Here is a 140,422-nt window from a genome sequence, read left to right as displayed (position 1 = left end):
CCTGTATGGTTTTTCTTCTTTAACACATATATGCACTATATGATATATAATATAGATCACATATGCCATAAGATATATGTAAATACCTACTATATGAGATATATCATATATCATATATGTGTGTTAGACATAATATTCCGGACATATTACAAACATATTATAAATACTCTTTTCCAACTTGAGACACAATGAACTTCCTTAAGCTGATAAAAGATATTTACCAAAACCTGCAGCAAACATCATACTTAATATTAACATTAAAAATAAAATATAATTGGGGTACTGGGTGGCTCAATCAGTTAAGTGTCTGACTCAGTTTCATTTCAGGTCATGATCTCACAGTTCCGGAGTTCAAACCCCACATCGGGCTCCATGCTGATGGTGTGAGAATCCCCCTGCTTGGGATTCTCTCTCTCTCTCTCTGTCTCTCTCTCTCTCTCTCTCTCAAAATAAATAAATAAACTTTATTTAAAAAATACAAAATACAATATCCTAGGGGTGCCTGGCTGACTCAGTCGATAGAGTGTTCAATTCTTGATTTCGGGGTTATGAGTTTGAGCCCCATGTTAGGTATAGAGAATACTTTTTAAAAAGCTCTTTAAAAATGAAATATAATAGGGCTCAGTCAGTTGAGTGACCAACTCTTGATTTGGGCTCAGGTCATGATCTCACAGTTCGTGACTTTGAGCCTGGCATTGGGCTCTCTCAAAATAAATAAATAAACTTTTAAAAAATGCAATATTAAAAAAATGCAATATAATATAAACATTAAAAATATTCATTATACTGGGACACTTCGGTGGTTTGGTCGGTTAAGCATCTGACTCTAGATCTCTGCTCAGGTCTTGATCTCAGGGTCATGAGTTCAAGCCCCATGTTGGGCTCCATGCTAGGTGTGTAGTCTACTTTTAAAAAAGATAATTAGGGGTACCTAGGTAGCTGTATCTCAGTCCATTGAGCAACCAACTTCAGATCAGGTCATGATCTCACAGTTTGTGGGTTCCAGCCCCACACTGGGCTCTCTGCTGTCGGTGCAGAGCTCGCTTGAGATCCTCTGACCCCTCTCTCTCTGTCCCTCCCTTGCTCTCTCTTTCTCTCTCTCAAAAATAAGTAAACATTAAAAAAATCTTTTTAAGCTAATTAAATATTTTTTATTTATTTTTTTATTTTTTATTTTTATTTTTTTATATGAAATTTATTGACAAATTGGTTTCCATACAACACCCAGTGCTCATCCCAAAATAAGCTAATTAAATATTTTTTAAATGTTTGTTTATTTATTTTGAGAGAGAGTATGCACACATGCACACACAAGCCAAGGAGGGGCAGAAAGACAGAATCCCAAGCAGGCTTCATGAGCTCCACACAAGGCTCCTTCTCATGAACCATGAGATCATGACCTGAGCCAAAATCAAGAGCCAGACACTTAACTGACTGAGCCACCCAGGCACCCCACTAATTAAATATTTCTTAAAATTCTCATTTTACATTTAGGTTAAAGACAAAGATGTCTATTACTGCTTCCATACAACAGAGTACTAGAGGTTGTAACGAGTGCAGAAGGAGGTCCTAACCAGTGCAAGCAAAGTTATCAAAGGTTTAAGGATTTTAAGAGAAGATACAAAACTACATCAGGATATGATTGAAGAAAAGCATCCAAAAGAATCTTCAAGTAAACTACTGGAATTATTAAAAAGACTTAACAAATCTCTGACTACAGGATCCACAAACTAAAATCAATTGTTAATGTAATAAATCAGCAATTATAAAATATAATTTTTAAAAGACAGCATGTGCAATAGCAATAAAAATTACAAGACATCTAGGATAGAACTAAAAGATACCGCGATCAAACAAAGAAGTGCAAGAGAAAAAGCGTATGGAGAACATAATACAACATTATTGAGGGTCTCTTGGGTGGCTCAGTTGATTAAGCACCCAATTCTTGATTTTGGCTCAGGTCACGATCTCATGGTTTGTGAGTTCAAGCGTGTCGGGCCCTGTGCTGACAGTGCAGGGCCTGCTTAAGATTCTCTTTTTCTCCCGCTGCCCCTCCCCTCCTTCTCTCTCTCTCAAAAATAAATAAATAAGCATTAAAAAAAAATTACTGAAAAGTATTTCTTAAAATGCCTAAGTAGCTGGAGAGTTAAACTCTGCTTTTAGATTGGAAAAGTCATTACCATAAAGATATCAATTCTCCCAGATTGATTGTAGACTTAATGCAATCCTAGTAAAAATCCCAAATGTACATGGTATTGCAAGGGAATAATACCAGCAGGAAATGTAGAAAAATTTGCTTTACCAGATATCAAGTTAGATGTTAAGGGGCCACCTGGCTGTCTCAGTCAGAAGAAAGTACAAGTCTTTACCTGGGGGTGATGAGTTTGAGTCCCACGTTGGGTGTAGAGATTACTAAAAAAATAAATAAATGTAAGAAAGAAAGAAAGAAAGAAAGAAAGAAAGAAAGAAAGAAAGAAAGAAAGAAAAAAGATAAGCATTAAAACTATAGTGATTAGGGGGCACCTGGGTGCCCCAGTCAGTTAAGTGTCCGACTTTGGCTCAGGTCATGATCTTATGGTTCGTGGGTTCGAGCCCCGTGTCAGGCTCTGTGCTGACAGCTGAGGGCCTGGACCCTGGTTCAGATTCTGTGTTTCCCTCTCTCTCTCTGTCCTTCCCCTGCTCATGCTCTGTCTCTGTCTTTAAAAAATAAATAAACATTAAAAAAATTTAATGAAAATAAAATAAAACTATAATGGTAGTATGTAGTACTGCCACAGGGAAATTTAGGTAGATTTTTGGTACATTTCAGAGACTTAGCCATACATTTGATTTTTTGACCCAGGTAGAACTTCAGATCATTGGAGAAAGGATAGACTTTTTAATAAATGGAACGGAGGTCATTAGATAATCATACAGGAAAAAAAATGAAACTGGATTCCTTCTCACACCATGTACAAAAATCAATTCAAGGCCTAATAATGAAAAGTAAAACCATGAAGCTTTCAGAAGAGAACAGTAAAGACTATCTTTTTCATTTTGGAATAGGGAAGGATATCTTAAAACAAACAAACAAAAATCATTCACCATAAAAGAAAACAATGATAAATATGAATACATCAAAATAAACTTCACAAAACATACATAAAAAAGATATTTACAACATACATAACCAACAAACTATCCTGAATTTGCAAAGAATAACTGAGATAAGGCAAACAATCCAAAAGAAAAATGGGCGTAAAATTTTAAGGTGCACTTCAAAACAAACAAACAAACAAATAGCCAAAAAGCACGTGAAATACTGTCTGAGCTCTTTATGTGTCAGGGAAGCAGAATATTAAAACCACAATGAAATAGCATTACACTTATCAGACTGATGGAAATTATAAAACCCGACAATCCCGAGTGTTGGTAAGAAAATGGAGCAATGACAGGAGCCTGGGTGGCTCAGTTGGATGAGCAACCGACTTTGGTTCAGGTCATGATCTTGTGGTTTGCAAGTTTGAGCCCCACATCTAGCTCACTGCTGTCAGCAGAGCCCACTTGGGATCCTCTGTACCCCTCTTACTTCCTTCCCCCCCTTGCACTCGCTTGCTCGCTCTCTCTCTCACTCTCTCAACAATAAATAAATAAACATTTAAATTTTTTCAAAAAAAAAAGCAGAAAAGAAAATAGAGCAATGAGGTGTCTCATCAAAGGCTAATGGGAATGGGAATTAGCACCATCACTTCAGAAAACAGCATGGGATTATCTAATAAAGCTGAAATGTACATGTATCATAAGGCAGCAATTCCACTTTTAGGTATACACTTTAGAGATAGGCATGCTTATGTACCTGGGCACATGCACCAAAATGTAGATGGCAGCCTTATTATAATTGCTCAACACTGGAAACAACCCAAACATAATATTGAGCCAATGATCCAAATTACTTTTTTAATATAAAGCTTACAAAGGAAATGTTATTGAGAGATGCATACACGGACAGTAAACTATAAAGAAAAGGTAATTATTCCTAGAAAAGCTAAGGGTGGTGACTTCTAATGCAGGAGGAGAATGATTGTGATTGGTAAGCAACATACAGGGAACTTCTGGAGTTCCAGCAATATTCTGTTTCTTGACCTGGAAGGTGGTTACATCGGTTTTGCTTGACAACCAAAATGTAGATTTCTATTTTTTACACTTTTACATATGTTATAGTGTGTCATAGAAAGGTTAAGACTGACAAATCTGCCAAAATGAATCCATAATAAGTGCAGCACAATTCCAAAAAAGAATTTTATGAAACTTGACAAGTTGATTCTAAAATTATAAAGAGCAAAGGTCCAAGAAGAACCAAGACTATCTTTATAAAAAAAAACAGCTAAGGAGCTGATTCTTCCAAACAATAAGACTTATAAAATACTACTCTAGTGATTAAGAAAGTGGGGAAGAGGTATAGGGATAAACAACAAGAACAGAATACAGAGTCCAGAAATCAAGTCACGCCCACAGGGAGATTGATATAAGACACAGGTCACAATACAAACAACAAATATGCTGGAATGTAAAAAAATAAAAGAGATCCCTAGCTCACATTATAACAAACATAAAACCCTAATGGAATAAAGACCTTGGGTAGAAAAGGTAGACAGAAACTACTCTTTGCTCACCAAATCTACTCTCCTATTCTTCCATAATGATCACATTGCAGATAGGTCTCATAATGAAATCAATTTCTTACAATGGGATATAAGCAGAAATGCTGACTGCCAATTACAGCTCTGGAACTTGACATTAGGTATGCCTCCACCACGCCCTCCTTCCCTTTCCTGCTGGTTGGAATTTGAATATGGCAGCAATTCAACTTTGATTATAACCATGGTGATATGCCCAAGGGGATGGCAGACTCACCAGATGGCATGAACCCGGGTCCCTGAATGTCTATGTTCAGCAAAGCCACCTCAGCAATCTTCGGGACTGTTTTGTGAAAGAATAAATGTATCTGTTCTTTAATGCACAGCATTTTGGGGTCTCTTTGTTATGGCATCTCAGCCTTCACTGACACAGAAATCTTTTGTAACCATGACTCAAAGAGCACCAACTAGATGGAAAAATGTCGATAAATCTGACTATATTAAAATGAAAAACATCCAAACCACAAAACACCATAAATCATGTGAAAATAGTAGCTATGAATGAAAGAAGAAATTTATAATGCCTACCCAGAGTATGTAAAAAAATTCCTCAGGGCTCCTGAGTGGCTCAGTCAGTTAAGCATCCAGCTCTTGATTTCGGCTCAGGTCGTGATCTCACAGTTTATGAGATCTGAGATCGAGCCCCGTATTAGGCTCTGTACTGACAAAAGCATGGAGTCTGCTTGGGCTTCTCTCCCTCCCTCTCTCTCTTCCTCTCCCTGCTTGTGCTCTATCTTAAAAATAAATAAACATTTTAAAAAATATCCTCACTTCACTAGAGAAAAGATAAACAACCCAATAGAAAAACAAAGGAAAGAAATAAACATGAAATCACAGAATTAACCAAATGGCCAAATAAACATTATAAAAAATATTCAACTTTAATATTAATCAGATGAATGCAAATTAAAACTACCCCCTCCAAATACCATTCACATCTAAAAATTGACAAATGTAACATAAATATTAAAGTCTAACAATATCAAATGTTGGCCATGAGCAACAGAACTCTTATACCTTATTATTGCAGCAGCATAAATTAATATAACCACTTCAAAGAATAATTTGGATCTAGCAAAGTTGAAGATTCACGCTACTATAATCCAGTAATTCCATTCATAGGTATATACCCTAGAGAAACTCTTTTTTAATTTATTTATTATTTAGTTTACATCCAAGTTAGTTAGCATATAGTACAACAATGATTTCAGGAGTAGATTCCTTAATGTCCCTTACCTATTTAGCCTATCCCCCCTCCCACAACCCCTCCAGCAACGCTCTGTTTGTTCTCTATATTTAAGAGTCTCTTATGTTTTGTCTCTCTCCTTGTTTTTATATTTTTTTGCTTCCCTTCCCTTATGCTCATATGTTTAGTATCTTAAATTCCTCATATGAGTAAAGTCATATGATATTTGTCTTTCTCTAATTTCACTTAGCATAATACCCTCCAGTTCCAACCATGTAGTTGGAAATGGCAAGATTTCATTCTTTTTGATTGTTGAGTAACACTCCATTGTATATATACACCACATCTTTATCCATTCATCTGTCGACGGACATTTGGGCTCTTTCCGTACTTTGGCTATTGTCGATAGTGCTGCTATAAACACGGGGGTGCATGTGTCCCTTTGAAACAGCACACCTGTATCCCTTGGATAAATGCCTAGTAGTGCAATTGCTGGGTCATAGGGTAGTTCTATTTTGAGTTTGTTGAGGACCTGCATACTGTTTTCCAGAGTGACTGCACCAGTTTGCATTCCCACGAACAGTGTAAAAAAGATCCTCTTTCTCCACATCCTCGCCAACATAGGTTGTTGCCTGAGTTGTTAATGTTAGCCATTCCGACTGGTGTGAGGTGGTATCTCCATGTGGTTTTGATTTGTATTTCCCTGATGATGAGTGACGTTGGGCATTTTTTCATGTGTTCACCACCTGGCTGTCTTCTTTGGAGAAGTGTTTATTCATGTCTTTTGCCCATTTCCTCACTGGATTATTTGGTTTTTTGGGTATTGAGTTTGATAAGTTCTGTATAGATTTTGGATACTAACCCTTTATCTGATATGTCATTTGTAAATATCTTCTCCCATTCTGTTGGTTGCCTTTTAGTTTTGCTGATTGTTTTCTTCGCTGTGCAGAAGCTTTTTATTTTGCTGAGGTCCCAGTAGTTCATTTTTGCTTTTGTTTCCCTTTCCTCCGGAGATGTGTTGAGTAAGAAGTTGCTGTGGTCAAAGTGGTCAAAGTGGTTTTGTTTGCTTTCTCCTGGAGGATTTTGATGGCTTCCTGTCTTACGTTTAGGTCTTCCATCCATTTTGAGTTTATTTTTGTGTATGATGTAAGAAAGTGGTCCAGGTTCATTCTTCTGCATGTCGCTCTCCAGTTTTCCCAGCACCACTTGCTGAAGAGACTGTCTTTATTCCATTGGACATTCTTTCCTACTTTGTCAAAGATTAGTTGGCCATACGTTTGTGGGACCATTTCTGGGTTCTCTATTCTGTTCCATTGATCTGAGTGTCTGTTTTTGTGCCAGTACCATACAGTCTTGATGATTACAGCTTTGTATTACGTCTTGAAGTCCGGGAGTGTGATGCCTCTGGCTTCAGTTTTCTTTTTCAAGATTTCTTTGGCTATTCAGGGTCTTTTCTGGTTCCATACAAATTTTAGGATTGTTTGTCCTAGCTCTGTGAAGAATGCTGGTGTTATTTTGATAGGAATTGCTATCCTAGAGAAACTCTTATACATCAACATACTTGAGTGTTAATTGCAGGATTATTTATAATAGTTGAAAGTTGAATGTTAACTAACTGTAATTTAGTTTTTAATGTCTATTTTTGAGAGAGAGAGAGAGAGTGGGGAGGGGGAAAGAGAGAGGGGGACAGAGGATCTGAAGCAGGCTCCACACCAATAGCAGCGAGCCCAATGCGGGGCTCAGTTCTCACAAACCGTGAAATCATGACCTGAGCTGAAGGCGGATGCTCAGTTGACTGAGCCACCCAGGCACCCCTTAACTAACTAGAATTCAAATAAAAATTTGGGGAAAAAAAGGAAATTGGATCAATCTAAAAGTCCACCAACAAAAAAATAGATGTAGTAGCACCTAAAATAAATCTCAAAACTTAATGACAAATGAAAAAAGCAAACTGCCAGCAGATATGTCTGGTATGTCCAAAATACACAAAGTTTAAAATATGCAAAAAATTATATGTAGTAAATATGTAATAAAAGCATGCATGTAAATGATAAACACCAAATTCAAGAATGTTGTGGCCTCTGTAGAGAAAAGGTGGGGAATGGGTTCTCGTGTGTGTGTGTGTGCATGCCCGTGTGTGCATGTGTGTGTGTGTGGTATGTGTGTGAGCACATGCTTAGGATTGTTTTTATATGGGAAGAAATCAACCTCTTCACGTGGGCCTCCAGAGAGGGAAGCAAAACTCCATGAAAGCCCCTTTTTATATTCCTATGGGCTTGTAAACAGTCCTATTTACAATTCTGCTTGAATTTAGTCTCCTTCCCTATACTGTGATTTTTTTCAAGGTATCTTCAAACATACAGTAATGGTCCTTAAATTTCAGCAGGTATCAGAATCGCTTGAAGGGCTTGTTAATAAACAAATTGTTGGGCTGGCTCCCAGAATTTCTAATTCTGTAGGCCTGGGGTAATGCTGAAGAATCTGTATTTCTAACAAGTTCCCAGGTGATGATGATGCAGCTGGCCCATGGACTATATTTTGAGAACCACACTCGGAGACCTACCGTGAAGTCTATTATACAAAGCACGTGTGTTTTTGTGGTTGTGGGGAATTAGACAAAGAAGTGAAAGAAAACGTATCACTCTCCACATTCAGCTTGGGCTAAGGCCAGCATGGAAGCTCATAATTCTGGGTGGCAAATAGAAGTGCTGATAGGGCAGCAGGTGAGAGCCAGGTGTCAGCACAATGACTTTGATAGGAACCCCGTTTCCCCTAAATGTATGCCTGAACAGGTATGAATGATATAACTGGCTGGGGAAATAACTTCCCATCAAACCATGCCCCCTACCCTCCCCTGTCCTCAGCATAAACTCCAGTTTCACATCATAGGATGTCAGGGAGGAGGCTGTGAATGCTGACTCCATTGTGTACCTAGCAAACCAACCTGTCCCCAGGCTGCTGGAGCTTCTGAGCTAACCCAATAGTCCCATCTTCTTGTTTTCAGCTAGCTGGGCCACTCCCCAGGCCTGGTCCTTTATCTTTCCAAGGCTGGGGAGGTGGGGGACTGCTCCCACTAGGGATGAGACACTTGTGATGGTTTAATGGGCTCTTGGGAACCTCAGGGCTTGGTTATTCTCAGCAATCAGCAGGAGCAGTCGTGCGTTTCTGGGCCCTCCAGCATCAGCTTCACTCGGCTCACCAGCCTTCCAGGACTGGAATGTACCCACAAACTCTTTAGCTTACTAAAAGCCCAAGGAAATTGTGTGCGTGCCTGCATTGTGTGTGTGTGTGTGTGTGTGTGTGTGTGTGTGTGTGTGTGTGTGTACATGTTCAAGGGGAAGCTGAAGGCCAGTGCGTGGAAAGCCAGAGGCCTCAGGCCAGAACCTTCCAGCCCATAAATGGGACCCTGGTGATGTGCCAAACAGCCAGACTCTCATTCTGGATAATGAAGTTCTCACTGATTATCCTGTTGATGTTCTACGAGACTGGGACCCAGGGAGGTCCATCTCCTGCCAACCCCAGGTCCTTGTTCCACTCTCCTGTGGAAATGAGGGTGCCCCACAATTCACTTCCCCAGCATAATGGCGCATCCACAAGGGATGCGGGTCCTGGGGCTGAACTGAAGTGACAGCAACAGTTTATTAATTGGACTAATGAGAGGCCTAGGCAGGGAGACAAGGAGAAGCTGGAAGAGCGAGAAAGGAGATGAAGACGGAACACCTTACAGGACAGGATTTCAGGCGTAGATATGGGATTAGAACCTGTTCATTCTCTGAGCCTTTGGGGACTGGGCAGCCAGGGGTTTAGAACTGGTTTTGCAAAACTCCTATGTTTTACAGGAAACATGCCAATTTTTCATCAGCAAACTGTAAACGCCCGCATTTCCTGAATGCCTGTGTCCGGGCACCTTACTGTTTTGTGTGCATGATGCCAGCTCATCTTTACAAGATTCCATATGAGATGGGAATCCTTATATCCATTTTGCCTGGGAGAAAACGGAAGCCCAGTGAGGTTTGCTCAAAGTCACACGTGTAATAAATAACAGAGCCCAAATTCTGAACCACTGCCATTGGGGGATGTGAGTGCTAATGAGACCCATACAGGTCACACTGACCCTTCCTCTTTCCAAACGGACAGTACGAAGCCCTTTATAAGTCGCAGCACCTCCAACCCTATAAGGCACCAAGTTTATTTTCCCTGTCTTACAGATGAGGAAGTTTAGGCTCAGAGAGGTGAAATAATTTCCCTATGGCCACACAGCCAGGAAGTGTCAGAGCAGGGATTTGCTATCATCTACCAGGAACTCTCACCTTATTTCCTTGCCTTCCTTAATCTCTCTTTTCCCTGAGCTCTTTCCAGCATCCTGCATAAAAGAAGGCAAGCTGCCCGAATGGTGGGGAGGTTTATTTTGCTGTAGAGGAGGCTCCAGTTTCACGGAGGGGGTCAGGATCGCCATGAGATTACGTAGCCAAAGCCGTAAGCAAGTGTGGAGGACAAGTCATCAGGACCTGGGACTGGAGGCTTGTAAAGGCTTGTTAACGCAGGCAAGTGCAAAGGTTCCTCCAGGGCAACCTAAAGCTGGCTCGTTCCCCTCTCCAGGAAGAGGCTTGAGGAGTTATTAATAGCATGAAGTTCTCCTCAATGTTGTAAGATTTAAATTTTTTTTTTTTTCTGTCAATGAGGCCAATGAGGGAAGCTGCTTCACAGGCTGCTGTGTCCTTCCTGTTTGTCGTCAGGAAGCAGTTCCAGCTGACCAGCCACCAGGAACCTGCTGCTTAAGCAGCTGGTAATGGACTGCGAAGCAGCACAGCACGAGGAGGACCAGCACGAGGAGGGCCTGCCAGGCAAGGGTCAGCACCCTCCGGGGACCGCTGGGCCTGCCTGCAGAGAGGAGCCAAGGATTAAGAACACAGGAGCAAGGCTGATGTGTGCACATCTAGCTATCCTCTGCATTTCTCTCTCTCTCTCTCTCTCTCTCTCTCTCTCTCTCTCTCTTTTTGCAAAAAATGCCTGTAGGCAAAAGTTCAAATCACCCAGAAGAATATAAAGTAAAAAGCGAAACTTCGCCTCCCAGACACTGCCACCCGCCAGGGATAACCACTGCTATTCGTTATCTATCTTTTCTATCTTTTTCTGCTAAATCTTGGTATAAATATGAGCTTACATTTTTAAATTTTGTATTTATCACAAAATGGGATCGCTATGGGGAGCCTGGGTGGCTCAGTTGGCTAAGCGTCTGACTTCAGCTCAGGTCATGATCTGGCAGTCTGTGAGTCTGAGCCCTGAGTCACACCCTGTGCTGACAGCTCAGAGCCTGGAGCCTGCTTCGGATTCTGTGTCTCCCTCTCTCTGCCCCTCCCCCACTCGCTCGCCCTCTCTCTCCAAAATAAATAAACATTTTTAAAAAATGGGATTGCTAGACTGATCTCCAATGTAAGGAGTAGGTCTCCAAAATGTTAGTGCAATTTACATCTTAACTGTGTATAAAAAGACCCATTTCCTTCCATCTGAGCCAACGGTGACTTCCTTTATAGTAAAACAACATGGCACTATGTAAATTGTAAAACTCATAAAAATGCCTCTCCCACTGTTTCCCTTTCCTCTGTCCTTTCCTCTGCTTTCTATTAAATTCACGACCTCTGATCCATGCATATTATACAGAATCCAAAGGTTTGTCAGTAGATGAGAAAGCAAGGGGAGGGGGATCTCACGGCTCATCACTGGGAGTCACAGAAACTCAGTATTACTCTGTAAAAGACGATGCCAACCCATCATATGTATTTACAGCTCATTAGCCAGCAAAATATGTACGCCCAAGAGTCCTTGCTGCATTTGGGGTCCCATTTGATCCTCAGATAATCATGCAGTTAGAAAAAGCAAGCATTGGGGCACCTGGGTGGCTCCGTCAGTTTAAGTGTCCGACTTCGGCTCAGGTCATGGTCTCACGGTTTGTGAGTTCGATGACGGGCTCTGTGCTGACAGCTCAGAGCCTGGAGCCTGCTTCAGATTCTGTGTCTCCCTCTCTCTCTGACCCTTCCCCCCTCACGTTGTGTCTTTCTCTCTCTCTCTCTCTCTCTCTCTCTCTCTCTCTCTCTCTCTCTCAAAAATAAACATTAAAAAAATTAACAAAAGAAAAGCAAGCATCATTTTCCCATTTTAGAGATGAGAAAAAGGAATTAAAAAATTTAGGTTGATTTGCCTAAAGTCACAGTGCTAGTCCTGTTCTCTCCCTTACACAATATCGACTTTTATATGTGTATGAAATATAGGTGTGTGTACAGATATAAACACCAAATGCACAGTGTGTAATTTGTGAACACATATTTAGGTCACACCCCATTTTATACCTACAGATATACACTGGGTGTAATCTGTGTGTGTGTGTAATACAAGGTATATAAAATGTGGTAGGTGGCATAAGAGACACTAAGAGGTGGCTTAAAAATAAAACCCACCCAAATGTCACCTGGCAGGGCCTGACAAAAAAATGTATCAGGGCCTAAAAACGGTTGGGAAATGAACCATAAATGAGATCTCTCATACTCATGGCTCCAAACAATGTATAACAGGTTAAGTGCATGGAACTGTGGAGTCCGATCTACCTGGGTTCAAGCCCTATTTTAACCACATCCTAGATGCAGGACCTTGGACAACTAAGCTAAGTTCTCTGGGTCTCAGTTTTCTCACCTGTGAAAAAGAGATATTATTCTCTATCTCAATAAGATGGTTGAGTGGATACAATGAGATAATGCACGTAAAACACCTTGCAATGTGCAAGGAACATGTAAATCTGAATTAGTGTTTGTTATTACTAATTTTTATTATGTTTGCCTATATTCTTCTTATTTGTTTAGATTCAGCCCACTTTGGCTGTACATAAAACCGAACCTGAGACTGGAGAAGTGGCCTTAATAAAAGATAACAGCAGTGGTTCTCAGCTCTGGCTGTCCACTAGAATCATCTGGTGAGCTGAAAACACAATACTGATGTCTCGGCCAATGAACTCAGAATCTCTGAGGGTGTTAGGAATCACTGGATTAAATAGACGTTGCCGGGAGTATGAAGTTTGGGGGGGGGGGCACTAACAATGATGAAGGAGGTTATGTGAAAACCAAGGCTTTAACTGAGCGAGTCCTCTGAACCTCTAATACCTGACTGCCGAAGATGGCTGTTCATTGACCCCTTTTCACTTTTCCAGTAGTCCTGTTTTATTTACGTTTGGAAATCTGTGTGGCCCTAGGGAAGACAACTCTTTTCCTGACTTCAGAGGTCAAGCAGTAGACCCCTGAAAGCTAAGGTAATCACTGCATTTTATCCACTGCCACGATGATTGATTTAAAGGGTGCATGTGACCAAAGCTGTTGTAATCAGGGTGACTCTCAGACAAAGACAAAGATGCTCTCTTTCCTGCTGAGTGTGAATGAGAAAGCAGGTAGCCCTGGGAGCTGTGTTAAGTCATCCTGGGACCCCAAAGGGAGTCAGCTTTCTTAAGAAGAGAACAAGGAAGAAGAGAAAGGCATTGTTTTTGCTGCTAGATCGAGCCTCACCTGAAACTAGCCGCCTCTGGACTTTCTAACATCATGAGCTAATAAATTCCTTATGCAACTCGATTTTTCTCTCAGTTGCAGCTAAAGGCATCCCAACAGAGTACCTCTCATGTGGGTAGCAATAACAATGGACAAGCGAGCCTACGTGGTGTTCTTTCTATTTCACAGGAAAATAGCTAGTATTTTGCTAGGGCCGCTTCCTGCCCCTTCTAGAACCAACAGCCCAAGCAAAAACAAATCAACGATAAACAGAGCTAGGCAGAACCAGTTTGAGCTCAGGGGTTTTTGAAACTGTGGCAAAAGTCTCAGGCTCTCCTCATTAACTTGTCGAGGTGAGTTAAACCAGAATGGTTGCCATAGCCCTGACCCTGTTACTCGCTCACCCACCTCCTGTGGCACCTCAGCTCCTGGCAAAGCCTCTCAAAGCTGCTTCCACTCTCACCTCCTGCTGCACCACCCTTTTCTCATTTCAAACTATTGCTTTTCTCCAAACCCGATATGCCTTCAGGTTTCATTTTCCATTGCCTTTTGTGCCTGCAGTTCCCTTTACCTGCCATACTCTTTCCCCCTTCTCTCCGTGGAGGATCCCACCTATCCCTCAAGGTCCAGCTTAAATGCCACTTTGCCTATTTTCCCCAAGGCAAGGCAGGGAGCCTTCCTCAGTCCTTTCATGGTACCTCATACGCACCTTCGTTATAGTGCTTTTCACATGCTGGAGTCAATGGTCTCTGTGCCAATCTCCTCCACCAGATCATGGGTGCTTCAAGAGCAGGGACTCTACCTCTTTCATTTCAGTATCCTTAGAGAGGCAGTATAAAGTCATGGTTAAGTACACTGGTTCTGGAGGAAGGCTGCCTAGATTAAAATCCTAGCTCTACTACTTATTAACTCTATTACCTTGGGTAACAGATTCAGTTTGACTCAATGTCCTTACCCATAAAATGACAGTTAAAAATAATATCCGTATCCTAGATGGCTGTGAGGACTAAAGGAGATACTGTATCTAAAGTCTTCAGGCAGAATGCTTTGCACAGGTTAGCGGAGACAGTGGGGCTTATAACCGACAACAAAGACGATTAGTACCCATCCTGGTGGTTTTCGTGTTTTAAGTACTAAGTACGTGTTGTTAACAGTGAACAATAACCAGATTTCTTAACCTAAAGACCTCTCATTTAATCCCAGGGCGGCAGAATGTTATTCTCTGATTACTGCTGAGTCCCAAAGACTTTGACCCCAAGGAAAGAGGAACGTGAGCAAAGCTCTTGAGAGGACTTACAGCTCAGCCTTTAAGGTTCTCAGTAACGAGGTCACCCCTGCACAGCTTCTTAAAGCAGCCTGTTTTGTTCCGTACGCAAGAATTTTGAGCAGTTTTTCCAAACCCATTAATTTCTAGGCTCAAAATGGCCTGGATTTTTTGTTCGTGTGAACAGTTTTATCTTTAACACGTTTTGTTTCAGGGGCGCCTGGCTGGCTCAGTAGGTGAAGCATGTGACTCTTGATCTCGGGGTCATGGCTTTGAGCCCCATGTTGGGTATAGAGATTACTTGAAAATAAAAAATCTTAAAAAAAAATAAAAATAAACATTTTGTTTTGCTTTTTTTTTTTCATAAAATTTGAACAGCACGCAAAGGAAAAACAAACTCATCCCTTCCCCAAGCCTAACCTTAGAGCTAATTGCCGCTTCCAGTTTCCTGTATGTCCTTCCACGCAGTTTCTTCTTTTCATGTCAGCTTTATTGAGGTATAACAGACATATCACAAAATGCCTATGTTTAAAGTGTATATAGCCTGGTGAGTTGTGACACGTGTGCAACCACCACCACGACCAAGAGAATGTACGTCATTACTCCCGAAAGCCTCCACACACTCCTTTGTAATCCGCCCCTCCCTCCACCACGCTCCAGCCCTATCCACAGGCAGCCACTGATCTGTCTTGTCACTAGAGATTAGTTTACGTATTCTAGAATTTTATATAAATTAAATAGCATATAGCACAACAGGGACTCTTTCTTTGTCTACCTTCTTCCAACTTTCAAGAACCATCATGCTTTTGTGTGTATGCACATTTCATTCTTTTTTATTACTGTGTAATACTCCATGTTATTATGTTTATCCATTCATTACTGCTGGACATTTGAGCCATTTCCAGTTTTTATCTTTTACAAATAAAACTGCTCTGAATGTTTGCAGACAGGTCTGTGAAGACATATCATGCAGTCTGATTTGAATAATTATTGAAACAATAGCAACAGCTATGAGTGACTGAGGGGGGACAAAATGGAATGAGCTGCTCAAAAAAAGAAAAAAAGCAAGTGTGCACACGTGTGTGCCTGTGTGCATGTGTGTGTGTGCTCTGGGTGCTGTATGTGTATGTGTCTGTGCTCTGGGTGCTGGAATATAGGGGTGACCAAAGTTTCTGTCCTCAGAAATGATAGTGGTAACGTGAGCTGTTTCTTTCAAGTATGTGTAGCTAACAGTTGTATAAAATCTTAAATATCAAATCACCCAAATATTTACAAATAGGAATCATTGAGTTTATTGCAAACTTAGATTTACCAGTCCAAATTCCCACCTAGTACAGACCCGACTCAAATGTCATCACCTCTGGACAGGAATCCAGAGAGTCACCAGCTATCTCGAACACATTTTGCAAAAATCTGAAACACTGAGAAGAAGTTCTTGAGGACAGAAACTTTGGTCAGTGCCATATTCCAGCACCCAGAGCACGGACACACACACACATACGCACACACACACGCACACGTGTGCGCACACACTTTTTCTTTCTTTCTTTCTTTCTTTTGAGCAGCTCATTCCATTTTGGACAATTCTAATGATTACAAAGTCTTTCTTTATGTGAAGCAGATACTGATCAAACATTTTGTCCTAATTATGCCCTCTAGAATCACATTTTCCATACAAAATAAAAAAATATTTGAAAATGCAGACCCGGAATCTTTAACCACTTGTGTTAAGGCACAGTTTAAGTTAGGATCATACTGACTTGGTCATTCTTCTGGAAGGTAGCATCCATAGTGGCTAAGCATAAGGGCGGAGAAGTCTGCCAGACTGTGTTCAAAACTTAATTATAGCTGTATGATTTGGGGCAAATCTTATTATGTCCCAGTTCCCCATTTGTGAAATGAGAGTAGTAATAGCTATCATACAAGACTAGTTCAAGAATAATTGAGAAAATGTATACTGAAGCCCCTTGAACAGTGTTATTATCATTGAATATACCCCTGGTTTTTTAAGGATCCTTCCATAGAATGGCATAGCTCACCGAATTATATACAGATGTAACCACCCAGGGAAGAGTTCTTTAAGTTTTTGTTTTTGTTTGTTTGTTCATTTGTTTTTAGCAGTTATAGTAAAAATAATGACGACCACCTTGCCAGCCCATAGTTTTTCATAGGATATTCTTTTGAGCCATTGTCCAAAAGCTCATACCTGTTCAATCTAGCCCTAGACTTAATTGTAGGATTAAATAATATTCTTGTTGGTTTGAGGTAATGATTCCAAAATAAGAAGATCATTATTAATCTTGACTCTGTTATTTAACTCATTAAATATTGCTCCCAAATTTGTCATCTAGAAATTTAATAAAAATGCTTTCTTAAGTCCTCGACACCATGCAGGACAGTTTTAAAGGCCCTGAATCAGTTCACATTGACATGAGTGATTTAACCCATGTAACCCAGCAAACCATATTAGAATCTTGTCACATTTTTCATCATTTCTATAGTGACATCAACTGACTCTGTAAACATCTTGCTAAAACCAGGATAAGGTTAACTATTACTTATCCTTAATTTACATATCTGGTAATTTTATCATAAAATAAAATATAATTTGACATGAAACATTCCGAGAAAACTCAAACTCATTCCAGGTGTCAACAACTTTCTTTATGAAGTATCCACAGAACATTTAATACACTGTTTAATACACTACTAATGTATTTAATATACTATTTTGGGATTTTTTTTTTCCTGTGAACAACATCCTACTTCCTGGTATGAGTTTCTGGAATCTGCCCTTCTCCCATTTATGAAATGTATGATGTTTTCCATCCTCCTGACACCCTTTTATTTTCACCACAATGTCTCAAGAATATTTAAAGTTAAAATGTGTATATCTTTATGCTTAAAGATAGAAAATTGCTGGTAGATTCATGATCCCATCCACAAATCATTTTACTACTATGGAGTATAACTCTCTGGGCCCAGAGATTTCAAGGGAAGTATGTATGTATGTATGTATGTATGTGTTTTTTTTTTATTTTAAGTAGGCTCTATACCCAACATGGGGATTGAACTTACTATCCTAAGATCAAGAGTCACATGCCCTATGGACTGAGCCAGACTGGTGCCCCTTGGGAGGCATTTTTAAAAAGTTCATTTACCATCTCCTTACTCTCCCCGACTCCAATTTCTTCTTAGCATTGACCTTCAAGTCTTTTACTTGCTATGTTAATGCTCTTTTACTCTGCAGTGACCAGAGTTTTGTCCTCAGGGCTTCTCTAGTTTGCAAAAGAAAAATAGAAAACAAACAAATAAATAAAAATCAGTCCTGGCACACATTCCTTTTTGTTGTATCTCTCTATATAACAAATTTGATCATTTAAAATTTATTCACCAGGTATTTCATGTATAACTTTTTGTAAGTTTGAATAACTGGAATTTAAATTAAAAATAGCATATTAATATCTAGTGATGTTTCAAAATATATTAACCATGAGTGACTATAGGAAAATTATTTGCCCTCTCTCTATCTCAGTTTCTTCATCCATAACAACGGAATAATGACCCTCACGCACTATCGGTAGAAATGTAAGTTGTGGGGGCGCCTGGGTGGCTCAGTTGGTGAAGTGTCCAACTCTTGATCTCAGCTCAGGTCGTGATATCTCATGGTTTGTGAGATCGAGCCCTGCACTGGGCTCTGTGCTGGTAGGGCGGAGCCTTCTTGAGATTCTCATTCTCCCTCTCTCTCTCTCTCTCTCTCTGCCCTTCTCCTCCTACTCATTCACAATCCCTCTCTCAAAATAAATAAATAAACATTAAAAAAAAGAAATGTAAATTGGTTCATCCACTATGGAAAACAGTATGAAGCTTCCTCAAAAAATTAAGAGTAGGAATACCATACAATCCAGTAATCCCACTTCTGAGTATTTACCTGAAGAAAACAAAAATGCTAATGCAAAGAGACATATGTACTCCTCTGTTTATTGCAGCATTATTTACAATAGCCAAGATGTGGAAGCAACCCAGCTATTCATCGGTAGATGAATGAATAAGATGTGATATACAAAAATAGACACATAGATCAATGTAACAGAATAGACAGCTTAGAAATAAACCCAGGATTACATGGTCAATTAATCTACAACAAAGGAGGCAAGAGTATACAATGGGAAAAAAATCTTTTCAACAAATGGTGCTGGGAAAACTGGACAGCTGCATGCAAAAGAATGACACTGGGCTACCTGCTTACAGCATATCCAAAAATAAACTCAAAATGGATTGAAGACCTAAATGTGGGATCTGAAATCATAAAATTCCTAGAGAAAATACAAGCAGTAATCTCTTTAACGTCAGCCATAGAAACATTTTTCTATATGCCTCCTTTGGGAAAGGAAACAAAAGTGAGAATAAACTATTGGGACTTCATCAAAATAAAAAGCCTTTGCACAGCAAAAGAAACCATCAACAAAACAAAAGGCAACCTACCAAGTGAGAGAAGATATTTGCAAATGATATATTGGATAAGGGGTCCATATCGAAAATAAAGAAGTTATAATCCCATTAAAAATGGGCAGAAGACATGAACAGACATTTTTCCAAAGAAGACATACAGATGGCCAACAGACACATGAAAAGATGCTCAATATCACTCATCATCAGAAAAATGTAAGTCAAAACTACAATGAGATATCACATCACCTCACACCTGTCAGAATAGCTAAAATAAAAATCACAAGAAATAAGAAGTGTTGGTGTGGATGTGGATAAAAAGAACCCATGTGTAGTGTCCTGGGAATGGAAGCTGGTGCAACCACTGTGGAAAACAGTAGGGAGGTTCTCTCCAAAATTACTATAGAATTACCATATGATGCAGTAATTCTACTACTGAGTATTTACCCAAAGAAAATTAAAACACTAATTAAAAAAGATATATGCACTCTTATGTTTACTGCCACATTATTTACAATAGCCAAGATATAGAAGCAGCCCAAGTATCCATCCAGAGATGAATGGATAAAGATGTGGTGTGTGTGTGTGTGTGTGTGTGTGTGCACGTGTGTGCGTGTGTGTGTGTGTGTGTGTGTGTAGCTATAAATATAGATATGCAATGGAATATTACTCCGTCATAAAAAATGAAATCTTGCCATTTGCAACAAAATGGATGGATCTAGAGGGTATAATGATAAGTGAAATTGGTCAGTCAGAGAAAGACAAGTATAATATGACATCACTCATATGTGGAATCTAAAAAACAAAACAAAGGCACCGGGGTGGCTCAGTTGGTTAAATGGCTGACTTTAGCTCAGGTCATGATCTCACAGTTCACTAGGTCGAGTCCTGTGTTGGGCTCTGTGCTGACAGCTCAGAGCCTGGACACTGCTTCAGATTCTATGTCTCCTTCTCTCTCTGCCCCTCCCCTGCTCACGCTCTGTCTCTCTCTCTCTCTCTCTCTCTCTCTCTCTCTCAAAAATAAATAAATAAATAAGCAAACAAATAAACATTAAAAAACAAAACAAATGAACAAAACAGAAACAGACTCATAAATAGAGAACAAACGTGTTTATGAAAGGGGAGTAGGAGAGGGTGGCAGACTAAATAGGTGAAGGGGATTAAAGGGTAGGAACTTCCAGTTATAAAATAAATAAGTCGTGGAGAAGAAAAATACAGCACAGGGAATATAATCAATAATACTGTAATAGCGTTGTATGGTGACAGATGGTAACTACACTTATCGTGGAGACCATTTTGTAATGTATATAAATGTCAAGTCACTATGTTTTAACCTGAAACTTGCACGTCAACTATGCTTCAATTTTAAAAAATGGAACAATAGTACCAACTTCATAATTTTATTATGAAGATTAAATAAATTTGTGTCTGTAAAGTTCTCACAATAGCATATGATACATAGTAAGTATTATGTGTTGTTTGTTCATTGTTAGCCCAAGGCACCTGTATGTGCAACACACTTTACTGAAGATTTGGGGACAGGAAGAGATTTACTTTACAGAAAAACAACACAAACTGAATTTGATCATCATTTCTTCCCGAAAGCCTCTTTGTTTATTTAATTTTCAGGCGTCCCCTTCCTTTGGTCTCTGGGAAATTCACCCTGTTATGCAAAACAACTGACCTCTTCACCCACTACTCAACCCCAGGTCTTCTCTGCAGACTGACCTCCTCTAACCTGCAAGCATTTTTCTCAGAGCCAACTCCTCAGGGCCACTTGGAAATCTTTTCCTTTCTCCTTCCTCAATAGCTCCTGGGAGGACTAAGGACCAAGAGAGAGATTTATTTCCATATCAAAGTGCATTCCATCACCTCCCTAAGCAGGAAGCAACAGCAACAATCAATTCTTGTCTTAAATGGCAATTTTAGTCATTGAAACTTAGAAATAAACATTTCATGGGCAAAAGACATGAATAGACACTTTTCCAAAGAAGACATCCAGATGGCTAACAGACAGGTGAAAAAATGCTCAACATCACTCATCTTCAGGGAAATACAAATCAAAACCACAATGAGATACCACCTTACACCTGTCAGAATGGCTAACATTAACAACTCAGGCAACAACAGATGTTGGCCAGGATGTGGAGAAAGAGGATCTCTTTTGCACTGCTGGTGGGAATGCAAACTGGTGCAGCCACTCTGGAAAACAGTATGGAGTTCCTTAAAAACTAAAAATAGAACTACCCTATGACCCAGCAATTGCACTACTAGGTATTTAACCAAAGGATACAGGTGTGCTGTTTTGAAGGGACACATGCACCCCAATGTTTATAGCAGCACTATCAACAATAGCCAAAGTATGGAAAGAGCCCAAATGTCCATTGACAGATGAATGGAATAAGAAGATGTGGTGTATATATATAATGGAGTATTACTCGGCAATCATAAAGAATGAAATCTTGCCATTTGCAACAACGTGGATTGAACTAGAGGGTATTATGGTAAGTGAAATTAGTCAGAAAAAGACAAATATCATATGACTTTACTTACATGTAGAAGTTAAGATACAAAACAGATGAACATAGGGGAAGGGGAGCAAAAATAATATAAAAACAGGGAGAGGGACAAAACATAAGAGACTCTTAAATATAGAGAACAAACACGGGGTTGGTTGCTGGAGGGGTTGGGGTGGGGGATGGGCTAAATAGGCAAGGGGCATTGAGGAATGGGCTAAATGTTGGGATGAGCACTGGGTGTCATATGTAGGGGATGAACCACTGGATTCTTCTCCTGAAATCATTATGGCAGTATATGCTAACTAACTTGGATGTAAATTTAAAAAATAAAAATAAATAATAAATAAATATTATTTCATATACCTTTTGGGAAAAAAAAGAAACAAACATTTCAAATACATATTTTAAACACATTTTAAAATACACACTTTAAACATATTTAAATCTATTTCATTATCTTCCTTAATATTAAATTTCATCAGTGTGATGCCTAGGTCTTGATATTTTAATGACTGGATAAAATGACTCACTATGAACAGTGAGATTTGAATACTAAGCAGGGTTTCCTAATTCTGAGAAAGAAGTCGGGAAGGATGTCCTTAGGTCATTCATGCACAAATATAGCACTGATTCTGCCCGGGAGGGGAAGGAAATAAAGTAGAACTTGAGTGGAGCTGCTTTCTCAACCTCGGTTAACAGTCGGTATCATCTCTTCCTCCACTCTCTGAGCTACTGGTTATGGCTGTTTCCTCCTCCCAGTCAAGGGCCTGGCCAGACCTACAGAAGCCCCCTCCCTGTTCTTTAACAACTCACAAGGATAATGGTAAGGTCTTCAGGGAGATGTTGGGCTTCCTGCCACTAAAGGCAGTTGTGGGGGGTTGGGGTGGGGGTGGGGAGAGAAGAGTGCACCTGGCTGGCTTAGTAGGTACAGCATGTGACTCTTGATCTCAGGGTTGTGAGTTCATGCCCCACATTGGGCATAGAGATTACCTTAAAAATAATTTTTTGGAAAAATAATGAAGACAGTTGGCAGGCTCAAGTGATTAATGAAAACTTGAAAGATAAGACTATATTTATACCCCAAGCCACAAAACATGTCATACCAATTATGCCTGATTATATAAACAACCCAGTGTCCCAAGACTTCATTAGCCCAAGACTACAGAATCAGGTCGCATTTCTTCAATAGACACATTTCAATGACTCCAAGTTGTCTCCTCTGGAATATGAGAAGCATTGTGATTCTCATTGGATTTCCCCTTTTGTTTGTTTGTGGAAGAAAGCCAACATAATCCTGGCCTCTGGAGGAGGTTTCCCCCTAAGTACATTTGCCACACTTGGTGCTTCTCCACAGCTCTGGGGCCACCCGAAGCCATCTGGGGATTCGCTCCTCCCAGACTACTGCTGCTCTCCCCCAGCTGTGTCTCCCCCAAAGAGCACAGGCTCTATCCTCCCCTCCCCAAAGTACAGCTAGGGCCAGCAAGTGGTGTTGAAAAAAGCCTGCCAGATGTCTTGAGGATCACATAAATGGAGGGAAACTTAAACTGGACGAGACATATCACTTCTCCTTAAATTTCTTTTCCACACGCTCCGTACAGGATCCTCTACCAGAGCTGTCTCCATGGGCCATGTGCAATCACACAGGCCCTGTGCTTACAAGGGCCCCATATTTAATAATCTGCTGTTGCCATCTTGGAATTCTTAATACTTTTTAACAAGAAGCCCTCTGTTTTCATTTTGTATTGAGCACAGCAAATTACGTAGCTACTCACACCCTCTTTTCTTTTATTGAGATATAATCAACATACAATATTATATTAGTTTCAGGTATACAACATAACAATTTGATATTTGTATATATTGCAAAATGAACACTACAGTAAGTCTAATTAACATCTGCCACCATACCTTGTTACAATCACACCCTCTATTAAATACCATCCTTCTCCTTAACCCTTAGCTTGCCTGTGTTTGCAGCCTACGTACCTATGATTATGCCCCTTCTTCTTGGAGTTCTGATCCAACTCCAGGCACAAAATGGCTCCAGAGATGCAACCCTGCTCACAGTGAAGGCTACCAAGTAGATGAGTTACAAGAGATGAAATTGTCTTTCAAGTATCATAACCACAAGGCAGTGGAAAGGTGCTTTGATTTAAAAAAAATTTTTTTAATTGAAGTGTAGTTGAGACATAATATTATATTGGTTTCATGTGTGTAACTTAGTAATTCAACATTTATATACATTAGGAACTGATCACCACAATAAATCTAGCTACCATCTGTCATCATACAAAGTTATCACCTATTATTAACTATATTCTCTATGCTGTACATTGTATCTCCAGGTCTTATTTATTTTATAACTATAAGGGTGCTTTGATTTTTTTAAGGTTTATTTTTGAAAGAGAGAGCACGAGCGGAGGAGGTTCAGAGGGAGAGGAGGTCAGAGTACCGAAGAGGGCTCTGCACTGACAGTTGCAAGCCCTGATGCGGGGCTCAAACTCACGAACCGCAAGATCATGACCTCAGCCAAAGTTAGACACTCAACCGACCAGGCACCATCCAACTTCGATTGTAATACAAATACACAACAGGCATATATACCTGCGGTCATATAAATAAAATTATCTAAATGTGCTTATCTAAAGATCCAGATATTCGGTCCCATGTAGACCAAAAACCAAGCAAACAACCAAACTTTTATCTAAAGATAACTGTTTTGGTTGAGGGGCTTAGCATCACAGATAGACTTATTCTGTACATGAGGATATTTTGGGAAGAGACTAGAGTATTTCATGACACCAGAACATTCTGAAAAATTTGACCTCCACTCTCATCTCTACCGCTCTCTCTTCATCTCCCCCATCTCCGACCCTCTCCTCCCCTCCCTTCTTCAACTCCATCCCAGCCCCTTTGGGGCAGTTATTTTCCAGACCTGGCTCTAAAGGTATCTCCCCAGCAGGAGTCCTACACTCTGCAGAAGTCCCAGGACAGAGGGTACAGGCATGACTGCCCGCCAGGGGCCAGCCCCAGTCAGAGCTGAAAAGGGGCAAAAGCAAGAACTAGGAGGAAATGGGTCACTGCCCTGCGGTTGGCAGGAGCATCTGCTGTGCCTGAACTTTTATTCTGGGAACAAATCTTTGCTCTCTTCACCAGTGACCCACATGAACCATAATTCCCAACAGCAATAAAGTGGGGCAATAAAGAAGGTCTGACTCCACAGCTGCGGGGTAAGAGTTCCCTGGCAAGAGAATAAAGACAGAGAGACCTAGAGACAGAAGAAACAAAGAGATCCCGAAAAGGAGATTTTTTAAAAAGTCTGAGCCTTGACTAACTGCCTCTAGATGCCTCCATAGCAAAAAATTCCGTCTTTCTTTTGTCTTCCTCTGATTTTAAACACCCTTTCTTTTCAAGGTGAGAGAAGGGTGAGGAAGAAGGGGGAGAGTGCAGAGCCAAATCAAGCTGGGAGCTTGGAATCATGGGAGCCAGTGTAGGGCTTGGCAGAACCCCACTGTTGGATGGATCCTGGAAACACCCACTGAATTGGCAACATTTTCCTTCCCTGCAAACAAGATCCTAACAAGATTCTTCTAGCCCAAAGTGGTGACTTTGTGACCTGTTGGCCTTAGTCACGTCCTCTCTCCCACCTCAGCCCCAGAGACTTTTCTCTGGCAGTTCCCGAGTCCCAGAGTGTTATTTATTGGTAGGCAGCAGAGGGCGATCTGGCTCTGGAGAATGACCGGGTCAACTCCTGCCATGTGCCTGGATTGCTAATGACTTGCAGCTTCATCAACATAAAGCTAACTCTTGACAAAGGAACATTGTCACTAAGCATTTTCCATTTCATTCTTGAAAGCTCCACTGCCTTAGCTAACCCCTGGCCCCTCCCTCCTGCCTTCATTCTCACTCTCTTTCCTCTCCCAACCTCTTGGAAGCAGCAGGAAATGAACAAGGTCCACAGTGGAGAAAAACAAATCCCAGGGCCCTGCCGGGGAAAACCACAGGGAAAGGACCAAGTGGCATTAGCAGCTGCAGGAGCTAGAGGCAGCGCTCTGTGTGTGTGGTGTGTATGTGTGTGTACTTTCGTATACAGAAAAACGACCTTGAGAGATTGTTAAAACACAGTTTCCTGGGCCTCACCCAGGAGTTCTGATTTAGTAGGTCTGGAGTGGGGCCCAAGAGTTTGCATTCTTAACACTCCCAAGCTATTTTAATGCTATCACTGGTGGACCACGTTTTCAGTAGCCCTGTTGTACACCAAATGCAGTGAATAGGTTTATAAATCTGGGTCAGGGGCTTGCTTGGATAAAATCCTGATAAGATGAATTTCCCCTAGAATAGTAAGTCCAGATCCTTCTAAATCTAGGCCAGAAGATCTCATGGATCAGCCTGCTGCTGTTCCCTCCCCTTGGAAAAGGAGCAGAGAATGTATCAACCAGAGCATTGTTTGGAGGGGGCTGAGTTCAGATAATAAGATGGTTCTCCATTGACTGTTTTTCATCCCAACTGGCAGGAGAATTACAGTAGGCCCCTCCTTCACCCCTGGGCAGGAGATGGAAACTCTATCTACAGAACCCTGCTGTGTGTAACAGCTTTTGTCCAAAGGCCTCTGTCCCCTCCTCAGCACCCTCCAAACTCTAGAACCTCTAGATCCCAGGGCTCAGTGGGATGAGCTGGTTATCCTCAAGAGAGGTGAGCACCCAAAGGCACTTTGGGTGATCGAAAGAGAACCACTCACTTCTGACCATGCACCAGAACATAACAGAACAAAGTATCAACGGACACTGCTTATCCTCGCCTCATCCCCGTTTATGGCATAGGCCAAAATTATTGTCCTTTCTCCCCCCTCTAAGTTTGTCTAAATGGCGTGACATTCAATTCAACAAACATCCTTTGAGCACCTACTCTGTCCACACCCCATGTCAGACTCTGGGGACGCATAGTCTCTGATAAAGCTGGACCTAGCTCTCAAGGAGCCCACAGTTTAGAAAGACTAACAAATATGTAAGAGATATGTACCAGGATAGTAAGTGCCCTCTAAGAACTGTGAGCTAGAAGTGCTTCCCCTGCCAAGACCCTTCATCCCAGGGAGAGACACTGGGGGAGGGTGGGGACACTTCTCCCTCTGAAGGGCCACTGTTTGAGCCAGAAGAAGCCTATGGGTGTGGGGTCTGAAGCTTAATTTCCTCAAGTGCAACTGTCTACACTAGATCTGGCAGCTAAGGGGTGAGCAGCTCTGTTGCGCAGAAGATAGATCAAAATGGGCAGAAGCCATAGAAAAACCAAGAAGACCAGCTTGTGGGCACAAGAAAGCCACCCCAACGGCTCCAGAATGACTCAGGAAGACCTTGAAGGGGCTGTATGTGGTGCAAACCCCGTGGATAGAGAATAAAGAATACTGCTTGGTTACTGCTATACCCAGTTTCTCTGCTAGGCTGGTGTGGGGCACGGGTGTTAACAAGGCAGGTAGTTTAGGTACGCAGATACTTTCCAAAGGATATGGGACACAGGTCAGTTTCAAAGGGATCAATTTGCAGGTCTTCAGTTTCCATTCATATTCTTCCCTAAACGGATGTGCCTCAGAGGGCATCTGCAGCGCTGATTTCCTTTGACCGCCATTTTTCTTTTCTTTTTTTTGCCTGGTGGCTCAGTTGGTTGCGCGTCTGACTTTGGCTTAAGTCATGATCTCATGGTTTATGGATTCGAGCCCCGTGTTGGGCTCTGCACTGACAGCTCAGAGATGAGCCTGCTTTGGATTCTGTGTCTCCCCATCTCTCTCTCTGCCCCTCCCTGGCTTGTGCTCTCTCTCTTTCTTTCTCTCAAAAATAAATAAACATCAAAAAATTAAAAAAAAAATACTTTAAAGATTTTATTTGTAAGTAATCTCTACAGCCAACTTGGGGTTTGAACTTAAAAGCCCGAGATCAAGAGTTGTCTGCTCTTACTGACTGAGCCAGCCAGGGGCTCCTCTTTTCCTCACCTTTTTTCCCTCAATTGCCCTCCTCCCATTTCACACACAAAAAAAGTTTACTGCTCATTGTTCTCTAATCCTGCTAGCTGATGCATTGCTCTAAGGTATAAGAACCTCTGGGACATCAAAGGGACAATTCCACAATTATTCTAATCAAGGAACCATAAATACCTCCCCAGTCTTTCCATCTCCTTATAAGAGAAATTCCCAATAAAATTTCACTTCTTAAGAAGTGAACCAGTGTTTACTAATTATAAAAATTTGTAATACCTGTTGTTGTGATAAATGTTACTAATCATAATATTTTCAAACAATTAGAACGTTCTGTCACTGGAAATATCTTTTAAAATGAATTTCAATTTATGTATTTTTTGTTGCAGAAAAGTATGTGTAATCAAAGACCAATAAAATGTTTTTATCACTAAATCATTTTAAGATTACATGGAAGAGGAATCGAAATGTGATAATGTGATTTCAAAGAGAGAAAGAAACAATATAAAACTTCCATTTTAAAGAGTTTCATCATGAATTAGCTAAATCGACAAGGGTAATATCAAATTACTCTGGTATTTATATGAATCCTTTAGATGCATTTAAAAGAGTGATTTCACAGTTTTTATTGATATTTACAAAAGGCCAACAGTATTTTACAACTTTTAGAACTCTTCGAGCTAATGATGAAAAATGTTAGATGCCAACTTTAAATGTACGAGGAGGTACAAGATTTTTCAAAACTCTTTTAAAAGATACAGGAGCAAAAATGTTAGAGGACTGCGGCTCCAACCAATGTCATTTCCGGAGGGGGACCTGGCAGGGCTGTGACTCAGCATCACTTCGAGACTCCTCTGGGGCAGGGCCAGACCTGTCTTCCCCTTGTAGCAACTTCCACCCCCTGTTCCCAGCAACTGACACCAGTTACTCACCTCCCAGTCACATAACCTCTGGAGGCTGCGGACTCAGTCACGTACACAAATGCCATACCCCTGGGTATGGTACTTAACCCCTCTGTACCTCAGTTTTCTAATTTATAAAATGGGAGCGATATTTACTGCTTCTTCTATTTCTACTTCTTTTTCCACTACTTTTAATTTATGTATGTTACCTTAAGAATGCTTGGCAGTGGAAGCTACTGTTGCTTATCTGAATACTCACTTAACAGAAAAGGAAGAATGAGAAACAGAGGTCAAGCCAGATGTCAAAGGTCATTTGATAGGTCAGTTGCAAAGGACTAGAACCTTAGAAAGGTAGCATTTAGCCTACTGGCCTCTATGTTCTGGCAGTGACTCAGAGCTCATCTAAGAATCTAGAGGCACGGTTCATAACATCTTTTCCCAACACGGGCCTTGAGGACAGTCTATTCTTTCATGGATTTGTGTTAACCACTGCCCGCCCAGAAGCATCTGTAACCAGAGTAGGGGGCCTAGGCTTACACATTGAGGTCTTATGTCTCCATGTCTTCAGGCTGTGCCCCTCCCCCCATAACAGAAGAGTAGTTAACTGCTAAAATCTTCTATCACTTCTCATTTGTTCATTAAATCATACAAATCTTAGATTTTAAGAATCTGATAACTAAAAGGGACTTTAGAAATCAGATTGTCCCTGGGGCCCCTAACTCTTGGTTTTATCTCAGGTCATGATCTCATGGTTTGTGAATTAGAGCCACACATCAGACTCTGCACTGACAGTGTGCAGCCTGCTTGGAATTCTTTCTCTCTCTCTCTCTCTCTCTCTCTCTCTCTCTCTCCTCTCTCTCTCTCTGCCCTTCCCTTCCTGGTGTGCTCTGTTTTCTCTCTCTCTCTCAAAATAAATACACCTGTAAAAAAGATCTCAAAAAAAAAAAAAAAGAAAGAAAGAAAGAAAGAAATCAGATTGTCCCAGCTTTGAGGCCCAAAACTTTCTCATCAGTCACCCTGCAGCAGGGTTCCAAAAAAGCATTTCCACCTGTGTTCTCTGTGCTGGCCCGCCAGGCCACCTTGAAACCAAGACAGGTGACCAGAGTTGGTGGAGGTACTGTTGCTACTGCTGCTGACTCTGTTGAGCCTCCATTCTCCAAATTTTAAAGCTCATGATCTCCTTTGACTAAAACTGATAATAATCACAAAGTCCTATACCTTTTTTCATGTAAATTGACACAATGTTTGGAATGAAAACAGAATTTTTTTTAAATGTTTATTTATTCTTGAGAGAGAGAGAGCATGAGCGGGCGGGGGGGGGGGGGGGGTGGCGAAAGAGAGGGGGCAGAGGATCCAAAGCAGGGGCCCTATACTATATGTTTTTAATTTATACTGATCTGCCTCCTTGGGAAGATTCCTCCAAGAGAAACATTCCACCCCTTTATCCACGCCTTCGAGACCCCACATTCCAACACACACTTCTTGGCTCCAGGAGTGTGTAGGGTACGTGTGGCAAGACCACCAAAGATGAACAGAAAGAGGCGAGAGCAAGACACCCAGCAAATTAGGCCCAGCGCCTGTGCACGTTTGTGGGCGCACTGGGATGGGGTCAGGGGGAGGGGCACAGAGGAATTATCTATAACCAGAGGAGAAGACTAAGGGTGGGGCTGGAGGGAACGGCTCATAAAAAGCTGTGCCAATGTTCTTCCCAGCTAACAGAAATAAAGGCAACAGACAGGTCAGAGATTTAAGGTCGGGAAGGAAGGTGGGGAAGAGCCAAACTCACACTTTCCTGAAGGATTTCTATTTTGTACCTTTCCGGTGCTCTTCTGTCAGCTCATCCTGTTCTACAGTTGGTCAATGGTTCCCCGCTATTCCAACTGATCTCTCTTTCACTCTTGCCAGTCCCTCTTTCCCTTGTGTTTTAGGTGACTTCACCGCAGTCCTGCCACATTCACACACGTTAACGTTGGAAGGGCCTCATTTGCCATCCAACCCAATTCTTTGAACATTTGGACCGTGGCAACACGGTAAGAAGTGCATTTTATATCCTGACCTAGTACCTGTGCACACAGAGTACAACCAAACCAAGTTTCAGGAAACAGCCCTTGCTTTACCACAACTATTCAATGGTTTCAATGTTAAAATGCCAGGTGTCACTGGCTAAATTAACACAGGCTATTGATGGCTCACAATTCATTCTTAAACCCAGACTCATTTTACAGATGAGCAAATTAAAACAAAAGGAAAGGCCCCAGGTCACACCACCAGCGTCAAAACCAGGGCTAGCACTCCCAACTTTTCCTGCAAGGAGTTAGATTCCACTCAGAACAACACCTTTGATTGGAAAGGGATAATTTTAAAAATATGCTATCTTGGAGGCACCTGGGTGGCTCAGGGGGTTGAGCATCGGACTCTTGATCTCGGCTCAGGTCTTGATCTCAGGGTCATGAGTTCAAGCCCTGCATTGGGTCCCATGCTGGGTGTGGAGCCTACTTAAAAAAAAATGTTTTTCTGTTTTAAATGCTATGTTGGTGCATAAACGTCTTGCCTATTTTTGTGTGGGCTCTCTGCCATGCTCAGTTATTTGATGCCAGAACACTGAGACCTAGCAAATGGAGAAACTTGGGTGAATTAGGAACCCAAAATGCATTTGCTTTTTTTTTTTTTTTTTTTTTTTTTTAATGCTCAAAGACCTCTACCGCTGCTCCCTGCTAGTAGCTGGGTAGACTGGTCCTCTCATCTGACAGAGCTGGGCAGGTGGTAGGGGCTGGGGGAGAAGTGGGGTAGGGGTGTGAGGAGGGGGATGGATGGGATTTCCTTGACCTTCCTTCCTCCCTTTCTCCATCCCTCCCCCCCTCCTCCCTTCCTTCCCCCCTTCCATGAGCAAACCAATATTATATACCTATTATTTACCAGGTCTTGTGCTACTTTCTATAGACAGGGTGAAAAAAATTCTCTTGGGAAACACACTCTGGCAAAGCAATAAACTTGTAAGCAGTCCATTATAATGCCACACAGAGGTTAAGGCTTTATGAGAAGGAAGTTTAAGCCTGTATTTAACCCAGACTGATGAAGAAAGAAGTGACTAGAAAGGCCTGCCCTGAGAAGGGGATGGCTGAGTTGACTCCAACCAGGTGAAGACATAGGGAAGGAGGTCTCTGGCAGAAATCCTGCTGGACCAGGGGACGGTCTTGGCATTTCATAACGTTGATGTGTAGCGCTCCTAACTTGGGGGAAATCTGCTAAATATACACTGATTTTCAACTCCTGTCTCTGAATACAGCTGGACTGGAGAGAGAAAGGTATCCATCGAGTCCTACCTGCCCAAACCAGTTTCTGAAGGGACAGAGCTCTCATGGGGCGGGGAAGAGAGATAGCATACACCTACCCTGCTCATTCTTTGAATTTTATTTTGTTACACTTTTTGAAATTATTTGAATTCAGGGGCACCTGGATTGTTCAGTCAGTTGAGTGTCCGACTTTGGCTCAGGTCATGATCTCACAGTTCGTGAGTTCAAGCCCCACATCGGGCTCTGTGCTGACAGCGCAGAGCCAGGAGACTTCTTCAGATTCTGTGTCTCCCTCTCTCTTGGCCCCTTCCTTGTCATGTTCTTTCTCTCTCTCTCTCTCTCTCAAAAACAAATAAACATTAACCCCCCCAAAAAATTTATTCGAATTCAGAATTCCGTTAAGAATATCCACTGAATATGCAAATGTTGTCACTACTTGGGGATGCTTAAAAAAAACAAACCAACCCCCTCCCTACTCCCCATTCATAGCCTTGCTTAAGAGGCACTTATAGTAGTGCTAGAGAGACAGCCTCCCCACTCCCCTTCCTCCCTGCATTCCCTGGAGAGATTGTGAGATAGGGCCATTTGTTTAGATAGGACTCTGCCTGCCAGCTAAGGTTCAGCATCTGGCCTCAGGCAACAAAATAAAACAAAACAGGAAAGTCAGGAAGAAGCGAGGGAGCTAAAACTAGACCCTTGAAATATCAAGCCTCCAGCCCAGCAGATGTTGGAATGAGGACTCTACATACAGGAATAAACAAAAATTATGTCTCAAGACCTAACTTGAAACAACGCCACTTAGTATGTCCTAGGTGATCTTCATGTCGAAAATAATCAATTATCAGTCTAAAACTGATCCAGACGGTGTTAGAAAAGCTCAATGAAAAATTCTGACAATTTTGTGGCTTCTTCAACATATTGTCTTCCTGAGGATCAGCAAATCTGTTAAGGTCTTGCTCTTCTGTTTGGCTGACCACTATCACCTAGTAAAAATGTCTGAGGTCTTGCTAGTTTATTTCAACCATTACTTCTTAGTGACGACGGCTTGAAATTCATAAGAAAGCCTGAATTATGCAAGTTGTCTGATTCTGAAACCTCTTAGATCAGTACCAAATGGTGGTTCTCAAGACTTTCACTAAGTGACCTTTATTCAATGCCTGTTAATACCAGGATTTAAAAAAATATATATATCCTATCTCATATATAACCATCCTAAAAAGTAACTGTTTTGTTCCATGAGATTCAGAAGTCAGGCAAGGTAGTGAGAAAAAGCAATAATTGAAGTCCAAATGTGCCTCTCTTTACAATCCAAGATCTTTTTGTCCTAATACTGCCTTCCCAACTGAACCAAAGCAGGCTCTAATTTAGCTAACTAGCTAAAAGCTAGAAGCATTATCTTAAGGCAGGAGAATAACCGGAACGGGGCTTTCTGACCCTCTCTGTCTCACCCTCTGTCTCTCTCACCCTCCCTTCTCTCCCTCATTACTTAGGTGTCCTGCTCTCTTCTCTTACCATCAAACCGAGCTCTCTAGAATGCATTCTACCATAAAAGGTCAGAGCGGCATTTTCCAACAGGGGTCCAGGACTTTTACTACCTCCCCCAACCCAATCCCCCACCCCTGCCCCCACACTACTACCTTGGAGGCTCCAAAAGGAGTCTGAGAGCTGTTGTCTCCATTTCAAAGGAGTCTAAAGAGAAATTGTCAATTCTTTTTAGGCTACTCAGATTCCTTTGTTTTTTTTCTGGTGTCCCATCAACTCAGTGTAGTAGGCCTGAGTTGGGAAATTGAATTAATCAATAAAGGATATTTGTCTGGCAGGTTGAAATCTTTTGAAGCACTGAGATCCCCCCTGAAAGCTGTAGAATGGTGAAAGGTTAGGGCTTTGCAACTTAATCTCCACTAACAAAGTCTTAATCCGAATGGATCAACTCTTTAGTAAAACATTCGAGCAACACTGCCATTGTGCTGGAGAAGAAGGGTATGGGTTGAAAGGCTGAAGATACGTTGACCTGGATACCTAGGTCCATAATGCAAAAGAAGCAATAGACCACAGTGGTTAAGGTAATGGACTTTGACAGCAGAGAGACACTGTTCAAATCCTGACTCTGTCACTTGTTAGGAGTTATTGACCAAATTATTGGACTTTGTACATCAGTTTTCTCATCTGTAAAATAACAGCAACCATCTCATCGGATTGCCAACTGGATGCAATGCTATTAACGCGTTTGGAGTGCAAGATGCCTCACACTATAATAACCGTTAAGAAATGCTGCCTTACATTTTTTTCAAAGGACTATAACCCAAATTGGTCTTCTGTTATGCCACAGGACATCTCCTCCTCCCTCAGCTGCCTACTGACTATTTCCTTTGCAAGCCCTGAGCTCATTGGATATTTTGGCTGATGTTGGAAAACTCTTGGAACAAAAGCAGAAGGAAAGTGTAGTCTGGGTCCGAAGGCTAAGCAGCAATCTTTTCTCCCTAAGTGATGACTACAGCTGGCTATGGCGTAGAGGGCCTTGGCACAAAGAGGAGGGTGAAGGACAAATAAAGGTCCTATTTACAGGAAGCTCACTGTCTGATGGGGAGCTAGGAGTCACGCTTGGAAAAGAGAGAGACCCACCAAAACCAGACTCAGGTAAGGATAAATGTTGAATGTGTAAGTGCTAGGAGGGAAATCCTTCCTTTAACAGCAGTGGACTCAGAGGTTCACGGTGGGTAACTGGTCAAGGAAAGCTTTGCAGTGCTGTGCCCTCACCTCACTGAAGCTCCTTTTATCCCTCCAAGCTGCCCTCCCCCCACCGCCGCCGCCCCGCCCCACCAGCTGCTATAGTAATCGCCCTAAAGTACTAGGTCAATCATGTCACTCTTCACCTAAATGCTGGTGACACCTGCGGAATTAAGCACAGACTTTGTAGCCTCTCCAGTGTGAACCCACCTTATCACCCGTGCTCCCTGTCATGTGCCAGATTGTGGTACTCATTGTCCCCTGAGCTCATCCTGAGCTCTGGCTCCTCTGCACCTTTCTTCCTCCTCCTCCTCCTCCTCCTCCTCCTCCTCCTCCTCCTCCTCCTCCTCCTCCTCCTCTTTAAAGACCTTTATTTTTCAGTAATGTCTATACCCAACATGGGGCTCAGACTTTCAACCCCTAGATCAAGAGTCCCATGCTCCACGGATGGAGCCACCCAGGCTCTCCCTTCCTTTTATTCTTTATTCTCTCTCAGGAATGTCCTCTGGTTCTCTCCTATCTCAAACGCCACTCCTCCCTTAGAAGCTTCCTCTAATCCTCTCCCAATTCCCCCAGCACTCCCTCCTCTGAAACTTGGGGGATGGAAGGTTCTCTGTAAATCTTGTTTTCTACCAGTTATCATATTGTTGACTGCTTAAGCTTAGGTGAGATGTCTGACTGGATGGTCCCCTCTGCTGACACTTAATATGTACTCAAGAAGGGATTGCTGAATTGGATCAGAGCTGAATAACCTTCCTTCCCCCTCAAGACCCTCTTCATATTTATTCTTCTAACAATGCTCTTCCAAGGGAAACAGAATTGATTCTTCCTATTTTACTGAGCAGGAAACTGAGGCCTGGAGAATAAAAATAATTGGTCCAGAGGGGGTTGGGGGTGTGAGGGCTACAGAGGCCAATATGGGAACGTCCATAGCAAAGCAAACCCAGTGATGATTTTGCTTCTCATTCTGTTTAGTCTCTCTTGTCTCAAGGCTATGGTGACAGCCTGGAATGGATTAAACTGTGACTAGCAACTGTCGGTCTCTAGGCCTGGGGTGAAGTAATGTCTCTTTAACTCTGTCCTCAAAGAGAATTTTAAAAAGGCAAAAAGAAAGAGGAAAAGAAATTTTGCTCCCCGAGAAATGGAGAAATGTACTGCAACATAAAATCATACACGGCTTTAAAATTCAATGTTTTCCTTCCCTGAAGATAACCCAGGACAGCCCGTCTCTACTGTTTCTCATCATACAAATTGCTTTGCTTGAAAGACAAGTGGAGGTAAATATAGCAGCAGTATCTCTGATGTAACATTCTCTGACCTGGCCTAGACATGCCCTTGACATTGTGCTTCAGCAAGGAAAGAGAAGGAGAGAAAGTAGGTCCTTGCTACTGTGTGTAAGAGAAACTGCCATGCCCAGCCGTTATCGGGGTACAGGAGACTGATGAGTATAAAGAATAAAAATAAAGAAGTGAAGGATGTGAGGATTTGTCAGGTTTCCTGTGTTTGGCTGTCTGGCAGGCAGGCCAGAGCCAGAGCCAACCAGCGGTATTTACCAAGGTGGACGTGGCCCGAAGCCCTGCCCTGGAAACCACACACGGCTCCACTTCCACTTCTGCCCGCTGCATTTTGCAAAGTGTCCTGCCTAAAATATTTTGTAGGTTACTGAATCCCACTTTCCCCTTATTCTTTCCAGGCTCTTTTTCCTTAAGGCAACAACTTAAGGATAGCAATAATGAAACTGTAATTTGAAAGTGGGCAGAACACACACCAAAATGATCATTGTGGTTACCTCTGGTGAGAGGTCAGCGCAGCTGGGGCTGGGAGGAGGGCAGCGTGAACGCCCCAGGGCTCTTGGCTCTGTATGGCTGGACTCTTTCACAGTGAGAATGATTTAGTGAACTGCATGCGTAATTTTTTTTAGCCAGGGAAGAAAGGAAATAATGGATTGGAAATAGCCCACCTGTGATTAATACTTTGTTTAAGCATATTATGAGCTCTCAATTCCCCCCAAAGTAAAGTATCTATTTGGTAGGTTAACTGCGATGTTCTTACTTCCAGTGTCCAGGATAACAACTCTTTCTTTTCTTTAATTTTACATTCCTAATGTAAAATTTCAATTATGTGCCACACATATATATGTAATTTATGTCTGTATAAACCATTTAGAGTGATTTTATATGCATAGATACTTCCATCTATCCATTTCTGTCAATTACCTATTTCCTTGTGTTCTTAATAATACATAAATAAGAGAACCTCATGATACCACTCGTGTGTGTGCCCACCCCCTTCTTAAGATCGCTAGTCAAATTAAGACAGCTCTGCTGTCCCACGAGTTAATGTATACATTAATGTACACAAGATCCCTCACGCAATGCCTGGCATGTGTTAGCTGCTCTATCAGAACTGGGAAGGTTTCTCTCCTCCCTCTTTGTCCACAGAAAGGACAGAGTTGACACAGAAGAATTTCAAAGAATTTCAGCGTGTAAGCCTCTGGCCTAGGAAACTTAGAGCTAGGAAGTGTTAGATATGATTTCACCGATTTTCCTCACCTTGAGACAGGGAAATTGAGACCCAGGGAGAGTTGCTTATTTAATAAAGACTACAAATCCACTAAGTGGCAGAGCCAAGCGTCTTAATGACTTTTCTGAACTTCCACTTGTACCCCTGGCTCATGTCCAAACTAGTTAAAATGACAAAATTGCCAATTTTTAGAATAACTGTCCTCTCTCTTCCCTTCTCTTAGTGTGTCTGGCTTAGAACTTTTATTTTATACCTACCTAGATGAGCTTGTAGGAGTAAAATCTCAGAGGAGATACACATGCAATAACATCTTTTTTTTTTTAACTTTATTTATTTTGAGAGAGAGAGAGCGAGCTAGTGAATAAGGGGGAAAGGTCCAGAGAGAGAAAGAGAAAGAGAGAGAATCCCAAGCAGTTCTGTGCTGTCAGCGCAGAGCCTAACATGGGGCCGACATGGGGCCTGATCTCACAAACTGTGAGATCATGACCTGAGCTGAAATCAAAAGTCAGACACTTAACCGACTGAGCCACCTAGGAGCCCCTGCAATAACATCTTTAATAATGAAGTACTGGGCTGAAGACATTCTGACTTCCCCCAGAGCACAGTATACAGCAGGTGTGGTTTATTATTACTATTATTAGCATTATTAACATCATCATCCTTATCTGTCTTCTGTATGTGAATAGGTTTTTAATAATGCACTATTAGGGGCATCTGGCTGGCTCAGTGAGTAGAGCATGTGACTCTTGATCTTGGGGTCGTGAGTTTGAGACTTTGAGTTGGGTGTAAAGATTACTCTCATTAAAAAAAAGCGCTTCAGGGGTGCCTGGGTGGCTCAGTCGGTTATTTCGGGGCAGGTCATGACCTGCAGTTCGTAAGTAAGTTCGAGCCCCACATCACACTCTTTGCTGACAGCTCAGAGCCTGGAGCCTGTTTCAGATTCTGTGCCTCCCTGTCTCTGTGCCCCTCTGCTGCTCACACTCTGTCTCTCTGTCTCTGTCTCTTTCTCTCAAAAACAAATAAACTTAAAAAAAAAATTGAAAGAAAGAAAGAAAGAAAGAAAGAAAGAAAGAAAGAAAGAAAGAAAGAAAGAAAGAAAGAAAGAAAGAAAGAAAGAAAGAAAGAAAGAAATTCGAAAGCCTGAGCAGCTTCTCACCTGGAGGCAGTGAGCCAGCACCCAGGTGGCCCCACCATGCTGAGTCTCTTCTGCTAATGATGGGAAGGACTTCAGGAAGGTAGTCCCCAGCCCCCAGCTTGTTGCCTGGGGCAAGCTCCCAGAAAAGTTTACCTAACTTCCACCTAGAAAAACAGAGCTCTCCTCTGGAATTCAAGCACAGTTTAGAGAGGTCAGAGAAATTCACAGCCTGGGGCCCCGTTTCTGTCTGCCTGGTGCCAAAACAACCACATATTCTGCTTTCTGCTTTGCAGTTTATAAAACGCGATGCGAGGCTGGGGATCCGGATAACAGGCCGGTTTTACAAAGCAAAACAAACAAGGAAACAACAACAGCAACAAAAACAGAGAGAAGGAAGTGAAGAGGAAGAAAAAGATGCTAATATGTCTTGAGAGCCCCTGTGTCTCAGACGTCAGCCTCTTGTCAGCCACCTCGTATCTCTGACCTCTTTCACAACCTCCCTTACTCCCAAAAATAAGAGTTGCACCCATTTCATAGAAACCAAAGCTCACAGGCCAGGCAGCATATCTGAGGTCACACAGCAACCAAGTGGCAGACCCAGAAGTTGAACCCACCCGCTCTGACCCCTGATCTAGTGGGTGCACCTTCCACAGCCCCACACAAGGAAACCGAATCCCAGAGCATTTTCTGTGCCCTGCAGAAGGTCACATAGCTAGTAAACAGCAAGGCTGGCACCTGCCTGTAATCCTGATCTCAAACTTGAGGTAGATCGTCTGTGCTTAAAAAGATGTTTTGTTTGCTGATGGCAAACAAAAAGTGGGGTGGAAGAAAATGAGATGTCACACAGAAATTGACCTGTTTAGATTCTATTAGATAACTCAGGTTGGGGGTGTGGTTCTCAGGAAGAGGTTCTTAAACTAAAAGATCACACAACAAAGTCGTGAATCAGATGAACAAGTAGGTTATGAAACTACTTGTAAATCCAAGTACAGATTTACTACAGTAAATCCAGGAGGCTTTACTGACCAGACAACAGAGACTTCAGTTTTCCTTCTCAGTCTCAATCAAGTCTTTAAAACAACTTAAGCTTTTCAAATGAAATGATACATGTTCACAATACAATTTTCAAAAGATGCAAAATAATAATAGAAAAGTCATCCTCCCACCTCTAATTCCCCCAAGCCAGCTTGACCACCACAGGGTCTCCAGAGACCTTGATTCAGCCTAAACACAGAGGGTTCTAGGTAGTAGAAGAGAAAACTGTTCATATGGTGTGATGATAAGTGTGGAAAGATCCGATGCCTTGTCTGAAATATATCTCCATCAGCCGGGTATCACTTTCCCCTTCAAACTAGTAGGAAATTCACCCCCGTGAGTGTCCTTAATACCCATCACCCACTTTGCACTGAAGCATAGATGGGGAGGGGCGCTTGGGTGGCTCATTCGGTGACCTGAGACTTCGGCTCAGGTCATGATCTCACAGTTCAAGCCCCGCATTGGGCTCTGCACTGCCAGTGCAGCTTGGGATTCTCTCTCTCTGCCCCTCCCCTGCTCATGTTCTCTCTCTCTCTCTCTCTCTCTCTCTCTCTCTCTCTCAAAATAAATAAATGAAACTTAAAAGAAAAATTTTAAGCAAAGATGGGGGTATTACCTCCAGAACTACACAGGAAAAGGGAAATGGTCAAACTCAGTAATTTTGCCTAATGGGCTTTCTGTTCATCAACCCAATAATTATTTTCTCTGATGATTTTGTTCTCCCCATTCCCATCCTCGAAACATACACTCAACTGACGAAGCCTTGAGGGGCCCTCACTAAGGCAGATCTAATTTTAGGATTTTAAATGTGATACATTCTTCCAACAGCCCCACATTTTCTAGAAGAGCCAGCTAGACACAAACGAGATTCTGCTTATGGGTGAAATGTGAGGAATGTATAATCAAAAGCTTCCTCCCCTTCCCAGTGCCCTGACCCTGACCTCCCAAGAGCATAATTTATGAAGACCCTTACCCTCTGCTCCCCTTTTTTTTGTTTCAATTTTTTAATTTAAATTCTAGTTAGTTAACATATAGTATAATGTTAGCTTCAGGAGAAGAATTTATGGATTCATCACTTACATATAACACCTAGTGCTCAACACAAGTGCTGTCCTTAATATCCATCATCAACTTAACCTATTCCACCCCCGCCCCACCTCCCTTCCAGCAGCCCTCAGTTTGTTCTCTATATTAGGAGTCTTCTCCATTTTTCAAAGTAAAACAACAACAACAACAACAAAGGGGTGGGGGTGGGGGGGGTAGAAGCTCTCTTTGCATGCTATCAACTTTCCACTATAGACTTGCAATTGAAATAGTCAAGGACCCAGAGCTTATACCTCTCTTGTCTGTGTTTTTCCAATTCAGAACAAAAGCTTTGCCCAACTCTGCCGCTAAAGGTTCTGTCCTGTTTCTACCCTTCTTTGCCAAACTCCTGTGACAAATTATCTGCACTCACATTTATTTTCAGCTCTTAACTTCCAATAATTCAGTTTTGGTCTCTATTGAGAATGTAATTAGGGGTCATTATCTACTCTGGAATAGGTGGATTCAAATGTCCCTTCTCAGTCTTGACTGGCATCCAGAGTCTCTTACTCGATTTGTTACTGCAAATCACACTGTAAAGGATGGGTCTTTTTTTTTTTTCTATAAGTTAAAAAACATTTTAATTTCATGATCAGTATAGCAACATTAATACAGTTCTACATAAAAGGCAGAAAAAGTCACCCACAATGCCACTACCCTTAAAAAAATAAACATTTTTTAAAAGTTATGTTTATAAGGCACTAGCTCAATACATTATAGTTCATCTTGTGGAATGTTATGCAACATTTGAAAACAATGAGATAAATCTATGCATCTGAAAAAGCTCCCATAGTAACTGTCAAGTGAAAATAGCATGGTGTATAACAATATCTATAATGCAATACTATTTTTGTATGTTTATAAATATATCTCATGCTGGGATAGGTATGCAAATTTTCTGGGAGGACATACAAGATACATTCAACAGCCACTACTTGTAGACTCTAAAAAAAGGGAATAGCTGATATGAAAAAAGATTTTACTTTATACTTTCCTGGATTGAGTGATTTGTTTACCATGTAATTTAAAAAATAACTACCATCTAAAAAAATTTTTTTAACGTTTATTTATTATTGAAAGACAGAGAGAGACAGAGTGTGAGCCGGGGAGGGGCAGAGAGAGAGGGAGACACAGAATCGGAAGCAGGCTCCAGGCTCTGAGTCATCAGCACAGAGCCTGATGCCGGGCTTGAACTCACAAACCGTGAGATCATGACCTGAGCCGAAGGGGGATGCTCAACTGACTGAGCCACCCAGGCACCCCCCCCCTTTTTTTAAATTTTTTTAACGTTTATTTATTAGTATTGAAATAAAAAATAACGACCATCTAAAACAAAAGTTATGTTTGTGCACAGTTTTTTTGGAAATAAATAAAACAGTTAAATGTCTACACATGTAACATGTGAAGTTCATTGCTTATGTAGTTGATATTCAAAAGAAGTTTATTACATTTGAAAAGTATTTGAAGATTAAAGACAGAGAGAGATAAACCAAGAAACAGATTCTTAACTATAGAGAACAAATGAGGGTTAGCAGAGGGGGTGGGTGGGTAGGGAGATGAGTGAAGTAGGGGATGGGGATTAAGGAGTGCACTTGTTGTGATGACCACTGAGTGTTGCATGCAAGTGTTGACTCATTAAATTCACAACTGAAACTAACATAACACTGTATATTAACAAGTATTTGAAAGTAAATTTTACTTCATTCTGCACAAGTTCACAAAATTATATAACAGTTTTTGAGAAATGATAACCAAACGTACATTAAATGTTACTTGCTCATAGCTTAATAAATTTCAAAAGAAAAATTATACAAAGTTCTGTCAACATTTTACAGCATATTTTGATATTTGATTTGGGAGGTCATTATATATATATTTAATTTTTTTTAAGTGTTTATTTTTGAGAGAGAGAGAGAGAGACAGACCCCCCAGTGGGAGAGGGGCAGAGAGAGATGGAGACACAGAAACTGAAGCAGCTCCAGGCTCTGAGCACCCAGCCCGATGTGGGGCTTGAATGCACAAACTGCGAGATCATGACCTGAGCCGAAGTCAGATGTTTAACCGACTGAACCAGCCAGGTGGCCCTGGATGTCATTATATATTTTAATATGTATATAGGATACTACACAGGATCTCCTCTATGTATATAGGATACTGCAAAGAATGCTACAAATGCCTAGAACACAAAAGGCTCTTAAATTAGACCTGGGTAGCATAACACTCCAAACTGTATAAAGAATAAATCCACATCTAATTCTGCTTTCACTATTGCCCTCCCTGCTTACTTTGGCTTTGGCTTCTAGAAAACAGTAGAATGTCTGCTGATAAACCAGGTAAGGTCTGGTTTTCTTTCTATCGTCTTTAAGACACTTTCTTTTTTAAAGGTGAATTTTATGGTATGTGAATTATAACTCAATGAAAATAAAGAAAGATAATTTTCATGCTGGAAGGGGAAGAACAAACATAGGTAAGAAATTTGAAATTCCACAGAGGTGAAATAATATGAAGTATTCTGTCACTTTTAACAAAGCAAGATTTCTAGTCCCAAATACTGTAAGGCCAGTGTGATTATAAACCACGAATGAAAATATAAAAATTATTTTGACAGTGGGAAAAATGTCAGAAGGTGAGATGTATTGATTTTCAAGGGTGAATAAGGTCTTCTTTTAAAGATAGAAGATTGGTCAAACCTGTTTAGTTTGAAGTAGCTGCTTACCTCAAGAGTATTACTCTTTTCATTATAAATATTTGGTACTACTTCTTCACTCAAAAAGTGTTTTTGGCAGGGGTGCCTGGCTGGCTTAGTCAGTGGAGCATGCCATTCTTGATTTTGGGGTTGTGGGCTTCAGCCCCACATTGGATGTAGGGATTGTTTGGAAATAAAATCTTAAAAAGAAAAAAAGTGGTTTTTGCGTGTGTGTAAAAAAATGAGATCCTAAAAATTATAGTCTGAAAATCTTCAGCGACCCCTGGGAGATTTTGGTATGAATTATTAAAAGGTGTTAAAAAAATTTTTTTTAAAAAGAGGGGGTGCCTGCATGGCTCAGTTGGTTGAGTGTCCGACTCTGGATTTTGGCTCAGGTTGTAATCTCACAGGTTTATGGGTTCGAGCCTCACATCAGGCCCCACAACGACAATGTGGAACCTGCTTGGGATTTTTTTCTCTCCCCGTTTCTCTACCACTCTGCAGCTCAAGCTCACTCTCTCTCAAAGTAAATAAATAAACTTAAAAAAAATTTTTTAAAGGTGTTTTATGAGCACTTAAAGGAATTGACTCTAGGAACCAATATGGATCCACTAAGGGCAAGTTCATTGACTGAACAAATATTTATTGTGCACCTACTTACTGGTCCTGGTTACTGTGCAAGGCCCTTGGGATGAAGCAGAAAACAAAACAGGTATGTTCCTGCCCCTTGTGGAACTGAGGAAGACAAATGATAACAAAAATTATGGCATAATTACAACTTGTGACAAGTGCTATGAAAGAAAACATAGGGATTTATGTGAGCACATAATTAAAGGAACTGGCCTCATTGCAGAAGAGGATGATGCTAGAGAAATCCTCTGTGAGGAGGCAGCATGTAATCAGAGCCCTGAAGGATGAATAGAATTTAGATAGGCAAAGTGTGGGGAGTGCTACAGAGAAAATCTGAAAACCACATGTGAAAAATGCATGAGGCAGCAATGAACTTGGCATTCTAGAGGAAGGAGAAAAAGCTGATGTGGCTGGAACAGTAAACAGGAGGTAAGTGCAAGAATGAGATTATCCAGGTAATTAGGGGCCATACCACGCAGGCTATTGCTTTCTTTCTTTCTTTCTTTCTTTTAAAGTTTTTATTTACTTGAGTACTCTCTACACCCCCTGTGGGGTTCAAATTCACCACCCAGACATCAAGAGTAACACGCTCTTCCAACTGAGCCAGCCAGGAGCCCTGTGGCTATTTCCTTTTTTGAAATGACAGGACAGTAGGTTAAAGAAATACAAAGACACACTAAATTTATTTTCAGCAAGCCATTTGATCAAAGCACTTGGGAAGAACCACAGTTACCAGTTTTATAACCAAATTCGGTCCAAAATCCACCCACTTCTCCCCTACCTTCTGTTTCCTCCCTGGATGAGGCCACCACCATCTCTCTCCTGGGCCACTGTTTTCACTTTTACCCCCTCCCCTTGCAATCCATTCTCTGTACAGCAGCTGAGTGATCTAAAAACTAAATTATACCATTTGAATTCTTTGCTTAAAATCCTTCAGTGGCTTCTCATTTGTAACAGGTTGTGCTCTCCACAGACCTGGGGACCAAGCTTGGGATCCAAGATGTATATCAGGGTTTAACACCTTTGAATGGAAAGAGGAGGAAGCAGGACTCGGCAGAGGAAGAAATCAGTGATACACACCCAATAAAGCTTGGGCTAACCCACCAGGGAGCCCAGGAATGAGTGCGGTCGGTCAGAATTGTGCGGTGCAAGATCCAAATGATCCAAATGATTGAGCCTTTATATCCCCGCCCACTCAGTCACAGATACGGTCTGTTCTAAGTGGGGTATGTCCTCAGGCAGCAAGGCTCTCTGCACCTAAGGTAGACCTGAAAGAGCTGTCAGCTCAAGGCTCCTTGCTGACCACACTCTCCATTTCTGGGCATCAAGCACTTCCTTAAAGGGATATCTGGTTGTTGCATCTTCTTATCCATGTCAGCATTGCATTTAGACATGTAGGACTTCAAAACCCTGAATGATCTGGCTCCTGTCTACCTCTCCTCCACTTGGCTTCTATTCACAATTGGCTCTAGGCACACTAGCCTGCCTGTTTCTTGAAGCTTATCCCCTCTTCAGGGTCTTTGTACTTGCCTCAGTGTTCTATTCCCGGCCTTCACGTTATATTCCTAGCTTCTTCTAAAGTTGTCTGCCTCCCTCCTCAGCACTCCCTATGATGTTGCCCTGCTTCACTTTCCTTATGCACTTACCTAACATTATCCAGAGTATTTGATTTTTGTTTACATTGGTCTCATCAACTAGAATGTAAGTTCCACGAGGGTATGGATCTGATCTGGTAGGTTCACTGCTTCGTCCCCAGTCAGTACCTAGAACATAGTATACCTTCAATAAATATTTGTTAAACTGAATTCAGATGAGGTGCAGAAATGCACGCTAAATGACACTACAGACAGTTCCATGTTAGCTAATTGAACGACTCGCCCGAATACTATTTATTACTGCATTAAGATTAACCTGAAGAGAGATCTCTAATTGTCTGATACAAATCTGTCTGGTCTTGTCAAATGGATAAATGTCAATGATTTCTGTAGACAAAAATGGTGTGATCATTCAAATTTCTGACGTACAAATCTGGGAGTATTGGTGGTTAATGTATTGGATGACAGGTTTCAGATTCCAAAATACCTGAAGGTCCATCAACAACACAACAAGTAATTAGTTGTAGTATATTATTCATACAACGAATTATTGTGCAGCAATGAAAATGAGTGAACTACTGGTATCTGTCACACGGAGGAACCTCACTAAGGAAATGAGGAGGGAAAGAAACCAGACACACAAAAAAAGAGTATGTCCTACATGATTCTATATCTATATACTTCAAAATCAGGCAAAACTATTCTGTGGTTCTCTTAAGGAAGGAGGAAGAGAGCAATGGGAGGGACATGAGGAAAGCTTTTGAGGTGTTTATTTCTTGAACCAGTGTCTATTTCTTGACCTAGGTGGTGGTACAAATGTGTTTACTTTGCAATAACTCATTGATCTGTGAAGTTATGATTTATCCACATTTTTATATGTATATTATACACTTTTAAAGTTGAGGTAAAAAGGACCTGACAGGTATATTTAACACTTCTTAAAAAATACTTATTATCTATTTTTGAGACACAGGGACAAAGCACAAGCAGGGGAGGGGCAGAGAGAGAGAGGGAGACACAGAATCTGAAGCAGGCTTCAGGCTCTGAGCTCTCAGTACAGAGCCGTATGTTGGGCTCAAATCTACAAACTGTGAGATCATGACCTGAGCTGAAGTCGGACGCTTAACTGACTAAGCCATGCAGCTGCCCCATTGTAGTTCCTGATTTTAAATGAAAGAGTTATAATATTTTGCCAGTTAGGATTATAATTGCTGTTGACTTGCAGTAAATAATTTTTATTATATTGCAACTATGTGGATGGAACTAGAGGGTATTATTATGCTAAGCAAAATTAGTCAGAGAAAGACAAATATCATATGACTTCACTCATATGAGGACTTTAAGACACAGAACAGATGAACAGAAGGAAAGGGAAGCAAAAATAATATAAAAAACAGGGAGGGGGACAAAATATAAGAGACTCTTAAATATGGAGAACAAACAGAGGGTTACTGGAGGGGTTTTGGGAGGGGGGATGGGCTAAATGGGTAAGGGCATTAAGGAATCTACTACTGAAGTCATTGTTGCACTATATGCTAACTAACTTGGATGTAAATTTAAAAAATAAAATAAATAATTTTTATTATATTTAAGTAGTTTCCTTTGATCTCTTGTTTCACGGGGGTTTTATTAGAATGACTGCTATAATACCTATTGCTGCAGGGATATAGGATAAAGAGTATTTCCATGTGTCACTATTGAAATACAAAGCATTACAGGCTCTTTAAAAGCAATCTGGCAACAACTATTATTTAAAAATACAAAAAATGGGGTGCCTGGGTGGCTCAATCTGTTAAGCATCCAACTCTTGATTTCAGCTCAGGTCAGGATTTCACAGTTGGTGAGTTCAGCCCTGTGTTGGGTTCCACACTGGACGTACAGCCTACTTAAGATTCTCCCACTTTCTCTGCTCTTCCCCTGCTGGCAATCTCTAAATAAATAAATAAATAAATAAATAAATAAATAAATAAAATAAAAAATGAAAATATATACACCCCTTGGAGTGCCTGGCTGGCTCAGTTGGTAGAGACTGCAACTCTTGATGTTGGCTTGTGAGTTCAAGCCTCATGTTGGGTGTAGAGATTGTTGAAAAATAAAATCTTTAAAATACATATATCCCTTGACCTACCAATCTCAGTTCTGGAAATCTATCCTACTAAAATAAACTACTAGTTTCAATAAAACTGTTGAAAAACATCATAGTACATAATGTACCAGGATATTTATTAGAGCAGTGTTTTCAGTGTTAACACATGCACACACATACACACACATTGTAAATAGCATGCATGCCCATTGATAGGGGAATGGTTGCAAAAATTATAGTACATCCACATTTGGAACATCCATTAAAAGGAATGAATTTGATTTAGAAACTTAAATTTTTTTTAATGTTTATTTTTGAGAGAGAGAGATAGGCAGAGCGTGAGCAGGGGAGGGGCAGACACAGAATCCAAAGCAGGCTCCAGGCTCTGAGCTGTCAGCACAGAGCCTGACATGGGGCTCGAACTCACAAACCATGAGATCATGACCTGAGCTGAAGTCAGACGCTTAACTGACAGAGCCACCCAGGCACCCTGGAGATTGTTTTGTTTTGTTTTTTTTAATGTTTATTTTTGAGATGGGGGGGTGGCACAGAGAAGATCCAAAGCGGGCTCTGTACTGAGAGCAGAGAGCCCAATGTGGGGTTGGAACTCATAAACCGTGAGACCATGACAGGGGCCGAAGTTGGACACTTAAGCAACTGAACCACCCAGGTGCCCCTAATTTAGAGAGATTTTAAACAAGAAATTGTTTTAAGTAAAAGTGAGAGGCAAAAATGTAGTCACTTCTTTTTTTCCTTTAAGTTTTTATTTGTATATTTTGAAGGAGGTAGGGGCAGAGAGAGAGGGAGGGAGAGAATCCCAAGCAGGCTCTGCACCGTCAGGGCAGAGCCCCACATGGGGCTTGAACTCATGAACAGTGAGATCATAACCTGAGTCAAAATCAAGGGTCACATGCTTAACTGCCTGAGCCGCACAGGCACCCCTAGACACTTCTTAAATTACAAAAAAAGTCTATAACAAATATGTGTACATTTGTATTTGTCTATATGTTATTATAGAGCATGGAGAAAAATGTTAAATAGGTTGATAAAATGGTTACGGAAGGGTTAGAACTGTTGGGGTGACAAAGGAGGAGAGATAAGGTGGGAGTCAAAGTGAAAAAAATAAAATAAGAGCTAAAGGTCTATATGAGTCATATACCAGGTGAAAAATCAAATAAAGTCTTAGGGACATTAATATATTGTAATGTGTCCAAATCCAAGGGCATAATAATCACAGTGTACTTTATGCTCTCCAGATCAAACCTAGATTGTTGTGTCAATTTCTGGACACCACACTAAAAATAAATATTTTTCCTGCCCCTCAAAAAATTGTTTTTTTGCGGGGGCACCTGGCTGGCTCAGTTGATGGAGCATCTGACTTTTGATCTCAGGTTCAAGCCCCACATTGGGCAAGGAGCCTATTTAAAAAAAAAAAAATTGTTTTACTTTTATAAGAGGAATGGTCAAGAATTAAGCAAACCTGGGTTTCAATTTCTTTTCAGCCACTTACTTAATTAACTGTGTGACCTTGGCAAATTACTTAATCCCTCTATGCCTCAGTTTCTTCATTTGTACAATGGGGAAAATTATAGTTCCTATCTCTCAGGTTTATTATAGGATAATTCTATACGCATTCTAGGACTGGTATCTAGAATAAACACCCCCAAAATAATTTAACTGTCAGATATTAAAGTAAATATTTATTGCAAAAATTAGAATCTACATAGAAGCAAGAAAATTTAAAAACAACCACAATCTTACCTTCCTAGATTAACTACTATTAACTTTTGGATGTTTGTCCATTATTCAACGTGATCTGAAAAAACTATTATGAGTGATGAAACTTAGTTAGGACAAATTAGCAGCATCCAATGGTGCGTCATATGGACCAGGGGTAGACATATTCTGTGAAGCTGCAAAGAACCACAGCAAGCAGCAAGGGTTATGATGAGAGCTGTCCAGCAATGAAATGGGCTGTTCAACACCATGGCAAGTTCCTCATTATACTAAATAACTGAGTCTTGGCTGGTGACCATTTGTTAGAAAAAGTATGAAAGAAATGCTGGCTTTGGAAAACAGGTCAAGCCAAATGACTTCTAGAACTCTTCCTATCTCTAACATATGATCAAGAAATATTTTTTGGAGGAATGGATATATTAGACTCGCAGCCTTCATAAAACAATTTGTGTGGTTCTTACGGGTGGTAAGAACAGTTCTAAGGTCCCATTAAAGTTAATAGGAAATTCCTAGCATAGGTCAGGCAGAGGAACTCTCCCTTGTACAACACTGAGGACGTGCAATTCCACCAATTAATTACATTCAAATGGAGAAAGAAATCTAAGGGAGGGGCAGGCCTGAAAAGAGTTACATCTTATCTTTAGGTACTGTTTGTCTGCTTTCTTAATACTCAGGGTCTCTTCCTTGGAACAGTTTCTGACCTGGCAGAAATTCATAGTAATTACTCAGGGGAAAGGAAAGGAGAAACCAACAAACAAAAAATACATTAATGTGGGTGGGTAAAAAAAAAAAATTTAAGAACGTGGTGTTGGTGGGAGAGAAGACTAAAGGCCTATGTAAGACCCACCCAAGTGCTTTTGATGTTTGAGCAATTATTATCTTATTATTTTTCCTGCTATAGATGCAGCTGCAATTTATGTAACAGGATGTTTAAAAAGATTAAAGAGAAGCTGTAGTAGAGTTCTGAGGTGATAAGAGTCCCTGGAATATGTATTTATGGACGTTTAGAATATAAGTTCCTGTACGTTCTTAGAATAAACCATCTATTTGTTTTTCTTTTTTTTTAAAGAAACAAGTAAAATTTGTATTTCAATATGGCTGCTTCCTGCCCACAAGTGATACTGAAAAAAATAGAGCAAAGAGAGCAAACAAATAATAGAGCAAAGAAAGGTTAGTGATGGTTCAATCTGTTATCTGTGCTGTTTTTTAATCAGCTATGACTTTTATGTCCAAAATATTTTATCGCTATATTAAGATAAGTGTTTAGAATTTATTTGGATTAAACCTGTTCGTCAGTAAATGGATTATTCTATTGCTCAAGCAGGAGAGTTGCATGGAATTTGTGACTATAATAACTCTGTCTGAATATGAAAGTTAAAGAAAGAAATAATTTTTGGTAGAAGAGCTTGTGGTATTGAAGTTGAGGTGAGTTAAATTGACTGAGTTAGAAGAGTGTGTTCTATAGGTGTCTCAAATACAGAGAATGACTCATTGGTATTCAAGACTTTCTGCCGTATGGGCTGCTGTCTTATCTTACATCTTAAATTGGCACCAGGCACCAAATAAAAAGAGCTTTGAGGCACAGTCTCAGAATTTCTGATTAGTCATGTAAAAATTGCTTGTTAATTTTAATTCTTTCTCCTAGCAACCTAGGCCAACCTTGTGTGCACTTGTGTACTATCTGTACATATTTATTTATAATTTTTTCTGTTGAAGAATAAGTTGGAGGGACGCCTGGGCGGCTCAGTCGGTTAAGCATCCGACAGATCATGATCTCATGGTTTGTGGGTTCAAGCCTCGCGTCAGGCTCTGTGCTGACAGCTTGGAGCCTGGAGCCTGTCTTAGATTCTGTGTCTCCCTCTCCCTCCGCCCTTCCCCTGCTCACGCTCTGTCTCTCTCTGTCTCTCAAAAATGAATAAACATTAAAAAATAAATAAATAAATAAATAAATAAATAAATAAATGAAGAATAAGTTGTAGACATGATGCCCTTTCCTCCTAAGTACTTTAGTGTGTATTTCCAAAACACAAGGACATTCTCTTTCACAACCCCAGTGTAATTATGCAAAGTAAGAAGTCAATATTGATTCAGTAATACTATCCAATCTATAGACCTCATTCCAACTTTGCTCAATTGTCTTGGTAACGTCCATTAAATAAAATTCCATACCATACACTGTTGTCAAGATCAACATTCAGTTGTCAAGTATCTTTAGCCTCCTTTAATCTAGACTAGATTTTCCATACTTTGTTTTTCATGACCGTGACATATTTGAAGAGTTATAGGCAAGTTGTTTGTAGAGTGTTTTTCAACTTGGGTTGTCTGATTTTTCCTCATGATTAGATTCAGGTTATGCATTCTTAGCAGAAATACCTCAGAAGTGTTGTTGTGATCTTCTCAGTATATAATATTAGTTGATTTGTTCCATTACAGTTGAATTTCCCTTTAATGACTTGGTTAAGGTTTTTCCACTTTAAAATTACTGTTTTTCTCTTCATCATTAACAAGTATCTTGTGGGGAGATACTTTGACACTATGTAACTATCCTATCCTTCATCAAACTTTATCCACTAGTTTTAGCATGCATGATGATTCTTACCTGAGTCAATTATTACCACGATGATTGCCAAATGGTGATTTCATAATTCTTTCATTCTTTTTCTATTTTTTAGTTGGTGTTCTACTGTAAGGAAAAATGTACTTTTCTCCATGATTTGCTTGGGTGTTTATTTATACCTGTAGAGACTCATAGATTCCTATTCTATTCCATGGGTTATAATCTGTTACTGACACTATTTATTAGGATACTCAAATTGTCCCTGATACAGCTAGTGGGAGTCCCTTCAAACTGTCCTTTTGACATGTCCCTAAAATTCTTTGAGCTTCCTAACTTTATGACACAAGAAGATAGTCCAGGTTTTTCTAGTGTTTTCCTAGCACCAGCCTTGAAATCAGCCACTTTTCTAAGAAGCACTGGTTCCTTTGGTGGAGAATAGCGTTTAGAAAGACTTGGGTTCTATGTGTGCTAATTTGCACTAGTGTGTCATTGCCTGTAGGTCCTCTCAGAGAACAACCTCCCCACTCCCCAACACACACACACACACACACACACACACACACACACACACACACTTAAAAACAATGGTTTCATACTGATATTTCCAATTCCAGTCCAGCACCACGGGGTTCGTTTGAGCCTTCTCCCTTTCCATACACTTATAATCCCCTTCTATGACAGTGAGAAATCTGCAGAACCACAGTCTTAACTTCTACACTTAACCACTCCTACATGCACTCTTACCTTCCCACTTCACTTCAGTGCAATCTCTTGTTATCCTTAAGCCAAACTGTATACACACACTGATACTGGGGCCGAAAGCACCTGAAGCACTGATAATTTCGCTACATTCCCAATGCTCAACTGAAGGGTAATGTCTCTTCTGCTTCTTTGGGGGGCCCTAATGTTGACTGATTTCTCTGGTTTTCAGCCTGTTAATGCTTGCGATAGAAATTCCACCAGGAAAAAGCATTCTTCACTCCAAATTTTCTCCACACAGTGGAACAGCTAATCTGGAAGGGCTGCATTAAGGTCCTGATGACTCAGAGATTTAATGGAAATTACTCTTTTGAAATTTACATGCCCTTTATTTTAGCTCCCTTTCCCTAGGATTCAAACATGAATCTGGTCTGTGCCCAGAATCACTCCTTTCTTATGATCAACATTGTCCTGTGGTACTCTCTTCTATTAGAATGAAATTGTTCTTAATCTCTCACATATATGGAACCTTGGCAGACAGGTCCTCCAGGTACGTCTGAATGTGAGAATGTGTCAGCCTAAGTTCTCAAAACACCCCATCACGTTCATTACGCTCTTAAAATTACTGGCATTAATAGTTTAATTGAGACGCTCTCTTGAAGACTGAGGACTATACCATGGAAGCAGCGCAGAAATGAATGGACTGCAATCTCATCCCAAGGATCTTATTCAAGGAAAAGAACTCCTTCATGATTCTCCTGGCTGGCAGAGACAGAAGCCTGGAGAACTTTCAGTTTGAAGATGGCCCTGCACCATATTTGATCACAATGACACTATTGTCTGGCATGCCTCGTAGAACACCATCATCAGGATACGGGTGTTAAGTTGTTTTTCTAACAGTGCTAACAGACACCTAGTCTATCATCCCCTTATTTCTCTTGTTTTCAACTGGATGCCTCTGGAGGACTGGCCAGGTTAGCAAAGTAGTCTGTGGCAATGAGACTGAAAGATATTAACTAATATTAACTAGTTTGTGTGTAGAATAAGCCCAAGAGTTAATGACCTTGATGTCATAATACCTTTCTCAATCTATTGAGCTAACTAGTCACAGACAGGTTACATTTGGCCATTTTATTACTAAATTGGTATTTAACAACACACAATTACTTTACTTGAATTGAGATAAAATCTCCTGATTACATGAATGAGATAATTCTGAATTAAAGCCAGAGGATACTAAATCTGCAGCGTTACAGACGTTAACAATAGGAACTCTATCGTGGTTACTGAAATTGTTTCTTTTACTAGATGTGGCCCCCTCTCTATGATGAACTGTGAAAAGTCTGTTCTGCCAGTCTTCTTGCTGTTTTGTGGGTTTAGGATGTGGCTGTTATCTAGGCGCGTCCATGGGACAGGTGGGCCTAGCATCCTCCTACTCTGCCATCTTCCTGGAAGTCTTGTTTCCTTCACTAGAATGCAAGTTTCATGAGGGCAGCGAGCTTTGCTTTGTTCATTGCTCTATTCCCAGTACAAGTATGCCTGATTTGTAGTAGGAGCTCAATACATATCTGAACACATGAAAATGGTGGCACAATACGAAATGAAAAAGTATTAAAACTAAATCCTGAAGGAATTATTGCCCAGTTATAACTATTCCAAACAATATTCGTGAGAATGCTAAGGAAGAACTTGGCTACTATTAATGTGGCCTAAAGAATCAAACCTCCCCTCCATCTCCGGTAGTTCAAAGGCTGGGAGAGAGGAGAAGTCTTGCTAAGAACTTACCTAGATCCTTAAGGGAACATTTAAAAACTTTATGTGGTTTGGGGGGGGCATGCCTGGGTGGCTCAGTTGGTTAAGCATCCAATTCTTGATTTCGGCTTAGGTCACAATCTCGTAGTTTATGGGATCGAGCCCTGTGATGGGTTCTGTGCTGAAAGCATGGAGCCTGCTTGAGATTCTCTGTCTCCCTCTCTCTCTGCCCCTCCCCTACTTGCATGTGCATGCACATGCGCTCTCTCGCTCTCTCTCAAAATAAATAAACATTACAAAAAATTTTTAAAAATTAAAAATAGTAAAAACTGTATGTGGTTTGGGATTAGCTAAGGGAGTGGACTGGTATAACTTGAAGACCCAAGGGGCAAAGTTTAAAAGCAGAAGGGGGAGAAAGGAGATATGTTCATATATTAAAAGTAATTAGGAAAATGTATATCTTCCTCCTTATGGGTTTAAATGTTTATTTATTTTAAGAGAGAGAGAGAGTGCATGTACATGTGAGTGAGGGAGGGGCAGAGAAAGAGAGGGAATCCCAAGCAGGCTCCCTGCTGTCAGAGCAGAGCCTGATATTATGCTTGAACCCACAAACCATGAGATCATGACCTGAGCTGAAATCAAGAGTTGGATGCTTAATGGACTGAGCCACCCAAGCAGCCCTCATTTGGGTTTAGATGCAGGGATCTCAAACTCAAACGTTTTTCAAGGTCAGGCCAGTATATAAATGAGTGATGCAGCTGGATGTGAATAAGGAGAAAGAGTAGAGACTGGGGGGAAACAACAATTGCATGCCCCTTCTTTTTTTTTTTTTTTCAACGTTTTATTTTTATTTTTGGGACAGAGAGAGACAGAGCATGAACGGGGGAGGGGCAGAGAGAGAGGGAGACACAGAATCGGAAACAGGCTCCAGGCTCTGAGCCATCAGCCCAGAGCCCGATGCGGAGCTCGAACTCACGGACCGCGAGATCGTGACCTGGCTGAAGTCGGACGCTTAACCGACTGCGCCACCCAGGCGCCCCGCATGCCCCTTCTAAAGACATTACAAATCATTTGAAGACCATAACAACAACAACAACAACAACAACAACAACAGGGAGATCAGATATGTCTGTAGGAAGAATTCACTATGTAGGCAGTCTGAGGGCTTTTGGTTGTATATTGTCTCCATGATTAACATTTGCCCTTGAAAGGTGTTTTCTGTGTGTGTGTGTGTGTGTGTGTGTGTGTGTGTGTGTGTCCATCTGTGTTCTAACAGTTACTAGCTAGACAATTTTAAGAACAAAGAGGCATATTTGCTACTCACAGCAGTGAGGAGACAAACAGGGATCACACTTGGAGGTCTTACGTGCCCACCTGGACTGTTCTGTAGGGCTCTAGCACCAAAGAACCGTGACTGGTCTGTGGGAGTTGTCTAAAGCATTTGGGCTGTTTTAACTGAATAACTCAGACTTGAAGAATGAACTACTGGAATAGTTCCTGGAATGAGACCAACTCCATGGGTGATGACTAGAGTTTGTCAAAGATAGGCAGACAGCCAAATAGCAGAGGTTAGGAAATGGCAGGGCTCTCAAACTTGAGGGTAGGGCAGAAAGATTATAAATTGGGTTATCTAGAAGGCAATCAATCTCCCAGCAAAGGTGTAATGTCTTATTCACTTTCCTGGGATGATGGGAAAGGTTATTTAGCTGAATTACCATTGATACACTGAAAGTAGGATGTACAAAAAACATGTAACTTGATCAATTAGTATCACTATTCTCATTTTGTTCTTCAACCTCTGACTTTCCCTTATGGTGGGGGAGAGGTCAGGGCACTTAATTTTGCTGGCCTCCCTCCTGCAGTCTTTTGTGGGTCACTAGGCTGAAACCAGAGTGACATGAAAAATTCAAGAGTAGAATGTGGACTTCACTCTTGAAGCAGCAGGTTTATGTGGCCAGGAGTCTAAGTTTCTTATTAATGTATTAAGTGGAAGGCTTGATGCGATTTCCAGGAAGGTAGTTTAAGTAGAGTTCCTACCTATCAAATGCGCTGTGAGTTGGGTGATTATAACAGGTTTCACATTCAGTTTACATTTTTTCCCCTTCCTACACTGTGATCTCCTTAAGTTAATCCAACCATTCACTAAGTCTAATAGATGTACACTACCTTGTGTGGTGGAGGTGTGGAGGATAAAGGGATGAAACTGTAAAGAGAAGCATGCCCTGCCTCACATTTAATCTTATGTTGCACCCATCACAGAAAACAACATCCTACAAGAGAACTGTGTCCAGGAGTTTGAGGCATTGATCTGTAGTTAAGTGAATGGTGGCGCATGATGGAGCAAATGCCTGGTGAAGAGCATGTAATTTCCAAATTAGGAGAAGGATGCTCAGAAGGGACATAAACCAATACCCCTCTTCTTTCTCCACTTACACTAGAGGACAGAGGTCAGGATAATTTAAGTGGTAATTGTGTTATGCTCTGTTCTTTTCGTGTGCATTAAAATCATACAGGGATATGACTTGTTAATTACATTGGTAAGATTTCATAGATGGTGGATGGTAACTATTTGTATTTCAATAGCTTTCCCTCAGTTTAAAACATGTGAAAATTAGTAAAAAATTAATAAAAAAAAACATGTGAAGTGGACTTGGGAGTCTAGAATGGGAGCCTGGAAGGGGGTGCCCTACATTAATTACAAGAAGAACTGTTAATTACAGACCCCAAAAGAAGAATCAAAGGAAAGAATCATCAATTATACGCATTGCATCTCATGCAAGAAATCGAGTGCCCCAGCAACCCAACCAATGAGAAAGCATCATCACCCTGAACTCTTTCTTTCCTTCAATGGACTTTCATTCAAAACAACCCCGACCCCCAACCTCCTTTTCCTTCATAACATGAGGTTCGTCTTTTTTTGTTGGAGTTGCCTATGGCTTTTCATATGTCGCATGCCCCGAATTGCAATTCTCCATTATTCCTGAATAAACCCATTTTGCTGGTAAAATAACTGACAATTTTATTTTTAAGATTAACAAACAGATTTCCACATCTTTATTTTTTTTATTTTTTTCATGTTTATTTATTTATTTTTTATTTTTTTAACGTTTTATTTATTTTTGAGACAGGGAGAGACAGAGCATGAACAGGGGAGGGTCAGAGAGAGGGAGACACAGAATCTGAAACAGGTTCCAGGCTCTGAGCTGTCAGCACAGAGCCCGACGCGGGACTCAAACTCACGGACTGCGAGATCATGACCTGAGCCGAAGTTGGCCACTTAACCGACTGAGCCACCCAGGCGCCCCTCATGTTTATTTATTTTTGAGAGAGAGAGAGAGAGAGAGAGAGAGAATGCAAGTGGGGAGGGACAGAGAGAGAGGGAGACACAGAATCTGAAGCAGGCTCCAGGCTCTGAGCTGTCAGCACAAAGCCCAATGTGGGGCTTGAACCCGCTAACTGTGAGATCATGACCTGAGCCAAAGTCACATGCTTAACCAACTAAGCTATCCAGGTGCCCCTCCACATCATGATTTTTAACAGAGCTTATGAGCTAAAATAATAAAAATTATCATATTTTACAAACTGAAAAATTTCTGAACTTCATAATCTGAGGAGTAAAGGATTTCTGAGAGAAGATATATAAAATCTGGACTTTCCCTGATAATTTAGCACATATAGTTGCCATAACTGGAGCACACTGGCAGACGCATGAACAAGTAAATACCTTCATACTCTTTAAGTAGTAATTACTTTTGGCCTTTTCTCACTTAGAGCTTCATTAATTAAGGATTGAGTTCATTTTTCTCTTAAAGATTCCCTTAAAGGTTAAAAAATTAGTTTAAATCAGGGGAAGGGTCAGACTGGCTACTTTTTCAGTTCTGGGTGGTTTTTATTAGGCAGCTCAAGAATCTACACTGGGACTGATACAGAGCCATGGGAGTGAGAAAGTTTCTGCTACTTTTTCCTCTTGCTTTCTAATCATTAAAAACTATTCACCAGGTTATTGCCAAGTAAAGACCAACCCTGCTGAAAGTCGTTGCCAACTTCTAGTCCTAAACGCCCAACTGCTGAACATAGTGTCTTCTGACTCCCCTATCAAAGATGAACGTGCAAAATATTCTGAGAGGCAAAACAAGTCATGTCTGTGCTCTTGAAGGAGGCCAGCCAAGGTGAACGAAGACCTCTGCTTTAAGGGTGAAGGCCATATTCCACTCTCAAGTGTTTCTATTGTTTCAGCCTGGTGAACTTTCACCCACAAAAATCTTTCTTTGAACAGTCTGATCAAAAACAAGGTCTTTAATTTTTTTGGTTGTTTGTTTACTTACAGCTAAACCTTTAGACAGGAGGCCAACTCCCAGTGGTCAGTTTCAAATAGGTTAACTTTGGACTGAAGTGATTTTTTAAAACTCCGCAATTTTCTGACAGATGTGTGAGCGATGCCAGTATGCTTGACTTTATCTGCTCTTCTGAAGAGTTTCCTCCCTCCCAGGGAACACCTAAAGGGAGTAGTATGGAGTTAAGAGAACAAGTTTAATGGGTAATCTTTGTCCAGTCTTGTAATGAAAAGTGCAGTTGATTACATGATGACCCACAGATTTGGGTTGGCATGGTTAGGTCTTGCAGGTAGAAAGAAGAGAAGGAAGGATAGGGAAAGTCAGCACAGCCATGTTAAATGTGCCTCCATGTGCTTTTTTTCAACCTTTCTTATGAATCTCGCAGACATCTTGATCTACTGCTTTTTTGCATAGGACCAAGGGGTAATGTTATAAGGGAACAGCAATTACGGACTTGTGCTTTAAGAATGTTATCCTCTTGGGCTTCCCAAAGAAAACTAATAAAGTTCAGATGCATACTTTGTCCAAGTACTTTGGTATTTTAGGAACCGTAAGAAAAGAGTAAGGATTTTTTTTTTGGACCAAATGGGTGGTAGAACAAAGAGAAGAGCCTTTGTAAAATTCTATTTGAAAAAAATCATTTAGGGGCACCTGGGTGGCTCAGTCAGTTAAGCGTCCAACTTCGGCTCAGATCAAGATCTCAGGGTTCATGGGTTCGAGCCCTGTGTCAGGCTCTGCACTGACAGCTCAGAGCCTGGAGCCTACTTTGGATTCTGTGCTCCCTCTCTCCCTGCCCCTCCCCCACTTGTGTTCTCTCTCTCTCTCTCTCAAAAATAAATAAATAAAAACATTTAATGCCTTTAAAAAGAAAACAATCACTTAAACTTTGAACTGCTGGTTAAATAGGCAGATTAATCAACTGATTTCTGTAATGCCACACTTATAAGTAGGTAATGTTTCCAAAACACTCCAGTATTTGGAATATAGTCCAGGGACTAGAAATCAATGAGTAAACAGACATCAAAAAGCACATGCATTTTGTTCTTTAGGAAGTCTAAGTGTTCTCACACAGTCATTTAATTATGCATAAAATAAAGATCAAGCACACAGACCAGAGATTACGATGGCAGCAGCAGAGTCCATTCAGATGATCTAGAAGATGGTGTAACCAGCTGCAGCTGTTTAGTCCAGACAATAACTCTAGGGGTTTTAATAATGATGATAAAACAGCTACTATTTACTCAGTGCTCTTCATGGTCTACCAGGCACTACTCTATGCAGTAGGTACATATTACCCCCAATTTACAGTTGAGAAAACTGAGACACAGATTAAATAACTTGACATGCTATAATGGATAGAGGCCAGTTCAAACCCACCTCCGTCAAACTTCAAAACTTAAGTCTTACCTATTTTGTTTTATTGCCCTATATTCCAATCCTAATTCTTTCCTAACATATTTTCAAAAGATGACATCTATATGCCATATTATCTGATAAACAGCACAGGGAACTATGTGATATGTTTTAAGACATTTTAAATCTAATACAGGGGCACTTGGGTGGCTCAACCAGTTAAGCGTGTGACTCTTGGTTTTGGCTCAGGTTATGATCTCATGGTCTGTGAGTTTGAACCTCTAATCAGGCTCTGTGCTGACAGTGTGGAGCCTGCTTGGGATTCTCTCTCTCTCCCTCTCTCTCTGCCTCTCCCCTGCTCATGCTCTCTCTCCTTCTCTCAATATAAGTAATCTTTAAAATTATTTTTAAAATCTAATCTAATACATATAAATTTGTTGGTATTTAAACAGTAAGTTTCGAATATCTGGAAATTTCATTTATATGGAAGACGAGACAACTCCTTTATTAATTCATGAAGGTTTATAAATCAAACCTTCAGTGAAGGTTTGATTGCATATCTTCTATGTTTGTCTCAACCACGACTGAAAGGACATTCTTTTTTTTTAATATTTATTTATTTTTAGGAGAGCACAAGTCAGGGAGGGGTAGAGAGAGGGGGACAGAGGATCCAAAGCAGGCTCTGTGAGGACAGGCTGACAGCAGCGAGCCCAAAGTGGGGCTCCTACTCATGAGCTGCAAGATCATGACCTGAGCTGAAGTCAGATGCTTAACCGACAAAGCCACCCAGGTGCCCCTTAAAGGACCTTCTTTATCCAAAACTCCTTCCACTCTGGGGTGATAAACTTGCTGCGGTTCACATGGGACCTTTCATAGTTTTAGCAAACTAACTTCCACACTCCTTGGGAAAATCAGGACAGTTGGTGGCTCTAGCTTCACAACACATAAGGGGTGCTTTAAAGGGGCTTTTGGATGGGGGCGCCTGGATGGCTCAGTCGGTTGAGCGTCAAACTCTTGATTTCGGTTCAGGTCATGATCTCGTGGTTCATGGATTAAGTCCCTAGTCAGGCTCTGTGCTTATATCATAGAACCTGCTTAGGATTCTCTCTCTCCCTCTCTCTCTGCTCCTCTTCTGCTTGCTCTCTCTCACTTTGAAAATAAATAAACTTAAAAAAATAAATAAATAAAGTTGCTTTTGGATGATAGTGGTGATTACAAATAGGATCTGATAGGCTTAAGACCTTTCTTAGGGAGAAAGAAGTAGTTCAGTTTCTGTTTCTGTGGGAGCACCTCAAGTGGTGGAGAAACTTCTCCCTGAAACCTTATTTCATTTTTAGTTTGCCAATTTTATACACTTCTTCTGCATTCTGAACTAAAACTCTTATCTCACTGAAGCTTCCACCCACTTTTCTTATTCCACCCCTTGCTACCGTATGAAATGAACCAAATCCTTTCCCCATGTGATTGCACATGAAATATTTAAAGAAATCTATCATGGCCCCAATATTTTCACCTTCAAACAACACATCTCCAAACCATTCAACATTTCTCATGCTCTTTTACCATGATTACTCTCTTCTTTTTTTTTTTAATTTTTTTTTTCAACGTTTATTTATTTTTGGGACAGAGAGAGACAGAGCATGAACGGGGGAGGGGCAGAGAGAGAGGGAGACACAGAATCGGAAACAGGCTCCAGGCTCTGAGCCATCAGCCCAGAGCCTGACACAGGGCTCGAACTCACGGACTGCGAGATCGTGACCTGGCTGAAGTCGGGCGCTTAACCGACTGCGCCACCCAGGCGCCCCCATGATTACTCTCTTCTGAATGCAGTATGGCCATATTCAAATTGTAGCCTCTGAAATTGTAGCTTCCAGAAATCTAATCAGCAGAGTAGAGTGGATAGGTCACCTCCTTCATCTCGAGTCTAGGCTTCCTTTAATTCAGCGTGACACCTTAGTATTTTTCTTGGCAGTCATTAACTTAGATTAAGTTCTTATCTACTAAAACTTCTAAGCATTTTTCTTATATACTTTTAGGCTATATTGTTTATATTCTGTATATGCAGTTATTTTTTCCCAGCTTGAAGTACAGGATCTTACATTTAACTCTGCTAAACTTAACTTTCAATCCTTCATCCTTTTTTAAAAATCACCCATTCTCAAATTATTTTGATGAGCATATTTTTGTGTCAATGATAGAGTTGTTAAAAAGACATGGCCTTCGTTGGCAATCTTTCTTTATGTTTGTATTCATCTGCTAACATTAGTTACCATAATTTAACCCATTTGTAGCTAACCTAATTTACAAATAACAACACATATTTTCTTATTTAATCCCATAAAAAAGGAGTGGGATAGGAAAGTGAAGTCAGCCACAATGGAAAATGCTTTGTGACGGGGTGCCTGGGTAGCTCAGCTGGTTAAGCATCCGACTTCGGCTCAGGTCATGATCTTGCCAGTCCTGAGGTCAAGCTCTGTGTCCGGCTCTGCGCTGACAGCTAAGAGCCTGGAGCCTGTTTCAGATTCTGTGCTTCCCTCTCTGTCTCTGCTTCTCCCCCACCCACACTCTGTCTCTCTCTCTCAAAAATAAATAAACATTAAAAAAAAATTTTGTTTTAAAGAAAATGCTTTGTGACAAAGAAGTATTTGCTACTTCTGTCAAAACTGTGGGATTGCTTTCTTAGCCCCATGCTCTCAGCCACAGATGGCATGTCCCAATGTAATTCTCCACTTTACTTACTGGGCTTGGCGTTGAGTAAGTTTTGGTTATTAAGGAAGATCAAATCTTCTCTCAAAGAACAACGATTTGCCCTTCTTAAGAATGTTAAAAAAAATAAATCACAGATTTTTCAGTTCAAAACAGGAGTCCTGAATAGGCTTAGGAATAAATATACAGACTTCCAAATTTATTCCTTTAAAGGAGGCAATACTTTCTGGAAGCGAAAGGTTTGCTGTGTTTGTTAAACCATCAGAGACGGTTTAAGCTAGTAGTCAAATACATTGGCTTTGGCCTGGGTCAACTCTCAGTTCTAGCACTTGCCAACTGTTTGACTATGGACAAATATATTCATGCTTACCACAGTGTCTAGCATCTAGTAAGAGCTCTAAAAATATGAGTAGCTACTGTTTATTAAGCAACATTTTATGTTAGGTGCTACATAAGGCCTAGTACACATAAAGTGCTTAACATGCTGTCTTATTGTCTCCTAACAATTCCATGAAGTAGACACTCCTGTTATGCCCAAATTACAGATGAGAAAATTGAGGCACAGAAAGATTACACAATTTGCTTAGGTTAAACATGAAAGATAGGATTTATAACAAGTCTATCTGACTCCAGACCAGGATCCCAAATATAATTCTATCCTGCCAGTCCCTGAATATAGACAAAACTCCCACTAGGCCTGATAACATCAGCAGTTTGAGTAGTAAGGATATTGACCACTGGCCAGTTAGGGAGTTTCTAGGAACTCCCAAAGGTCCTCCATTGGTATGGTCTTATCTTTCATCAGAGTGAGGTTCTGGTCCTCAGCCATATAGGCTTAGAAATCCAATATGCTAACACACAGACTATAAATTCATCTCCCAAAGCAGACTCATGCTCCCAGAGCCTGGTGTTCAAAACCACAAGTTTGTCCATAATGAACATTATGAACATAAACAGAAAAAGATATAATAGCCACGGGCTAAAACATTCATGTCCTGGGGCATCTGGCTGGCTCAGTTGGCGGAGGTTGTGACTCTTGCTTATCGGGGTTGTGAGTTCGAGTCCCACATTGGGTGTAGAGATTACTTAAAAAAATAAATAGATGAATAAAAACATTCATGTCCTGTGACCAACATTGGGGAATCAGATTGTAAGAGTAGGTTGCTTACAGAGCATGGAACTAAAAATAAGGGTGTCTGTTTTATGTGTGAACCTTTGACAAAAAAGCCATCCAACTCCAAAGCAACAATTTACCTACCTCCAAACTGAACAAACCAATGTAACCTCTCACCTAAAACCACTTGGATAAATACCACCAGGATTTGCCTCATAGATCCTCTTTATTCCTAAGTTTTCAGGGCTAACCTTCCCTGACACCATGTTCTTTCTTGAATTTAGGTTAGTTTTTTTTTTTTTTTCCAGGTTACAGCATAATTCTTTTTCACTGAGATTTTGAACAACTATACTTTGATGTATTCTGCATTGATTTGAAGGTTTAAATCTAAACGCGCAACTTGAAATTAAAATATAATAAAATGATGAAATAAAATAAAATAAAATGGCAACTTGAATTCCAGGTTCTTGGTGGGAAATCTTCTCACTGAGGCCCAAAGTACTACTAGCAGCAGTAAGAGACAGACCCCTCTGGTGGAAGCTGCCTTCTCTATGAAACTCCTGCTGGTTGGCTCTCCAGCTTGAGAAACAGGGACTGTTGCCAGCAGTTTTCACCCATCTACTAAAATCTAAAAGGTAACAAACACCATTTCTGGAGCTACCGAAGAGACAGACTGCTTGAAGGGAGATTTACATGGCTCTGCAGACTTCCTGGCTCTGCCAGCACTGGGGGAATTTGGTGTACAGAGTGTGAAATGATTTTTTTTTTCTTGGCTCTTTGCTGTAGGTCCAGGCAGCTACAGCAACAGCAACAGCAGTGGTTCCTACCCTCATGCAAAGCTTCCAGAATGCCTGGGAGTCTCCTGCTGATAACAATATGGAATGCCTGGAACTAGTCAAAGAGGTTGGAAGCCCCACCACCTACAGCAGCCAAGACTTAAAGCAGAGCGGTTACCCCAGAACCTCTGGGCTCAGTGTAGCTTCAGAACTTAAAGGCAAGGGGTGCCTGGGCGGCTCCGTTGGTTGGGCATCCGACTCTTGATCTCAGTTCAGGTCTTGATCTTGGGGTTGTGAGTTCAGGCCCCATGTTGGGCTCTGCACTGGGTGTGAAGAATACTTAAAAAAAAAAAAAAAGAGAGAACCTAAAGGCAAGGAATGGATGCTTCAGTGTGTACCCATGCCACACAATAGCCATGAACAGCAGATCATACGAAAAAAAAGTAGTGTGGACAAATTCCTGTCCTCTCCTGCAGGTGCGGCATTTACATATCTTCGGGTATAAAGAAAAGGCAGAGCATCCTGGGAGAGGAGAATTTTTCCAGCATTACTGGGAAGGCACAAGAACTGAAGCCTTTGGCTTTTGGGGCCTACCATTCCCACTTCCCTTCTACAGGATAAAAAGGATCTCAGGGGCACCTGGGTGGCTCAGTTAGTTAGGTGTCCAACTCTTGATTTTGGCTCAGGTCATGATCTCATAGCCTGTGAGTTGGAGACCCATGGCTGGGCTCCACATTGACAGCATGGAGCCTGCTTGGGATTCTCTCTCTCCCTCTCTCTCTGCCCCTCCCCTGCTCATGCTCTCTCTCTCTCTCAAAATAAATAAATAAAACTTAAAAAAAAAAAAAAAAAAAGACATCCTTAAAAAAAAAAAAGTATCTCAGAAGATCCAGAGCTCCTAGTGCCTAGACAGGACACTGGACAGAGTCCATGATACCCACAGCCTCTCTCTCCCTGAAAAGATACCTCGATGATGCTGGGAAAGAGGAGTCGGGCTGATCGGGAAGTCAAAATACAGTTATTAATTCTCTTCACCAAAGGCCAACCAGGGGACTAGACTATCAAGTCCACTCACTCAAGATATCATGATTTCTCACCATATCCCATGTCTCCCCAACATTCACACATTAAAATGAAGCTCCCACCAGTGTTTAGGGGTTAACTGAGTAGGAAGACTTGGCCCCTTTATGACTCCAGATTCTTGCAAGACGTTTGTTTTCTGAATATTCCCCTCTGTGTACTCCCTTCTTGTCTTAATTGGCCCTACCCACTGAGGTAGATTCTACATCTTTCTCCTGTATCTTTCAGTTGGCTAAGCCTCTGACCTCTCCGCTGCAGAGTCTAAAAGCAGGGAGATGGCCAAAATAGGCAGTCAGGGAAGAGCACAGGCATTCCTATCGCATCTGCTCAGTCTCTCAGCAGTCCTCATGTCAGGGAACCTCTCAAGTTTACAGGCTGGGGCCATAGAGAGTCTCCCCTTCCTCACTCAGTGTAACACATGGAGCAAGGTCTCTCAGAGGCTGTTTGCGGAGTGCTGAGAGAGATGCTGTTGTCGAATGTGGGTGTTTTCCAGCAGCCCTGTTCTGGATGTAATTCCTCAGAGCTGCTCCCTGGGTCTGTGTGAGCTAGGTTCTGGATGATTCCCAGCACGACTCCTTACCCTTTTTCTTGTTGTCACCAGATGTCAGGGGAATTGCTGTTCACGATTGCCACAGGTAACTCCTATTATAATTGTTGTTGTTATTTTCCTGTTTCTTTTCAAAAATATATTTACTTATTTATATATATATATATTTTGATATATATATATATATATATTTTTTTTTTTTTTGAGAGAGAGAGAGAGAGAGCAGGAGAGAGGCAGAGAGAAATAGAGAATCACAAGTAGCTGTCAGCACAGAGCCCCGTGCAGGGACCAATCCCACAAACCGTGAGATCATGATCCAGGCTGAAATCAAGAGCGGGGCACCTAACTGACTGAGCCACCCATTATTTTTAATATTTAGGAGGCTGGAACACAAAGTTGAAAGACTTCCACAAAACTAGGAAACAGGTTGCCACTTTAGCAAGGCTTGCTCAACTGATTGATTCAAAAACATCTATTGAGCACTGGCACATGCAATGTACAACCTGATGATGTGGAGGGGAAACAGAGATAAGAAAACAGATCCCTCCTTAAAAAGGCTACATTGTAATGGAGACATAGATGCACACAGAAATCACTGTCGTACAAGGTAAGCATATAAGGATAGGTCACAGTTATAACCTGGAAAAGTTAAAGGTGAGTCTGCGAGGCCACTAAGCCTAGGCCTGTTGATCAGCTGGGGTAGTCTGTTTTTGCCTCAGAAGCCAACACCAAGCCAAGGTCAATGCTAATGCCAACATGTTATGCACCATAAAGTAAATATTTTGTAATGCTCTATGTGCATGTAACAGTAGCTCAGTGTAACACTTTCCTTTAAATGGATCTCTTTTAGGGGTACCTGGGTGGCTCAGTTGGTTAAGCATCCCACTTTGGCTTAGGTCATGGTCTCACAATTCATGGGTCCGAGCCCCACATTGGGCTCTGTGCTGATAGCTCAGAGCCTGAAGCCTGCTTCAGATTCTGTCTGCCTGTCTGTCTCTCCCTGTCTGCCCCTTCCCCCTCACACTGTCTTTCAAAAATGAATAAACGTTAAAAAAAATTAGAATAAAATAAAAAATAAATGGATTTCTTTTAGGGGAGCCTGGGTGGCTCAGTCAGTTAAGCATCCCACTTTTGACTCGGGCTCAGGTCATAATCTCACAGTTTGTGGGTTTGAGCCCTGCATCGGGCTCTGCGCTGGCAGTGTGGAGCCTGCTTGGATTTCTCTCTCTCCCTCTCCCTCTGCCCCTTCCCACTCATGTGCTTTGTCTCTCTCCTCAAAATAGGTAAACTTAAAAAAAAAATAAATGAATCTTTTAAGTTAATGAAGTAGGTTGACTGCCATTTACTTCCTTTTCATAGCAAGAAAAATAGAAGTTGCACTTCCTTTCCCTGTTCCTCAGGGCAACTAATAAGAGAACAAACATCGTTCCGTACCAGGAATAAAGTTGACTCATACTCTTAAGCTTTCTCTCCTTTTAGAACACATTGATTGAAGACTTGGAATGGGATAACATTCATTCGCGTAGAGAAACAGATGAAGTCGCCAAAGAAGAGAGGGTAGGGAGGGAACAGGGAAAATGAGGTGAAGGAATAGGGAAAGGGGCTATTACACTACTTTTGATAAAGTCTCTTAATCTGAGAAGAAAAGATTGTTCCAGGAAGATCATATTCTAGGCAGAAGGATGAGGATGAGTAGAAATCCTATATATTCTGGCCCACCATCTTAGAAGAGAGTCAGTCTTGTGGCAACAGGAATAAATAGGTCTTTGTGGCCTGCTACCAGTCCAACATCCCCAGGTCTACAAAACTTAAAAACAAGCCAACGAGAGTATGGGCAACTGGTTGGCTCAGTCAGTATAGCATGTGACTCTTGACCTCAGGGTTGTGAGTTCAAGCCCCATGTTGGGTGAAGAATTTACTTAGAAAAATATATATATACTCTAATATATAGAGTATAGAATTAGTAGTAGAGAGGAGGTGAACTTTTCCCAAGGCAGGAATCTCAATGGGTGCCACTGAGTGACCTCAGGTCAAGAGGTAAGAACCTAAGACCCAGGAGGTGACCCACAATACACAAAAGATTTATAGGGGAAAAGGACACCATATTTTTTCCATTAGTATACTTCAAAATAGTGACACAAAAGAAAGGACATGAGAGGCTCCTACACTGGGTTCTTGGCTTTCTAGATAGAAGGGGGTAGAAATGATGCCTCATCTTCCTGTGAATTCTTAGCCATTTTTTTTTTTTTTTGCACCATTGCCTTTGCTAACCCTTCTATGACTGATTACTGTTAAGTAAATCTTTACCTGGTATTTAAATATTCATATGTTTGTTTTCATATACACCATAAACTACTTGAGGGCAGTGATCATATCTCTATACCTTCAATGACAACTAGCCAGTGCCTGTTCTCAGTAGGTCATTAAAAATGTTGATTTGATGTTATAGGAGAATTAGGGTCAACAGCTGCAAGGGCTGGCAATCCATAGGTTTCTGGCCAAGAATTTCCATGAGGCAAGGCAACATTTGGCAATTACAAGGGCATTCCAGTGAAGTGAAGAGGAGTGTCGGATTTTGCAATAGTTCTGCAAATAAGATAGATTTTCTGGAGTGGCTGGGTTCGTGGAAAAACATGTGCTGAATGGCAAAAAGGAATCTGGATTTTCACCTTTACAGTAATCATTGTAGCAAGATATAATCTCTGCTAGATTCAAATAGAAAGGAGTGACATTAATAAGTTTTCTTAGCACTACACAGCATTATGCCATACATGCAGAATATTTTTTTTAATTGTTACTATTGACCTCAAGCTTAAAATCTCAATGGGAATTCAGAGGCATCTCAGTGGCTCAGTTGGTTAAGCGTCCGACTCTTCGTTTTGGCTCAGGTCATAATCCCACAGTTTCATGAGTTTGAGCCGCACACTGGGCTCTGTGAGCCTGCTTGGGATTCTCTGTCTCTGTCTCTCCCCCTTCCGGACTTGTGCTGTCTCTGTCTCTCTCAAAGTTTCTTTAAATAAACTTTAAAGAAAAATCTTAGTGGGAATTCAATGTGTACATACACAAACTAGTTAGAGAACAAGGCAATGAGTGTTACATTGAGTTACAAATTAAACATTATACCATTGCTCTTGAAGATGGATCTTGGGAGTCCCCTAATTTTTGTAGGTCTTTGTTCTTTTGAGCCTTCACAAAGTTCTCTATCCTGTGGACATTTGAAACATAAGACATTTTATTGCTTTAACTCCCCCCCATCCACCTTATCCCCACCTATTAGTATTTCAAGACACCATTTCATATATAGCTGATGTAATAGCATGCTTAGTTCTTAAACTCCTATCTCTCTAGCCTTTGAGCTTGAATCTGTAACCCTAACTTATAGATTAAGCTTTGCTCCAACCCAAGGACCCCAATTCTTCCTGGTAGAAGGACATGAGGAGAATGGGTCATTAGTTCAAAGAGTCAATCTCAAAGACAATCAGGCTTTGGGGTGCTTCCTGTCTTATATTTCTATTCCCCAGTACTTCTCTTGCTGGTAACTTCTCCTTCCCAAAATAGAATTGCAGCCCCCATTGAGGCCTCTGGTTTCTATGGTCAGGTTTTTTGGATATCAACTTTCTGTGCGCCTGAATCTGTGTAAATTGCCTAATGCCCTTTTAGATCCACACCCTGGATCTCACATTCATTTAGGACTTTTTACCATAGATTAAAAACTTTCTACATGGTCCCCAGGGGCTAGTTTTGGTGCCAGAGTCACAGAGAAGGTGGTACACTGGTCGCCCAAGGTTCTCTTATTTCAAATGTTTCTGGGCTACAAGGCAAAAACAAGTGAGAGGCTGCAGTTCTGTGATGGGATCATGGTTATCAGCTTGTTTTATGATCCAAAGAATTGCCTTAGATGATTTGTGCTTTAAAGTGTGAGACAATGTAGACAGAGAGGATCTTTTCTGCACTGCTGGTAGGAATGCAAACTGGTGCAGCCACTCTGGAAAACAGTCTGGAGATTCCTCAAAAAGTTAAAAATAGAACTACCCTACGACCCGGCAATTGCAGTACTAGGTATTTATCCGAAGGATACAGGTGTGCTGTTTTGAAGGGGCACGTGCATCCCAATGTTTATAGCAGCGCTATCGACAATAGCCAAAGTATGGAAAGAGCCCAGATGTCCATCAACAGATGAACGGTTAAAGAAGATGTGGTATACACACACACACACACACACACACACACACACACACACACACACACACACAAACACAACGGAGTATTACCCGGCAGTCAAAAAGAATGAAATCTTGCCATTTGCAACAACGTGGATGGAACTAGAGGGTGTTATGCTAAGTGAAATTAGGGAAAGAAAAATATCATGAGTTCACTCTTATGTGGAATTTAAGATACAAAACAGATGAACACAAGGGAAGGGAAGCAAAAATAATATAAAAACAGGGAGGAGGACAAAACACAAGAGACTCTTAAATATACAGAACAAACTGAGGGTTGCTGGAGGGATTGTGGGTGAGGGGATGGGTTAAATAGTAAGGGGCATTGAGGAAGACACTTGTTGGGATGAGCACTGGGTGTTATACATAAGGATGAATCACTGGGTTCTACTCCTGAAATCATTATTGCACTATATGCTAACTTGGATGTAAATTTAAAAATAAATTAATTAATTCATTAATTAATTTTAAAAAAAAGTGTGAGACAATGAAAGGGGTATTTTGGAAAAAAATTAACATAGCATAAAATGTATCAGATGTCAAGGTGACCATCAAGACACTATATGCCTCAGAACAAATGAGATAATGCAAAGTACCCAGCACAGTTCCTGGCACTCAATGAAAATGTTAGTTGTCTTCCCTTTGCATGTGGATTTTACTGTTTACAGCATGCTTTTGTACATATTAGCCCCCCACCCCAAACCTTAGTAATTTCCCTCAGAGAAGTAACTTGACCCCAAAAACAGTACTTCTGAAAAATGGCAGGGTTGAGAGTCAGACTCAGACCCCAAAGCCAGTTCTCTGCCCGGCACCCAAGACTCTTCTGACTGTGCTGTGTTAGACTGAAGATTGTGTAGGCCTGGATCAGAGTGCTACAATGAGATGGAATCAAAGAATGATCTTGAAGCTCCCGCATAGCTGAGCTTCCTGGGGACTTATTATTGTTTTTTTTTAATATCTTAATTTTATTTAAATCCAAGTTAGATAACAGTGTAATAATGGTTTCAGGAGTAGAATTTAGCAATTCATCACGTACATATAACCCCCAATGCTCTTTCTGAGGCCTTATTATTATACACCTTTATTTGTAAAACACAACAAAAAACCCAATACTTTATTTTACCTATTCCAAGATACATATACTGTCACCTTTTAACATCTCTGAAATTGAGACAATTGGTGTTTTTCAGCTGTTTCCACCACTATGCACTTTCGATATCACTATTGTCTGCTTATCTGCAAATTTGGTTGTTACTCCTGATTGAATGACTAGACAACTAAAACCCAGGGACATTTCAGTCAGCCAACCACTTAAGCAACATTTGCACAAGAAATATGATCCTAGTTGTTGTCTGAAAAACTTCCATTGACACCTTTTTGTATATAGCTTATCAGGCACAAGAGCGCATCAACATCAAAATTTGCGGAATTGATGCCAGAAGGTTGGAAGAAAATCTTACCCCCAAATGGAGCCCTGTTTAAGGACTGCTGCATTGCCACTGCTTTTGATGGCACAGAAGGTAGCACTGTATTGAAAATACAGTATATTGGGGCACCTGGGTGGCTCAGTCAGTTAAGTGTCTGACTTTGGCTCAGGTTGTGTGTTCATGGGTTCGGGCCCTGTGTTGGGCTCTGTGCTGACAACTGGAGCCTGGAACCTGCTTCAGGCTGTGTGTGTGTGTGTCTCTCTGCCCTTCCCCTGCTCATGCTGTCTCTCTCTCTCTCTCTCTCAAAAATAAATAAAACATTTTAAAAAAAGAAAAATTCAGTATATCAATTATTCAGAGTTGAAAAGTTATTCGTTAGATATAAAGACATTTTGGGTTACCTTAACTGAATTGTTCCATTTAATGCACAGCTTTTAAATATAACAAAAATCAATTTTACATACACCTAAATAAGCCCTTTAATAAGGACTGAGTGATAAGAAAGTATTGTGTAACAGATTAACTTGTATCATTAGTTTCTTAGTGGACTATAAAATAATGGTGTGCTCTACAATCTGTGGTGTCTCAGATTCAATGAGAATAGTCATATTACATTTGTGTGTTTCATGGTTTATATATTAACTCATTTTGGTCATCATAATAACCTTGTAATATTAGCAGCAAACTATTAGCCCTAATTCTATCCATGGAAAAATAAGGCAGATTAAATAACCTATTCAAACAGCCAGGATAAGGACTCATCCTTATTTAGTCCTCTAGAATAAGCCTAAAATCCTTTTTTCCCTCTAAAATTACAAGGCTGATATCAATCTTACTACTATATATATATATATATATATAAAAAAAGGCAGCTCTGATGAAAATGAACATAGTAATTCAGGAAAAACATTGAATGTGCCTCCCTTTTGGCAAGGAAAGTGAATTGTCGGAGTTTTAACAATAATAAATCACTATTACAAACAGCCTACTACTCTGCCTAGCACATAAAAGATGTTAAATAAATAATACATGTTGCATTACTCAGGATAGCTAGTGCTGGCTTAACCAACAAAACTTAATTCAGCTAATGCTGAATCTTCTGTGGCTTAACCAACAAAACTTTGTCTCGTGCAGGTCACAGATCTAGCACAAGTTGGCAGGCAGTGAAAGCTGTGTGTCACTCTATTCCACACCTTTACGCAGTAGCCAACATGACTCACATTCTACCATCTTCTAGCTGCACCAAGTGGAACGTCTAACCTCCAAGATTGCTGTGACGGGGTAAAAAGGGTTAGGAAAGGCACATGGGCTTATAACTTGTCTGGTCTGAAAGTGACACCCGAAAGGGATACAAATCACTTCTTTCACAGGCCATTAGGCAGAAGTGATCACAGGACCCTAACCTACCTGAAGGGAGCTGAGAAAAGCAAAGCAGCAATAGAATATTTGGTGAGTACTATCTATACCACAGTAGTCCTATTTCTTGAGGGCAGGAATCTTTTATTTACTGGTATTCCCAAATATCTAGAATTGTGTCTGGCCTACAGTGTTCACTAGCAATTATTAAATGAATAAATGAATGAATTAATAAATGGCATCTGAAGCTGCTTTTCCTCATTTTAACTACGAATCTGCAGTTTCCAGGTAGAATTAGATATGCAAGTTCAGGTTAATATTTCAGAAACACCTAGTGTTAAAAAGAAGAAGCCAGTTTGATAAGTTATTTGAAGTTGGCACACTCATTCTTAAATGTAATTACAAATTACATGAAATCTTTTCTATGGGAGCTTAATGATTCTTTAAATTGACATAAATATGAGGAAATACAATACGCAACTCTAAAACCCAGTTTGGGTTGTTGGTTTCATTTAACAAATGAACACAGACTGCAATCTTCCCAAAAATGATTGCTTAGGGAGTTGGGAACAATTTGCCAGGATAAGAATTTAGATTGTGGTGATACGAGAAGGCAAGCAGCAGTCAGGCATGGGGAAGGCACAATAAGTAGCTGTCCTTTTGGCTCTAATTCAACACCTGTTCTTAACATTACCCACATGATTAGGAAGGCACAGAAGGTTCAATATTTAGTTTTCACAAAGGAATCTCAAAACGATTATAAGATGTAATTCATCATTTATTCAGAGCACCTGGGTGGTTCAGTCGGCTGAGTGTCTGACTTTAGTTCAGGTCATGATCTCATGGTTTGTGGGTTCAAGCCCCACGTCAGGCTTTGCACTGACAGCAAGGAGCCTGCTTGGGATTCTCTCTCTCAAAAATAATTGGGATTCATGCTCTCTCAAAAAGAAACATTTTAGAAAAAGATGTAATTCATCATTTATTCAACTAATGTTTATTAAGCACCAAATACGTGCATGCAGAATGCTTGGTACAGGAGATTCCAGTGCAAAAGACAGATATGAGTCCTACCCCAATGGAACTTATGATCTAATAGAGAAGAGAGACACTGAACAACTATTATAATAAGCATGACATAGGTTGCAAAAGGAGAAGTAACAGGTGCTATTGAGTGAACTGGGAAACTATTGGTCTTCAGCAATAAGAAAGTAGGATCAGTCAGGGAAGATCTCAATAACAGGTGTTTCAGTTTAAATCCAGAAGATAGGGAGGATTTGGCATGAAAAGTCAGGGAAAGAGAATTCCAGATGGAGGGAATAGCTTGTCTTCTCAACCCCACTGTGAAATCTCAACAGGATTACGGGCTCAATCATATAGCTGGAGAGATGGCAGAAATGACTTGTTCAAAGGATGCTGTTTAATAAGTAGCTTAATTAGGACCATAAGCCATATTCGTTACTTTACAGAGCAGGGCACACAATTGTAGAAGGTAGGCTCTTTCCTGACTCAAACATAGCTAAGCCAGTCACTCCTATAGCCCATCAGGTGCATCAGTCAGCCATGAACCAGACTGATGTAACAGATATAAATTTTCAACCTGTTTCACAGCGTGCAGGATGAGAACTAAAGAGCCCTAAAGGCTTTCATGCAGGAAGGGAGGGGTGTGGTGGCAGAGGGGGAAGCTTCATTGGTGAGAGCCAAGCGCTAAAAGCAGCTGCGTGTGACATTTCCATCAACAGCACTCCCTCCCTCATTGTGTATGAGACACACATCAGATGTTCTGGTTTATGATTTCAGCTTCAGAGTACATACCCTTCGAGGTCCAAGCTCATGTATCTCTTCCTGGCATGGTGCCTGCTCATTAACTGGACTAAAAAGCTCATCTAAGAGTGATAACCAAATGCTGAGAATATTGGGGTCCCTTTCTCCTACCCTTAAGGAGGTCTGGAGTCTTGGTTGAGGCAGGCCGACACGCCCAGCCTCTGTACTTGCTAGAAAGTGACAAAGCACAGGCCACCAAAAAGATTCTGTCCAGATGCCAGAACTGTATCAGAACACAAGGTCACATACAGCTGCTGTCTTCCCCCGTTTATATCAGCCTGGAGGACAATCCATTCTCTTTCCCTTGGAGGACACAGTAGAGGCAAACTCTTGGAGGTCCCAGGTAAGTGCCACTTTATCTGTTAGGTAAACTAGACCTAAGGAAAGCTAAGTCTTTGCCTTTTTGTATTGTGTTTACCTCCCCAGGTAAATTAAGGTAGAAAAATCTATTATTTTCAGGGGAGATAACAGGAAAGCCCTTATAGGCCTTTGCTTCTTTGATTCAAGAGCACAGAACCTGAAGTGACTGAGATGTCAGTAAATGGTATGTTTGCACACCAAAACTTAAAAGTGTTCATGATGTTCTGATCATTTGAAAATGTATTACTTTAGAAATTTCTGTTAAGTTTTGGTGGTTGAAATCTGTTACTTGTTCTAAAAATGCTGGGTCATACAATCTCATATTACTTTTCCAAATATGTCATGCAACTATAAAAACCACTGTAAATGGGGCACCTGGGTGGCTCAGTCGGTTAAGCGTCCGACTTCAGCTCAGGTCATGATCTCACAGTCCGTGAGTTCGAGCCCCGCATTGGGCTCTGTGCTGACAGCTCAGAGCCTGGAGCCTGCTTCAGATTCTGTGTCTCCCTTTCTCTCTGCCCTTCCCCTGCTCATGCTCTGTCTCTTTCTATCTCAAAAATAAATAAAACATTTTTTAAAAATCTTAAAAAAAAACCACTGTAAAATAAATGTCAGAGAGTTTTCTTTTTAAAGAGCAAAATTACAATAATAACAATAATTTGTTCTAATCCAAATGACTACAATCTCTGAGCATCAAGGCTGCTTGTTTTATCACTGGGTGGCCACATTTATATAGGGTTGTGTTTTTTTTGTCAGAAATCTTTTCATAACCAGACATTAGACCCAATTTTAGATGATTTGAAAGACGGGTTGGCTTTGGAAGAAGTATGCTAAAGTTAGTAGTGAGGTTTTATCACGGTTTCTTAGTCCACATTATTCCTCAACTGCCACAAGTCCATGTCTGAAGTAGTAATAACAACTTCTCAGTTTAGGGCAAAGTAACTCCTGGTAAATTCATTCATTTAGTCTACAGATATTCAAAGAAAACCTACTATATTCATTGTACTGAATAAAACATGATTCCTGCCTTTTAATATGCAATTTAGTGGAAGCTATTTATACACTAGACTGTAAACTCCAAGGTCAGGTTTTGGATCTGTTGCAATTACCACTTTATATCAAAGTATAGCAGTGTCTGTCTCATGGTAGGTGCTCAGTAAATATTGGTTGAATGTGTATATGTATGAACAGATATGTATACGATGCTACTTTTTAAATATGTATTACATTCTTTGACAACCACATTGTTGATTAAAATCTCATAAACATTTCAACATCATCCATCAATAACTCAGATTTTAGTAGGGCCCATGGAAATAGTTGATTTTCATTTTTACTTCTTGTAATCAGTCTGTGTCTTGGGGAAGGCTAATAGCCCTGGCTGGGGGAAAAGAGAGAGTATAAGAAAAAGGGATATTTAACTCACCATCCTGAAGTTGTATTTCAAGGTTTTATTTCCAATGGGCTATCCTGAAGATAAGTACAAAGTATGTATGTATTTTTTTTTCTTGACAAATGCAGATTCAAAAATAGGAAGAACAGTTATGTTACTACGTTTATTTGAGATATCCTGTATCTTAAACCTTTTCCTCTTTATCCTAAACTTTTTCCATTTCCATTTTTCAGACTTAAAAAACATAGTTGCCAACTATGGCATTATAACACATAAGTAGAAAGGAAGAAAGATGAGATAAAGATCAATCCAAGTATTGTTTGAATTCTAAACACTCTGTGGCCTTGGTTAAGTTTGGACTTAATTTTTTCATCCGTAAAATAGAGGGAGTTGGGTTATTTCTAACCTGTCCTCCAGTTTGAATTTTCTGTGATTTCATCTGACAAGCAAACTCTCCCCTTTGTCATTCTTGTCGTTTGTGGAATCCTCAATTTTTTCCAACTTATTTTTTAATCACCACAGATGCTTAGAATAAAATAGCTTTCTCTATATAGAATGTATGCCTTTTTTTTTTTTACCCCAGGTAATCATGGCACTACTTGAAATTATAAAATATATCCAAATAAAAAAGAAAATACCACTCTATAATCTCACTGAGTTATAATCTTCTAATATTACTTTAGTTTTTTATGCGTATTTGTTTAAAAAATAAAATTGTGATCACTTTGTACTTATTTGAAACCTACATTTTGTTGTTGTTGCTTTAAGAGAGAGAGAGCATGCGCACATGTGTGAGCAGGGGAGGGGCAGAGAGAGGGGAAGAGAGAGTATTCCAAGCAGGTTCCATGCTGTTAGTGAAGAACCTGACACAGGGCTTGAACTTACAAACTGTTAAATCATGACCTGATCTGAGATCAAGAGTCGAATGCTTAACTAAGTCACCTGGGCGCCCCTCTCACGCTGTATTTGTAATCCACTATTAAATACTACAATTTAACTCATCTATTATTGTTAGACATCTAGGTTATTTATAATCTGTGTTATAAATAACACTGTAGTGAACAAATTTGTACAAGAATAAATGATTAGTTCTTAAGAATAAATTTCATAACTAGAGTTACTCCCACTAGCAATTTTCGAGTGCTGGTTTCCAGACACCCTGGGGGTTATAAAACAGGTTTTATAGTTTTTATTTATATTTCTTTTCTGTATTTGTTTTTATTTTAGAGCTAGAGGGAGAGTGAGGGAGAGGGGTAGAGGGAGAGAATCCTAGGCAGACTCCACGCTCAGTGCAGAGTCAGATGTGGGGCTTGATCCCACAACTCTGGTATGACCTGAGTCAAAATCAAGAGCCAGACGCTCAACTGACTCAGCCACTCAGCTGCCCCATGAAACAGGTTTAATAATTTACAGAAATCCTTGCTAATATGCCATGTGAAAAAAACCTTGAGGTTCTAGACTTTGTAATTTAGAGGAGCCCTTGTCAATATACATATCTGGTTATTACTGAATATTTTTCTATTTGGTTTTGGTCATTTGCACTTCTTTTTTTGGTTAAGTGTCTACTCCATTACTTTGTTCATTTCTCCACTTGCTCACCACTTTCCTTTTTGAGACACCTCAAAATGCCTCATTATTTTTGATGGGATAAATTTTATAAGGTGCCCTGCAGATTCAGGGAGATTCAAAGTTGTTTTTGGAGATCATAATCATCATAATTATGGTCCCAGACCAAACTTCAACTGTCCCCCCCCCTTTTTTTTTTTTAGTTTTCCTCTGAACTATCCATGAACCATTTTATGATTTTGTTTTGCATTTTATTTATTTTTTAATTTTATTTTAACGTTTATTCATTTTTGAGAGAGAGAGAGAGCAAGCATGAGTGGGAGAGGGTCAGAGAGGGAGACACAGAATCCAAAGCAGTCTCCAGGCTCTGAGCTGTCAGCACAGAGCCTGATGTGGGGCTCGAACTCACAGACCATGAAATCATGACCTGAGCTGAAGTTGGGCGCTTAACCAACTGAGCCACCCAGGCGTCCCTGTTTTGTTTTGCAATGTAAATCACAAACTTACCAATAAATCATTTGAGGACTCTTTTCTGGAGCACCGTATCTTGAATTAAAGTACTAAGAACTTCATTAATTTTGTGCATTGAAACATTAATAAATCTTAAACATTGGTAGGCCAATACTAGATAAATTGGCAGGACATTAGCACATTGTGGGTATTCAATTTTAAATGTACAATTTATTATAGTGTATGTATCAAAATTATGGCAGCAAAAGAAAAGATTTACATTCAGGTATGTACCTACAATTTGATTCAGCACATTGTGTGTGTGGACTAGCTAGGTAAATAAATAGGCAAACACCTTGAAGTGGCTACCTTCACCAGAACTTAAAAAAATAAAAATAAAAAAAATAATAATAATAAATAAATAAGTCTTCTGTGGCCTAACAAATGTGGTGCTCTTTAGAGCCTTTAGGATATTAAGCTAGAAGCACTGGAAACCCACAGAACCCCCTTGCTGGGCTCTGACTTACTGGCTCAGCAGGTTATTGTTGATTGTTGATCATTCAAAAGAACAAGTTGTAATTCACTGGCCATGTACGGAATAACAAAGCACATCTTCACATAACTTACTGTCCCTTTACCTTTCTCTGAGCCTGTGTCTATTCTTTTTTGGAATATATCTTTTAATTTCTCTTGTGTTTTGGGTTGTTTCATGTGTATAACTATTTTTAGAATTTGTTTTTTAGAAAAGACAAAAGTTTGTGTTACTTTTTGATTCTGTAACAAACACTGTCCTTACTGACATTAAGGAAATCACTTCAAGGTCTTTTCTGGGACATCCTGTTTTTTCATTTAACTAACACTTTAATATTGAAATGTGTTGGTTGTGATGTTGAAATTAATCCAATGTACCAAAAGAGCAATAAATCTTAGAACCAGTTAAGTGAAAAACAGAGAGAAACATGGGGTGCCTGGGTGGCTCAGTTGGTTAAATGTCTGACTTTGGCTCAGTTCATGATCTCATGGTTTGTGAGTTCAAGCCCCGCATAGGGCTAATTGCTTTCAGCACAGAGCCTGCTTCAGATCCTCTGTCCCCTCTCTCTCTGCACCTCCCCTGCTGGTTTTCTCTCTTTCTCTCTCAAAATAAACTTAAAAAAAAAAAAAAGAGGGACAGAATATTATATGCAGTATGCCACCATAACATAAAAAATGTGTATCTATATACATAGAATACAGGAGGATACAAAGTACCAAAATGTTAGTATTAATATTGGTTTTCTACCAGGTGAGATGAATGGCTGGGTATCAGGGGTGCAGGGTTTCCTTTTCACTGTATACTTCTTGTACCTTAAAATTTTTATTCCATGTACAGGAATTAACAATTTAAAAATAGAATTTAATAAAAATTTTATTACACATAGTAGGCACTCAGTAAACACGGAGTGAAAGACTAAATGAATAAATGGATGAATTAAGTAAAATGAATCAGTGCCTTACACTTGCCCTTGCACTTAAAACTTGCACAAAAGCCTTGTGTAATCCATAATGTATAGCAGTGGCGTTATGTGCCAAAACCACAGCAAAGTCTTAAGGCTGTAAATGGTCAATATCTGTAAATCTTCAGAAACGGCAGAATTGTGATATCACCAAGAAAGGAGCTTTGGTTGGCAGAACAGCATTTTTGTAAGTGTGTTCTAGGCTAGTGCCTTAAAAATTCCTCAGTAAACAAAGCCAGATTATCCTCCACCGCCCAGGTCTGTGAACCACCACTCTGGCAGAAACACCTCTTGTGGTCTGGAAGTAAGTGTACTAACTCCATTATTAAAGAGTCAGGTCCCAAGCTTGTCTAATGGCAGTTTTATCAACCTTCATCTCACTGCTAAGCAGTGCAATTTCCCAATTGCATGAGACTGAATGGCTTTTTAAAACAGAAATCAAGACCGAATGGGGAGAAAAACTATTATCACTTTGTTAGATTTCTAAATGGAAACAACCCATTATATATTACAAAGAAGTTTCATAATGTAGATGGTCCCTGACTTAGGGTGATTGGACTTAACGATTTTTTTGCCTTACCCATGGTGTGAAAGTGATACATTCAGTAGAAACCGTACTTCCAAATTGTGATCTTTTTCCAGGCTAGTGATATGCATGCAGTATGATCCTCTCCCATGAAGCAGGGCAGGGGCAGTGAGCTGCAGCTCTGTCAGCCCTGTGATCGTGAGGGTAAACAACCCCGTGCTTACAGCCACTTTGTACCCACACATCCGTTCTGCTTCTCACTTTCAGTATTCAATAAATTACATGAGATATGCAACACTTTAGTATAAAATAGTCTTGTGTTAGATGATGTTGCCCAACTGTAGGCTAACATAAGTGTTCTGAGTAGGTTTAAGGTAGGTTAGGCTAAGCTATGATGTTCAGTAGGTTAGGTATATTAAAAAATGCATTTTCAACTTAGGATATTTTCAATTTACAATGGATTTATTAGGATATAACTCCATCATAATATCCAGGAAGATCTGTTATCTCCCTACATTTGCTGAGGAAGCTGGTCCTAATATTTTTCTGAAAAATACTAAAAGGTAGGGCAGACAGACTTCAAATCAACATGTTTATTGTATCTCTCACTTCGGTGAAGGTGAGCAAGGATTTACACCAACTGCAAAATTACTTTAGGCTTTGTTTACTTCTTTATGTCCTAAGATAAGCAAAGCAGCAACCTGCTGTGTGTATTCAGGTCAAGCCTTAGGGACAAGCATGGATGGAAAAAGTGACAGTTTCCTGGAGTCAAAATAATAAAGGATGAGAGTGGAATTCTAGCTATTCTTGTTGGGGAGATGAAGGCTGAATTGTGGAATTCACTGTAACACAGATTCTGAAAGAGGTTTGCCAAAAAATTAAGGATGACTGGATAAAAGTGGTTTTACATTGAGCAATTCTGTGTGAAACGTTTACAACGGCGTCTAGCACAGACTTTTTATATAAATGTTAGTTGCCATTTACCATCATCATCATTACATTGAGACTCACCGTTTTAAAATACTCGAGTTTTTATTAGCCATATGTAGGCCTGTATAAGGCAATCTGCAGGATACCATGAGAAGAAACAGTCCTTGTTTGTAAGAAGTTTATAATGATACATCTTGAAGGAGAAAAGATAGAAAGTTAAATTGTTAAAGAAAAAAAATATTTAGTTTCTTTGAGGCAGTGTCTTTTGCTAGTTTAGCTGGAGTCCTGCATCAAAGGCTGAGAAAAGTTCATAGCTTGTTCTTTCCCAAACAAGTTAAAAACAGAGATCATTATTATTTAAAATAAAACAGAAATTATAGTAGTAATTTATTGCTTTTCAACAATTCTGGTGTCATAAATCTAACTGAACCAAACTCCACATATATCTTGAATATAAGAATCAAAATTCTCAGGAAAGTGAGGCACTTTCATATAGTGAGTCTACAGCACAGTCCTTTTTCTTTTTTTTTTTTTTTTTTTTCTGATAAGGGTAGAATACCAAGATGAAAAGACCAGGAAAAGATTGCCTAGAGACCTAGATACACGGGACTGTCCTTAGCTTTCATGTATGTATACCTCCATTTCTGAACACGTTTATTTTTGGATTATCTTCCAGTCTATGAAAAGAAAGGGAAGTGGGATAAAAGGAACTGTACTACACTACACTGGATAACCAAAAGGTGGCAAATGTTCTTCAGTCAAACATGTCTTGCTAACTCTCTGAAAAGGAGTAGGCAAAAATCTTTTTGAAAAGAAAGCCTGGGTTGGCTCAGTGGCTCAGTCAGTTAAACATCCCACTCTTTTTTTTTTTAAGTTTATTTATTTTGAGGTGGGGGAAGGGCAGAGAGAGAAGGAGGGAGACAGAATCCCAAGCAGGGTCCACACTGTCAGCACAGAGCCCCAAGTGTCCAACTCCCGATTTCGGCTCAGGTCAAGATCTCACCTGATTTGTGAGATTGAGTCCCATGTCAGGCTCTGCAATGACAGCAAGGAGCCGCCTTGGGATTCTCTCTCTCCCTCACCCTTTGCCCCTCCCACAGGTATGCTCTCTCTCTCTCTCAAAATAAATAAATAAACTTTAGGGGGCAAAAAAAGCGCCTTAATTTCTAGTAGAGATTGTCCTGGAAAGGTTAACTTTCCAAACTGACAGGAAATCATACCAAACACTAACACATAATTTAAATTTCTCTTCAACATACAAGAGAAAAATCTATCCTTGATTTTTCTATTAGGCCTTTCATACCTAGCTTAAAATACACCCTGTTCTTCACTCACCCTAGCTTTCCCTCTTCAGGTGAAAATTAAGGAGAAATTTTATTTGCTTTGCTAACTCGAAGAAAAGTTTTCTACATGGAGAATGTTTAATTTAGATCACAACATGTTTATATGGCTATCTGATATTGTTAAGGTAATTTCTGAATTCTGAAGCTTTTGCATTCTTAATAGTGGATAACTCATTAGGGATTTAGAATACATGAATTTTACTCCCTTTTTATTTATTCTTTATTTTAAAGAGAGAGAGAGAGAGAGAGAGAGGGAGAGAGAAGAGAGAACATGAGCAGGGTACGGGCAGAGGGAGACAGAGAATCCAAAGCAGGCTCTACATTCAGCATGGAGCCTGATGTGGGGCTTACTCCCACGATCCTGGGATCAAGACCTGAGCCAAAATCAAGAGTCTGATGCTCAACTGACTAAGCCACCCAGGCTTCCCGGAATACCTGAATTTTTAAAATACAAAGACTGCATACAAGTTTGCCTGAGGTCTGTAATACTTCAGGGATCCACTAAGAGCCCTTCCTTCCATCCATGGGTTGGTAAGACTTGTGAATATGTAATGTTAAAAAATAATTAAAAGAGATCTAGGTCTTCCCTAGGAGATACAGCAAGACATGGAATTTAATTGTCAAGCCAATGCTTTTCCCAAAATAATCATGTGCCCCCATAAAGGAAATAGGAAATGAAACATTTAATTTGGATTTGGAGGTGGCCTTCCTAAGCAATTTGCTCAAGTACAAACAATAATTACATAGAAAGAACCTGATTATAAATATAATTATGAAACCTGATTAATTCACAATCAGTGGGGAAGCTAAATTGCATTACAAGGAGGTTTGAATTATATAATAGAATTACTAAAATTACTCCCTTGTTGGTCTATCTGCCTCTCCTGTATTTCCATGTTGTCCTGTACACAAGTTACCAGGTAGGAGAAAGTGTCTTCTATGAAGAAACAGCGTACAAAAGATAGAAGGCTCAGGGTTGAGACTTTAAAACAACCCTGCGTTTTCTGCCTCCTATTATCCACCTCATCACTACCCTTCTATTCTTCTCTATGACCTCAGGATTTTGAACAAAATAAAATGAAAATGCCTAGTATTTAACACAGGCTAAGTAAAATAGACCTAGGTTTAAATCTCAGCTTAATAGGGGCGCCTAGGTGGCTCAGTTGGTTAAGTGTCCAACTCTTGTTTTCAGGCTCAGGTCGTGACTTCACGGTTCATGGGACTGAGCCCCATGTCAGGCTCTGCACTGATGGCAGAGCCTGCTTGGGATTCTCTCTCTCTCTTTCTCTGGACCTTCCCCACTCTCTCTCACTCTCAAAATAAATAAACGTTAAAAAAAAAATCTCAGCTTTTCTTTAGTATATGTGCTACCAAAGTGAGCACAATCTCAGCTTTATAGTACTTGTCAGGTAAAAAAAACCTTAGTGATGTTATCTGCAAATTTGGGGAGATGGGATGGGATTTCCCTAGATTCTTGACAGAAAAACCTGTTTAGGTTTAGGTGCATGGCTGCAGTGATGAAGAGTTCTCCCCAATGACTCTTGGAGTCCATCTGTCTCTCATTCTACTGGATTCCGTAAGTGAGCTATGTTGCCGACATAGTCTGAATCATGTACTCCCATGTTATGGTTGAAGCACGTCTGGGCTGTTTCATGCATGATGTGGTCACACCTGCATTGGTCAAAAGAATGACTAGTGAACCATAGGAGATATACAAGATGGGAGTTAGGGGGCTCTCAGATTAACTTCATCTTTTCATTGCAAACAGAAGCAAAACCCTATTACCAGCCTGTCTGGGCCTAATGGAATATGAGAGGAAGGCGTATGCAGTCTTCTACTTAGATGTTTACACCTGATGAGTCTTACCTGTTGCAATTTATGTCTTTGTGCCTCTTGTTAACTTCCTGCAGCATTTAACTTTTCTAGATTCTTGTTCCCACTGATGTGGCTATGGTGAGTATACAAACAACAAGGTGTGTGTGCATGGTGGGGACGAGAGACTGGTGAAAACAATGGCTGAAACAGAAATGGTGTATTCTTTTTTTTTTTTTTAATGTTTATTTATTTTTCAGAGAGAGAAAGCATGAGCAGGGGAGGGGCAAAGAGAGAGGGAGACACAGAATCCAAAGCAGGCTCCAGGCTCTGAGCTGTCAGCATAGAGCCCAACACAGGGCTTGGGCCCACGAACTGTGAGATCATGACCTGAGCCGAAAGTCAAGATGCTTAACTGACTGAGCCACCCAGGTGGCCCCAGAATGGTGTATTCTGAGCTTGATGAGAGTTACTATACTTCTGGCCCTGAGGTACTGAGCAGGCCAGCAGTCCTCAAAGTTGGTAGCATAGTACAAAGGGTATTCCTCTACTACAAGATTTTCCAGTTTCTTTCTTGCTACTAGATTAGAGGTGATAAATAGTCAGAGGTATATATGCACACCTAGAAGACTTAAAGAGGGCTCTACCAAAACAGGATAAAATTAAAGCCCTCAGTGTGAGACTATGAGTTTGAAGACACTAGAGAGAATTGTCTATAAGCAGTTAGCTTGGCATCTGAGGCTGAAGGCTGTCCACCGTCAAGAGTATAGTGGGCCATTTCAGTCACTGTAGCCATGATCAAAATGGAACCATGGCCTGAGATGAGAGAAAATTGTGGAAGAAGTTGTCAGGAAATCCACTGGGTCTCTTAAACTTGAATCTTGATCTGCCAAAGGTGACAACAAAAGGAGAATCTCCACATAGGGAGGAGACTGCCAAATCTTGTTACTAAGACTCTTGTTCTGACTTAAACTTTTCCTTGGGGAAACTTTCATAAATTATCACTGACACCACGAGGAAGACTGGGGGTTGGGAGCATTCCCTTTTCTTTCTTTCTTTCTTTCTTTTTTTTTTTTTTTTTTTTTTTTTAAGACATAGAGTGTGAGCAGGGAGAGGGGCAGGGGGGACACAGAGAGAGAATCCCAAGCAGGCTCCATGCTGAGCCTCAATCCCACAACTCCCAGGATCATGACCCAAGCTGAAGTCAAGTGCTCAACCGAGTGAACCACCCAGGCACTCCTTACCTGCTTCTTAAATAGCTCAGCAGAGCTCAAGCTGGAACAGACTAGCTGCTGTAATATGTGTTTGGCCTCCTCCCTACTGCCTGCCCATTCCTCATTTTCAATCCTCCACACAATTTCCTATCACTATTGTTTTCCCCTTCATACTGATTAAAAATAAAGTATTAGGAGTTTAAAAAACTCTATTTTCTTCTGCATTATTGAACAATGTATGATGTAAAAATGTCCAGTAAACTTGTACTGTGGTTAGTATTATTTAGGGAAGGGCTTCATGAAGCACATTTGAAACATCTGAACTTTGAGGCCTAGATGGGTATGGTCACTTTCACCATGCTGCTCACCACTCCTTATACTGGGCTTGGTTACCTTTTCCTAGTCCTTGAAGGCTTTTCAATTTTCAATCGGTGATTTAGATTAAACTTGGCTAAAATTCAGGGATAAGGTAGAGTGATGCATCAATCAACAGACTTACAAAACATGAGTACTTACCTTCCCTTTTGGGTATCCACAGAAGCCTGTCAGCCTGGCTCCTACTAGGCAGCTCTGTGGCACAGGCCATTTCCCTTATGTAAGTGGGGAGGGCCCTCAACATTTTCTAACTCCTCTAAGTTCAAACCCTGAAAAGGTAAATCCACCAGTGCCACCTTCTATCTGTTCTATGTTCCAAGTTTTTCCTGTATGAGGACCTTCTTCTTCTTTGAATGACTGATAAGAATGTCTTATTTAAGGAAACTCTGCACCCTACCCAAAGGTAGATATACCTACCAAAGAGGTATAACTTCACTCTATGGCCGTAAAAATAATCCTACCAAAGCACAGCAGGCATAACATCTGAACTCATGGTTTGTGCAAAATGTAAGGTGGTGGGGGGAGGGAGGAGGCTTCACTCTATTAATACACAGCTCAGAAGTGAGGTTGGTAGCCCCAGGACCTCACTTGGGCACAGGTGTCATAGATATTGCGTGGCACGGGGCACTGTGGCAGATTCACAGTTCTCAGAGGTCACCACAGATTAAGCTCATGCTTTATTTAAGCCTCATCTCATTCACCAGTGCAGCAGCATCAAGGTCCAGTTAGAACACCCAGGTCTGGCTACCCAGGCAGGCGGATACATAAAGCTAATCATTATGATCTAAGAGGTCTCCTTCATTGCATGCACCCCTCTTCTAACTCACATCAAGCTTGAGGTGCAGCTGTTCAGAATTTCCAACTGCCTGCTGCTGCTGTTGGGTAAGAGCCATAAGATCCAAGTTCTCACAATGAAAGATCTCACAGCATGGAATATAGGCGCCAGGACACCCAGAACTTCCTGGAATACAGGTAATCTTAAAATTAAGCTTTAAAAAATATGTCCCAATGTTTCCACCCCCAGCTTACTGCCTAGAGGCTCACAACTATCCCAAATTCAGATAATCAGGGAGTAGTTTCCTGCAGTGCACTTTCTGGTTTCAAAGGCAGATTTTGTGGCCAACAGCTTTTATAAGGATTGTTTAGCCCTGTGATGGGTAGAAGGAAACTAGAACAGGATCTTCCTAAATCAAGAGGTCTTCAAACTCTAGGGATTAGTTTCCTATGGTATTAATAGTTATGTATAACCATTTCTGCTCCTGTATTTTTGGTGAAAACTAAATGAATACTTCCTGATGATTCCAGAAAATATTATATGCCCTTAAGCAAGTTAACTTCTTGTATCTGTATCTGTCTGTAAAATGGGGATTATAACAGTACCTAGTTCATAGTATTTTTATGAATAGTAAATGAATTACTATATGAAGTGCTAAGATCAATGCCTGGCATATAGTAAGCACTCCCTAATTATAACACCAATTTATTATTATTATTATTATTATTATTATTATTATATTTCCAATCCCTACCCCATCTGCCTAGAATACTAAAGACAGGAAGAAAGGGAGGGAAGGAAGGAGGGAGAAAGGTAAAAGGAAGGAAGAAGCCCAGGGTTAGCCAGGATCAAGGAGGTAGACAGGTCTGGCAAATATGGAGGGCCATGCGTAGAAGGAATGCTTACTAGGAAAGATCCTAAACAATGATATAGATTAGAAAGAGCATAGACCAAAACTGTCTCTGTGCTGGCAGAGAGAAGCAGCAGGAGACAAGCTGTATCAAACCACGAATGGAGTAAGGGTATAGGAACTGGACTGCCACATACAAACAGAGCCTCAGACAATTTGGTTGAAAGCAAATTTCAAATTTCATTTTCTATATTGTTTTGAGTTATAAATTATAAATGGGGAATTTTTCTTAATCAATTAAGTATTGTTGTGTTTATAATAAAAAACCCTTTCCTGCTTTGTTGGTGCTAGTGAAATGTGAGTAACAGCATCTTCCTATTTCCTAACACAGACAAATGATGGAATAATGAAGGGGAATGTAAGTGTAGTATTTTAATTCCAGAAAAAATAAATTATAATTTTATTATTTTCCTTTTTAGATAAAGCAACTGGATAACTTACTCAGCTTAAATAGTAACTGTTGCACATTTTCAAATTTTTTGCATTTCTCATCCCATTACAAATTTCTGGTTATAACTCTTACCTTAAAATCTTCAGAAGTTTTGCTCACTTAACAAGCTGGCCAACAGCAGATTACCCATGCATCATCCAGTCTATCAGCCTCTAAAACAGGAAGGTGAATCTGAAGAATTTCATGATAAAACCAAAAGCCACTAGAGAATATCATGCCTTCTCCGGTTTTGATGTAATGATTCTGAAAGACCCCACCGTGAAATGCTTTTTATCTTAAAGATTACTTGGTACATGCCATTTATTATATGAGTGACCTTAGAAAAATCTTTTAGCTCTCTGGACCTTAATTTCCATTTCCGTAAAATGTGGTGGGTTGTGTCAGATGATCTTCAACCTCCTCTCGGCTCTAAATTTCTGATCCTGCAACTACAATTTTATTCTTCGATGTCTCATGGATTAATCAGGAAGAAACTTGGCAGAAAAACATTTTACCTGTATTATTTCATCAGTTTTGCCAGCTCACCCACCCTGTTTCTACTTTTTCAGCTAAGAACCTTTTCCTTGCTTTTGATCTTTCCCTCTTATGCACTTTATGAACAAATTATAATGTTAATCATAAACACTTGTGGAGTGCTTTCCAAGTTTTACCAACCCCTTCTGCATATACTCTTACTTGATTATCACAATAGCTTGGGCTGATAGATATTATCTCCAATTTACCTGGCCCAGAAGAGTTCAATGGTTCAATGAATTAACTGTCCAGAGTAACACCAATAGTAAATTATGGGAACAAACCTTCTGATCCCAAAGTATGTACTCTTCACAACACTACAGTTTCTACTAGGGACAGATCCAGATTTTGTAGAGCATGCAGCATGCACAATTTTGGTGGACATTTTCAAGAAAAGGAATACAAAATTACAATAGAACACTAATATAATCCTGTGAACACATTGTTAGGGCCCCTGTCAGGTCCTGGAAGGGGTCTATTCAAGTGAAGTGCCTTTAGGATTAATCTTTAGGGCTCGGTTTCACGGGTTTCCACAGTTATACAATTATTTAGTGCTTACTTTCTGCCAAACACTTAAGTAAATAGTATTTTTATTATAACAACCCTAGGAGGTAGGTACTATCCTTGTTTTACAGACAATGAGGCTTAGAGAGTAAAATAATTTGCCTAAGGATATAGAGCTTATAAGTGCCAAGTATCAAAATTGAAACTGTGGAGATCTGGCTCCTGGGTTGATAATATAAACCCATCCCACCCTATATAAGTCTTCTTTTCGGGTTTCCTAGAATCATCTTAATCTACTGCTTCCCACTCCATTCTATAGTTCGGGCCCTGATAAGCTCATGTCCAAACCAGTCCCATGTTGTCTCCTTAGCTCAATTCTCCTACCATCTACCATGAATGCTGCTACCACCCTAATGATCCTAAAGCACTACTGTTCTAAGTCCTAGACACCCCCATGGCCTAAAGTGCCTTCCTTCTCAGCATTTATCAAAGGTGAGAAGCAATTAATTACTGCTCATACACAGTACTTGGCCATAGATTCCATACCGTCTTCTAAGGTGTTGAACTATTACTGAAAACTTTTCGTTGTGTGAAACAGAAGCAGAGTGGGTAAGGGGAAAGCACAATCACCTCTCAGTACCGGACCTTCAATCCCCACTCTTCAATCTCAGTTCTTCACTTGTAAAACAAAACCTTAGAGCCAATCTCACAGGGTTTTTGTGAGAATCAAGGGTGGGAGGAGGAAGGAAGGACTCGGTTGGGGGAAAGAGCAAATGGTCATCAAATGCTGGCTGATTTCTTCTGCCTGAATGGGAGATTGCCCCTAAAATTTGTAAACTCTCTGAAGGCAGGGGCCTTCATACATTTTTGGTATTTCCTGAAGGCCAACTTCAGAGACACCTCATAATTATTCAATCCGATCACTTAAACAGAACCACTTCCCCTGTCAGGACTTGCTCAAGAAACTACAATGGCTCTTAGGACAAAATCTGGCTCTGGAGTCTGACTGTAGGTGTTGGCCACTTACTCTGTGACCTCTGGAAGGTTACTTAACCTCTCTTGAGCCTTAGGTCCCTTATTTGTAAAATGTTAATAATAGTTACCGACCTCATAAGATTATGAGGATAATTCAGGTGAACTGCTAAGTATATAATCGGTTCCTCAAAACTGCTAGCTCTGATTATGTCCTGTCCCGAACATTCGGTGTCCATAGAAATTTGGCTTTTTCATTCCCTTGTCTCCCCGTTTCTGGCATACACACCTTCCCCCTAGAGACGGGGGTCGCCACCCTCTGAGCCGCTCTTCTTTCCGGGTTCCTGTGTTTAACCACCACCATCCACCAAATACCACAGGGCAGGCTCTGTATTAAGAAAGTTCCATAAATTCGTCAAAACCACCAAAAGCGCCTATGAGGTCGGATCTACTACTGTTGCCATTTTAGAGAACAGGAAACAGGCCCTGAGGGTTTGGGTGACTTCTCCGAGTTCACCCAACTCTGCGGAGGCCACAGCCCGCGCTCGCACCGCCCGCCCCTCGGCCTCTTCCCGGGCCCGAGGTGCACCCGCATCCATTCACACCCCGCCCAGCCCCTCCTCTTCCAGCAGCTTCCCGGCTCCCCCGCGCGCCCGCCCGTCGCCCCCCACACCTGAGTCAGGCCCCCGGGGGTACGCCCCATCCGTCCTTCGCGGCTTTTCCCTTTTCTCTGCCAGAGACTGAGGGGTAGGCCGGCGCCGGCGTCCCGCACGCGTGTAAGTCACCGCGAGCTCCTTGGACTGAGGACCTGAGGGGCGAGCTCCGCAGAGGAGCCCTGCGGCTCCGTCCGCGCCGCGTAGCGGGGGTGCAAATCGCGGGTCGTGCTGAGCCGCCGGTCACGTGGCGGGGAGGGGGCGCCGGCGCGCGCGGGCGGGCGGGCGCGCGCGCCTGCGAGCGTGTGGAGGCGCGAGTCGCGGTTCGGGCGTATGTATAGGGGGGAGGGGGCGGCGGCCGGGAGGGCCGACTCCGCCCCCTGTGCGCATGCTCCGGTCCCGGCGGGTTATAAGGCAGCCCCGCCACGGGCCCGGCCCCACAAAGTGCTGGCGAGCTGCGACGTGACCAACCGGCCGCGTGGGTTCCCGAACGAGCGAACGAGGCAGCTGGTGAAGGACGCGACCTGGACCCTGGGCCCTGCGGAACTCCAGCCGCGTCACGCACACGCTCGGCGCCGCGAGCCGCGCATAACGGTTAGTTGAGTAACGGCCGGCGGCGGCGCTAGGCGCGGACCCCGCGGTGCCCCTGCTGCTCTCGCGGGTGGGAGGGAGCCTCGGGAGCCAGGGGGTGGGGGGCATGCAGACTTGAGTCTCGGGGGAGGGGGGCGGCCCGGCAGGGGCATCGTGGCCGCGGGCCGCCGCGTGGCCCCGGAGCGCGGCTTTGGTGAAGGAGACCTTGAGGCGGTGGGGACAGCGCCTCGCCCCGCTGAGCTGCGACCCCCCTGGTCAGGTGCCGGCTACCGGCCTGGCCGAGGAGTTGGGTCTTGGTGCCGGTGACCTTGGGAAAGTCGCTCTTCCCCAGCCTTCAGGAGTCTTCTCAAGAGATGCTTTTGATTTGGAAAAGGGACGACGTGGGGCTGATTCACGTGGTGCCTCCCGGCTCTCCTGGCCGCGTTCTGATCCGAGGGAAGGGACTCGGGGCGGGAGTTATTTTGGACTCGTGGCATGCCCGCCCCAACCTTCTGGGCCAGCCAATCCTTGCCCCACCTGGTGACTTGCGAGGGTGGTTTGGGGAGCCGCAGTCCCTGCAGCTAAGGCGTGACTGCAGGGTTCGCGTGGACTTTGCGGAGGGAACAGTGCTGCTGGCCGGCCCCGGGACTGGTGCTGACGGAGGCTCTTTGTCATTCAACCTGTGGCTGCGGAACGTCAGCTGTAGCGCCCTCGCGCTCCTGGGCTTGAAGGTGGCCCTGTTGAGAGCAGTCTGAAGGATAGCGTTACACTTGGTCAGATGCACTCGGTTTGTTCCAAGTACATCCTTTTTTCCCCACGTGCATTTTAACATTTCATTTCCTTGCCATGACTTATTTGGTGTGACACGCAGTTGCCAAAACTACTTTGAAATGATTTTCAACCAAGAAACAAACGGATTTCTACTTGACTGGAGTTTCCATCGTTTGCTTACAACCTAGGCGTCTACTGATAACAGTAGAATGTTTACAGAGCTTACCATAGCTAGTTTTTTTTTTTTTCAAAAGTTATTCCGGTTTCGAAATAAAATGCGTACACGTCAGTGCCCTAATGAAACAAATGTGGATTTAGTAACTACTGGAATGTCGTGATAGGGTGAACTCTGAATTGTGTGAGAGTTTGGAAGAGTATGACCAGGAATTAGGCATTAATAAACAACTTCAATGTCAGTTACCAGACCTATGAGTGAATTAAACTATGAATCTTCAGCTTTTTAGTTTGGCATTAAATTGTACCCATAAATCCAAGTCTTATGCCCTGAAGTACAACTTTGCCTTCAAACTGCCATGGAAAATATCAGGAATTCAAGACATCTAGCGTTTAATATAGGTAATGGGTAAGTATTATTTAAAAGTTTAACATACTTGAGTAATTCAGGGTTTAGATAAATGCTGTTCTTTAATCATACTACAGTGACTCTTGTTAAATATGTAAGTTAATGGTGTGGAGAGCGTTTTGTGAGATTTTTATAGCCGAGTAGGTTTAAAGGTAACATAACAGGTTATAACATCCCTAAGCAGATAAAAAAAGGGGTAAAAGGTCATAGGATGAAACCAGTTGATAATGTTTCAATAGTTTACATGTGTTTTCATCTTTTAAATATTAATGCATATAATATTAGCCCTGGAAAAGATCTTAATCACTACCTAGTGAGATTCTCTTATTTTACACATCAGGAAACTGAGGTTGGAGAAGTTAAGTGACTTAACATTCTAGGTCTGAAAACTTGTTAATACTTGGGTGGGAATTAATGTGTCTTTTGACTCTCATTTAATCAGATTGTCACTCTTGAGCTTTCTGTAAAATTGTTAATGTGGATATAAATTATACTAAAATTATTTTGAGTAATTTTTTCCCAATTTATGTTCTTCATTCCCATTGTGTTTTCAGTCTACTTTATAGTGCATTCCTTTGTAGGATTTAGGTCCTGTAAATGCCTACATGGCCAGTCTTTTTTTATTGCAGATGAAGACTTGGAAGATGGAACTTAGTTATAAGAAAAATAGACCAGAAAGTTATAAATATTTATGTATTCAGCAATTTGGTACTAGCAACTAGGCACTAGGAAAGACTTAGGATTCAGCAGTGAACAAGTTCAGCCCTATCCCTTCTGGAGTTTGTAGTTTAACTGAAGAGCAGATAGATAGGTAAAGGTGATTACCACAAGTATTGAGTGTCCTGGTAGAGGAAGTGCAGTTCCCAAAGAACCAAATAGTGTATTCTGGAGATATGAGAAGACACCCAACTTAGTATAGAAGCTATCTGGGTAGGCCTCTCTGAAAAAATGGTACTTAGCTTTTTAGACTTGAAGGTTAGGAGCTAACTGAGCCAGGAAGTGATGGTGGAAAGAGCATTCCAGACATGAATACTGAAACTGCAGTCAGAGTACAGGGTACATTGGAAAAACTGCAAGAATTTAATCAAAGCTAAAGCATAGAGGGAGAAGGGAGATTAAGGAGAGATGAAAGTTGGAGAGGTAGATAATCTCAGATAATGGCCTTATAAGTTATTTTAAGGAATTAGGGAAGGGACTACGTCAAAAATTTAAGGAAGCACTCTTGCCTTGAAGGCAGTCTAAAGCAGTTTAAGGGTTTTAAGTGGGACTGGGAATGACCTGATCACATTTTTCATTTTAGGAGCATCATTCTGTATACAATGTGGGGAATAGGCTGATGGGGAGGCTGTTGGAATGTGCGAGACCACAGTGATAGGCAGTAGTGGGAGGATGGAAGAGAGAGGGAACACACAGGATTCTGTGGCAGACCAGATGGGAGAGACTGGGACATCCAGAAGAGTTAACAATGTCTCATAGGTTTCTAGCTTGACCAAATATGATTTTACAGATTTATTAGGTGGTATTTATCTCCCTTTAATCAATGGGGACATTTAAGACATGTGACTAGCCCAGGGCTGCTCAGGTTTGAGTGTTGGAAACAAAACAAATCCATTCCTGTCTTTTTAGTTCCGTTGGTGTTATTGATAGTGATTTTTTTTCTTAATCCCTTTTAATTTTTTTTTTTTTTTTTAGTATTTTTTTAAATTTATTTTTGAGAGAGAGACAGTGCGAGCCAGGGAGGGGCAGAGAGAGAGAGGGAGACACACAATCCGAAACAGGCTCCAGGCTCCAGGCTCCAAGCCGTCAGCACAGAGCCCGACGCGAGGCTCGAACTCACAAACCACAAGATCATGACCTGAGCCAAAGTCGGATGCCCAACCACCTGAGCCACCCAGGCGCCCCACTTACTTATTCCCTTCTAAACAATTTATTATTGAAAATTTCATACACAATTGAGAGCCAGTACTGTTTCATCTATACCCTTTCCCGCTCCCCTACAGCTGCTACTGGGTTACTGTGAAGCAAATCCTAGATATACAATTATTTCATTTGTAAATATTTCAGTATGTCTCTAAAAGACATGACTCCAAAATATCATAACCACATACCATTATCTTACCTGTAAAAATGAACATCATCAAATAAGCAGAAAATTCAAATTTTCCTAAGTTTTTTTTTTCCCCCTTTTTTAAAGTAAGCTCTATACCCAACATGGGGCTTGAACTCATAACCTCGAGATCAAGAGTCCCATGTTCTATGGACTGAGCCAGCCAGGTGTCCCCCTAAATTGTTTGAAATAACTAGGTTGCTTGGTTTGGGATCCAAACACAATCACACATTACATTTGGTTGGTATGTATTTTAACCTGAAGTTCCCCCCCTCCCTTCTCATTTTCCTCATAATTTATTTGCTGAAGGAACCAGGTTATTTTTCTTAAAGTTTCCCTCATTCTGGATTTAGTTGAATCTGTCCCTCTGGAATAGTTTTAATATGTTCTAGTTCAACATGTCTCTTGATTCCCTGTATTTCCTGTAAATTGGTGGCTAGATTTAAGACTTTGAGCATGCTTAGATCTGTTTAGGTTTGATTTCTGAGGGTAGGGACAGTGTGGGGGAGAGGGCAAATATAATCCGTAGATGATGATGTATATTTCCATCAGGAGGCCTATGTTTGGTTGCTACTGACTCTGCTATATTAATGGCATGGTTCCATTTTTTTCATTAGTGGTTTGCAAATGCCCTCTAATTCTAACATTTCTTCTCAGTTGATCAACTGGAATACCTCTATAAAGAGAAGTAGGGCTTTCCCCCCCCACCCCCAGTTTTAGTGGGATATAATTGACATACATCATTGTATAAGTTTAAGGTGTACAGTATGATGGCTTGAGTAACATATATTGTGAAGTGATTACCACAGTAAATTCAGTTAGCATCCATCAGCTCATTAGATACAATAAAAAGAAAGCAAAAAAAAATTTTTTTTGTCCCAAAGAGAGTTCAGGATTTATTCTCTTAACATTCATATGTATCATATTAGTGTTAATTATAGTTGCCATGTTGTACGTCCTATCCCTATTCTTATAATTGGAAGTTTGTACCTTTTGACCACCTTCCCCAAGTGGTTTGTGAATGTAAGGGTTAGTTAAAGTTTGTGTTTTAATACAATATCCTATGTGATTGAGACACTCTCTTTTTGGAGAGGTGTATTTAATTGTATCAAGGTTCATTTTCTTTAAAAGCCAGTATTTTGTTAAAATGTTTTTAGCACCTGATGTTAATATTTCAAATGGTTTTTACTATTTGGGATATATAGAATTTCTGTTCTTAAATTGATAGGGTTTCTTTTGGTCTTCTCTGCTATTTCTTTGAAGAACTTATCTGTTCCCATAGCTTTTGGGGAGTTTCTGGTAGAATCACTACCAAATCTAAATCTCTAGCTGTAACCACATTACAGATTTTAAATTCCTTGAGGACAGAGATTGATTACTCTTATCAATGATCTGATTTTCTAATTCTTGGGCATTTCAAAATTAAAATGTTGCTTAAAGTTCATTATCTCTGCCTGTTCCCAACTTTCCTTCATTCCTCACACCTCCCCACCCCCAACCTACTCTTTTCTTCTGATTACCATTCTTTCAGGTAGTCAGGGTTAAAAACCTCTGAGTCATCTAAATACTTCTCTAGTAGGTCCCCTGCCCTACCAAGTGCAGTTAAGTGCCAAACCTTTCCTTTGTTGTATCCATTTGCTTCCCCCACTCTACTTTTCATTTTTATTACTACTCCCTAGTTTAGGCTGCTGCCATGATTTGTGGCGTGGCCTTATACCTTCTCTCATTGCCATCCCCCTTCTCTAATCTGCTCTATAGTGTGCTGCCAGTTCTGATCATGTCATCTCTCTAATTAAAACCTTCTCATGGCTTTCTAGTGCCTACCAAATTTAGTATTTGCCTGTATAGATTTAAGTCTTCTACAATATATAACTCCAAATTATCCTTCTAAGTTGTATGCTATTCTTCCTTTAACTTGCACTGACAAACTGAAATTTTTCTCCATGCTTTTTCCCCCTGTAATTTTGCTTTCTCTTTTCCTGGTCATGGGATCCATTTTATAATGGATCTTTATGCCAAGATTAGTATAGGTGACATATTTGAACCCTTGTGTTCTATAAAGAAGTGATAAAACAGCAATAACAATCTTAAGGAAATGGTGATTTCTCTTCTGAGGTCACAGCACACACAATGACAGCATACCAACAGCGAGACTGGCTGCAAAAGGGCTGAGCCGTTTAGGAGTACCACTGACCATTTATGCAGAAGTAGTGGGATCCAGCTGTGTTGTTTGTCCACACTACTCTGTTGCTAATCACATCTCATAATGTTGTTGAATCTAATCTGATTTGATTACAATGACTTAGTCCTCCTGTGAAGGAGAAATTCCTCAAAACATACAAGCATTGTAAGCTGCATATTTGATCATTGGTTGAAAAGTATTTTTTCTTGGGGCTCCTAAGTGGGTCAGTTGGTTAGACATCCAATTCTTGATTTCAGTTCAGGTCATGATCTCACAGGTTGTGCGATTGAGCCCTGTGTCAGGCTCTATGCTGACAGCGCAGAACCTGCTTGGGATTCTCTCTTTCTCTGCCCCTCCCCTGTGCTCTTTCTCTGAATAAACACTTAAAAAGAAAAGAAAGGGGCATCTGGGTGGTTCAGTTGGTTAAGCGTCTGACTTTGACTCAGGTCCTGATCTCGCAGTTAATAAGTTCAAGCCCTACATCGGGCTCTATGCTAACAGTGAGGACCCTGGAACCTACTTTGGATTCTGTGTCTCCCTCTCTCTGCCCCTCCCTCTCTTTCAAAAATAAAAGACAAAAAAATTTTTTTAAAGAAAAGAAAAATACTTTTTTCTCTTTGATTTTGCTCTTCCTATGTAAATCACCGAAGACTATTGAGTAAATGAAAGTCTGATAATACTGCTCTAGTGTGTTACTATTTTGGATAGTAATGGAACTTCTTTTTTATTAAATTTTTAAATTCCAATATAGTTAATATACAGTGCTATGTTAGTTTCAGGCGTACAAAATGGTGATTCAACAATTCTATACGTTATTCAGTGCTCATCATGATAAGCATACTTGTAACAGGGCTTTTTAAGTTGCCTCGAATAGTTTTGAGACTCAAAACTTTTACTGTATTAACTTTCTCTTCTGTTCCCGTATCAGGGGTTTGTACCCTAGAATCTGCACATTGGTCCTCCCTGATGGATGGAATTCAGAGAGTCTGTGAACTTGGCTAAAGAAAAAAATTACACCTTTTCTTTAACTTCTAAATAAAATTTAGATTTATTTCAACTATGAGTGTAGGCAACTATAGCTACAACCAAGCTATAGTAGTTTTAGTAGTACCTGGTAACTGTCACCAATAGAAATCACATATTTTCATATCATAATGTGATTGTAGCCATCTTAAAATTGTTTAAACTTATCGTTACTTCAAAATCACTGTGGTTATTAGACCTACTAGATTTTATCTAATTTGTTAATTTTGAAAGGACATATCAATTAAAGAGTATATATCAATTAAAAATATTTTGACAATTATACATTTGACAATTATACGTTTGTATTTTATGCATTTAAAAACCTCATTCTAACAAGAATAATGACAGTTTTTACCAAACTGTCAAAGGAATCTGTCAAAGGCACCAAAGAGCCTAAGGACCCCTGTTTATATTCTTGTATGTGTATTCTGATAGAAGAGTAGTTAGCCAGAACCTGTGATGGAATATATAATACAAATCATGGTGTTACAGGTTTATGTAAATTATTTGGCCATTGACTTCTGTGTACTAAATCATCATAAATTTTGACCTCATAAATGGTAGGGAACAAAATACTTGTCTTTGCTAAGGACTAGTAAAATGATTTCCACAAATATGGGCAGAATAATTTTCCTTTGTATTCAGGAAGTATATATTTATATAACTTAAAATTAATACATCCGAAATTTTTTTTTATTTGTTTTTAAATTAAAAAAAAAAAAAGTTTTTAAGTAAACTCTAGGCCCAATATGGGGCTTGAACTCATGACCCTGAGACCAAGAATCACACACTCCATGGACTGAGCCAGGCAGGTACACCCAAAATTCTGTTTTAAATGCCATAGTTAGGGGCACCTGGGTGGCTCAGTTGGTTAAGTGTCCTGACTCTTGATCTAAGTTCAGGTCTTGTTATCAGCCTGTGATGGGCTCTGCATTGGGCTTGGAGCTTACTTAAAAAATACACCATAAGGTAAATGGAATAGGGGGTGTCTTCATTGACTTGGAGTTTTCTTGCCCTCTTTTGGATATATCAGGAAAGGTGCTTCAAATTGCTTCAGATCTTAACTTCACAAGCTCGCTCTATTAGATGTAGGGTTTTTTATTTTGCTCAACTAAGTGAACCCCTAAAGAGGTCAGTGGAAGTCAGGTTTGAAATACCTGCTCTGTAGATTAGAAATACACGTCCTTACTTCAGTCTGTTGTGATTGTGTAATGATGTTGTATGTATTTACTCTGTTACTTGGAAAACTACCTGATGGGGTTAGTAGAGGGAAAAAGAATGGTTTAACAATTACTGTGGTTTCTAGGAAAATAAAACATTAATTTGAAAGTTGTATATTTTTAGTAAAGGAACTTAATAATTATCTTTTTTTAATTTATTTTGAGAGAGAGAGAGAGCACAGACAGGGGAGGGGCATAGAGAGAGGGAGAGAAATTCCCAAGCAGGCTCTGCACTCTCAGCACAGATCCTGACACTGGGCTTGATCTCACAAACTGTGAGATCACAACCTGAGCCAAAATCAGGAGTCAGACGCCCAATCTGACTGAGCCACTGAGGTGCCCCGGAACTGATAGTTATCTTAAAGACAATATAATCTAAGATTTATAATGTCAGCAATTAAAAAGACTGTTTCAGTTTAATTGTAGTATGCTGATTGTTTGCTACATCTTTACTGTCTATGAATATCTTCTAAAAAAGCTTTGCAAATACACATTTGAGAATGGTGGGTAATGATTTAATTCCAAACAAACAATACTCAAATTTAATACTCTGGTGTGGTTTGTTATTTTTTTTTAATTTTTTTTCAACGTTTTTTTATTTATTTTTGGGACAGAGAGAGACAGAGCATGAACGGGGGAGGGGCAGAGAGAGAGAGGGAGACACAGAATCGGAAACAGGCTCCAGGCTCTGAGCCATCAGCCCAGAGCCCGACGCGGGGCTCGAACTCACGGACTGCGAGATCGTGACCTGGCTGAAGTCGGACGCTTAACCGACTGCGCCACCCAGGCGCCCCTCGTGTGGTTTGTTATTGATGAAACAAAACAAAACAACTTAGTTTTTTGAGATAATGAGGGTCAAAGTTTGAACTTAATGAAGTTCAAACTCATTCAGGGCATGTTTATTAAATAGTGACTATGTGTACAAGAAATTACTAGAAAGGGATGAAAGAATATATAGTTTAAAGTGTGCTTTGAGGAGTACCTCAAACTGTGGCTCAGTTGTGGCTCAGTCAGTTGAGCATCCGACTCTTCATTTCAGCTCACGTCATGATCTCACAGTTTCGTGAGTTCAGGCCCCCTCTGGAATCTGTGCTTTTGGCTCAGAAACTGCCTGGGATCCTCTCTCTCTCCCTCTCTCTCTGCCCCTCCTCCACTCATGCTCTCTCAAAAATAAATGGATAAATTTAAAAAAAATAAAATGTGGTTTGAGAACATTCAGAATGAAAATAAAGCTTTGAAATGAAATGTTAGTACGTTACTCTGTTGTTTCTAGTCCTTGAAACTTAAGATATTTTTATGTGAAAGTAAGTATAGTGTTAATTATTTCTGCCAGTGAATAGTTCAAATTTGCTTTTTGCGAGAAAAGGAAAAGGTTTCTTTGTTTATCTTTTAATGAATTGTAATCCACTTATACTCCCCATTAGGCTTCAGAATACTGGGAGTGAAATAGATTCTAGCAGAAATATCACCTATTGTATTCAAATACTCATTTATATTCAAAGTAATATAAATGACACAACACCAACAACATATCTATTTGTAATTTTAGTCTAGCTAGTACATTTTTTTTCAAATTCTGAAACAAGGTAGGTCTTACACTAATAAATTGAAATGGCTCACTTAGATACTGATTGGGTGAATATATTTTTGGATTGCTGAAGAAAAACAACATATTCAGGTATTCCAGAGTATAATCTGGAATTCTGCCAAACAGAACATGCTGTTGAAGGATATAGTCTCCAACTTCCCCTTCTTTGCTACTATTCACACTCTTTGTTTTATATAATGTGAAATGGGTCTGTATTTGGAAACTCTTGCCCAAGCAAGAAACAAATTAGCATGTGAAAGGGAACAGGACTTGGCCTCAGCATAGAATATAGCCAATTTTTCAGTCTGAGAAACAGGCAAAAATGAAGCATTAAAGAAGGCCAAGATCTGCTGGTGTAGTAATAACTCAGAAAGTGAGACTGATTAGATCTTTTTGTTGTTGGTGTTATTAAGTTTATTTATTTATTTTGAAAGAGAGAGCATGGATAGGGGAGGGTTAGAGAGAGGGAAAGAGAATCCCAAGCAGGCCATGCACTGGTCAGTGTGGAGCCCGACATGGGGCTTGAACCCACAAACTGTGAGATCGTGACCTGGGCTGAAATCAAGAGTCAGACGCTTAACCAACTGAGCCCCTTAGCACCCCTGATCAGGTAAGTTCTATGTGCCAAAAGTTGTATTCAGTAATTTTTTTTCTTTATGTAAAAACAAACAAAAAACCTTTTCTGCCTCTTTGTAGAGGACACTAGGTCCAGAAAGTCACATTACTGAGGAGTTTTTCCTTGTTTCATATTTTTCTCTGCTTCTCAAAAACTGGGGAAATCAGAGTCTTTGAAATTCACCTAATGCTAACTTTTGGGGGCAGGAGGAGGTTAAATTTTTAAAAGTGGGAAGAATAGCCTCTGTCCTTAATTCATGATCTAAAAGCACACACCTAAACTAATTAGGGAAATAATTACTTACAAAGAAAGAAAGAGACATATAGTTTAGTATCTTAGAGTTTTCAGAATGCTACCCAAGAAGCACTAAGATATCATGGAGGAAATTCACTTCATGTGACATGGTATATTCAGAAAAGCAGTAAGGATATTGGTGGGCTAGAGTAGATTTTTAGTATTACATGAAATTAGAATTATGGAAATCGTCAGTGAACATTAATTTCATTTTTACAAGTTACTAGATGCTTTTATCACCTCAATATGTGAATATGGAACAAAATGATACTATCTTTTTGCCTTTGTTTCTGATTTGGCCTTTAAGACTAAGGTGTCCTAAAACCATGGTGCCTCTTGATGGCCTGTTGTCCTTTTCTCCCTGGGGAGTCATACGGTTGATTTTCTTTCTTTTTTTTTAATGTTTGTTTATTTTTGAGAGATCACAAATGGGGGAGGGGCAGAGAGAGAGAGGGACAGAGGATCTGAAACAGGCTCTGTGCTGACAGGCTGACAGCAGCAAGCCTGATGTGAGGCTTGAACTCATGAACCGAACTGTGAGATCATGACCTGAGCTCAAGTTGGACGCTCATCCAACAGAGCCACCCAGGTGCCCCCAGCTCACATTCTCTTTCCTTCTTTGCTCTTCCACAACTGAGATTGCCTGAAGCATGATTTCATCATGAATTATAAATACATACTTTCAGAGTTCCTCACTTTTCCTTCCTCTACTTCCAACTCTTACACAGTAGCATTACCAGAATATCTCTTCCTTTTCCCTTTCCTTCTTTCCTCTCCGGTTTATGAGACAAAAAAGCCTCAATCTTTGTTAATAAGTGTGAGAAGTGCTAATGATGTAACAGTATCAAGGAAAAGGGAAACTTGTAAGTATACATTTTAATCATGACTGATGTAATAAAGAATTGGTTCTACCTACTTCTCTTAAAGCTTTGAAATATCCATAGAAGTTATTACTAATTTCTGGACACCCTTATCTGCTTCCTTATCCCCACAAGTGAGTCCCAGTATTAAAGAGAACTAAACTAACTTAATCTCATGAGTTTTGTCTTAGTTAATTATACTGTTGTTTTCTAATCTGTATTACAGACCTACAGAACTTCAGCTTCTCTGAATGTGACTTTCTCTATGGTATGACTTTGAGGGGTAGCCTAGGTGGCTAACCACAGCGAAGTGGGAAAGTTCTCTAAAGTTAGGGATTTGCAGTGAAAAGTAAAAATGAGTTTGCCACTTTGTTTGACTAGGTGTCCCCAACTTTCATTCAGGAACCTTAATGCTGAGCCCTAAGTAACCACCCCAGGCCTGTTATATTGAAGAGTTACCTATTTTTTAATTCATCTGATGTTAAACAATCCATGAACTTTAAATACAGAAAAAAATGAAGATGTTGGTTATTGTCTTAAAATAAACCTTACCATAAAGTAGAAGAAATAATACCATTGATCTGGATACATATTCAGAGATGTTTCTGATATTGAATGTAAAAAGCGTATAAAGCAGCATAAAACACAATCCCATGTTTATATCACATATATGCTTATGCATGGTATCCTAGAAAGAAATTTAAGAAAATTCTCATCAAAATGTAGAATAACTGATACAAGGATGATAGAATGGCAGAGATATTTTATTTTCAATTTATATATGTATATCTTAGGGGCACCAGGGTGGCTCATTTGGTTAAGCGTCCGACTTCAGCTCAGGTCGTGATCTCACGGCTCTTGAGTTCAAGCCCCACATCAGGCTCTGTGCTAACAACCCAGAGCCTGGAGCCTGCTTCGGGTTCTGTGTCTTCCTCTCTCTCTGCCCCTCCCCCACTCATGCTCTGTCTCTGAAAAATAAACATTAAAAACTGTACGTGTGTATATCCTCTAATTTTTCTATAATGAGTATGTATAACTTGTCATCTTTTAAAACTTTGCTACTTTGTGTTTTTTATTATAAAGTAATATATGTTCATTGGAACACGTCAAACAACATAGTTGTCATAGGAGGATATTATCTACTCCTCACAACCTCCAACCAATCTAAAGTTTCAGATGCATTTATTAGAACATATTTATTGAATTCACTTAATTTACCTTTTTTCTCCCTTTCTTCCCTGTAATCTAAACTCCATGAGGCAGGAACCATGTCTGTTTAGTTTACAGCTTTTGCTGCAAGCACTCAAATTTTATTAAATGAATGGCAAAAAAAGTTTGATGTATATCCTGATACAATTTTAAAATGATTATACAGTTCTATTATGTGTAGCTTTAAAAATCTGAATTGCAGGGGCACCTGCGTGGCTCAGTTGGTTGAGCATATGACTCTTGATTTTGGCTCAGGTCATGATCTCACAGTTGATGGAATTGAGCCTGGCTTCAGGCTCTGCACTGACAGTGTGGAGCCTGCTTGGGATTCTCTCTCTCTCCCTCTCTCTCTGTTCCTCCCCTACGCACTCTTTCTCTCTCTCCCCCTCTTTCACAATAAGTAAACTTAAAAATTTTTTTAAAAATCTGAGTTACAAAAACATTCATGAAATTTAGGACGTTGATAGCTGATCGTCTTTGGGTCTCATGACTGTAAAATCCTGCCTTTGTATGAACATCCTGCCTTTATTATTAACAAGGTATGCCCCTTTCTTTATTGCACTAATGAAAACTAACACTTGTTTTTGGGATCATAGTGTTCATAAAGAAAGTTACACCACAGTTTGTGTTTGGGTAGTAGAAAGGAAAGGTTAAATGGCCAAGAAATGCAGTGTGTCACTTAGGAAGTTGTTATATAGAAGAATAAAAGAATCTGCTACTATAAGACTTAATTTTTTTAAGTTTATTTATTTTTGAGAAAGAGAGTGTGTGAGTAGGGGTGGGCGAGAGAGAGAGAGGGAGACAGAGAGGGAGAGAGAGAATCCCAGACAAGCTCCTCACTGTCAGCGCAGAGCTGGAAGCAGGGCTTGAACTCAAACTGTGAGATCATGACTAGAGCCGAAATAAACAGTTGGATGCTTAACCAGCTGAGCCACCCAGGAGCCCCTATTTTAATTCTAGTCGTTAACATACAGTGTTATATTAGTTTTAAGTGTACAGTATAGAAATTCCAACACTTTCATACATCACGCTATGCTCATCACCACAAGTGCATTCCTCGGTCCCCATCACCTATTTAACCCATTCTCCCACCCATCTCCCCTCTGGTAACCATCAGTTTGTTCTCTGTTTCTTTGTCTCTCTCTCTCTTACTTTTTAACCCTTGTTTGTTTTGTTTGTTAAACAAACCTATGAGTGAAATCATATGCTATTTGTTTTTCTCTGACTTCTTTCACTAAGCATTATACTCTCTAGCTCCATACATGTCATTGCAAACGGGAAATTTTCATTCTTTTTTATGGCTGAATAATATTCCATTGTATATATATGCCGCCTCTTCTTAATCCATTCATCGACTGACGGGACACTTGGTTCCGTGTCTTAGCTGTTGTAAGTAATGCCATAGTGAACGAAGGGGGTGTATGTATCCCTTTGAATTAGTGTTCTTATATTTTTTAGGTAAATACCCAGTAGTGTAATTGCTGGATCAAAAGATAGTTCTATTTTTAACTTTTTAAGGGACCTCCATACTGTTTTCCACAGTGACTGCACCAGTTTCCATTCCTACCAACAGTGCCAGAGGGTTCTTTTTTCTCCACGTTCTCACCAACACCTGTTTTTTCTAGTGTTGCTGATTTTAGCCATTCTGACAGGTATGAGCATTTTCCTGATGATGAGGGATGTTGAACATCTTTGCATGTGTCTGGATATCTTATTTGGAGAAATGTCTGTTCATGTCTTCTGCCCATTTTTAATTGGATTGTTTTTTAGGTGTTTTGAGTTTTATAAGTTTTTGAGTTCATAAGTTTATAAGTTTTTTGTATATTTTGGATACTAACCCTTTATTGGTTATATCATTTTTTAATGTCTTCTCCCATTCTGTAGATTGCCTTTTAGTTTTGTTGATGGTTTCTTTCATTATGCAGAAACTTTTTTTTGATAGTAGCAGTAATTTATTTTGGCTTTGTTTCCCTTACATCAGAGACCTATCTAGAAAGAAGTTGTTATGGCTAATGTCAAAGAAGTTATTGCCTATTTTCTAGGTTTTATGGTTTCAGGTCTCACATTTAGGTCTTTAATCCATTTTGAATTTATTTTTGTGTATAATGTAAGAAAGTGGTCCAGTTTCATTCTTCTGCATGTAGCTGTCCAGTTTTCCCAACACCATTTGTTGGAGAGACTGTTTTTGCCATTGGATATTCTTTCCTGCTTTGTTGAAGATTATTTGACCAAGTAATTATAGGTTTGTTTCTGGGTTTTCATTCTCTTTCATTGATCTTACATGTCTATATTTGTGCCAATACCATACTGTTTTGATTACTTGCAGCTTTGTGATATAACTTTAAATCTGGAATTCTGATGCCTTCAGCTTTGCTTTTCTTTTTCAAAATTGCTTTGGCTATTTGTGGTTTCATACAAATTTTCAGATTGTTCTACTTCTGTGAAAAATGCTATTGGTATTTTGATAGGGATTGCATTAAATGTATAGATTGCTTTGGGTAGTATAGGCTTTTTAACAATATTTGTTCTTTCAATCCATGAATATCTTTCCATTTCTTTTTTTTTTTTGTTAAGTTTAGTTTGAGAGAGAGAGAGAGCACGCGCACGTATGTGTGTAGGAGGAGGAGCAGAGAAAGAGGGGGAGAGAGAGAATCCCAAGCAGGCTGCTCACTGACAGCACCCATCTTTCCATTTCTTTGTGTTGTAAGACTATTACTTTTCATCCCGGATAGTATTTAATAGCTAATGGGCTTCACTTTTTTTTTTCTTTTTGAAATACTAATTCACTAGGAGCAATGTTAAACTGGAGATTTATGTTTTTCATGCTGTGGCCCCTTAGATGAAGTCACCTTAGTTTTAGAATTGGGAGCCATAACCCTAGTAGTACAAGATGCTAAGTGGGTCTTACTGTTTTATTCTGTTGTCATGTTTTGCTATTTGTCAGCTGGAGTAGAAATAGTTACTAGTTTCTTGATACCTTTTTATAATAAACATTTAAAAAATTTCACAATTTTTCATGGAAGTTTTGAGTTTCACATTAAATTATTAAAGGGAGAAAGGCGCCTGGGTGGCGCTTGTCAGTGAAGCATCAACTCTTGATCTTGGTTCAAGTCATTACCTCACAGTTGGTAAGTTCAAGCCCCACATCAGGCTCTCGCTGATGGCATGGAGCTTGCATGGGATTCTGTCTCTCCTGCTCTCTGCCCCTCCCCACTTGTGCGTGTGCACACTCTCTCTCTCTGTCTCTCACAAAATAATTTTTTTTTAATTATTAAAGGGAGAAATATTTTTATTGGCATTAGTTTGATTATGCTAATAGTTGGCAAATGAGACTTTAAAAGTAAGTGGAGGTTTCTCTTTTTTATTTTGAAAACTCTTGTTTTCAGTATAAACTGCATATTAATTGGGGCATCTGGGTGGCTCAGTCAGTTGAGTGTCTGACTCTTGATTTCAGCTCAGGTCATGATCTCACAGTTTTGTGAGTCTGAGCCCAGTGTTAGGCTCTGTTCTGACAGTAAGGAACCTGCTTGAGATTCTTCCTCTCTTTCTGCCCTTCCCCGTCTCACAGTCTCTTAGTCTCTCTCAAAATAAATAAACCCATCTATTCTGTGGGTCTACAAGTAGATTACTTTTGAAAGAAATTGCACTGGTATGGAGAGAAGAGAGAAATAAAATACTAAAATTAACCCTCAACAGGGAAACCAGAACCCAGATTCAGAGTTTCTACACATTACAGGGACCATACTTCTTCCCCCATCCACTTGCATAAAATTATGCTTATTTGGGTGAATAGATGCCAGAAGTCATTTTCTTACAAGGAGAATTGAGAGTGGTATAATTCAGATTGCGTATGACATTAACTGAGATTAACAAAAGCAGATTAAATAAGTAAATATGTATACATACACACGTATACACAGATGTTCATATATGTATATTCACTACCTTTAAGTTTGCATATTTGTTCATTTGCAGATATGATCAGTTTCACCCGTTCTCTGTGGTACTTACAAAACTTTAATCCTCTCTTTTAAAACAGCTACAAGAAATTAGGATTGACATTTAAAAATTTGGGTTGTTGGGGCGCCTGGGTGGTGCAGTCGGTTAAGTGTCCGACTTCAGCCAGGTCACGATCTCACGGTCCGTGAGTTCGAGCCCCGCGTCAGGCTCTGGGCTGGAGCCTGTTTCCGATTCTGTGTCTCCCTCTCTCTCTGCCCTTCCCCTGTTCATGCTCTGTCTCTCTCTGTCCCAAAAATAAATAAACGTTGAAAAAAAATTTTTTTTAAATAAAATAAAATAAATAAATAAAAATTTGGGTTGCTATAGCAACTTCATAGGGCTATTGTAGAGCATTAAACAAAGTCAAGATAAATTAATTTGAAGTGCATCAGTGTAGGCCCATTCAAGCAGATATAAGCAAAAATTGATTTTCACTCACTATTAATATTAAAGTCTTGGGCATTTTGTAGTTTCTTATGGAATTTAGTTGAAGTTGGAAATAGCCAAAATATACCATGTTTGTCATTCATTGAGTTGCTTACCTGGCTTTGTTCATGGTACAGCAAAAGTAGTTCTAACTGTTGCTATATAGATATATTGATATAAAAGGTGATATATTGAGTGCCAGGAAGCCCTGTAGGAAAACTTAAACCCATTTCACAAAACAAGCCAGGAATATTTACGATGCCGGTCATTCAGTGGTGGCACTAAATTCCATTCTCTGGAAACCTTTCTCAGTGGTGAGTCTTTATGTCCCCATGTCTCTATGTTATTGACAAATATTTATTTCTGCCTTTTCAAAAAATTTTAGCCTTGTGGCTTTGCTCAGCTGAGCATATCGTAGTTGACTAGTATTTAAAGAAGATCCTTCATGGAAAGATAGAAAAGTGTTATGCTTGAACAATCTGTACATAAAACCATAGTGGACAAAGAAGTGGCAGAAAAGCTGGAAATTAAGGGTATTGGTTGTTTATGTTGGAGAAACTCTTGCCCCTTGACTTCTGACCTGCCCCCCCCCCCTTTCAGTCTTATTTAGGTGGTGAAAGGGCCCTTAGATCCTACATACACTCTCCATTTCATCACATGTCCTTTGGCACATGATACATTTACTTAAAACAGCAGCCCTTTTCTAGATCACAGTAGAAATGAGGACAGTTACAAATGTTAGGTTTCATCTGTTTCATGGTGCTCAGCCTCCTGACAAGTATGTATTGTGTGAGCTTTCTGTTGGGAAAAACTTAGAAAAAATTCCCCAGTTTGGGTAGAAAATACTCTCGAAGACTACATATGGTATTTGAGACTAAATATTTTAAGGGATTGACAGGGAATACCTATTAAGACAAAGAACTCTTAAAGGAAGCATTACATTTTTTTCTTTTGACTGACTAAAAAATAGCAAAGATTTGACATACTTACTCAAAGTTATTTTAAAATTATTTGTTTGTTTGTTTGTTTGTTTGTTTAGTGAGAGAGGGAGTGAGAGTGCTCTAAAGGCAGGGGCAGAGAGAGAGAGGGAGAGAGAGAATCCCAGGCAGGCTCTGAGCTGTCAGTGCAGAGCCCAGCATGGGGCTTGATCTCATGAACTGCAAGATCATGACCTGAGCCAAAATCAAGAGGTGGATGCTTAACCGACTGAGCCACCCAGGCATGCTCCCAGTTACTTATTAAGCGAGAGGTTATATACATACTTATAATTTTATCAAATTATAAAATACATGTATATAATTTAAATAGATTTACAACTTACAATGAAAAATAGAAAAAGAGTACATTCTGTACCATCTCCTACCATTCTCTCAAAGTGTGGTTTATGGGCCCCTCCAAGGGCCCCCTCAAGACTCAAGGTTGGAGTCCTTAGTTTGCACATTGTAACTAATCACTAAGAAATGATAAATGAAAATTTATCAAGTTTTGGTGTAGGATCAATGTAGAATATCCACAATTATCTGAATAGGCTGCTAAAATACTCCCTTGTCCAACTACGTATCTGCTTAAGGTGGCTTTAGACCAAAAACTTATGAGATCTGTTGTATTAAAAAAGAAATATATCTTATATTTATTAGTAGGATAGTCTGAGCATGTAAATAATAAAAAATCTGGAAGTTATTAGTAATTAAAATATTGATATTTTTAGAGATTATTAATATGAGCTAAATAAAAGCATAATCTAGAGTTAATTTTCATATATTAAGAAGGACAGACCCAAAATCTTTAAGCAACTGTTAATTTCTCTTGAAGAATAGTGTATTTAGCGGTGCCTGAGTGGCTCAGTTGGTTGAGTGTCTTGACTCTTGTCTTGGCTCAGGTCATGATCTTACACTGGTGAAATCCTGAGCTGCGTCGGGCTCTGTGTGGACACTGTTGAACCTCCTCGGGGTTCTTTCTATCCCTCTCTCAAAATAAATAAATAAACTTAAGGGGGAAAAAAGGTGGTGTATTTAACTTCTTACAATGCGAGTTGGATTTACCCTCAAGTGATAAGTTGGAAGTTTGCAGAGCCAGGTTTATATTTTTCTAGGTTCTTTATATTCCGTTTGATCAAAATCATGCATTTCATAACATTGAGTATTTGGCTAGCCAACAATAGTATAGTTATGGTTCTGCTTTCACTGGTGTTTTATGTTTTTTTTTTTTACTGTTTTTGCTTTCTTCACAATCATTTGTTTCTTTCTGTTCAGTTTCAAGTGGAAAAGAGGGTAAAAAGATGAGGCTTCCTAGACCTTGGATCTTGGGATTTACCTTGGGGTGGGTGGTTCTGTAAGCTATGAAATTGGACTAGTGCCAGTAGTAATGAGTAGTAACTTAGCTACTTTAGCAGTGATAGCTTTAGTAAATCAGCCTTCTGGATTTTCCATGTGAATGTTTCTATGTAAATTCGAAACCTTAAACTAGTCTACACTTAGTAACAATTTATTTTAAAATTATTGATTTTAGATACTTTCTGCCTCTTTTAAGTTCACAAACTGACCATTGTCATTTTAGAAAAATGGCTTTGTTTTCAACGTTGATCTCAAAAGTGTAGGAAACGTAATGAGTGGTACTATTTGCAAGGGCTTTTGTAACTCTTGTGGAGTGGGGGCAGAGCACAGGAGGTATGGAGAAAATTTTCAGCTTTCCAGATGAGTTTACTTGCACAATTCCTGAGAGTCATGAAAAAAGGAAATAAATCAGAAGACAATTAGAAATTAGGCGATTGTTGCACTACAGTCTTCGCCAAGAAGTTAAGGTTGTTTCTTATTGTCCTTTACAAGGTAAAGGGATGAAGAACTTTCTCATCACCATATCACTTTTTTTTAAATCTCTCCATCATTTTCAGGGAACTGCTAGAGAGTCATAAAATAATAGCTAGCTGATAGGAAGGCTACTGTGCACACTGTAAGGATTAAAATCTTAAACTTTAATCCCTTTTAGCCTCTAGACTTGGGCACTCTTTCTCAGCAGGGCTCTGAATACTGTGCAAGGGACCCTGTTCTCATAATTTACTTTTTGTATGAACCCTTATGTTTATAGCTGAGATATGGTCAGTTTAAAAGGAACTAATATATTTAATTTTTTTATTTTTAAAGGAAGTACTATATTTCAATAATGATATTACACAATTTTTTACTAGGTGCCTTCAGAATTTTTAAGTTAATAAGGAGAGCCATTTGTTAGAGAGTAGCAGAATTATGTTGAATCTGTATCTGGTTTTTTGAAGTGTTTTCACAGTTTGTATACTCTAATTTTTTGGACTTCTTGTTAACTTCTAAATCTTTTTTTTTTTTTTAAGCTTCTTGAAGTTTTAAATTTTTGACACTATGGAATAAGGTATTTTTAACTTGATGAGGCAAGTCTTAGTGACTAAAAATTGTAACTGCTTTAACTAACCGGGACAAATCATAGCTGGCAGCTAAGCTCAAAGTTTAATCACGTCCAGCACGTATTAGCTTTTCGAGTCAGAGCTTGATGCATTAAATAGCTTTGCCATCTGCATGGATGTCTATGTGTGTAAACAATCTGGGGTGAACTAATCTTTTTAGTGGTTCTTTGAAAAATTTCATGTGCTTGGGGCGCCTGGGTGGCGCAGTCGGTTAAGCGTCTGACTTCAGCCAGGTCACGATCTCGTGGTCCGTGAGTTCGAGCCCCGCGTCAGGCTCTGGGCTGATGGCTCAGAGCCAGGAGCCTGTTTCTGATTCTGTGTCTCCCTCTCTCTCTGCCCCTCCCCCGTTCATGCTCTGTCTCTCTCTGTCCCAAAAATAAATAAAAACATTGAGAAAAAAAAAAAAAAGAAAAAAATTTCATGTGCTTTTCTCTTTTTTCATACTTAAGTGAGAGAAAAACTCATGAAACTAATGTTTGGAGCAGTTCTGTTTAATATAATTTTAGAATCAAGACTGTTTCCTTTAGCAGAACTGAGCTGTTAAATAACTTTTTATTATATTTATTCCAATAGAAATTTTAGGAAGCTTCAATTTGTAAATATTTTTATCCCACCTGAATCATAGGTAAATGCCCTAGGACAAAGATCTTTAATCTTTAAACTGGGTTATATTTTTAAGGGAATTATTCTTCAGATTTTCAGATTCAGATGTACTCTAAACTAAAAATCATGTCTCCTGAAAATAGATGCCTGAAGTTTTCTCCTTTCCTTTTTCAGTTTGTTTTATCTAAAAGCCCTTAACCCCACTATGAAAGAAAAGTATATCTTTGACTTATCCTAATTCTTACTGTGGCTCATTGCCCCAGACTATCAAAGTCTCTGGAATCCCCAAACAAGAGAAAATTGCAGAATGCATTGTCCCAGAGAGAGTCTTATGACAGAAATCCAAAGAGGGGTTAGGTGAGAAATATTGGAGGAGGCAGGACTTTATTCCTTCTGGACGACAAACTCCTTTCCTCTCTGTTTTTTAAGTTAGATTTTAAAAATGAAATAGTTACCACAGGATGTGGGTCAATACATTTATTTCAATTAAAATGAGGTATGACTTTGACAGAAACCTGTTTTGCTTGACTGGTTTAAAAATGAACTGGCCAGTTAGATTATATGGTATTTCCTATAAATTGGGCTAAATATTTAGTGCCAAAATTTTGAAATCTATTTGAAGTGCATAGAATACAACATATAATATGCCAGAAATTATATTCTATGTAACCTAAGCTTAATAATAAACTTCAGATGTAAAATTAATATACAAGGCAGTAGGTTATTTTCTGTATGCACAAAACCCTGCATATAGAGGTTACACAGCTTTATTCACAACTGCCAAAACTTGGAACCAAGATTCTGTCAGTAGGTGAACAAACTGGTACATGCCGACAATGGAATATTATTATAGAGCGCTAAAAAGAAATGTGCTATGAAAAGACCTAGAGGAAGCTTAAATGTTTATTACTAAGTGAAAGAAGCCAGTCTGAAAAGTCTGCATACTGTATGATTCCAACTATATGGAATTCTGGAAAAGACAGAACTATAGAGACAATAAAAAGATCAGTGGTTGCCAGGGGTTAAAGAGGAGAGAGGAATGAATAGAGGGAGCACAAAAGATTTTTAGAGCCATGAAAGTACTTATTATGTACTATAATGATGGATACATATCATTATAAATTTGTCCAGACATAGAATGTACAACACCAAGAGTGAACCTTAAGGCAAACTATAGAGTCAAGTAATGATGTGTCATATAATGATGTGCACACTGAGGAAAACTAAAGACTACAGTTCCAAGGAAAAGAATATTACTTTAGAATGTTGACACTGTTCTCACATAGAGAACAAGCTATGGATCCTCGGATAGGCGAAGTACCTGAAACCCAGAGAAGCCAGCAATTCTTGCTGTGCAAACAATATTCTTAGAGAAGGGAGAATTATGCATCAGATTAGGACCTATCTGCAACTCTAGTGAGGTTGTGAATAACTCTTGGAGATGTCCTCTCATACCGTCTAAACCTCTTCTATAAGGGAAATGGGACAGTATGTTCTTTATTTCCCTGGGCACTTCACCTTTTCATTAGCCCTGTTTGTTTCACCAGTGAACAAGAATAGGTTGGGAATTATATTGTGGCATAATTTCACCCATCCTGATGAATTAACCAAGGGAAACTCCTGATAAGAACAAATTTATAATTGTGGTGGCCTCCCATCTATATCTGATCCTCTCAATCTTGGCTAGTTCCAATGCCAGGAGGATATGGAGGAGATGCCCTTGCCTAGCATTCTTGAATCACTTCTCCCAGATAATTTTGAAGGAGCACTACTAAGTATGGCCCACAGATCAGTGCTGGTCTGTTGTATATTGCTAGTCCATGATGAGATAAATACAAATACTGACAGTAAGTAAGCATTTAGAAATTTTTATAACAGTTGTTTTTCATTTTTTTATATACCCATTTTGTGTATGTCTGTATATAATAGTATCAGTGTACACTTTTTATAAAGACACTGGTATGGACATATGTGTGTGTATACATATATAGTTTTACATAATTTAGATTTTACATAAATCATACTGCATATGTCTAAGGTATATTTTGGAAATGGTGTTTAGCATCCATTACATCCTTTTTTCTAGTGTACATTAATATATTGCATAGGCTTTAAAGCTAAACTACATTTCTCAGGTTCCCTTGCAACTATATTTCTGAATTTGATTTAAATTCTGCCAGTCAGATCATCTGACATTTGTAAGGCAAAATTAGAACAGAGGTCTCTATGTCTACTCATTGGCTTTGAGATTTTGAGAAGCAGAGCACATGAGATCCATCTTGATGATGTCATAGGAGGTACATATTGTTCTCGAGCTAACTGCAGATATTAACAGCCTTTGTGCCGACTTCCTGATTTTGATGATAACGTGATTTTTGGCAGCTTCTTATTTTGCTGGCTTCCTAATTATGGCAATAGTGATATGATTATGGGGTCAGCAGATTTCTGGTTATAGAAGGAGGAGCAACTCTCTTGGGAGCCTGAGTAGTGCTTTGGGAAGCTTCAGAGATCCAAAGGAACAAATTTTGGAGTCTAGGGCTCACCAAGAGTAAGAGCTCTGGTAAATCCTGTTCTTTTTGGTTGGGATCCTAAAGGGCTGTGCCATAGGAGTAAGGGTGCATTTGAGATAAACCAGTCCTCAAAGGAACTGCAACGTGATTTCAGGTCATCTGGATGAACAAAACATCTTGGTCCTTGAAACATTCTTAAAGAGATTCTGGGTTTATATAGCCTTAGGTAAATGAGAATGATCTCTGGAGGAAGATAATATCCAAGCCTCAAATTCTCAGTACGGATAGAACTGTACTAAGGATGGAAAACACAGAAAAAAAAAGAGAGTAGATACCTTGAGAAGGTTCAGTCCACATCCAATTGGAGTCTCAGGGAGTGGAAGGAGGGGAAAAGGGAAGAACAAATATTTGAAGACATGGTGGCTGAGAGTTTTTCAGAATCAGTGAGAATTCTGTTTTGTCAGTGTGATTATCTCCAGATTATGTAATCTATATTTTCTTGGTGGTTTTTTGTTTTGTTTTTTTTTCTTTATCTGGTTGAGTTTCCTCAAACTGTAGGTTCATATTCATCGAAGCTGGAATAGGTATAGGCATTAACTCTTGAAAATTGCTTCTTCCCCATTCTTTCCATTGTCTTCTTCCAAAGCTCCATTAGATGTATGCACATCCTCCCATTCTAAAGTCTATTTTTCTAAATTTTTCACAGATCAAGAAGAAAGCTCTCCCCTAATTGACTTTTCTTCAAACCTGTCGTCAGGTTCATGGTCTCTCTAGCTATGTTCAGTCTGCTGGTTAACCTGTTATGAATTTCATTGTGTACACTTTTTATTTTTAGAAGTTCTGTTTCAAGTCAACTACTCTTTTAATAGTCTTTAATGTGTTGCTTTTATTTAGTGTTCTTAATTTCTTATTTCATGCTTTTAATCATTTCAAATATACCATTGTCTTTAGTTCTTGTGTCTAATCCAGCTATATTGAGTTGGCTTTACTTCACTCATGGTTAATTGGTTCTTGAGTGTTTTGAAATTTTAGATCATCAGCTTATGTTTGGCAGGGCTTTGTCTGTGGGAAATCTTACTGACAAAGTCAAACATATCTCTGGAAGAACAACAGAAATTTCCCACAGACATTGCCCTGCCAACCATAAGCTCACCCAGGCCTGTAGTTGTGAATTCTCAGAAAAGAGCACTATCTCCTCTTCCTTGTCTTCTTCCTTTTCCTCTTCTTACTTGTTAAAAAAAAAATTTTTTTTAAGGTTTATTCATTTTTCAGAGACAGAGCGTGAGCAGGGGAGGGGCAGAGAGAGAGGGAGACACAGAATCTGAAACAGGCTCCAGGCTCTGAGCTGTCAACACAAAGCTGGATGCGGGGCTCAAACCCATGAACCATGAGATCATGACCTGAGCTGAAGTCGGACACTTAACTGACTGAGCCACTCAGGCGCCGCTCCTCTTATTTTTAACCACCAGATGGCCAAGAGAGAAAATTTGCTTGCCATCATCTTTTGCTTTTGTATTGTCTCCATGTGCCACTAAACAGATTTTATCTGCCTTGACACTGCCTTTGAACTATTTTTTTAAATCAATTTTATGTACATACAATAAAATTAGCCAGTTTTAAATATACAATTTGATGAGTAACTACTGCCAAATCATAAGAGTATTTCCATATCCCTGAAAAGTTCTTTCATGCCCCTTTGTAGTCAGTCTCTTCTCTTCACTCCCTGATAAGTTTTCTATTATTAGAATTTGGCCTTTCTAGAACTTGATATAAATGTGACCATATAGAATATAGTTTTAGGTCTAGTCCTTTTTCACTTAGCAGAACATTTTTACAATTCACCCATGTTCTTGTTTGCATCAGTAGTTCTGTTTATTGCAGAGTAGTATTCCATTTTATGGCTATCTCATGATTTGTTTTTCCATTCACTTGTTGATGGATATTTACATTGTTTTCAGTTTTGAGCTATTATGAATAAAGCTATTAGAGAATTCTCATAAAAGTCTTTATGAAGATGTATGTTTTCATTTCTTGGATAATGCCTAGGGATGTAATGGCTGGATCATATGTTTGTGTAACTTTTTAAGGAATTGCCAAAATGTTTTCCAACCTGGCTGTACCATTTTGCTTTACCACCCGCAACAGAGGGTTCCATTTGCTTCATATCCTCACCAACTCTTGGTATTATCAGTCTTAATTTTAGTCACTCTAGTAGATATATATTAGTATCTCTCTTTTTTTTTAATGTTTATTTTTGAGAGAGAGAGAGAGACGGAGATAGAGCACGAGCAGGGGAGGGGCAGAGATAGGGAGACAGAATCTGAAGCAGGCTCCAGGCTCTTAGCTGTCAGCACAGAGCCCAATGTGGGGCTTGAACCTGTGAACTAACTGCAAGATCATGACCTAAGCCAAAGTCGGATGTTTAACCGACTGAGCCACCCAGGTGCCCCTATATCAGTATCTCTTTATTATAATTCGCATTTCACAAGTGACTAATAATTTTGATCATTTTTTCATGTACTTCTTGGTTATTCATGTATCTTGATAAATTACCCAAATCTTTTGTCCATTTTTATTTGAGTTTCTTGTCTTTTACTACTGAGCCATAAAAGATCTTTTTATAAAAGATTTGGACATGTCTTTTGTTGGATATATTTTATATATATTTTCTCCCAACCTGTAGCTTGAAATCCAATTTAGATACTTTTTAATAAATGTGTTACATGCTTTTAGAAATATTTGCCTAATTTAAATATTGAATCTTTCAAACCATGAGGATGGGTTATCTTTTGTATTTTTAATTTTTTTTTGTTTTTTAATTTCTTAGTAATATCTCATAGTTTTCGGTGTATACATCTTGTACATTATTAGATGTATCCCTATTCAGTAGTTTTCTGATGCTGTTGTAAATGTTATTTTTTTTACTTGAAAATTCTGATTGCTGGTTTATAAAAAGATGATTTCTGTTTATTAATCTTGTATCCTGAAACCTAAATTTATTTTTAGGTCTAGTACCTTTTTCTTAATATTCTTTAGCATTACCTATATGGACAATTATGTCCTTTGTGAATAAAGACAACCTATGTCCTTGCTTTTAGGGAAGCTTCCACTATGGGCTACTTTTTTCCTATCCTGCAACATTCATTTCTTAAATCCTATTTGAAGTGTTCAGATGGATTGGAAGAAACAGTTTTTTGAGCAATGTCCATACTGTTTTCCACAGTGGCTGCACCAGTTTGCATTCCCACCTACAGTGCAAGAGGGTTCCCTTTTCTCTACATCCTCGCCAACACCTGTTGTTTCTTGTGTTGTTAATTTTAGCCATTCTGACTGGTGTGAGGTGATATCTCATCATGGTTTTGATTTGTATCTCCCTGATGATGAGTGATATTGAGCATCTTTTCATGTGTCTGTTAGCCATCTGGATGACTTCTTTGGAAAAGTGTTTATTCATGTCTTTTCATTTCTTAACTGAGTTTTTTTTGGGGGGAGTGTTGAATTTGATAAGTTATTTATAGATTTTGGATACTAACCCTTAGTCAGATAAGTCATTTGCAAATGTCTTCTCCCATTCCATAGGCTGCCTTTTAGTTTCGTTGATTGTTTCCTTTCACTCATATCTTCTTATTCATAATTTAACAGGAAGTTGCATTTTCTTTTTTTTTTTTTAAGTTTATTTATTTATTTTGAGAGAGAGCATGTGGGCAAGGGAGGGGCAGATGGAGTGGGGGGGAAGAGAGGGAGAAGAGAGAGAGAGAGAGAGAGAGAGAGAGAGAGAGAGAGAGAAATCCTAAGCAGGCTCCACGCTGTCAGCACGGAGCCCAGTGCAGGGCTTGATCCCACAAACCATGAGATCATGATCTAAGCTGAAACCAAAAGTCAGACGCTTAACCAACTGAGCCACCCAGGCACCCTGAAAGTTGCATTTTCTAACCATACTATTCATTAGTACTAGGTCACTTCAAGAAAAGGGGACAATTTTTAATTTGAAGTATCATCTTTTGACATCATAGTTCAATTTGTGGATTTAATGATACTTGACTGAGCTATTGTTTAGGGGCTTTTCTTGTCATATAATGGAAAAAAATATCTTGAGTCAAAGCAATTATATAAATAAAAAGAAACTTTTCTGAGATAATTTTCCAGCCCATTAAATGAAATTCTTGTGTGTTCAGAATGATCTATTTTGCAAATTGCTATGTATCTGGTGACTTGGGTACCCACTTCCTAATATTCTGTCAGCATATAAGAAGAATACATTTTGGGAAAGGGGAAAACTTATAAAAGTCTGTTTTAAAACTTGAAACTTGTGTGTGGCATGTGTTACGTGGATTTTGCATGCAGATAAATCAAATGAAGCATTTAGTTATTCACAATAATTTGAGGAATTATATTAACTTCTAAAACAAGTAGGCTTACTTGAAATACAAAGGCTATATTTACTCAACAGGATTTATTTCCGTTATGGTTCCTTAAATGGTAAGGAGCTGTTTTCCTACTAAAAACTATGGGCAATACCATGGCTCTAAGACTCTTTTTCTGATAATGCCCTTAGAAGATAATCTCTATTGGAAAAGTAATATTGAAAAACAATTCAGTTACTTGAGAGCTGGCCATAAAGTGTGCAAGTGCCTTGCTGGTGGGAGTGCTTTATTGTTGACATGGTATTTTAATTTTATATTTTTCAGATATTTGGATTTGAACTGCATTTTGGAATTCATCTACACATAAGATGCCACCAGCAATTGGAGGTCCAGTTGGATATACTCCCCCAGATGGAGGCTGGGGGTGGGCGGTAGTAGTTGGAGCCTTCATTTCCATCGGCTTCTCTTATGCGTTTCCCAAATCCATTACTGTGTTCTTCAAAGAAATTGAAGGTATCTTCAATGCCACCACCAGTGAAGTGTCCTGGATATCCTCAATCATGTTGGCTGTCATGTATGGTGGAGGTAAGAACCCCTAAGGCCTGCTGTTTTATTCATATTTTTCATTCTTGTTAACCATGACAACTCTTGCTCTGTTTGTTCCCCTGTAGTATTCTGAAACAGAAATGAGAAACTGTAAGGAGCTGTGATTTGGTCTAACTCCTAATCATTGAGCTTTAAAAAGCGCTCAGAAAAATGACATGTGCACAACTGGTTTTTCTTCTTGCTCTCTGCTAGATTCTTGAGATGTAAACATGAAGGTTTTTCTTAAATTGATGTTGGGAGAATTGAAATAAATCAGGCTCACCTGAATAGTAGCATGGTTCAAAGTCTCAGATAAAATCTTTTCATGGCATTAGCATTAAAGAACTGAATAAAATCTTCCCCTTGTTCCTTGTGATGTTAGTTGTCCTAAAAGCATTTCAGGGGCACCTGAGTGGCTCAGTCGGTTAAGCATCTGACTTTGGCTCAGGTCGTGATCTCACAGTTTGTGGGTTCGAGCCCCGCATCGGGCTCTGTGCTGACAGCTCAGAGCCTGGAGCCTGCTTCAGATTCTGTGTCTCCCTCTCTCTCTGCCGCCTTCCCGCTCGCACTCTGTCTCACTCTCTCTCAAAAATAAATAAACATTAAAAAAATGTTTTAAAAAGCATTTCAGTTTCGCCTTAAATTTTAGCTTAAGTTTCATCACTTTTTCCTTTCTGTTTTCCTTGATATGTTTTAAAGGAGATACGGAGAGTAAGTTGCTTACTTAACATCATTTAAAATAGTTTGTTTCACCTTGGAACATCAAATCACAATGTAACGTGTAGAAGTCAAAACCTTCCATAATACTTAAAATGTATAGTTGCTTAGTGAGAGATTCTAAAGCCAAGTGTATTTATTTACTGAGATTGACAGTGTCTCATGGTGCTTATTTAGCCAAGCTTTCACCTCTGTTAATACTATTTTTTGGTGGCAGTTTAGTACCTTGGCTTATTTTCACATGTAGCTCCTTAATAGCCAGCCAATATAAAGATTCTATACTTCAACTGTAAAACTTTAGCCTTGGGCTTCTAACCTGGTGGCAGATTGAACCAATATTAAGCACTAGGCACATATTTCACCCTAGGCTGGGTCTTGTTTGTTTGTTTTTTTTCTCTCCACCCCACCTCCTCTAGGCTAGGTCTTGTGAGTGACAGAGAACACTTGATCCTGATCCCTGCCTTTGGGGAGTTCATAATCCAACTGAGACAATAACATATACTTCTGAAACAGTAAATAGTTGAAGTCCTAATTTAATTAAGTATATAATTTCATTGCACAGAAATAACAGGTAACCTAGTGGCCTTACAGAGAGGTGAATTGGGTGACTTGGAACAGGAGTGGGAAGGCTTCTTTTTTCACTGCGTATCTTTTTATGCCTTTTGAATTTTGAAGGTACACCTGTTTTGTTTAAGTACTTTTAAGAGAACCTAAGTGCTATATTGTAGTAGTTATTTTCTTTTTATAAATTCAGAGAAACCAAAAGGGACCTTGGACATTATTTAGATTGTAAGAGCCAGTAGTTTTAGAGGTTTTGAACTCTATGTGCCTGGATTTTCAAATCAGGTTTTGACTATGATGGCTTGAAGAAATTTTTGGCATAAGTATTATCCAGAAGTACTCCAGGTGTGTGTTCAATGTGTGTTGAGCTGAGGATGAACCAGAGGTTCACATGTTGCAATTTGGAGCTATCACAGAGGTTGAGAGCCACTTGTATTTTGCATCAAAAGTAAGTGATGTCAGTTGTGCTAATTGCACATGACACTTTCTTCTGGGAAAACAGTTCCTTCTTTGTCCTCACCCAGAGATAACTAGCACATTTTCTCTGAATTCGTGTTATAATAGGCCTATGAACTGTACCCCTCTCTATTTTTAATGATAGCTAATTGGGGCCATCCTTCCTGAAATAACTCTGAAAGACAAATTGCCTATTGAGAGCCTGTGGTGGAATTTTTCCTAAATGGGTTATTTTGTTTTGATTGGCTCCTAAGTGGTATATCCCCTAAGAATTATCATCAGTTTTTAAACTGCCATAATTCTGTAACTTCTGTATTTGGGCCACACCCTCAACGCTAATATGTTTTGACCTATGAGTGGTTTAGTGGGCTTTTTTAATGCTTTGGTTCAGAGATATATACTGATGCTTGTTAGAGCATAAGTGTATTTTTAAGGGAGGAGATCTTAGTTGCCTACTCTTGATTTATTTACTTGAGTTTTTTTTTTTAACATGAAAGTGTAAATTTGCATATTTTCAGTTTCACACTAACGTACGTCATTTTGACATTCCTACTTTAATATTGTGGGCTTTACAGTATTAACTTCTAATTCACAGAATCAACGATGTGGCAGTTATTTTGACCTTTGTAATTCTGACTATACAGAATGTATATGAAAATTTATATGGAATTTATATGGAAATATTTCATGAATATTCTTCCAGTATTTAATTATTTTATCTTTTTTTATGTTTATTTTTTGACAGAGAGAGAGCGCAAGCCAGAGAGGGGCAGAGAAAGAGGCAGAGAGAATCCAAGGAAGGCTCCGCACTGTCAGTGCATAGCCCGATGCAGGGTTCAGTTTCATGAACTGTGAGACCATGACCTGAGCCAAAATCAGGAGTCGGACATTTAACTGACTGAGTCACCCAGGCGCCCCTTTAATTATTTCATCTTACATAAGCTATAAATTCAAATTATTTCCAAACCAGCCGTGGTCTGATATTTTCATGAAGTGACTTAGAAAGTCAATGAAAAATTTTTATACAAATTCAAGCTGAGCCTGAAGTCTCTCCTAGCAGCCATTTCTGAAACCAGCCCCTGAGATAGACTTAGTGAGTACTCTGAAACACTAGGATGTCAAAAGGTTTGATTCCTTCTTGCATACATACCATAATTTGAATTTGGATTCCCTGGGGTCAGAGCCTGACCTTTTAATTGTATCAGCCTGCAACTTTGAGTGTAGTACTACAATATAAGTAACTGCAGAAGTTTCCATGGTGTTTATGGAAATAGAATATGTCAACATATAACCAGTAGTATATTCTGAATACATACACTGTATATTTGTTTTAAAAAGTAGACTGTCTTCTAGGGAACTAATTATAGAATGAACAGAAGAAGGTCAGAATTTACTGTGCTAATAGAAGAAAAACATGATTTGTATGACTTCTGCTTTGTAGTTTAGTTCCACACACATAGAGTGCATGTAATGGGGAGAAACGGGCTGGATTTGAAACTTGGTTTTCAGTAGCTTTGTGACTTTGCAGTGTTCAAACAGCAGATCATTTCCTTGTGTCCCCTTCCCTACTGATGTATTGCAGTGATCCTTTCTGTTTGCAGTCATCTACCTTTTCCAGGCAGACGAGGTACAGTGTCAGGTAAACAAAGGTGTCGTTCCCACAAGTCCATATCCATGAAGTAGAGACATAAGTATTCTTATACATAAGTGAAATTCAATGAATGTCATTCAGTGTAATTAGAAATACTGTTAGTCTACTTAAGAATTGTGTTACAGCTTTTAAAACATTGGTTTGGATAAGACTTATAATTAACATTTAAAAGTTTGGTAAAAGGACTTACAGATTATACCTATTTGTAGCAAGTAAGGAGAGGCCATTTGATATTCATATTTGAAAACTGATAAATACAACAAATCTTTTTCTTCCTGATCCTTATGATACTTCAAATTTTATTTCGTTCCTTCTCTCATGTTCAAGAAAAGCTGATATTTTGGTATTCATCTGTTTAGCAGAGGAAATTTAATCAGATTTTCTTTTGTTTTTAATCTGATTTTCTCAGAATAACACTCTGTTTTCTATCTTCTTGAGTTGTTAGACCCAAGATATTTTGACCATTATTTGACTTAATCTCCCACAAGCTTTTTTCCCCACAGTATTGTTACCATGAAACAGTAATATAGGCACGGAGCCAAGTTAACTCTGAAAGAAAGACTCAATTCAGTACCTGAGACATGTAGGTAAAACTGGGAACAGTTTTTTTTGTTTTAAAGTTAGATTTCCTAATTGCAAAATTACTTAAACTTGGAAAAAATATTGGTCATTTTCATTTTTTTCTTTTTTAAAAATATGACACAAACTGCATTTATGATGTATAAATAATACTCTAAAATCATCTCATCATGTCAGAGTGCCTGTCCAAAAAATGAAAACGGAGCAAACTTATTAAATACGTTGATCATATCTTATCTAGGATATGATAAGACAACAAGCCTACAAACATCCATTACCAAGGTGTTTTCAGCCAGTTCTGCCTTATAAGAAGACCGAGGAGAGACCAGAGCCCTTTTATATTTTAGCAAAATTCTGTCCAACATTTATAGATGTAGAAGGCACACAGTGATGTTTTTTAGCATCTTTATTTCTAATACACTTTGACTATGAAATAATTATAGAAAGCAATATTCTTACCATCGTCTTTTGTTGTTTTCTGTTTATTTTGGAGAACTTGTCATTTAGTGTCATTAATGCCTTCTATAGATGTGCAGGAGTTGGTTCCTTTCTTCTATGCTACTAAATTTCTGGTTCTCTCCCAGGTCCTATCAGCAGTATCCTGGTGAATAAATATGGCAGTCGTCCAATCATGATTGCTGGTGGCTGTTTGTCAGGCTGTGGTTTGATTGCAGCTTCTTTCTGTAATACCGTTCAGGAACTTTACTTGTGTGTTGGAGTCATTGGAGGTAAGTTGCTGTTGGTTCATTTTCAAGCATTAGTTTATTACTGGCTATTTGCTTTTCACTTACATTCATCTTTCAGATCTTCTGAATTTTTTTTTTTTAATTTTTTTTTTAACGTTTTTATTTATTTTTGGGACAGAGAGAGACAGAGCATGAACGGGGGAGGGGCAGAGAGAGAGGGAGACACAGAATCGGAAACAGGCTCCAGGCTCTGAGCCATCAGCCCAGAGCCCGACGCAGGGCTCGAACTCACGGACCGCGAGATCGTGACCTGGCTGAAGTCGGATGCTTAACTGACTGCGCCACCCAGGCGCCCCACATCTTTCAGATCTTTTGAGTGAAATTCCTTCCTTATGGAAATTACTTGATTATCATTTTGAAGAGCTATATAAATACTTTTAAGGGTACTAGAAAATCAAACTTTTTTTTTTATATATATAAAATTTATTGACAAATTGGTTTCCATACAACACCCAGTGCTCATCCCAAAAGGTGCCCTCCTCAATACCCATCACCCACCCTCTCCTCCCTCCCATCCCCCATCAACCCTCAGTTTGTTCTCAGTTTTTAAGAGTCTCTTATGCTTTGGCTCTCTCCCACTCTAACCTGTTTTGTTTTTTTTTTTCCTTCCCCTCCCCCATGGGTTCCTGTTAAGTTTCTCAGGATCCACATAAGAGTGAAACCATATGGTATCTGTCTTTCTCTGTGTGGCTTATTTCACTTAGCATCACACTCTCCAGTTCCATCCACGTTGCTACAAAAGGCCATATTTCATTTTTTCTCATTGCCACGTAATATTCCATTGTGTATATAAACCAAACTTTTAAAGAAATTGCTATCATACAGTATGTGTTCATTGTTGAATGAATGAATCAAAGAGATGATAGCATCTCTTGTCCTAAGAATAGTCAATGGTGGTAGATAAAATGTGTCAGGCAACTTCTTGCAAGGTTGATCATTGGCTATTACTCTTTCTCATTACCTCTTCCTCACACAGGGAATAGCCTTCTATTGGAGCAGGAGAGCATAAAACATAAAGCTGGAATTATCTGACAGAATGTCCAGATACATTTCTGAGGGATAAAAGACCCACTTAATAACTCCCTTCTTCCTTTTTTGGTAGCCAGATTAAAATAATGAACTGCTGATGAGTATAATAAAGATTACTTATAACTTCACAATCCAGAGGATGTGACTTAACATTTTAATGTCTTTCCATACTTTTTTCTGTGTACAAACATATAACCTTTTAATACAAAAAATAATAAGATTATGTTTTGTGGGGCGCCTGGGTGGCGCAGTCGGTTAAGCCTCCGACTTCAGCCAGGTCACGATCTCGTGGTCCGTGAGTTCGAGCCCCACGTCAGGCTCTGGGCTGATGGCTCAGAGCCTGGAGCCTGTTTCCGATTCTGTGTCTCCCTCTCTCTCTGCCCCTCCCCTGTTCATGCTCTGTCTCTCTCTGTCCCAAAAATAAATAAACGTTGGAAAAAAAAATTAAAAAAAAAAAAAAAGATTATGTTTTGTAACCTTTTGTTTTTTCACTTACCAAGATACCATGAACATCTTTCCATGTCATTAAATATTCTGATAACAATATTCCATTGAATAGATAAATACTAAAATTTTTTTTTATTAAGCTGTATGCCAAGATCTCACGACCCTGAGATCAAGAGTCATATGCTCTACTGACTGAGCCAGACAGGCTCCCTAATATATACCATAATTTTATTTGACCAGTCTCTTAGTTAATTCAATATTTAGGGTTTAATTTTTGTTTTTTGGGGTTTTTTTTGCATTTTCTTACTGTTAGTAAACAGTATTACATTAATATTCCTTTATGAACATGAATATTTTCTTAGGATAACTTTGTAAAAGTGGAACTGCTATGTTTTTGAAAAATACATATAAGCTAAATTGCCCTCCAGAAAGATCATGCTCACTAAGAGCTCTACCATCATGTGAGAGGGGATACAGCCTTGGCAAAAATAGGATATTATCTTTTTTAAAAATCATTTCATCAGGTGAATGCTGTCTTCTCCTCGTTTTAATTTAAATCTCTTTGATTATTGGGAAAGTAAATATTTTTAATTTGTCTGTGGCTGTGTATTTGGGGTTTTTTTGTCTTTGTACAAAATTCTTATTAATGGCTTTTGTGTACTTGTTTAAGAATAATGTGTAGTAACTTTACATGTTAAATTATTGTCCCTTTGCATAAGACACAGTTATTTTTCCAAATTTTTTTTTACATTTGTGAAAATACACATAACATAAAATTACTTTCCTAACCATCTTTTAAGTGTTCAGTTTAGTGATATTAACTATATTCACATTGTTTTGCAACCATTTCTACCATCCATTTTCAGAACTGTTTTCATCTTGCAGAACTGAAACTCTGACCCCATTAAACAATAACTTCCCAGTCCCCATCCCTCCAAATATCTGTTGCCAATTTTTTTCTGTTGACTTTTCTTTGGAAGAAAAATTTGGGGTGGGGGGCAGTGCCTGGGTGGCTTAGTCAGTTGAGAGTCCAACTTCAGCTTAGGTCATGATCTCGTGGTTCATGAGTTCAAGCTCTGCATCAGGCTCTGCGCTGACAGTTCAGAGCTTGGAGCCTGCTTCGGATACTGTGTCTCCCTCCCTATGTGCCCCTCCCCCAGTCACACTCTGTCTCTCTCAAAAATAAACATTAAAAAACCAGAAAGAGGGGTGGCGCCTAGGTGGCTCAGTTGTTAAGCATGCGACTTTGCTTAGGTCATGATCTTGTGGTCCATAAGTTCAAGCCCCATGTCGGGCTCTGTGCTGACAGCTCAGAGCCTGGAGCCTGCTTCGGATTCTGTGTCTCCGTCTCTCTCTGATCCTCCCTGACTCACGGTCTGTCTCTCTCTCAAAAATAAGTAAACGTTTAAAATTTTTAAGTTTTTTTTTTTATTTTTATAAGATTTATGTATTTATTTAGTGAGGGGAAGAGGCAGAGCGTGCACCTGAGCCTGTATGCACCGGCAAATGGGGAGCAGCGGAGAGAGAAAATCCTAAGCAGGCTCCCCACTGCCAGGGTGGAGCCTAATATGCACAGGGCTTGAACTCACAAACACGTGAGGTCATGACCTGAGCCAAAATCAAGAGTCAGATGCCTAACCAACTGAGCCACCCCAGGCACCCCTATTTGCCTATTTTTAAACATCTGGTACCCTACCCTCCCCCTGCCATGTTTTACATTTAAAACTTTTGAATAGAAGAAAACATTTTACATAAAATGAGAAGAAATATAAAAGTCTGTTTGCTCCCACATAGTTACTCAGCTTATTCTCTTTTATTCGTTCCTCAAATATTTATTAACAACCATGTGTGTATCAGGCACTGTTCTAGATATTGTTGGGAATAGAACAACAAAATTGGGCTAAATCATACTCTTTAATGGGAGGGGGCAGACAATACTACTCACAAATATATGAATAAATAGGGAAAATATCAGCTAGTAATAATGCTATACAAAGCCTCAAAACAAAGTGTTCTGACAGAGAAAGACTAGGTGGTCTATGAAGGTAGGGTGCTCTGGAGACATGTCCTTAACCAAGAAATCTGAGTAAACAGGGAACTAGCTTTGTGAAAATCTAGGGGAACCTAAGCCCCAGGTCAACAGTGTACTTCTTGGCACAGGTGAGAATGGTCTGGTATGAGATGAAGAAGGGAGTTAACGTAAGGGGAGGTTATGGTTGGGAAGCCACTATCAGGCTTGAAACAGTGGAGTGATCTGCTCTGGTGTATTGGTTTAATGCTCTGTGAATGGCTTAAACATAAATGGTAGGGAACAAGCAGGGACCAGGGAAAGCATCTAGAAGTTATTTGAATATTCACTTTTACTAGCACTGTTTATTGAACAATTCTTTCTACAGGAATTAAAAACTTCACTTTTACATTAAGTGTATGTATATATAATGTTTACATTAAAATATATGTTATATATACATAATATTTTATATATATATATATAATATATTTTTTTACATTAAATGTTCATGGACTCTGTCCACTTTCACGGATCAGTGTTTATGCCTGAGTCAGAGCCACACTGTTGTAATGACTGTAGCTTCTGGAAGTCCATTTAAATATCTGTTACTGTTTGTCCCACTCCTCCTGTACCACAGGAGGACTTCCTGATTGACTCCCATGCATTCTCTTAAGTATGTTTTAGAGTCATTTTACCCTATTCCAAAATGAAATGCACTGACATTTTCATTGGAATCACATTAAATTAATACATTCATTTGGGGAGTATTGACGTCTTGATGATGTTGTGTTTTATTGTCCAAAAACTGTGTGTGCGCTTGTGTGTGTGTTTTCATTCTCTGACCCTTTAGGAAAGTTACACAGTTGCAGTGATTAAAATTGTACATTTTTTACTTTTGGTGCTATTGTAAAGTCATTTTTTAAAATGTTTCTTTATTTTTGAGAGGGATTGAGAACACGGGCAGGCGAGGTGCAGAGAGAGAGGGAGCAGCCTCTGTACTGACAACAAACAGGAACCTGATGTGGGGCTTCAACTCATGAACTATGAGATCATGACCTGAGCTCAAGTTGGACGTTTGTCCACCTGAGCCACCCAGGTGCCCCTTTGGTGCTATTATAAAAGGAATAATTTTGTGTTGCACTTTCTGTTGTAAAACTTGTCTCTAGTTGATAATTATCCACTTAATGATTTTTCTGTCATTACAATGATTCCTCAGGTGGTTTTGCGAGATTAGACAAATAGTTATTCACCTTCAAATACTATAAACAATAATAAAAATAACTAACATTTATTGAGTGCAGACTGCAATGCCAGGCACTGTTTTAACCAACAGCACTGTGCACCTGTTTTACGTATTAGGAGACACTCACATGTCCGACATTACCAGCAAGTCGTGATGCTGAGATTTGAACCCACATATGTCTGCTTTTAGATACCACACTTTAAACCATTATACAGTATATCCTGTAAGGGTGAGGATTTTTGTCTCATTTGCATTATTTATAACTCTTATTTTAATTTCTTTGTTTTGTTAAGTAATTCCAAATACGTTGCTGACATTTATTATAGTATGTGATTCTTTTTAACCCTCCTCCCCAGGTCTTGGGCTTGCCTTCAACTTGAATCCGGCTCTGACCATGATTGGCAAGTATTTCTACAAGAGGCGACCATTGGCAAATGGACTGGCCATGGCAGGCAGCCCTGTGTTCCTCTCTACCCTGGCCCCCCTCAATCAGGCTTTCTTCGGTATCTTTGGCTGGAGAGGAAGCTTCCTAATTCTTGGGGGCCTCCTACTAAATTGCTGTGTAGCTGGTGCCCTGATGCGACCAATAGGGCCCCCGCCAACCAACGCAGGGAAAGATAGGTCTAAAGAATCCCTTCAGGATGCTGGAAAATCTGAAGGAAAAAAGGGAGTAGGTGATGCAAATACAGATCTTATTGGAGGAAACCCCAAACAAGAGAAACGATCAGTCTTCCAAACAATTAATAAATTCCTGGACTTATCTCTGTTCACACACAGAGGCTTTTTGCTATACCTCTCCGGAAATGTGCTCATGTTTTTTGGACTATTTACTCCTTTGGTCTTTCTCAGTAATTATGGCAAGAGTAAACATTACTCTAGTGAGAAGGCTGCCTTCCTTCTTTCCATTCTGGCTTTCGTCGATATGGTAGCCAGACCTTCTATGGGACTTGTAGCCAACACAAAGTGGATAAGACCTCGAGTTCAGTACTTTTTTGCTGCTTCTATTATTGCAAATGGAGTGTGTCATCTGCTAGCACCTTTATCCTCCAGCTACATTGGGTTCTGTGTCTATGCGGGATTCTTTGGATTTGCATTTGGGTGGCTCAGCTCCGTATTATTCGAAACACTGATGGACCTTGTTGGACCCCAGAGGTTCTCCAGCGCTGTGGGATTGGTGACCATCGTGGAATGCTGTCCTGTCCTCCTGGGGCCGCCACTTTTAGGTATAGTATGCCTTACTACCTCTTTGGTCCTCTTAACATAAAACAGGCATAGAAAATTGGGAAGGTAATAAAAAGCAGAGATTGGTGAGCCTCTGGGTGGCAGAGAGCATTTTTCATCTCTGTAGCCTCAGTGCTGACACAATGCTTGGCACAGCATAATTGCTCAGATCCTTACAGAATCAAATTGCATTGAACCATCAAGTTGAAAGGGGAGTCCAATATTTTTACAAATGGCATTCTTTTTTGAAGTGTTTTATCTTCATAAAACTTAGGTGCTTATTGTAGAAAACATGTAAAATACAACACCTCTGATAATAGCTACCATGTGAGCTCCTGGTTTACCAGGGACTGTCCTAAACATTTTCTGTATCCTCTTACAGCTCATAAGCCTATGAAATAGGACTGTCATAGTTCCTACTTCATAAGAAATAGAAGCTTTGAAAGGTTAAATAGTTTGCCTTACATCACATGGCTAGTAAGTGAGTATATAATTTGGGAACTGTTTCTTAAGGTTATCTTTTCAGTTAATAGCTCACTAGATAACAAATTAGTGAAGATGTATACTTTTTAGAAGTATGATTTGGGGAATAAGGATACATAAAGAAGACCTATAGCTCTCCTTCTGATACTGCTCTCTTCCTCCCCATATCCAGTGATTCTAGTCGGCCCACTTTTTCTGTCACAACACCACCCCATCCACAGTTCCTGTCCCCTATCTGGGTTGCTCCAGCAGCCTCCAGACTGGTCTCCTCATATCCACTCTAGCCAGCCTACAATCTGTTTTCTCCTCTGCAGGCAAATACAAACTCGATATTCCAGCTGATGAGATCTTTCCAGTTGCTTCCCATTGTTCTTGGGGTGGAGAGCAAATTCCCTTGTGGCCTACAAGGCGCCCCCCAGCCTGGCTTCCAATCTCTCCAGCCTCATTTCCTGTCACTCACCTTTTGTTCTCTCTGCTCCAACAGCCCCGCCCTTCCTCCTTCCCCCTCACACCCCAGCTTCCTACCACCTGCCTTTGCACTTGCTGTGCTCTGGCCTCATCCTTCTCCCATCCCCTCCTCCTAGATGGGTCCCATCCTCCTCTAGGTCCCTGCTTCATTTACACTGTAAGAGAAGCTTTCCTGACCCTGCTTGCTGCTCCCAACCCCCTATTTTCTGCTTTCAAACATTCCTTGTCACGGCTTGTATAATTATTTGATTAACATTTCTCTTCTCCACTGAACTGTGGATGTTCTCTCCTCTGCTCTCCCTTATCCTCAGGGCCAGCAGCCCGGTGCCGAGTGTATGTGTCAGCCTGATAAATATTGCTGAATGAACGATGTCCTGAGTTAGAAAAGCATATGGAATCATATTTGAATTGGTTGTATTAAGTCCTCTTGGGTGTTTATTCCTTAACTAACCAATTGGGTGAGATGCTAATAAATTTTACTATAACAAGGATTTCATGGCCAAAAAATTTTTGGAAACCCCAAGTTTGATAGATTACCAGAGGACCTCGCAAAGCCTATTTAATATGCACATGGTGAATCTTTACCAGAAAAGAATATGTTATGCCATTCCCTAAGTTTGACTTTGGGAACACTCAGGAGGTTACAGGTGCAGCTTCAGTGTCAGACTTCCTGGATTAAAAGCCATGTTATTTCACTTATGAGCTCTGTGACCTTGGGCGAGTTACTTAAGGTTTCTGTACTTCAGTTTGTACATCATACAGCGGGAATGATGACAGAATCTGCCTGTTGTGAGGATTAAGCACTTCGAATGGTGGAAAGGTGTTGCTGTTAATTGTATAGCACAGGCCAAGTGTTCACAGGGACCGCTCTTTGGGAAATGCTGATGTCAGCGAAAGAGCATTGGCCAGGAGACTGCAGTTAGCTCTGTGGCCTGGGGCAAGACTCCTAAACCTCTTTTGAGCAACAAATTTTTCCACTGTGAATCTAGAGAATTGATTCTAGATGATCTGTAGGTCTTTCCTGGCTCAAATTTGGAAAGATTTCATTATTTTCAAGTTGCTAAAAATAACAAAATACGCAAGGCCATCTAAAACCCAAGTGTGACATCATAAAAGATGAGATAATTTTTAGCAGTTCTTTTTTTAGACTAGTTTGTCATTTATGGGCTCTTTGAGGATTGGTTGACATCTTTCTGAGTAGATTCTTCAGCTTCATTTGGGAAAGGTATACTTGTTCACTTTTGCCCACATAACTGTGTTTTGGATATCTTCAGGTCGTCTGAATGACATCTATGGAGACTACAAATACACATACTGGGCGTGTGGTGTGATCCTAATTATCGCAGGCATCTATCTCTTCATTGGCATGGGCATCAATTATCGGCTTGTGGCGAAAGAACAGAAAGCAGAGAAGCAGCAGAAAAAGGAAAATAAAGAGGAGGAGACCAGTGTAGATGCTGCTGAGAAGCCAAAAGAATACACAGCAGAATCTGAAGAGCAGAAAGACACAGAAGGAAGTCCCAAAGAGGAGGAGAGTCCAGTCTAAACGTGTGGGGCCCAAGGGTCAATGGAGCAGCTTGTGACCCAAGATACCTGAAAATGTTCTACTGGCCTGTAATCCAGCAGTGGTGCTCAATGCAAATAGTGGACATTTGTGTGGGAAATCGTACCAGGTGTTCAGTGATGGAATTTTTGTTTCACTCCTTACCAGTAGCCTGAATTTAAAATGCCATACCTTTGGGAAGGGAGTGGTTAGCAAAGAATGACAGAAGGAAGTAGTATGCGGTTTTTTTTTGTTTGTTTGTTTGTTTAAATCTTAGCTTTTACCAGTGTCCAGAAGATTATAATATGTGCCTTAAGTTTTAGTCTTTAGAACTCTTTAGGGAGCCTTAACTTTTTAAACCATTCTGCTGAATTCATTTAAGTGTTACGTTGTAAGGAAGAGTAACAACTAACTTGTTTGAGACCAATCTAAAATTTAAAATTAATCTTTGTTTCATTGTTACTTGTAATATAGTGTCATACATCATCACTGGAAGATTTATAAGTAGAAATATTCGTTGCCAGTTGGGATTTTATAAAATCCTGACTAAAATATTTTCCTAGCATCAATAGTTGCCTGGCATAGTGCCTGCTAGCTATATATTTAGGAAATTTAAGGCATAAAGCTTTGGAAACATCTTGGCCATTCTAGACACATTGTACTCATCAGCACCTCTCTGGAATCTTTTCTTGGGATGCTAATATTATTAGTGTTTGAGAATTGATTTCATTACATTACTGTTTTCCCTTTTCAAAGATGCATTTTGAGTGGTTATAGGCCATTGCCCCCTTTGAGGTCACTTAGTATTTTTCAGTGTAAAAGTTAATTTTAAAATATGCAAAACTATGTATTTGTGCCTCCTTATTAGTAAAAACAACACATCTAATTAAATGCAGACAGATATTTCAAACAGCAGCTGAATTCAGCTTCAGTTTTACCAAAACCTCAGTTAAACTGTGAGACTTGGAATCTTCTTTTGTTAATGATTTTCCTGGAATTTCCCCCCATTGATTCATAGTGGTTCCATTTATATCTGTGTCTGTCTTAGAGCTGCATGTGAGATATTCAATCTTTGTATATTTGGGTTTTTTCTTTAATGTTTGCTAATTAAAGAAAGCCAGAGCAATTTGGCCCCAGGCAAACAAATAAGGGTAAGATTTGGAGGAAAGTTGCTCCTTTTCTTTTTCTCAGGCCTGACAGAAAATTATGTTTTGCTTACAATTACTGGATACATTCTTACTTTCCACACAAACCTAAAGATATTGTGACCCTTTTTACTTACTTGAGAAGTAGAGAAATGGGTTTAATATAAGGATAGGGAGGATGGACCAGAATGAAAACTGTAAATATTTTTTAACCTAATATCTTCTAAAATGCGCAAGAAGATGATGATAGACACTCGATAAATTATATTCCGTGAATTTAAAAATATCATTGTAATTGACACAGTGAAAGAAAGTATAGGTACAAAACCTTTTGTGTAAGAGGCTGGCTTTTCCAAATAAACTTTTTTTTTCTTTTTTTTAAGAAATGTTTCTCCCTCCAAATGTTTATTTTCTTGAGAAAGTATTAGTGTGTCTTTATTTTCAGTATCAAGATCCATTTTGGCCCTTGCTAATATTAAATCATTTAGCTTATGTGCTGTGGGAATTGTGTATATTGCTAATTTTATTTATATTTTTCTTCTTTCATCTTTTCTTTAAGGCAAAGAAGAGGGGAATTTTGAAATCACCTCTCTGAAAGCATCCAAAGCAGTTAGACTTAAGGACACAATGAAAACTCCCTTTCAGTGCCTGAGTGTCATGGCAGATGGAGGAGGCATTTTAGGGGAGAAGCCTGCTGTGATTGTTGGCAGGCTCGGCTCCAGTTGGGACTCTGCTATTTTCCATGGCCCCGAGTCCATAACCTCTATGTGCTTCTTTCCCCTTCCATAAAAACGAGGATCACTGTCAGTGAGGTAATATAAGTAAAGGAAATGGGAAGGGGAGGTAGGGTGGAGGAGGAGGAGTGCAGGATTATTTTCCCCAGTAGGGGAGGAAAACTTTTCCCTTCTTCCTTCCTAGGTTCTTTGGCTGGCCTAATAATTATATTGACCTAAGACAGATTAATAGGAGAAAAATTTAATTTCATACATGTGGGAACTTCACATAGACATGACAGTAACATAAATAATTAGGCAACCAAGGCTTACAAGCCATCTTGAGCTAAGGAGAAGGGGGATAGGGGTCTTCAGCTTCAAAAGGAATAAAAACAATTTATAGAAAGATGGGAAGAATAAATGTTTGGTAAACTATGCCATGTGGAGAACTCTTATGTTAAAAAAAAAAAAAAGTTAACTTTGGTAATAGTTCTCTTCCTATTAGTTTCCTAATAGTTCTCTCTTTCCTTGGTACAGACTCCCTGTCTAAATTCTTTCAGGCAGTACCAGGGGAGGTAAAAAGTTCTCCTTGAGACTGTTAGGCATTGGTGGCCTTCAGCTCAAATAATCCACATGCTAAAGTGGCCCATTTGGGGCAGCCCTGTCCTGGACCCCATCACTCCCATCACAGTTGAGCTATATCCGTACCTAAGAGCCTGCTTAGTCTTTGTTCAATAGCTGAATCTTTTTAGTGAGGTGAGGGGTTTGTGGTGCAGACTGACCACTACTCATTAGCAAAAAGAGTTGAAAACCGCCTCCAAGCTGGAATTAAACTTTTTATTGCCAGTCCAACCCTAACTTTCTCCCCCTAAAGAGGGAGAATTTAAGCTATTTATTCAACATCAATTTTGGTAACAGCCAACATTAAAACCTGATACAGGCCTACTCTGTGCCATCTTCCTTGCTAACAGTCCCCATGAATTTTCTCTGTGTTGTAGGTTATGTTCAACACTGGGAAGCAGCCGAGCTTTCTGATTCTGTCTGTTGTCCTTTATTCCGTGTGAGGACTAAGTTTTATTCCAATTCACATGGTTTCAGTGGCTGCTTTGGGAAAATAGATGTATGCAAAAAGTACCTGCCTGTATTTGCTTTTTCTCTGTGCCACACCCTCTGTAAGTCACAGGACCTATACAGCTCTTAGGTAGTCGTAGTGCTTGGCTCTGTTCAAGAGTATATTCTGAAACAAGCTCCCAGGCCAAAGCTGGGAAATTACTTAAGAAGCTGATAGGTTGGACAGTTGCAGATTATCATGGTGACAAGACCATATTCTCATGCTCTACACAAGTTTGTTGAGAATTTAAATTATCTGAACTAGTCATGATAAGTGAATAATTTCTATAAAAAGTATTCAGGAAAACATGATGGTAAAACAAATTATGGGAAATTCAGAGGTGTTTTATCCCTGATTTAATCACACTGATGACTAGTCCTGAATTCTTGGGTTATCTGAATTAGTTTATGTGTGTATTATAGATACGTATGTCAATATTAATCCTGTATTTTTAAAAAGGAAAAAGTTTTGTCAAAAACCACTTAATATTTTTGTATGAGCCAGTGTTTTACTGTGTTGAATTTCAGACTGATAAATTGGGTATTGGTTTGTGTGAAAAACCTAAATGTCTGGGTTTTACCTTCCCTAGCAAATGGTTCATAGTATAATAAACTTAATAATCAGGTAGCCATGTGCCCCTCCACCATTTTGCTTGGAAATACGAGGAAAGGTGAACAGCAGATTTCCACCTTTGCAACATGACTTGTTTTAATAATCAGATCAGGCATTTGCCTGGAAGACATGAAGAAAGAGGTTAATGACAGACTTGTGTCAATATGAAAATTCTTTCAGTTCTTGACAGGAAGCGACAGCCCAAGCTTGCCTGGCTTCCCAGATGTGAGCAATGAAGCCAGGTTGCTTCAGAGTTCAGAAGCATCTAAGGGGATTTCAGGTACATCATTTCTGAAATGTGTTCTAGCTTTAGCATTTTAGATTCTGTCTCCCCTTTTCCCCCATTCAGTCTGGGCCATAGTGACTAAAGCTTTCAAATGAGAGTAGTTGGAAAAAGTACCATGTGTATGTGTAGATTATTTTTCTCCTCAACTGAACAGCATTGATCTACTGCATTTTGCTGAGTTTTACCCTGACTTGCCTAGAGGAGACTGGGATAGCTAGCAACGGAATTGTAGTCTGCTGGTTGCTTAACAGTATGGGCCACCTGGGTTCAAATTGAGGCTGTGTGACTTCAAACAAATTACTTAGCCTCCATAAGGGTCAGGTTTTCTCTTCTGTAAAGGGGTTAAGAATAATTGCTAGCGCCCCCCCCCCCCCCCCCCCCGCAGAGTTGTCCGGAAGGTTAGTTGATATTTGACAGCTGGTGTTAAGTAAGAGCTTAATAAGTGTAAATACCTATTAAAAAAAAGTCTTGGGGAAAAAATTGAGCTCTTCTAATTCCCAAAATGGATCCTTACTTGGAGAGGATAGTTTGGAAGAGACTCTTAAAGATAAGAATATTAGCTAAATTATCAGATTCTCCTTTCTGATTAGATCCCCCTTTTATTCTTGTAAATGTAATGGTCTTTCTTTGGTAAATGAATGGGTGAAATGAACAATTTACAAGGTTGGTGCATACATGTCTAGCTCTGTGAGCCAAAGGGTTGTAAATCTCAAAGCCCTTGCACTCCTGATATTCTGACAATACACTGTCTCCAAGGAAGAGATGCCTGACTAGCAGCACATAAAGCTTTCCTCTCGATATTTGTGATGATTCTAAAAGAAGAAATATAACTAAGCCATAACTAGTCGTGATTAAAATTGTCTGTCCCTACCAATGTTCTTAAATGCAAATTGAAAAATTGGTGAGGTTTTAGTTTTTACCTACTATATACATAACATGATTTAAGTTATAAATTATCAGTTGGTGGCTGAATAAATTGGTGTAACATATTGACAGAGTATATGAGACATATTTCATGATGTGTGTCAAGTGCCATGAGTTCACATCACATTCCAGATAATGGAATTTATGTAAGAAAAATATGTCTGTCTTTGAAATTGTCAATTTCTTTGGAAAGTCCTAAGGTGTATATCAGTAACTAAATGGATGGTTATGATGTCCTTGTGGTATAAACATGGCACCATGTTAAACAAGCAGAACACAAACTACTATGATACATGTCTGTCTATGTATATATATATATATATATATATATATATACATATATATACACACACACACATATATACATACATCTATATACACTACATACATATATATATACATACATATATATGTATGTATATATATACACACACACATATATATGCATAATGCCTATAACACACTCACATTGGGGGAAAGAACATACACAAATAGGCTAATCACTTTGTGACCATAATTAGAGATGACTTTTTCTATATTTTTTCCATATCCTAAATTTTCTTAATGTGATGATAACTTTTATAGTAAAAGAAAATATTTAATGTAGGAGATACTACTGGTTTACAGAGGGGAAAAAAAATAGTACATTTGATCTAGAAGTGTTCTGACACATGACTCCTAAGAAAATGAAGCTGATGATTATTACAAGCAGGTTATTTTTTTCTGTTTCTTCGATAGTTGCATCTGGTGAAAGGGAGGGGAGTAAGACCTGGACCTCAAGAGCACAGTGCTCTCAAGGCATGATCTTGCTGCTGCTGGACCAGAGCTGTGGAGCATAGAGTCCACGGGCTGCCTGTGCCAGCCTCCAGTGCTGTCTTCCTGGAGACAGTGCTCTTGGGGACAGCATTCCTGTAGTTCCCCCTCTGATCGTCATTTAGCTGCAAGTGAATGTTTAACTCAGAAAGCTAGAGCATTCAGCACTTACCCACATCACAATGTTGCAGTCTTAAGCGTTATCTTCCTGAAATCAGCATCGAAAAAAAATTCATTGATGTCACACAAAGGAGAATTTGCTTGTCTGCACAGCTATCATTTATTTACCAGCGAGTATTTATTGGACTCTTACTATGTCACAGGCACTGTTCTAGGCTTTGAGAATCCAACCATGAACAAAACACGATAGGTCTTCCCATGCGTTTACATTCAAGTGGCAGAAGAAGGACCGTGAACAGTAAGTTCTAAGGAAAGTAGCAGTATTTTTTTTTTAAAACCATCTTGTGCCTATTTGCTGGATAGAGGAGATAATAACAGTGAGCAAAATTTGATTCCTGGCACTCACAGCTTCTAGTGTAGTGGGAAGGACTGTGTAGTCAGTGTTGTAGGGCAGAACATGGGGAATTCTTTAACCCAACCTCAAGAGGGCCCTCAAAAGGACAAAAAGTATATTTCTTTGCAAGTTAACTTCTCTGAACCTCTTTGGTAAAATAAACATAGTAAAATTGTGAGGATTAAGTGTGTAAGTACTTGGCGTGCTGCTGGGTATATAGTAGCATTACATTGAGCTCATAGTGTTAAAAATTAAGTGGCAAGTGGCAAGTCACCAACCAGAACAAGAAGGAATAAACAGCTGCTAACATATGTATGGCTCATCAGAGTTTTCAAAGGCCTTTCAAGTATATTCTATCATCTGAGTCACACAAAATCCTGGGGAGGTGGGTGTAATGGAAAATACCCTTTAGTTGGGTCTTCATCCCAGCAGGGCATCTCCCCTGCTGTCAGAAGAGTGCAAAGCAAGACTGCAGATAGCTCAGCTCAGTGGCTAGAGCTGAAGGTACCTAATGGAAGAGGCCGGATCCTGGGTAATCTTGGAACAGTGACCAAACCAATCACTTGGGTCCTACACCAAAAGGAGTAAAATGGTCCTGTCCCCAATGTATTCACAATATAATTTAGAGTCCTTTCCCTTGGCTTTGGAATTCATAATGTGATTTCTTCACTTGTGGATTTCCTTTCCTAATATGCTTTACTAATTCCAGAATTAAAAGTTTGCACTTCCTGAGCTTACCCTGGCCAGGTCCCAAGAGGAAGTGGCCAGCAGCCATTAAGAAGCCAGGAGGAGAACTGGGCTGGGATTACAAATCACCTGGTGTGCTAACAATCTGTACATCAATAATTATCAAGAGAAGGCTTCTAATGGTTCTTGTCGTTGTGATTCATCTTTCTTTCCTTTCTCACTGCTTTATTTTTTATCCCTTTTAAGACCAAAAAAATAGGCCTGGGTGCTTTTAATCAGGCCCTGTTTATTTATATACTCTTCTCAAAAGGGGAGCTTTACTTTTGATTAACAACCCTTCTTTTAAATTCCAGGTACCATCTTGTTTCTCAAATGCTGAGAATGAGCAAGATCAGGCCTGCAGTAGGGGGTCAAGTGAGCTAGGCACTTGGAGAGGGTTCCTAAACTTCTGCCTGTGCCCTAGCCCCTCCCTCCCCTTCCCCATTCCTACCCCCACATGCTTCCTCAGCTGCCCAAATGG

General features: G+C 39.8%; 1 protein-coding gene and 2 long non-coding RNA genes across 7 annotated transcripts; 1 reads left to right on the top strand and 2 right to left on the bottom strand.

Moving 5' to 3' along the window:
* Positions 1-7,621: 7,621 nt before the first annotated feature.
* Positions 7,622-53,066, bottom strand: LOC111561795. The gene is made up of 4 exons (XR_006582868.1): positions 52,947-53,066; positions 45,243-45,359; positions 14,098-14,208; positions 7,622-10,743 (listed from the first exon to the last, which is right to left on the bottom strand). It is a non-coding gene; the product is annotated as an uncharacterized LOC111561795 (long non-coding RNA).
* A 21,904-nt stretch (positions 53,067-74,970) lies between these two features.
* On the top strand, positions 74,971-137,957 carry LOC101099065 (monocarboxylate transporter 1). 5 transcript variants are annotated; one of them, XR_006582867.1, is made up of 6 exons: positions 91,447-91,590; positions 119,682-119,942; positions 124,491-124,634; positions 129,739-130,605; positions 132,829-135,054; positions 136,859-137,957. XR_006582867.1 is itself a non-coding variant. In XM_045033307.1 (5 exons), exons 2-5 carry the CDS (start codon positions 119,726-119,728, stop codon positions 133,098-133,100), a joined length of 1,500 nt encoding a protein of 499 aa, XP_044889242.1. In that variant the 5' UTR covers positions 74,971-75,099; positions 119,682-119,725; the 3' UTR covers positions 133,101-137,957. The 5 variants fall into 5 exon arrangements, 4 of the variants coding, with proteins under 4 accessions (XP_044889242.1, XP_044889243.1, XP_023114764.1 ...); XM_045033307.1 differs by lacking the exon at positions 91,447-91,590 and adding an exon at positions 74,971-75,099 and having other exon boundaries at positions 132,829-137,957; XM_045033308.1 differs by lacking the exon at positions 91,447-91,590 and adding an exon at positions 87,022-87,190 and having other exon boundaries at positions 132,829-137,957.
* Positions 83,477-91,283, bottom strand: LOC102899281. The gene is made up of 4 exons (XR_890645.4): positions 91,017-91,283; positions 90,633-90,731; positions 88,427-88,506; positions 83,477-84,488 (listed from the first exon to the last, which is right to left on the bottom strand). It is a non-coding gene; the product is annotated as an uncharacterized LOC102899281 (long non-coding RNA).
* Positions 137,958-140,422: the final 2,465 nt, after the last annotated feature.

Source organism: Felis catus, chromosome C1 (assembly GCF_018350175.1).
Source record: "Felis catus isolate Fca126 chromosome C1, F.catus_Fca126_mat1.0, whole genome shotgun sequence".
Classification (NCBI taxonomy): Eukaryota; Metazoa; Chordata; class Mammalia; order Carnivora; family Felidae; genus Felis; species Felis catus.
Note: the sequence above shows the minus strand (reverse complement) of the source record. Positions and strands in the feature narration are given on the sequence as shown.

What these genes read in the sequence shown, in the direction of transcription:
- LOC101099065 (XM_045033307.1), top strand. Translation starts at nt 119,726, where the DNA reads ATGCCACCAGCAATTGGAGGTCCAGTTGGATATACTCCCCCAGATGGA. An exon ending in GTGTGTTGGAGTCATTGGAG is followed by an intron (nt 124,635 to 129,738) that starts GTAAGTTGCTGT and finishes CCTCCTCCCCAG; the next exon opens with GTCTTGGGCTTGCCTTCAAC. An exon ending in CCTGGGGCCGCCACTTTTAG is followed by an intron (nt 130,606 to 132,828) that starts GTATAGTATGCC and finishes GGATATCTTCAG; the next exon opens with GTCGTCTGAATGACATCTAT.